General features: G+C 38.8%; 3 protein-coding genes and 1 long non-coding RNA gene across 4 annotated transcripts; all 4 read right to left on the bottom strand.

Moving 5' to 3' along the window:
• Positions 1–26,660: 26,660 nt before the first annotated feature.
• Positions 26,661–37,005, bottom strand: LOC146138289 (uncharacterized). The gene is made up of 7 exons (XM_083394038.1): positions 36,789–37,005; positions 35,236–35,362; positions 34,016–34,353; positions 32,455–32,587; positions 31,850–32,166; positions 31,104–31,236; positions 26,661–27,517 (listed from the first exon to the last, which is right to left on the bottom strand). The coding sequence occupies exons 1-7, from the start codon at positions 36,979–36,981 to the stop codon at positions 27,271–27,273; spliced, it is 1,488 nt and encodes a 495-aa protein (XP_083250164.1). The 5' UTR covers positions 36,982–37,005; the 3' UTR covers positions 26,661–27,270.
• Positions 37,006–53,786: 16,781 nt separating this feature from the next.
• LOC146138287 (uncharacterized) lies at positions 53,787–96,706 on the bottom strand. Its single transcript, XM_083394559.1, has 61 exons — positions 96,643–96,706; positions 96,364–96,472; positions 95,742–96,132; positions 94,657–94,870; positions 93,464–93,598; positions 92,091–92,248; positions 91,351–91,509; positions 90,384–90,573; positions 89,621–89,661; positions 88,447–88,639; positions 87,835–87,942; positions 86,330–86,428; positions 86,165–86,259; positions 85,804–85,959; positions 85,395–85,635; positions 84,626–84,850; positions 84,286–84,486; positions 84,052–84,146; positions 83,783–83,879; positions 82,088–83,506; positions 81,906–82,004; positions 81,741–81,835; positions 81,419–81,574; positions 81,011–81,251; positions 80,243–80,467; positions 79,903–80,103; positions 79,669–79,763; positions 79,400–79,496; positions 77,807–79,123; positions 77,523–77,621; positions 77,358–77,452; positions 77,004–77,159; positions 76,594–76,834; positions 75,829–76,053; positions 75,489–75,689; positions 75,255–75,349; positions 73,291–74,422; positions 73,109–73,207; positions 72,944–73,038; positions 72,590–72,745; positions 72,180–72,420; positions 71,414–71,638; positions 71,075–71,275; positions 70,841–70,935; positions 70,572–70,668; positions 69,141–70,295; positions 68,695–68,793; positions 68,530–68,624; positions 68,176–68,331; positions 67,766–68,006; positions 67,000–67,233; positions 66,661–66,861; positions 66,427–66,521; positions 66,158–66,254; positions 65,950–66,054; positions 59,458–65,881; positions 58,639–58,807; positions 57,712–57,846; positions 57,421–57,472; positions 54,735–54,873; positions 53,787–53,949 (listed from the first exon to the last, which is right to left on the bottom strand). The coding sequence occupies exons 1-61, from the start codon at positions 96,704–96,706 to the stop codon at positions 53,787–53,789; spliced, it is 19,929 nt and encodes a 6,642-aa protein (XP_083250685.1).
• Positions 74,506–75,082, bottom strand: LOC146138288 (uncharacterized). Its single transcript, XR_014501427.1, has 3 exons — positions 74,986–75,082; positions 74,778–74,882; positions 74,506–74,709 (listed from the first exon to the last, which is right to left on the bottom strand). It is a non-coding gene; the product is annotated as an uncharacterized LOC146138288 (long non-coding RNA).
• A 173-nt stretch (positions 96,707–96,879) lies between the features above and the next one.
• LOC146138286 (von Willebrand factor-like) lies at positions 96,880–116,508 on the bottom strand. The gene is made up of 23 exons (XM_083394558.1): positions 116,388–116,508; positions 112,369–112,541; positions 111,995–112,143; positions 111,442–111,650; positions 111,200–111,327; positions 110,922–111,138; positions 110,561–110,680; positions 109,396–109,507; positions 108,376–108,631; positions 107,877–107,946; positions 107,515–107,637; positions 106,519–106,695; positions 105,523–105,744; positions 104,871–105,017; positions 104,094–104,184; positions 103,059–103,246; positions 101,729–101,855; positions 101,138–101,276; positions 100,252–100,356; positions 99,111–99,299; positions 98,514–98,759; positions 97,527–97,683; positions 96,880–97,049 (listed from the first exon to the last, which is right to left on the bottom strand). Exons 1-23 carry the CDS (start codon positions 116,506–116,508, stop codon positions 96,880–96,882), a joined length of 3,636 nt encoding a protein of 1,211 aa, XP_083250684.1.
• Positions 116,509–144,179: the final 27,671 nt, after the last annotated feature.

The following is a 144,179-nucleotide window of genomic DNA, read 5'->3' as shown; positions in this document are numbered from 1 at the left end:
ACGGAAAAATGCCGAAGCACATTCCAGATCAACACTCTGTGGTGGACGTCAACGGAAATGACGAAAAGTGGTGTGAACGCAATCAAAACAAAATTGAGAATGGCGGCTTGTCGAAATTGAAGCGGCCATTCAATAATGTTATTAAATGTAGGTGTCAATAAAACACATACTGCTATACAGCTCCTATTTAATCAAACTATTTATGGCGTTTTAAATCCCTAGCTTTATTTTAAAAAGTTTAGGAATATTTTAAAATAAAATTTAAAAATAATTTTGTTAGGTTTGATCCCATTTGAAGCTATATAAGTCTACGAGCGTTTAATTTTCGCACTGTCAAAACTTTTCAATACATCTTTGATTTTTGACATCATTCTATTTTAGCCTAAGTAGTTTCACATAAAAGTCTAAATATACTTTTATTTAACTCGTAGAATTATGACCAATCCATTCTGCGAACGATAAATGACCATCCCGAAATAAAAGGAAGGATTTTCCCGCAAGGCTTACTTGGGCATGGAAGGTTGGCGCGTAAATTTTGCCTTTCCATGCCTTGTTTGCTTTCCGGTTTAGTAAAATGGAGGCGTGTTTTCCCGTCCTGAGGGCCATCGATTGCGACAAAAGGGCTTCAAGCGTGTCAAGAGCTCACTGACAGAGAGTTCAATTGAAATCCGATAGTCTCTATTTACAAGGGAAGTCACGTGTCGCCGACGGAACGGGGTGCGTCACATTTTCCTTTACGCCCCACGTGACGTCACGAGACCCCAAGGTGGCCGCGATACAAAGCAACATAATAAAAGCGCTATCGCCGCAACATCGTGTATATAACAAATCTCGCCTCGATGTTTATTCTCTTTACACGCACTGTGTGTTTTTTGTGGGAGTCATATATGGACCAATGTTTGTTTTTCCATTTGACCTTTACGTTTGCTTGCGCAATGGATTTTTTTCATCAGCATTGGAAAATAAAACGTCATACATTTTGTTTTGCGTGATAATGGTATAATGAAAACGTCCCAGCAAATTCCCTTACGCTTGCTGGCGCAACAGCTTTGACGTAAAGAAACGCAAAAACGTCTCAAAATATCATTGCGTGAAAGTGTATTTTTTCTTATTTTTAATAGGTCTGTCTGCCTTAAATGTCAGCATATTTGCAATGTCATCATGTTAAGTGGTATTAGCAAGATACGTGATCTTGCGCAACCGTGAATTTTTTTATAGAATCATTCGCTAATTAGACGGCGTCGCGCTAACGTCAATTTTTGTCGATTACAGTTTTGCTGTGAGCTCTATTGCAAGTTACGGTGTAACTTTGCGAAACTTCCTAAAACAATGTACTAAATCTTTAACCAACCAATTATACAGGGTAGGCCAAAAGTAGGCTTACAGTTATTAAACTTCTTTTAGGTGGCATTGAAGGGCCACCTACGCTCACCTGACCTGACACCAATGGATTTCTTTTGGGGGGATGTTGTAAAGAACAAGGTGTATGAGAAGAACCCCAAAACAATAGATTACTTTCGGACCCCTACTTTTTATAGTTTTTATAATAACGGTTTTCAAGCAGCGCGTTATGAGCGGTTTAAACCTGTTTTAATTGGACTTTGTTATTAGGCAACATGCACACCCGGCGAAAGTGAGGTATTTTCAAATTAAACGTCACGTATGGTGCGTTCTTAACGACGAGTAAAGCATTTCAAACCAAACGTGACACAAAGCATGAATTAAACTGCGTGGGTTCTTGCACGTTGCTGCACGCAGCACCAAATTCCAGAAATAACTGCAGCCTCGTCACAAAACACACAAAACTCAGCTAAGGCCTTCGTGTTAGGACGTGCTTAACAAAATGTCGCAATGCAGTTTCATTTTAAAGGTTACGTCGTGATTGCGTAAACATGATATCCGCGCATATGTTGAACTTACAGCAGTGCGTTGCAAGGGAACAATCCTGTTGAACGTCAGCACAAGGCAAAGGTCCGTGTTGTCAATAATTAACCGCAGCGCTGCTGTACAGATGTTGCGCAACAGGCAGACACGAGAAACAAAAAGCGGTTTATAGCCTAGTATACGAGCTGCTGGCTCATGCGTCAACAGTAAGAGAACTGTCGCACTGCAATTGGACGCGCGTCATTCCATGGATAACCTATCTAGAGCTTATAAGTGCCAGTTATGCTTTAACTCCAAACGTTTAAGCGACGTCTTTCCCTTTCACTGTGGGCCTTGCGAGCCGCCAGTCAATTTTCCATGAAACAGGGCTGAAATCATGGCGTTAGTTACTCACCAAACGACCAACGTGTTAGAAAACAATCACACACTGTTGCAGGATTCTTCGTGTGCGCTATATTTATAACTATGCGCTGCGTAACCTGACAGTCATGATGAAAACTTTACCTAAACTCGTTTGACGCCTAACGGTGCTTCTGTTCATTCATAAGGCCTTATTTATTTGGTTTTACCTATCAACCTCTGTAAATAAAATGTTAATTGCATTATTTTAAGACAGTTTTAGCTAACTATACTGACATATTCTCGCTTATGCAACATGAAACAAAATAACAATCAAAATCACGAGTAATTTTTTCAATTTAAAAACTGAAGAAGATCAAAACACACAATGAATATTTTCCAAAATTAATTATGACGATTCAGAATTGGGTATTGTTATTCGTTTTAACTTATGAATACGTTTTATAACATTAAATTAAAAATTATGCTAAAACCAGTGAGTCGAAAAGTTTGACTTATCTGTTTCAAGTTAGCATCGGGTTAAAGATTTTTTTTTTAATTGGTTTCAAATATGGGTTTGGTTATGAACTATTTAAACTAGGGGCGTGCAACCTGCGGCCCGCGGTGTGCTTTGGTTTTTGACCCGCACCACTAAACATTCAGGTAACTGTTACAATATTGAAACTTCCTGACTGTTCCTCAGTCTAGGTCGCCTTATATAGCATGTAAATTTTTAGTTTATTAGAATTACAATAGAATGTGACCTGCTAAAAATAAAACTACAAATGTGTTTTGGATGCTGCTGCGGAAAGTGTACAACTTTGTGTGAAAGTGAATTGCACTGAGCGCTGCAATTTTTTCTCTTGAAATGCTTTCGAATAGCTACTTATGGCCATGTAAAGAAAGCATATTAAAAATGTCCGTTTGATATTTTTCGCTCATTTGAAGTTTAATTGTTTTATATTCAATTTCAATGTTTGTGTGTGTTGTAAAAAAAAAAACAAATTTCTCTCTGCGCAGCTAAAAAGTGTTTTTTTACCGCGAACATCTCAATCTAAATAAGTTTCCACAGCTGAGAAAATTTGTCGCTTTTAAGGTGGCATTGTTCGGTTCACGTACGTGTGTAAGCAATTTTTTTTGTGGTATAGTCACTAACACAGTGGTAGGCCAACTGTGAACCGGGAGTTATTTTTGAATAGCTTGGTGTTATTGGCCGCATGACAGCCGTACATTCATTGCACTTTATTTTAACAATTGGTGTAGCATATAATGTTTTAAATTGGCTCAGCTTGGAAAGACCCACGTACCAAATGTGGTCTTGTGAGCCTTATTTAAACTATATTTTTTGCCAACTTTAACTTTATGTAAACGAAAATTTTATTATTTTTTATATAATATTTTATATAAAAGCATGGCAGTGTTTTGGCCATTAAGCGCCGTAGAATATTTCACCTTAAAACCAAATATCCCCCTGAATCCGCCACTGTTTTCGTAGTGGTTTTACCTAGTGGGCATTTAAGTAGCTCTGAAAAGACTACTTTGGGCCGCAACAAAAAGTCTGCCGACCACTGCACTAACAGGTATAAACGACGAGATATGCAAGTGGCCCGTGGTCTAATCCGAATACACATATTTGGCCCGGCATTATGAAAGGTTGCACGCCCCTGATTTCAACTTGAAAGGTTTTCGTTCAGCTCGGAGTGATGTTCCAAACCGGTTTTTAAAGTTATGATGTCGGTTCAATGTAAAATACTTGAAATAAACTAAAAACTGATAATATTTACCGTACATATCATTCATAAAGTATTGAACCTTATACGTTTAATCAAGTCCTAAGCCGTAAAAATAAATATATACAAAGGGTAAAATAAAAAAATAGCAATTGTCTAAAAAACGCTAAACACAAGAAATGAGCCGTTTTTTAAGGATTAGAAAATATTTAGCTTTTAACTTTCGCATTATTGTTGTTGCCTTTTACATGTTATGTTTTGTTGGATCTACAGTTATATATAGGACAATAAAGTATACAGTAAGTCTCTCATGGTCATCTTTATCGCCCCATATTTTCCCCTTTAAATAAAAAATATATCAAAAATAAGGAAATCATTGTACGTTGGTTACAAATCTTTTTATGCATCTATGGCAGAAAAACCAAAAAATGCACCATTTTGCTGCGCCCTAATTATATATTGTGACGTCATGCACTCTGATAGATCCACTTTCCAAATCAGTTCGGTTCAGGTACGAGTGATATCTTATGTTGACTGTAGTTCGGTCTGGACTCCTTAATTAAAAAACCAGATCGGGTTTAATTACGGTTTAAGTTAAATTAGACTCCAGCCCATTTATAGAACTTCGATTCGGGTTAGGTTCGACTTCGTGACTAAAACACTTCCAAATGTCCCTAATACCACTTGAAAATTTACTTCGAACAAATATTTTACTGGCTTTACTGTTTTTATTAAGCCATTTTGACAGGCGATGTTAGCTCGAAACTATTCAATAGGTAGAACTTAATTTGCTTTTCACCAGAAATTTTAATTCAAATGACGTGTGGCTCCTATTCGTTCTTTTTTGTTGCCCTGTAGATCTTTACCCAAACGGTTTTAGTGACTGCTGCTATTGTTTTAACACTAATTAGCCCTAAAGTTGACTTACTTGTGTATGTTTGTTCTAGATTTTTGTAGAGTATTTTATACGTTAATCTAATAGTGACAACGCACCCATGATACAGTAACTGTTTCTTTAAATGTTTCCAGTCAATGTTGACCAAGCACAATTACTCAAGGCCGATAGAGGAAATACAAACACCTTTAACCTATGTTGGTCATACCCCGGTTTTACCAACAAAACATCATTATGGCAACCATTACGCAATCGGAGCATGACAGCATACGTTTGTCAGTTGTGCCTATCTTCCGCCAACAATCTTCCCGACAAAAGCCGAAAATACCCACTTGCACTTACTATATCGCTGTACGCTTGTTACGCATTAGACTACAAGGTTTGCGTAAATGTTTGCCATCCGGGAAAAACAGCTTTGGTGCGCTATTTTGTTGTCTTACTTCCCCCTGATCTATAACAATCGACTGCGCAATGAAGTGCGTTGAATCAGAATGAAATTGCATCATTGACATGCAGCTAAAGCGAACTGACGACTTTAAGGCCGTGGCTGTCTATTTGTTTAAACTGGGAAGAAACAACATAAAGTCTAAAGAGGAACCTCGGTAATTCAGACCGGATGAAAACATGCTACTTCTGTATGGGAATTACCATCTATTTCTACTGTTGGAAAATTTTCAAGGGAAAACTGCAACATTGCGCTGCATAAAATTCGGATTTTGTTTTCATCTATTTGAATACTGTATGTAGGAAAATTCTGAAGCATTTTCTCTTCACTCGGTTGCGGATAAAGGGTGTGACTGCATAGAAATAAATCCATTTTCAGCAGTTTTGTGTCAGTTAGGTTTCGCTTTACAATCATTTTATAGAGACACACTCTATTTAAATAATACAATTTCCTCAAGGCGTGTATTTGCATTTATTATTAAAATAACTCGTTTAAGTAATATAGAAAAAAACACATATTTTCGTACTTCGAAATGGCGAGTTTATAAATTAGGTTGTTATTCGGCTTGGTTGGTGCATCATCCAATAACAGTGTGTAAGGGTCAATGTTTTCCAAAACTTTGATTGAATTTTTGCTTATTAATATGTTTTAAGTCGCCATGCTTTACTAAGGTTTTTATAATAATTTGAGTTGGTTTAGCGTTCTGCTGCACTCTAAGTAATTTAGGGAAAAAAAGCTTTGCTATTTCTAAATCTAAAATGTATAAGAATCTCACGAAAGTTTCCTAAATGTGATAAACTGGAAATGAACAAAAGGCCTATGATAAGAACTTTAGCGGCTTAACGTTAGCTACTGCAATAGTTGTATAGCGTATAATAATAATTTTCACAGTGAAAAAACTTTGGACAAACAGCTTGACAACTTTATCAAAAATACGCCGTGATGGCCCCTTACGAAACATTGCCTGACGCATAACGCTAAATGTTATCGCTTCGAACAAATATACTTACAACAAAACGCACACAGGGTTGACCCTCCATGATAGGTCACGCCTTTTTTACGCTTAACTACGTGTAGCACCGCATTCAGAAGTATTAGGTAAGCCGAAGTAAAAAGACAATTGCCGTTTTAATATCGCCGTAAAGTTTTACATCGCACCAGCGTCTGAAATAAAGCGATAACGGCGTGCGCAAAGCCGTAATAAAAGGTGTGAGTCAAAGGAGAAATATCTCTCAGCCGATCAGCTGAAAATGGACCTAAGGGAAAGTTCATCGAACGGAGCTTAAGCGCTTAAAATACTATCGCGAATTGCCAGCCTGTTTGCGGTCGGAGACTTATTTGTCGTTACGTCGGCGAACCATGTGCGGCACTGGGATAGTGGCTACAAACGGTCAGTGCGTCATAAGATAGTAGTGTTTTTGCAAGTTGATACGAGTTGCGTCACGCGATTGAAGCCCTGTATGTTTAAACCGATATGCGATACATGACGCGCTGGCGTGTTGTTTACCTCGATAGTGTTGTGAAAATTGTTTGGAAAAGTCATTAAATAAATTTTAAAACATATTGTGGACGCAGGACGAATGCGTTTAATTAATGATAGATTTTGTGAAAACTATTTTACAGTCTTTCAATATACTTGTGTAACTGTATATGATATATTAATACCATAAAATCACAGAAAATAATCTTGCGATAGTCAATGATCCTCAAAATGATGTTTAAAATTGTAATTTATATCACAATATATCTTTTAGTGGCAAAAGTTAATGGTGGCCATTTTAAATGCTATGTATTTGATTATCATGTTATGTATGTCGAATATTTTAAGTCTTTGGTCTGTTCGAGAATCTTTACTGCATTCTCTGGTTTTACCAGTATTTGGATTGGATTTGGTTTAACAATCCGGTTTTACAATTGACACCCAATCAAACGGCTTCTGGTAAAAGTGGTCAAATTATGATCTCAAACATGCGGATATTTAAATCTCAAACATACGTGCATACAAAGCTGATTTAAAATTAACCGATGTCAGGTGTTAATAGGGCTAAGTTATGCCATAAAATACATCAAGCTAAGCAGCATGTCTCAAAACGCAGGTTACCTATAAACGGCGTTAAAAACACGATGAGTTCGTAAACCCTAATTACATATCATTTATTTCAGATTTAAGGCTTTAAGCTTGGTAAGTAAGAGAAAAGCATTTTTGTCCGAAATAGAGTTTTATTTTAGGAATAAATCTTTCCAATTAAACTTAAGTTTAAAGAAATGGAATCCCCTGATTAAAACTAGCCATGCGGTATATGCTTAATCGAACAATTGTTTTGATGAAAAAGTTAAGAGAGTCTTTATGTATAAATATCTAGTCGGCAAAAGCGAACAGAAATTCATTTTAACATTCGTCAAAATAGTGAAAAGGGGGAATTAAAACGAATTATTGCGTGGCAAATTACGTTTGCGATTGTCCCGTCACGCAATTACAACTTTGAACCGAAATAGTTGCGATAATTAAGGTATTGACTTCTCAAGATGGTACTCATGTTTGTGATTTTGTATTTGTGTTCTTAACGGCATATTAACACTTCTTTAATGGTTACGTGATGTTTTGTTTTTATCGGCTTAAAATTAAACGTACAGTACGATTTATGACTATACAAAGGTCGACCCAATCTCTAGAGCAGCGGTTCTCAACCAGTGGGCATGGTTCAGGTGGACCACAGACCATTTAAAAAAACTAGATTTAGTTTCATTTGTGTCACTATATTTATTTTTTAGGAATATTGGATTGCTCTGCTGTGTTTTGTCCTAAACCTATTTTACGGTTTTGTTTTCTAGAATATAAAGCAAAGACATATTTCTAAGTTTTTATGATAAAAAGACCCAGCTTATTAAAATATGCTCTTCGTCGCTACCAAGCGGATTTTCAATATCAGCCCTAATTAAATGAACGATATAGAAAGCAGTTTATATGATCGCAAACCTTCTACAAACTACTTTAATATGTTGCTATTCCCTAGACCAGTGTTTCTTAACCTATGGGTAATTACCCACATGTGGGTAATTTCAGGATAGCAGGTGGGTTATCAGCTGAACTAGAATATTTTGAATAATGGTTGTAACAAACAATGTCGCAGCAGTAAGCGTTAAAGTTGCTTTGTTACTTACACTTTTTTTAAAGTTTCGAGTCCCTTTCAATTTAAAATAACCAAACAAGCACAAGAATATTTTATCATTTTTACAATTGTTTCGTCATAGTGATCTTTTTTTTTGGCCGATTTTACGTATTTCGTTTTTATGTGACGTAATAGTAACATTTTTCTTGTTTTCGCTAACTGCTAGCCTAGCTATTATTTCATAATCGGTTTGCTGTTATTGTTTATTTTTAAAGGTTCTTAGTGGGGGTTGTTTCATGCTTAGAACTTTACTATGAAGCCAGTCATTATTCCGAACTGAATTTGTTGCGTATTTGAAATACTTGGATAGTGTTTTATCAGTCTTATTTGAATTATTTTTTGAGCATCTTTACACAAAAAAAGTGAAAAGTTTGTCAAATTAAATACTTGTAAATGCATTTTGCGCTTCGATTAAATGCATTCCGTTTTTCTAAATTGACAATAATATACCATTTCAAAAGTTTTAACTTTTTTATTTGTTGTGTTTCGCTCGATTTACCGTTTAAAGTTGCAATATAGTCAAATGGTCATTGTATCTTAAGTAACAGATCTGCAGCCAATACCTATAAAAGCTAAACGCATTGTAAGCTTTTTTTTCCTGCTCAAAAGTGTACAAAGGTTCACCTAGAAATAACGTTTCTAACTTTTTTAGCTCGCAGCACACTAATAAAATGAAACAACAATTCGCGACACACTTTTCCGAAAACAACAACAATAAAACTTAACAAATCACCTTAATACACGGAAAAGCAATAGCAATAATAAGTGTGCCATGGCATTCAGTGTGAGAATCGCTAGTTTAAAGTTTAGTTTTGACCCTCAAAAGCGCATTCAATAGGTGTTGGTATTAACAAAATGGTGAGTACTATAAATGGGTAAACCACAAACACATGTGCTTGTTTTTTACGATTTTGCGAGTCATCCTTGCGCAATGCAAAACACCAATATCAGCACAACACCATGGCACGTGTTGAGCAGGTCTGTTGTAACAAACACAAGTCCACCGTGTAATCCTGTATACGTAAGTAACCGCGTGCCGGGCGCAGCGCCTCGCATCGCCTACGTCGTGTGGCGAAAACTTACAAAGCTCTGTCAGCGCTTGATTTGCTCCTTTGTAAATAACCAGCAGCGACGCCCGCTGTTTTTGTTGTTGCCACGTGCTGGCGAGTTTGCCGCCCGAGATGAGCGAAGGCGTTATTTTTAACATCGGCTTGCTTCTGAAAAGGAAAGTTTTTGCCCTATCGCGAACAATGTTTTCGTATTTTGCTATATCGCCTACTCGCTGTTGTGTGTTTAATTGTGTTACAAACATATTTTAGTTGCCTTGTATTGAGGCAGATGTGTATTTAACGAAATTGTTTTACCAGATGTGTTGTTAACAAACTTGTTTCATACTTGTTGAAACGTAAAAAAAAATTGTTGAAACGTCGGAATAAAAAATTACATTTGCCAGAAGAGCTCTACAAACTTGACATTATGCCTGGCAGCAATAGCTTATATAAACTTGTTTTATCTAACATATTTACCTGGAAATTGTTTTACGATTACATTTACATTTCTATGTTTTATACTCTGGTAGCAAAGCGTTGACCCTTTTACGTTTAAATGGTTCCGTTAAACGCCCACTATTGCTGTTAATGTCTTTTATACAGTATCTTGCGACAGCCTACAACCATTCCATAAGTTTTTAAAAGCTGCAACGACCCAGATTTTAAGAACCCCCCGGTGTTTTAATGTTGTACTTATGTTTTGTTAGTTCTGTATTGTTATATTAAAATATGTTAAGGGGTAGGCTACTAAAGGGACTGAAATGAATACTACTTCATCGGAAATTTGGTTACGATTTAATAGTTCAAAGATCCTTTACAATTTTTTTTTAAAGATTTAATTTCAACGCAGTCTTTTGCGGTTACTAACTTATGTAAGAGAATTGTCAAAGTAATTTGGAAGATTAGAAAACTTGATCTTTATTAAAGAATACATAATGTTGTACGGGTCCCTTGGCAACTTTTTTAGTACTTGGTATCCTACTATTTGACGCTTTACAACCGGTCAGACATTTATTGATGGTACGTAACGATAATAAAAATTATCTCTTTAGCGCTCTCTATAGTCGGTATTATATTTCAATATAATTTTCCAGCCTTAACAATATTGGTGTTGATCAGTTTTACTTTTGCACTGTTTTTATTATGTGATTAGAAACAATGCTGTACACATGTAGGAAGTAATGACAAAATAAAATAACCTGCAATATAAAAATGACCATGCATTCGACCAAAGAAACAACTGCCATGAACAAATAAATCTTGCCGGTAAATAGTAGACCTAAATTAAATTTAATTCATTATAAATTAATTTTGTGTACCCTATTCTGTACAATTTTTATATAAAACAAATTATCATGACCATCAGGCTTTAATAACAATTAAAAGTTCCCTTTAATTTGTTATGTTACGTAAGAACGGAATTAAATACTTAAATGCCACTATAAGCATTTCTGCTAAAAACAACTTCGTTTCATGTAATCAGTAGTGTTGTTAAGAGCTATTTTGAAACAAATTAACCAATGGCAAGTCAAGTTCTGTTTCCAGTCAGCAGTCGATTTATTTCATTGCAACACAGGTAAGCGAACTTTTAATTATACACTATCTGTTACCACTAAAATATTTGTTGGAAGTAAGTTAGTTTAAAATATTTTCTTACATAACAAAATGGTAAATGTACTTGGATAGAAAAGCACGCGTGTTTGTATTAAAATTTAGGCTAACAATTTTGATTTAAATGTAGCACAAAAGTGAAAACTCGTGATTTCCGCATATATATTGTTTTCATGATAATTTACTCGCCAAGGGTTTGCTAAAAGTCAAAATAACAAAATTGACTCAAACTTTGATTAGTACAGTAAGTTAAATTTAAATGATAAAATAAAGGATATTGCGAATACATTTTAACATCTTTCTTGATGGACAAGATTAAGGTACACTTTTTTATGCCCTGGAATAAGAGGATATCTCAAAGAAGCAAATCAGTAAAATAGTACTTTAGCTCACAAGTGGTTAATGGATTTTTGTCTATCTAAAGAAAGTATGTTTTATTGTCTGAATGAGGCAGGATTTGTGTAGTTTTGTGTTAACTTTAATATCGATAATAAAAGTCTAAACTTAGTTTCGGCCTGTAAGTACATACAAATGTTCCTCTTAATGTGCCATTTCCTACAGGGGTCCATATTCATACATCAGTGTAGCTGTCAAATACAAACCATTTCCAAAAATGGCAAGTATGCGGCCCAACATGCTGATCTAGTTACGACCACAAGGTCAAACCACTTGACAGAAAAACCTGAACGAGTTGTTTGCTAATTAAGTTTATTCAAACATATCAATAAATATCATGTCGTTGGGCAATTGGACATAAACAAATAACCTGTTAAATATATATAACTAACTTTAGATATGTTTTACAATAAATGACCAAAGAAATATTAGAAAAGAAAAATCTTGAACATGATTCCCGTTGTAATGTTCAACTTCCAGTAAACGTAACGCTGAATACCAACTCAACTTTACCTCGTTACCACTATGAAAAATACATTTCAAAAAGTCATTGAAATTCAAGATTTAATATCATAACAAAATTTAAGACTTTTAGAGTGCGAAAAAGGCTATACAACATAATTTCCAGATTAGGCTTAATATTTCAAAAGACGTTAAGCCTACAGTATATAGAACCCCAATTAGGTTTATTTCTACAGTAAGCAAAATATTTTAACAGTATTGTTATAAATTGAACATCTGGATTGAAATATTTTTTTACGCACACAATGATAAATTTTGATCGCTGTTGGACCGTTCCTTTCACAAGTTACCTGCAGACTGTTCTTTGAGGCTTTCTGCCTTTTGAAAAGCCATGACCATGAGAAGAATGCTGGCACATTCATACGTCGAGATCAGAAAAAAAAACGATACAAAAATTTTCTCGAATGCGTATGTCAAAACCCATCCAGTAAAAGCCTGTGTACTAACCAGCAAGTATAGTACCACTAAAGACCAAGTAAGCTTGAGTGGTAGAAAACTGTCGTGCTTATCGTGTAATAAATTTGCGTCAAAATTTTATTTCTTGATTAGGAAATAAAGTATTAAATACTCAGATTTAGTTTGCCTTATAATTAGAAGTAAATTTACCAAAACGCTGTAAGCCTATAATAACCATAGATTACCGCCAAGCGAAAACAAAAATGTGTATTTAAATTATCGCTTCAGCGTCTTTATCAATAGTTCTACGGCTATTAAGTGTATAGTACTTATGTTTTTAAAGTAATCGTTGGTCATAAAGCAACTTCCGAGGGGCTAGATCACAGATGTTATTAAACACATATGTTTGTGTGTGTCTTTCATTTATGTTTTTAAACTCACTGAGCCGAACACTCTTTGCTTGCCCTCCATCATATAAAGATAGATGAGTGCGGCAAAGTTCAGGAAAACAATAAAGGCAACTGGAGAAAAAGTAAATATGTATTTCATTAATTTTAGGCAGTTGACAAGGATATAAACAACTGCAGAAAAATAATTCAGTTTGTGGCGTTGATTTTAAGGTAAAAACTTAGAAGATGAAATTAGCTTTTGGTATATTGAATATTACCAATCAGCGGTAATGACAGTCAAATGTAAAAGCCAATTTACCCATTGAGTAATGACTTGGTAATAGTATAATAAAACGAATAAAAAAGTTTAACGAAAAACGGCGATAATAATGTTTTTCCTCCTTGTTCATATTTTCGCGTTTCCTTTTCCTCAGAGTTATTTTGTATATTGTTAAGTTTTTTTTTAATTTTTATTCGGGCATAAATTGACCATTTGGCTAGATAGAGGTATCTTTAAATGCATTTTTAATACAATCTATGCGCGTCATATGCTAAAATTATCCTTTGCAGTCGGATTTTGAAGCAAATGAACATTTGATTCGAGCTATTCTTCGCGGAATAAAAAAATTATAATTTTGCCACTAAATTCGATGAAAAGTGATCCAATAAACAAAGAAGTTTGGTTCCAAAATTAATTAGCTTAAGAAATTAAACCACATGATACTGTTACGTGTACAACATTGAAAGCAAGTTTATCTTTTATTACGTTGTATTACTTACGACAAACGGAAGAGGTAACGATTCAATTCCCGGTATTTTTTTTCTACAACCGAAATTACCGAAGCTCAAACACTAATTGAGAAACATGGCTTAACAAAGGTAGAAAAAAACTTATTTAAGGCCTAATATGATATTATTAAATGTATTTATTCGCGTGACTCTCGAGTTTTTAAACTGATTTGAAGTGTGTTGAAAGGCTGTTGTAAATATGTTGTAAACAATACCAAATTTAAAAAAGTAACATTTTGGTATATTCAGTTACTGAAACCAATAAAATATCACTTCTTATTTAGTACCTGACTCATGTCTGTTTGATGTTCCTCCTAATACAATAAAAAAGGTAACTATCACTATTAGATTCGCCATTATGTCCATAAATTCCACTTTCTGTCCCCCGTTCATATTTCTTTAGTACAACTGCGGTCATGCACAAAGATATATATACATGATTGCTTTGTTTTTTTTAAGCAGGAGTCACCAATCATTTTCATAAAGGGCCAGAGAACTTTAAGAATTGACAAATGTGGGCCAGAATAAAACTTTGTGTCGAACTTTATCAGTTTGATTAATTATCGTTAAACGAACAACTTAAACCTTAAGCTTAAACCATAGTGGTTTTAAAACTAATATTGCCTTCTTCGCCCATCGATTCTCTTTAGAAGTGCTGACAAATTTCCTGTAGCTTATAAACAGAAAACTTTCTCTTTTTTCGCATTTAAAACCGTTTTCCGTGTTATTTCGTGGGCATTTTCATATTTGTGAACTATACTGTACGCCTATACTTAGCCGTTTGTGATCACACCATATTTACGACAAGCTTTGTAATAACGACCATCCATCATAATGTCAAATCTACACCAGCAATTCCTAAACTTTCTGGGTTCGCGCCACCATTGTAGACACCTTAGAACCCAAAACCTAGGTCACTAACTAAAAATGTTGTGGTCCGGCGTATAACCAGGAGGACGGTCGGAACGTAAGTTCAAGGCCAATACAACAAAAAGAAGGATCATAAAATACAATTACACGCAAAGAAAATCATTCATTTTGTTTAAAAATATTTATAATTTGAAAATGTAGGCAAGGCGGAAGGCGAAGCGCAAAATCGGCAATTAAATATATCTATATAAACTCCAAATCTGTTTTTATCAGTTAAATGAAAAATCATTGATGAGTCCACCAAAACTTGTTAGGCATTGATGAGTCGCCTAAAAGGGGTATTTTTCAGGGCTGCGGAGTCGGTTTAAAATGGCCTGAGTCCAACTCCCGAGTCAGACTCTCAAAATACATTAACCCGAGTCGTGAATCAGACCTTCCAGATGTAGGCTATATGTATATTTTACTTAAGTCTACCTATAGAAATCATCTGTATGTGAAATGTTCTTTTAAACATTTTTTTATTTAAAATTCACTTGCACAGATGTTTTTGCAATAAGTATAAACAATTGTAAATCGTCTAAATCTATAAGCGGACTCCTGCCATAAGACCAAAATAAGAATAACATCAACGTCGGAATAAAACACACTCCGAAATAAGACCAAAATAGCACTAATACCTAATAGTCGTAATACAAAAAATCGGTTTAAGGCCTAAACCCGTCGGAATAACAGGTATAATCGGTCCGCGATGGTAAGTCCTAACAGTTATCCGGCCCCCGATGGTCAGGAATTACAATTATCTGGCCCTTAATGAAAAAAGTTTGGTGTCACTAGCCTAAGGCGTCACGCATTCTCATTAATAAAAAGTGTTGCCAATTTTAACCAAATAAACGCATTGTTTTTCATTTTAGCGAAAGTGTTAAGCAATAAGTGGTGGGTAAGTGGGTTATATGATAGAGTATACGTTATGCTGCTTCGCTGTGCCTGGATCGGCGGCCGGGGAATGGATGTCGGGAATAGAGGCCACATCATCGATGGGACAGCACGTCATTTCTATTTTTCGGTCCTCAGTTAATGCAGCCTCAACAATGAAGGCGGTCAAATCGTCACAGACCGACGAAAGTTCACGCGCCGCATCGACGTCATAAACGGAATGTACGGCGATGTTGGCCGCGCCATGAACGACGGGATCGGAGGCCGCCTCATCGAAGCTCGGCGTTTGTATCTTGCTGGCCTGGTATAAAGCAGCCCCTACAATAAAGGCGGCGAAACTGTCGCAAGCCGACGAAAGTTCTTCCTTACTCTGTTAAAAATGCACTTGTTAAACCTTTGCGGGACACGTGTGTAGAACAGATGGCTCTTATCCTGTGTTCGACATTAGATTCAGCTGCAGAGTGTACGACGATGTCAGTCTCGGAGTCTACGGCGATGAGATGCGCCTCATCGACGTCGGTAACGGAGGCCGCCTCATCGAAGTGGCAGCTTTGCATTTTTATTTTTCTGGCTTAGCACGGCCCGGATGATAAAGCCAGTCAAATTGCCGACGAAAGTTCTTCATCAACTGTTAAAATGCACTTGTTAAACCTTTGCGGGACACGTGTGTAGAACAAATGGCTCTTCACCTGTGTGCCACATTAGATTAAGCCGCAGAGTGTACGGCGAAGTTAGCCTCGGAGTTCACGGCGATGTCGGCCGCACAGCGATGTTAGCTGTGGAATGGACGGATGCCGCCTCATCGAAGCTCGGCCTATGTATTATGCTGGCCTCACATAAAGCAGCCCCTACAACAAAGGCGGCCAAATCGTCACATGCCGCCGAAAGTTCAGGCGCCGCTTAGAAGAGGGTGCTCGGCCTTGGTATTGTGCTGGCCTCGTTTAGAGCAGCCCCTACAATAAAAGCGACCAACTTGTCGCAGGCAAGAGGTGTTTTCTCAAATTGACAATATTCAATAAACCCCCACTCTAGTCTACGAAATATGACAAAAGTTCGGGCGCCTCACCGTCGGAAACGAAAAACGTCTACGTCGGGAAAGGAATGGACGGCGGCCGCCTCATCGAAGCAGCTGATTAACATTCCACCGGCGCCGCACAAATTTCTTCAGAGGCGGCAACGGCCGCGAAATTGACGGTGTTGAACCGCCAATGGGAATCGACGTCTTGAAAGTCGGCAACGGCCGCATAATGGTCAGCGTTGAGAGGCGCCACATCGACGTCAGGAACGGAAGTCGCCTCGTCGAAGGGGCTGCTCGACCTTTGTATTTTGCTGGCCTCGCATAAAGCAGCCGCAACCATAAAGCCGGCCAAATCGTCACATGCCGCCTCAATTTCTTCCTTAATCTGGTTAAAATGCACGGGAAACCTTTGCGGGACACGTGTATTGAACAGATGGCTCTTACCCTGTGTGCCACATTAGATTCAGCCGCAGAGTATACGGCGATGAGAGGCGCCTCATCGAAGTGGCAGCTTTGCATTTGTATTATGGCCTCACGTAGTGCAGCCCCTACAATGAAGGCGGCCAAATTGTCACATGCCGCCGAAAGTTCTTCATCAATCTATTAAAAATGCACTTGTTAAACCTTTGTGGGAAACGTGTGTTGAACAGATAGCTCTTAGCCCGTGTTCCAATTTAGATTCAGAAGGGTAACAATAAATTATAGTAATACCAGGCCTTTTACGCGAAAACTATACGACAGGGGTCGACAACCCCTGGAGATGATTTTTCGGGGCACGCCAATTGATTCGACGCTCATGTTATTATCACCTTACGAAGGTACAACCATTACATCACTACCACATTATTAAAAATATTATTACATCACTAGCGCTAACTAAATGGTTGAACACATTTCCAGTTCGTGTCACGAATATGTCTCTTAACTGTTATATTTAACATTATTTTTTGTGTGCGTTAATTGTTGTTTACGACTAACAGTTCTTGATACGTCACAATGCCCCAAAAGTGGCGTGACGTTCACTGCTTTAGAGCAGGGCATTCTACATCAGTGGTTCTCAGCCGCCGGTTCGCGTCAACTTTCCTGCCGATCCGTCAAATATATTACAATTTTATATGATAACCTAAGTCCAACTTAACAAAACAGCGACTTTTCTTTACGTTGATTTGATGGTGATGCATCGTTGCTGTTCGTCCTTTCGGGTATCAGTGAACCGCATTTCGCCCGCTTTGGCCTGGGCAATTATCCCGGTTTTAGTGACCAGCGAATCGGTCAGTGTGGACTTTCCGTGGTCCACGTGGGCGATTACCGACATGTTGCGGATATTTCTCTTCTTGTCCATGATTGCCCGAATCTGGTCGATTGTGAAATTCACCTAAAAATAGTTTTGTAATAACATACTTGATTGCTTATTATTGCGCGCGTTCTGTCGTTTGTCTCTCATTTATTAGCCCTTGTTACTGATTGTTATGTTAAACATATTTATTTTACAAATATAAACCCTGTACTTACCATTGTTTTTCTGCTATTTTACGTTGTTTTGTTATTAATTACATTTACAGAGGCAGTAAAGAATTGACGCAAAGCGTAAACAAATCATTTGTTTGGTTAAAACTTCGAGTTTACACGTCGTCATCCATACTGGTAATGAAAAGTGTAAAAACTACTTTGAGGGAACGCGATACCATTAAAAGTTAATCTAGCTCAGTGTTTGTTAACTGTTTACATTTAAGTGAAGGCAAATCTGGCAAGCGAAGCGAGCGCAATTTTTGTATTGCTATACCGGTATTTCTTTTAAATTTCTTGCAAGTTTTTATTACATTGCCGAAAATAAAAAACCCTAAAAAATATATCTCCAATATTTTTTAATGCGTTTTTGGTTTTTGCACTTCGCACTTGGCAGCCTTCCACGGCGCTACGGTAACGACTCGCTGATCTAGTTGAAACTACAGCATCATTTTTTTCAAAGTCGCAATTAGCGACGTTATAAGCGTTCACAATTTCCTGATATGCATGAATGTGTTTACCTTGTAACGCCCGAAGCGTACCGAAAAAAAATATTTACAGAACCACAAAAACATCCCTAACTTCTATATTAACCCCTTAATAATGCAACCCGAACTCAGATTCTGACCACACGAAATAACTACTATTAACCCATACAATTAAGGAAAGCAGTCAGGTCCCAAAACCACGACGTCGTTCAAACTCGGCGCCCAAAAGGTCGTTAGCAAAACGTTGATACATAAACCGGTGGAATCACCATTTGCCCTCTTTTCACACCTAGTAATAATCTCTAAAGTATCAGAACTATCTCCGAAAATATAAAGGTCGCAAAATAGGCTAGTTTTATAGGTTAACCGCCCTAAGAAGAGCTTATTGGATTTTATTTAGCATTTTTAGGTAATAATTTGATGGCCTGTAATCATATAATAAATCAAACAACACAAGAATGGTCTATGTATAGGTCTATAGGTTATAAATAAATCACATTAAAAAGTTCGTCATGGCGATATACTACATTTAGCTGTTCAGTGTTTAAAAATGGCTTGTCATATCTTTGTCCAAATTTCATCTAATCAAAATATCCCGTTTGGGATCATAACTCACAGATTGGGCAACATCGATCTCAAAATAAAGGCATTTAAAGTACTTTAAGATATGTGATTGTCAGGCGCACAGCGTTATACGTAGGAAGACTACAATGCACTGATTTATGCAACATGAAAAAACAAGATTGAATAAAACAAAACAGAATAAAACAAAAAACGTTTAAGCACAACAATATTTATCAAAGCTCTAATTTCGACCAGCTAATGCCTTTGCAATCATGAGAAATATTAAAAAATAATAATTGGCTAACAAGAAGAAAAAACATCGCACTTGAAAATCGTGGTTGCAAAGTTTGTCGTGCAATAGCGCAATAAGCCATTTCGCCGCCTAATCTTACCTTTAAGATCACCCGCTGAGCCGCCGTGAAGACACAACTCAATTTGCGGACCGTTGTCACAAACAAAGAGCACTAAAGTGTTCTGGTCCAATTGCAAGTCAGCTTTGTCACCACACTTTCCACCGCCCAAGCCATCTCGTCTATCTGGTCGCCGTATACCTGGACAAAAAATATTGTTGTAAGTCACCGAAATGGTTCTTTCATCTTGATTTCTACTTGGGATCGTGAACGCTTGTCAAAACATTAATCATAGCACGTTGAAACTTTTTAGGTACCACAAATGCTAAAGTAAAGTTTAACTCACAACCGTTGTAACGACGCCTGGCACAAAACAACCGTTGTAACGACGCCTGGAAATGTTTTACTGCAATCCAAATCGGCAGTTTAGGTGTTACACATACCCAGATGCCACTTTCCAACCATTCCAGTGGCGTAACCCTGATCCTTTAATGCTTCGGCTATTGTTGACTCGCTCTTTGGGATGCCAGTAGAATACGATGTAAGAAATACTCTTTTGCCATTGGGTCCGTAAACCCCGGTTCTATGGGCAACCTTCCTGCAGTACGTAATAATAATTCAGTCGTACAATGAGTGTCAGTAAATATTTGATAAACAAATGCAGTTTTCACCTGTCAGTAAACTTGCTCTGTCTGGGTTTTTTATTTCTGTGCAATAAATAAATGAAGGTGATTGTTTACCTGTCAGTATAGGTTTGTTCTGCTTGGTGAACATACTGATGAAGCGGAATACCATTTGGTAAACCGCATACCCTTTTCTACCACAATATCGATCGGTCCCCTTTCTTGGGTCACAAATTTGGCTTGTTCGTTTTGCCGATGGCAAAACATATTAGCGAAAGCGTTACAATGAGGACAAGACAGCTGTTGATAACATCGCTAAACAGTGCCTACAAGTGTAGACAAGTAGTACAGGTTGATTTGGTATTTCAAAATCGTGTCGGTAAACGTTGCTTTAGATTTTCTAAACTATTTCTGCTTTACTGAATTATTCAAAAAGGTTTACAACGGTTGCAGTATATTCAAACCTCTGTAAAATGCTGCACTGCCTATTGCCTAACTTATTCAATTTTATAATCTGCCATACGGTAAAAATAGCATGATGCTACTTATCTTTATCTGTAAAGCTGTAAAATTGATCTGTAAAGCTGTAAAATTGATCTGTAAAGCTGTAAAATTAAACGGCTAACAAACACCTGTCCTGAAGTGTTGCGTGCAGCCGTTATAAACAATTACTATTTGGTATTCTTTCGTATTCAGCATTACAATTGTTGTAGCAATTTCGGCGCACGGGCATTTCGGTTTTGGCGTGCATTTTGAACAAAAATGGCGTGAAATTCGAGGAAAAAACTTGCTTGGCGCAAATATTTGGCGGCGAGATTTTGCGAAATGCAATCTGGTGTAGAGCAAATGCCTGGCTCCAATGTTTATAATCAGCGTGGTCCAACTTCTTTTCATCACGGGCCAAAATAATATTTTGTTTTGTCTTGCGGGCCAATGTTTTTAAATATACAGTTGGAAAACAATTCAACTTTGCTAGGATGTTGGATACCATGAACAATATCTTTGACGTAAACGAACTACGGTTAATTAATAAACCTCTTTATCCCCACCTTCAAAAATAAGTCTTTTTCGTGTTATCTTTTTCGAGATAACGCCTCTGTTTAAGAGTTAAACACGCTTGTCAGGGTATAGCGTTTAAGTGCGTCATAGCACAAAATAAGTGGCCTAACAAATTTTGTGATAAAACTAATCACCACAGAACAAGCATCACACATTATCTTGTAATTCTTGCCTAAAAGAGATTATCCAGCAGAACTGGGAAAACCAAGGTCTGCGGGCCTAGCACGGCCTATATTAGGGGTCGGCAACATAGGCGTAGCCAGGGGGGGCCTGAGGGGCCATGGACCCCGCCAAAATTTATAAACATTTTACTCTTAATAACTTGTTTTCTTTAGCATTTATGGGAAGTACCACAACAGTCGATCACAGGCATGCCACACCTTCAGTTGTCATACATTGTTACGTCACAAACGATGTGGTTAATATAACGTTTGTCATACAATAATGTAGTTTTACTACTTTTAGACAGTTTTTGCTCTTTCACTGTTTTTGAGTATTGCGTTAACACCCAGTCAGTTGCTGCTCGAAACGGTTTCCTAATGTTATTTGTGTTCGTTACGGCAGTTAACACAATGACAAAAGCTAAATAAAAAATTTCAACTTTTCCCCCCCCAAAATTTTCGGCTGGCTACGCCTCTGGTCGGCAATCCCTGGCAAGCGTGCAACTTGTGGCACGCGAGATGATTGTTCAGGACACGCCGTAAACTGTAAATTGTTACGGTGGAATAGCATATGGTGGCATATTTTCCTTTGGCCCTATGAGTGGATTGCTGAATATCAATCTTATTTTAGTTACGTAAAAAGGTGAAATAGAGGCTGTAGAGTCGGATTCAGATTTGGAACTCGACGAAATCACACATTTGGCCGGACTGGGGTTGTTTTTACCCGACTCCGCAATCCTGGTTGCCAGTGCAAAACCAAATAAGGTTGCCGACCCTGGTTTATACCATTCGAAAACTTTTAGTTAATGTAATCTTCCTTTGTTTTGAGTTTAGTTAAGGGAATCTTTCTTGCTTTGTCGGAATCCATACCGTGTTTGAAATGTCGGCTAAGTTTTGGAAGTTACATAGTTTTTCTAAATTAAACCTTCGAACAACATTAACGCACTATAAGTTTTAACTCCGTTTCAATCAGATTTATTTTGAATGTTACCTGTACGCATCAAAGTGATAATGAAAGATTTACAAGAAATTAGTGTCATGTCTGTTTCAATGCTTAGCGGGTCAGTTATGATATTCTTCAGTGGCATTCTTGCACTCAACCGTAGTTGACTTACGATCTAAAAAACAAACGAAATACAGCATGACCCAAAAAGCCACATAAAACCTGTTGAAGAGCCGCGTGTTAACCAACCCTGACCTACACGATGTACGAATATAATGTTAATTGTATTTTTCGATGTATTTTTCTTGTTTGCAATATGACGACAGTATCATTTTGGACTGTCCAAGAGGAGAAAGCGTGCGGGTGTATGTGTGACAAGCGAAACGTAAAACGCTTCGATGAGTCTAGACAAGGATCAGCATTTTAGCTGGCCTTATATAACGCGTCTAGTTAAAAAACTTGTCATTACATTTTTTTACATTTTTGTTCCGTTTTTTTTTTTGAGAATGTATTCACAATGTTGTACGAGTAACGTGCTGGTGAAGTTGTGATGTCATTGATAGTGTATAACGTAATTGACACTTAGTTAAAACTTGCAGTAATCGTTTTGCACTTGAAAAATATTGCCTTAGCTTAGATTAGTGGTGTGAAACTGTGTTCCGTGGGTTACTTTAAGCTCATTTAGGCCGTATTCCGATGAATTTCATATTTATTCCAGGCGGGTTATATCCTTTTAAGACGATTTTAGACCTTATGTAGTCGCTGATATTACTGCGTTTTTGGCTTTATTATGTCGTGGGTCTTGATACTAAATGGCACTGTACATTATTGTGCTTGGGATATTGTTGCTTTTGTTTTAGGTGCTATTGTGTGTTCCCGGCCAAAGTCCTGCAAATTACACACCCTTGTAATCACGGACAGAGAACGTTGAGGGCTTTTACTAGCATATATTTGAAAATGACCTGACAATTGTGCTAATTTTTTGTTCGAAGCACTAGCCAAGAATGATTTCACCAAACACAAAATGCCAGTAATACATAATGATCTCCCTTCACTTTGATGCAGAGTTTAAAAATAATTGTTGTATATTTATACTCTAAAACTTCCGGGAACGTCGCGGCACACATGGCATGGCCTCACCGGTTGTGGAGCACAGATCGAGACCATTGGTCGGCTACCGTGTCGTCTACGAAGCCGCATTTGGTCTCTTTAGTTTAACTCTTGTTGCGGAATATTGTTTGGTATAACAGCTTTCTAGAGCTTGTTTGTTTGTGTTATTTGAACACACAATCTAGAGTGTACTTTCCTATTTAAATTACAATCTTTGCCAACCTTATCTAGCGCGTATGATCCACTCATTCCAATTAAGGTAAGATTTCTAAACAACTGATTTCTCTTAAAAAAACACTAAAAACAACAAAGAGTGTCTATATAAATAAGTAAAACATATTGTCAGGTTACGTAATAGTATTGCGTCGTGTCAAGGAACTCTTCCATTAGTCATTTTTCTACCTAAATCATTCCATTGGTCGTTTATCTACGAAAACCATTTCATTGGTCGTTTTTCCATAATAAAGTAATGTTTGTGAGCCAGCACGTATTATTTATATAATGAAACAACTCTCCCGTGCCATAAAAGTGACTCTGTTAACTCTCGAAAAGTTAATTCAAGATGACAATGAATCTTTAAATTTGCATAACCTGCACTGATTCCAAATTGTTTATTGGCTGTTTTTTCTACCTTCCGATTTGGAATTATTAACATGAAATTGTGGAAGGTTATCAAGAAATAGGTTTAATGTCTGTTATCGTCTCGAGATAGTTAGTTAACGGTTTGGCGTTAACTAACAGTAAAAAGCATGGTAAAAACATGATATTTGTTTAGTAAAAAGTTGTAATTTATTGGGTATTAAGTGTCACGACAATCTTATTTCGCACAAAAATAAATCAGTTTATTAATTACACTGTTCGCTAACCAATAAATATGTAGTCGTTCCTGGTATTGGCTACAATGTAAGCGTAAAATATATTTCGTTAATCTCGTTTTTATTTAAATACTTGTTTAATTTTGCTTGCTAAATAATGTAGGTAGATGTCGCAAATCTACAGCATCATTCACATGCTGCGCTTGATTTTGATTATACGAATGGTTGAGTTTTAACGGGTAAAGAAAGACTCTCTGAAAGAGTTTTAAATAACATTATAACATAATATTATTATGCTCTTGTTGTAATTTAATGATTTCAGAGCTCAACAAAGTTTGGTAGAATATAATAATATATGGTTTAATGCTTGAAAAAAGGACCCCATTTTAAGTCATTGTCATAGTAAGTGGTGTCCAAGTCACTTCATTTTCATCAAAATAAATAATATTTTTTTGTTAAACTCTTCCAACCAAAAACATATTTTGATTTGCAAACAATAAAACCTTACTTATTTTTAGCAAATTGTCTTAGAAACAGAAATTGGGTAGGCTATAACACCAACGAAATTTAAAATTATCTATTTATAAAAGTACACGTAAGTAAAGTCAATGACTTGGAAAACACATTGGAAAAATCGCAGACTTTGATTAAATGTATTTTGTTTAATATTTCACTTTATATTGATTGGTTAGAAAGTTCTGTATTAAAAAGAGGTCTGGATTGGCAATGTTCTGCTATAGCTGTTTAGTTCTAACCTTGTTGTTGATATCTTATTCCGACGGTCATGCAAACAATCCAAGCTTCGTTGTGTTTTCTGTGGCGATTTGCAAAGCTACGGCCACCCGACCCAAGAAAGGGGGGCAATCGATATTCTTGCAGAACAGGGTATGCGGTTTACCCAAAGGTATTCCGCTTCATCAGCTTGTTCACCAAGCAGAGCAAGCCTATACTGACAGGTAAACAATTACCTTCACTTATTTATTGCACAGCTACCTGTGACATTTTTTCCTTACTGCTTTGCATGACTGACAGGCAGACTACCAATAAGGACAGGCGTTTTCGCGAAACAACATCTACTGGACTGCCCAACAGCGAGACGACCATTGTGGAAGCATTGAAGGAGGAAGGTTACGCCACCGGAATGGTTGGAAAGTGGCATCTGGGTATGTTTCAAGCAACTTATTTTGAATTCCATGTCTATCGGTATGAAAATAAAGAAATTCCAGACAACGTTTAATCAATAAGTTGCGAGACAACCTAACAATTTTGATTATTATAAGAATGGACGAGTATGCTGTCAGCGATGGAAACCATCTCCCACTTCATCACGGATTCGCCTACGTTGGAACAAACTTTCTTTTGACTGGTTTTGTGACCCTGCTAAGGTAAAAGAGAGGACAGTTGGCCAAAAATTATTAACCTATATCGTTTAAAGCAGTTTTTCTCAGTCTTTTTTGTACTAGCACCCCATTGGCTCGACAGATTCTTTAAACGCAAAAGCACCCTTTTTCTAGTATACCCCGATATATACGAACTTTAGCAGTACATTTTATGACAATATTTGTGGGCTAACTGGAGTTTTGTTAGCAAAAAACATGTAGCTAAAGCGTGCTTCACATAGCATGATTCGTGACACGATAAACTTTTATAAACGCCCTCTTATGTGGGTTTGGACCCCCAAATGAAGAAAATACTCACAACGCCCAGGTAACTTTTTAACGTCCACAGAGGTCGGTACCGCCCAAGTTGGGAAACACTGGTTTATAGCAAGGCTGACAAAAAACTTGTTTCGCACTTTTTATTGTTTTCTTTTGCACAATATTTTTCAAAATTTTTTAGACATGACGTAGAGTGGTATCAGGTGCGATGTAGAGGTTTAGGCTGCACCGTTAGGTGCCTTTGATTGGGGGACAAAAAATCAATAATGTGACGTCATCGCTTTAGTTCGCAAGTTTTATTTATATGACGTTCGTGAACTATGTCGCCAGATTGGTCCATAAGTCGAAAAAAGCTTGAAATTTTTTTTAAAGGTAAGGGCTTTGGGCGTCATCGAGGCTTAAGGCGTTTAAGTGCCAGTTTGTCACTGTCTCTGGGAATAGGATTTTTGTTTGGAAGAGGAAAAATAACAATAAATGACTAAAATATTTTGATTGCAAAACGATTCGAAAATTGACTTTGCATAGTCTTTATCAAACTAACGTATAAGAAAATTAAACCCCGGCAACTACCCCTTTCGCATCTAAGACATAAGTAAAGGCTTAATTTTTCGGCCCGTATCTGTTTTTGCTTGCAGAAACAAGTTAGGGAAACTATGGCAACGTTTATACTAAACCACAAACCAAAGTTAAATTAATAATAATTGAAAGCATCCCTGATAAGTAAAGCTATTTATAACGGTCCTACAAAAATTAAAATTTAACTCTAAACTCTGAAAATATACCCCCGATAAAATATAAAACAACCGCACCCCCGTCTAGTTTGACTTTCCGTCTGCCAAAATAACAGGTCCAATTTGGAGAACCAAAACGTTACATCTGACTACACAAGGAAGTATTTTATTAGAGTGGAGACAGTTGAGAAAAAAACATAACAAACACGCAACATTAGTTTTTGCCACGGACTATAAATTAACAACTTGTATTAAATCTCAACATCCCACAAAGATCTTGTTATTGTACTCCCTGCTAATGAAAGGGTATATTTATGAAGTATTATGTACAGTAGACTGAAAATCATAAATATAGCACAAGCCACACATGATCACAGTTAAAAACATTCATTATGGTTTTATTGTTTAGATCAGTGGTTCTCAAAAATGTTTCCTTGGCGGGCCCCACTGGTTTAAATCACAGAAGAAAACAGTAAAAAACAAATAAAGTTGATTATAAGTAGCGCAAAAATTTGCAATATGCGTATGTATTCCATACGTTTAGCTTAGTAGAAATACCAGGTTAAATTGTTAAACAGAGATACATGAAAAATGCAATGAATGACACCTTTACTTAATATTACGAGTTGGCTGTGCAATTTACTAGAAATCGACATTATTCCCGTGGCGTGCCCGGAGCATGTATGAATGCGATATCGGAAATCAAATTTATGACCAATTTCGCTTCTAACTTGAGATGAAAATGAAATACAGAATAAAGCTTCATTAACACGTCGGGTAACATTTTTCCATACACTTCCTTTAGTAGGCTATAGCTTTAAGGGGTTTATCTGAGCAGACCTAGAGTAGGAATTCCCGAAAACAGGAAACCGAACAGGAGGACAAGCAGAGTTACTTGTTTTTTAACACCCCCACTTGTGGTTGAACTTTGTGCGACTCTCGTCGTTTCTTTAATTGTAGTGGCTGTCGTTGTTGTAGTAGTGGTGGTTGTTGTTGTGGTTGTTGTTGAGGTCATCTGGAACACACTCACCCCGTTGCAGTTATCCTCGTCACAACAAACCACGGTACAGTTTCTGTTCAAAATATTATACTGATTGGACATGTCAAAATATATCGGATTTTTGTGACGCCATATGGCTATATTGATGAGAATCTTGCATGAAGGCAAATCTATGCTATTATTTCGCAGCATTATTAAACATAGTACCAAGTTTAGGCGATTCGCGCGAATCCTTTTTCGAGACTTATCCGGTTTATAGGAAGTTGCAAAATGCAAGATGTCAAAAGCTTGTCCATCAAATTGAGAACTTCGCGAGTTCCGTAGTTTGCAGCATTGTGACGTAACATCGAGTTAATGGTCTACTGTTAACTTTGTCGCATGTCACAATCAGTGTTGCCTCTAAGGTGCGCAACTGCGCAATTGCGCAGCCACACCAGACAAATTTCGCATTAAAATTTGCTTTTGCGCACTTACATTCTCAAATTAAAACTAAAATATCTTCACTTTTTTGCCACAACTGTTTTAGCATTTGCATTGGCTATTTTTTCATCGATTGATTGTAGCTGAAATCAAGTAAACAAATCAAATCGCATTGACGATTGTGACGTAATAAATTACTTTGTCTAAACGGTTTTCATCATCCGTGCTGTGTATATTTGTTATCCACGTGGATCAACTCAGGAAAGTCGAGTTTAAAGAAAAAAATGAGTTTAGAACAGTACCGAAAATAGCAGTGCAGTGTTTGACAATAATTCAGGATCATGAAACCGAAATGCAATTTTTAGGAAGTAAATTTTTAACACAATTGCAGTTTTTACACGATTTCTGTGCAAGTACAGCTGTGGTGTCAATAATAGCCCTCCCAAATTGAAAAGTCATCTTGATAATTGCAAATGAGCGAATAGTTCGTGATTCTTGATGTGCGCTAAGAGCATCACTTATCCTATTTAAAAAAACATAGACAATTTGTTAGTTTATCCCAAATACTCGGATATTTTGTTCGCGCGACCGTTTTGTTGCCATAATTTTGAACATATTTAACTCGATTGCAATTGCACATACAAGTTTATTGAAAATAGTTTTTTCATGACGTCACGTTTTGTGACGCCATTTTTAAAATATCACTCCTCGCCCCAATACAAAAACATTGATCTGGCGCGGACCCCTGCCAACGCAGGATAAAACTAATCTTGCGCACTACAAAAAATATTTGCGCAGTAGAAAATTTTCTTAGAGGGAACACTGGTCACAATGCTGCAAGTGTTGTGCCCAGCCTGTAAGAACAAGATCTATTGTTGATAGGAGTATAAGGTCTCAATCAGTGGCTCTTAACATTTTTTCAGTCGCGCCCCCTTTGGTAATTTTCCTATGCCTTGCGCCTCCTACGAAAAGCAATTTGGCATTTTTCAATAAAATGTCAGTGAGACAACATAAAAATAGTGAAGTACATTGTTGGTCGCGCAAAGTGCGAAAATTATTTAGTTTTATTTGGTTGAATTTGCTAAACCGTAATTCAGGAGGCTTTTCGCATTAGGCACACAACAAATTGCTCGTGCTCAACACGAGCTGATTCTGAGAAACGTGTTGTGAGGTCATTGACTCCACAGTTGTGATATCGAGCGCAAAAATTAAACATTGCGTTGTTGTGTTGACACACAAGACAACGGCAATATTGCAAAAACATTATAGATTCGAGCAAAAAAGTACGAACCCCTCTGTTGCTAGCTTGTTATCATATTATATAAAAATGGATAAAATATACTTCGAAAAACGGATAACTTTTATCTTTTATATATAAGTTAGCAAAAGTGTAATTAATATGGATTCGATAATATGTGTATTACTAAGACAGAAAATATACAATGGCACTCAAGGAGACTTTATGCTAAAAATAAGTCGACAAGGTAGAAAATTGCGCGAAGCGCGAAAATTTTTTGCAGTTCCAATGTTAAAGTTTGCAAAAAACAGAGTTTGTACAGCTGTAGTAATGGTTTCCATCCCAAACGAAACCATTAAAACCACTGCAAAATTTAAATTTTGAAGTGGAGCTTGTGGCCCCCTAAGGGGCGCGCCCACCAGGTTAAGAAAAGGACCAAAACAATGCCTAAAAATGTAAGGAGAGAGTATGAGATGATCGGGAGGTCATCGGTCTGACATTGGATGTTTTGGTGTCGACGTTTCGGCGTTCTAGTTTGAACAGCGGTTACGGTGCCGATGAGGCATTTTAATTATTAGAGGAGTTAGTGATGATTTTAGGGGTGGGATTTAAGGTTATGTAAAGCTTGTATAGGCCTGATTCTGGCCATTTAGGTCAGGGGTCGGCAACCTACGGCCCGCGGGCCGGATCCGGCCCGCCAGTGAAAATCATCCGGCCCGCGACCTCTTTTTTCAAACTATAAGGCCATGCATCATATTTTTAACTTTTTGAACCATACAAAAACGCAAAAAATGTTCGTGCTTCGCGTGAGTCGTCTTGTTTCATTTTCAACTACGCATTTTCCTTTCCAGGAAGTCTTCTAAGACCAAAGGGCCGTGCGCATAAAAACTATCTAAGTGGAAACTAATTGTAGCATGGAACTTATCTAAAATGAATCTTATTCCGACCAGTTAGGACTTATTCCGATTTGAAGGTTATTATACGACTAATATAGGTATTAGTCCTATATTGGTCTTATTCCGAACTGTGTTTCATTCCAATGTTGATGTTGTTGTTTTTTTCGGTCTTATGACTGAAAGTCCCCTTTGGTCGTCTTAAGATATTTTAGAAAGACAGTAAAACGGTAAAAGCAGAAGACAAAAGAATGTAAAACGTCAAATTATCGGCGCCTTCAATCGTAAATTGCACATTTATTCTAGGCAAACTGTGATATTGCTTTGTTGTCTATTGTCACTCGTCATTTATTTCGTAATGGGCCGCAAGTGAATCAAGGTTGCGGAGGACTGCTCTAACTAACCTGGCAACTAAGATAAAAAAAACGATTGTCATTCAACTGCAGATATAAGTCAATCTCTTAAAAGGAAAAAAGGAATAACAATAACTTAATGATGATGTAACAATTTGCCATGTTGCCAAACCTAATTCGCAGAAATTGCTTAATGATGGTGACATCAGACGCCACTGTATTGAATTCCAACTATATTGAATAAGAAAAACTGAGGGCCGAATTTTTGCAGGACCTAAGGCTATAGCCTTATTAGCCTATTGGTTAATCCGGCCCTGGATAGTAGTATGTGTTATCGGTGGCGATCCGATACAAAAATTAGTATAAATATTTTAGACATGATTTGCGATTTAGCGCAGCGATTCTATTCCTTTTAGTTCGTGGAAACTTGTTAAACAAATTTGGCCCAACAGCCTTTAAAAAATTTTTCAAGTATCACTTTTACATATTTTTCTTGTTTAAGCAATTGTAATGATGTCATTTAATAACGGATCGGATCATGACATTTTTGTCTAAAAAAACAGATTTTTGTATCGAAACAAAATATAGGGTGTCGGACTCAATATGTAGTACTGTGGTTCCAACGACAAAGCATCTACCAGCAACATTTATTCTTTGTATATAGGTTGCACTTGTTTTTTGTTTCTAAATCGGTAAAAAAATCCTCTTGACGACTTTAACTCGGCATTTCTTACGATTCGTTAAAAAAATACTTACTGGATTTTATAAGGAACGCTGGCTACTATGTTCCGGATATTTGGATCTTCGGCCAGCAAAGTAGACGCGATGGTTTGGCATTGTTCCACTTCACAAACTTCAGCGTCCACGCACAGGACTGCTGTTATGTCGGCTGCAAAATGAAACACGTACCCTTTATAACGATATTTCACCGTAATGCCAGGCATGTAATGTTATGACTCGAACGACTACTGAAATTATACTTTCTTGATTTTTCTAACTAAGCTTGATACGCGATCAGTGATTTACTCCATGGTCCCTCCAAAAAATATTTTTAATATAAAATATCTAAACACTTTATTTGCCATATTGTGATACTTTATTGCCATTTTTCGAATCCATCAACTAAAAAAAATACTTAATCGTTTTTCGAAGAACATGCGAATCTAATTAATGTGCCTAATGCGTCACGTTTTTTTGAAGTTTAGACGATTTAAACCAAATAAGCCCATTTCTTCTTGTTCGCAAGTTAGTGTTGTTACTGTCAAGAAATTTCATTTAATAGTGATCATTTATCTTTTTCTTATCTGATGCCGTAAAAAAACGAACAGGACTTTCGATGGTGTTGTTGAAGGACAAAACACAGAATCTATACATACAATACGCCGTAAATCAGCACCAGTTGCGTCCACCTTAATAAATCAAACAAACACAGCTACAACCCAGGATATTTTCGTACCATCTACCGCCAATTCAGTTTCAGTATAATAATCTTAATATATTACCCGGTATTAAAGAAAAGATAACTGCCAATCCTTCGGCGCGCAAGCAACGCTGGTTCGGTTTGCATTGACTTTCGTTTATCGAGCGTTGGGTGATGAACGAAGACTTGATGTCGTAGCCTCTCTTGCAGGCGAGATTGGAGCCCAGTGGTGAGGCCGGTGTGCTAGAAGGTGCAGCTGGTTCAGTTGCAATTGGTATATCGGTTTGTGTCGTTGAGCTTTTGGATGTTGGGACCACCCATGGTGCCACCGTGTTTCTCTGGACATAGATGCCCTCTGAATTGCACGCGTTGGTGGAGCAGCACTCGACGTCACAGTTCCTGGTAACGTCACGAAGGACAAGTGTAAACAATTCATTACGAAACATATAAATAATGTTATGCTAGTAAGGTTTATAGTTGTGTGATGTGCAATTGGGAAATTAATTGCTTTAGTTTAAAAGCCTTGTATTTGTTGGGAATCCAAAAAAGTTACAAAAAGCAGCCGTTCTGATTAAACCTTATACATAACATAATTTAAAAAAAGTTAAAAATTAATGAGTTTGAAAATCGCCCACAAAAACACAAATAAACATTTGTGATTAAAGCAAATAAATCACACAGGTTTACCCGACTGTGTACGGTATTCCGCTGATAAGTGTAGAAATCGACGGACTCCTGCGGATAAACTCATCCTCAATCGCTTGACAATTGCTGGCGTTACACAGACTTGGGGGCACGCACAGGCCAACAGATACATTTGCTTAACAAAACAAAAAATATTCTAATTATTCATAATACTTTAATGTTTTGTTATGCTGTGTTAGAGTGTTTAATCACACCGCATTAGCACTTTTCGGTATCGCGACTGTCCGTCAGCACACCCGACACTGTCATGACTAAATATTTGATAATTGTATTTAGGTACATTAAACATCCAAGGCTGCAACGACCATGACAAGGTAATCTCAAAAAAAACATTTGACTGCACTCGTAAAATAACTATTTCAATAAGCAACTAATTTGTTTGATGGTTTGTTTCTCAGTTAATCTGATTTAAGAATTAGTCGCGATACTATGGTTTTGCGATATTTGAAAACACTTATAAAAAGGTAATTTTTTTTGGTTTGTTATATGACATGACCTATATAAACTTGAAATAATATTGAAACAAAGCGGATCTACTTAAATACCGTTTGGTAAAATGTGGTTTTATTCTGAAAATATGTTTTTACTAAAAGACCTCCATCATGAGCGGATCTAGAATTCTTTTGAAGGAGGTGGGTAAGAAATATTTTAGACATGACGTCGCAAATTTACGTCATAACAGGAATGTGGTTAATTGTCAGACGGGCGGCTGGGTTGTTGCACGATTGCAAAAATGCAATAGGCCCACACCCGGTAAAGTTTTGTAAGGCATATAAATATTTTAATGGCGGACCCTTAAACATACCCTTGTCAAGGTCAAATGAAACTTAAAGTTTAAAAACCTGAGTAAAACCAGGATCAGATAATTTGTTAGAGGAATATATATTTCGCCTATAATGGTATCGTCGGCTTCCTACAAGTAAAGTAATAATAAAATTGATAAAAAAGTCAAAAACATTTAAAAGCAGTATAGATTAAGTAAAAGCTTGAAAACAAAACATCTGATTGTCGGAAGAAAGGCATGGCTTTTTGAAACGTAATCTAATTTTAGCAGTGCCGCGTGGACAAGGTACCTGACGTGACATTCGATGAAAACAAGTCGAGATGAAAAGAAACAACAAGGGAAAAAAGAAAGGTGCTTATGACAGTGGTTTTCAACCCGGGTACCGCGGAACCCTGGCGTGCCATTTCTAATTCTCCATGGTGCCGGGAGATACTTGAGAATCTTTAAGAATCTGATTTTTGCTCAACTCTTGTAACTTGTTGTGTAAGATACGAATGAAATAAATCCAATTAGGCCCATACAACTTTGTCCGTTGTATAGAGTTGATGTGTGTTGTTTCAGTTACGTTTTATGGTTGGTTATTTTAGTGAATTACCCACGGGGAAATCTTGTCTTGCAGGGTTGCAGAAATCTGTTTATTATTTCTGGGGGATGCCGCTGGCAATAAGAAGCTGAGAAACACTGGCTTAGGACAAACATTGCGTAAAAGTGGATATCCATTACGAGATTTGGTTGTCTAATGCTGCGTTTGCGCCATACCTTGACTTCCAAAGATGGCCACGTCGCCTTCAGCCCGAACGCACATCGTGTTGGCGCCCGTGCATCTCTCCACCGACCAATCCATGTCGTCGATCACGTCGTTCACAACGTCGTATCCCTTCATGCATTGGTGACCGTTAGGAGCGGCGGTGTTGGTCGTGCTGGCGGCCACCGTTGATGACTGGCTGGTAGGTGATGCCGTACTTGCCACTGGTAAAGGTGGCGTAATGAGAGCGGGTCGGACTGGCGGGTTCACGTAGGTGCCGTTGTTATCGCGAATGTAGCTGCTCGGGTGTGTGTTGCACATGTCCGTGTTGCAGCAGGCCACGTTACAAGACCTGACACAAAAGCGTTGAAATTGGTTTGTGATACTTTATTACCTACTGTAGCATGATGTAGCGCGAGTTAGTTTGTTTCTCGTTCTTGACTAATTTGTCCGATGTGCAGTGCTGAATCAGCACAAAGTTCGTTGGCTATTTGTTCACTTTTTTACAAGAATTTTAGCAGCATCCAATTAAAACACCTTGGTGCAACATAGCAGCCAACTTTTGTTTATATTTTCTTACTATAAATATTACAACCAGCTCGACCAAGATAAATAGAAACCTGTATACATCATTTTATGATTCAAACAGCCAAATGATCTACAATAAAAGTCGTTTGGTTTTTATTAGTGTATGGAGCTACCGTCGTTAGTTGTACATAATTAACAAGAAATCTAGACGCTTGTGTCCACTAACTTCTTCTGTAAAAAGATTTTAATTTATAGGTATTTGTACAATTTTCTTAAGTTATTCCTTCACTGTTAAGATTTAAGTGACACACAAAATAGCTTCCAACTTTAGCCAATAGTGATGTTCACCAATAGTATTGACGACCAGTGGTGGGATTAAAATTTTTCTTAAGTCGGTTCTATCACATAAGTCATATATTTCAGCCGGTTCTGTCACAAAAAGTCATATTTTTCGGGAAATACTTAAAGTAATTGCAAGAACAGGATGCAACCCCAAGTTCCAGCGAATGGTGCGAACCGACTGAATCCCATCACTGCAGCAGATGACTTGTACTTATGACGCAACAATTGCAAAAGGAAAATTACTTCAATTATAAAAATTAACACAATGCATGATTGTTACGAACCGGCTGAATCCCACCACTGGTGACGAACCAATGAATTCCAAATATTGGTTACAAACAGTCTTTATATAAAGCTCACTTACATGAAGTTAAACGTGATTCCTGCAAGACCGGGGCCTTCGTTGCTAGGAGCCAGAACTCTTGAGAGTTCTTCGCAGGAAGACGGATTGCAACTCGAGAAATTCCCGCAAGTTCCCGACCTCATTTCCACTGTAAAAATTCATTTTTTAAGTATGTTACCACAGACTAACTGAGTTGTGAAAACAAAAGTTGAATAAAATTCTTTAGGTCAAAACAAGGTGAATCGTAGGTTTCTGGGTGGGACTGTATTTGTTTTGAAGGAGTTGTTTTGATACAGTGAATTAATTTGGGATGAACGGTGGAACCCTGACTGACAAAAACGTAGCAAGTTTAGCATGTTGAAGTTCAACATGAAATGATACCGTGGGCACATTTGTTGTGATTAGATTACAAATTTGCGCTAACCTATCTATATATAACAAGGGTTCTTAAACTTTTTTTCCCGCCGTACCCCCAAAAAAATGACGTCATAAATTGATGTCACAATACAAATCTGTTGATTTCGCTCAAAAAATGTAATTGTGAAACGGAGTTTAAATACAGTCAGTGCAAAACCGTTTTATTTTAAATTCCACTGTTTTATTTGAAAAATAGATTACTTTTTAAATATATACTAATATTTCCATTGGGTCTTCATAGACCCCCTAAAACTATTTGGACCCCAATTTAAGCACCCCTGATCTATAAGGATAGGGGAAATTATAATAAAGGAACATCAAAACTAAAACTAATTCACTTTCACGGCGCAATACGAGATGTTCAAATTACTTTTATTGGATAAAACCAAATACAATTTGCTTCATCAATGTCGTTTTTTTCTAAACCAATGACTTTTGGATTTTTGACCAGTTTTACATAGATGTCTGTAGGATTATGAAAAAAGAGCAAAATATGCAGCTTTGCCGATTATTAATTGTTTACAGGGACGCCTCTAACATAGCTATAACCAAATGATTTGGCCATAGTAATCAGCCATTTTAAAAGGACGACAGGATTCAATGTAGAAAATAATTGATGTAAAAGCAAACATATATTAAAGTTTTATATTATTTATAATGGAATATACTCATGGCTGGCTTAGCGAATAAGGGGTGCAGTTACGGGTAAGTACATAATTTATTGCCACAATACAAAATACAAATGTTTCAAATTTTAACATTTCAAATGTCTGGGTAATGCAATTTTAACACTAGACTGAGGGTAACATCATAGGCGAACTATTTTTTTCTCGTTTGCCTGGTATAAATGCTTTAAAATTACACTAGAACAGTCTCAATAAAGTAAGTATACTTATAAATGTTTAAAAGTTTTTTAGACTTGCTATTGTTTTAGAAATCTGCAAAATGTTGTAGTAATATTATTACGTCATCAATATTATTACAGATTTGAAATATAGAACAACAAACGAAATAACAAGAATTTTTAAACTGTTAAGCACAATTGATAATAGTTATTTGGCAAAAATTTTATCCAACATATAAGTAAATTGTTGTAATCTAAACGGATAAGGAATAAAAATCGAAAATCGTGCTGGTTGCAGAAACATTGGACTTACTTGTGAATTGGTCAAACATGGTCATTACCCCTTCAGCCCTTAAACATTTCATGTTGTTTGGGCATTCCACTTCTTGCCAGTCAGTTAGGTTAGCAATGTCAGAGATAGTTTCGTACCCGCCCGTGCACCGAAGTCCGTTTACGCACAAAATAAAAGTAAGCAATGCACTAAGACAGAGTAATTTGTTCGACATTGTTCTTGTTGATTAGTTCCACAGTGGCACGTCTGAAAATAGAAAACTTTTGCAAAAACTAAACGCATACTCGACTACATAAAATCCGCATAAAAAATGAATCATATCGTTTTACGGTATTAAAAAAGAAACCGAAGTTTTGTTTTTTGAGTTAGACTGAAAGGTTATATAATGCCACTGTATCGTGTTTACATTAGCACTTCTATTTACAGACAAAGCCTATAAATCCTGACGTTTGATTTTTTAATTAGAACTTCCTAATTCCTGACAGGATTTTAACTGCTGGACAGCAATTAGTATCTTGCGTTTCTGCCAATTCTAGACATTACCGAATATAAATAATGTATCATTGCCAACGAGCACGGTCAAGCGAACCACGCGTTTCAGCTATCTTCCTAATGACTGCTTCTCCTGACTTGTTTATTTGTTTTGCATTGTAACCGCAAGCTGATCAGCCTGTGTATTATGAGAGTTACAGTGCACCGTTCTTCTCAAAACCAACAAAACCGTAAGTAATATATACCTGAAATTTTCTAAACCGCAATCTACATTAGGAAATGTTTAAAGAAGGTTACAAAACTGCAAATAATGTTCCAGACACGTTGTCCAATAGCGCTTTAAACCACGATTGATGCAATAAATACACAATCCTCCGAAATAGATTTCTTTAAGGCTCTTTTCCTGACGCAATTTCGCATCAGCACAGCACAGCAATTAACTCGTGAGCTTTGGGCATCACAGGCCGCCTGCTTTATTTACAAACCAACATTTAAAGAAAAACACGTTTTATCGTTACTTATATGCTAAATTATCGATTTAAAAAAAAGTTTAAATTTTTTTCATTTGGCTAATTGACAATAACGTTTACAATTCAAAGAGCTGAGTGTCTGTAAAAAAGTAGTCTAAAATAGTTATGACGTGTTCAGTATTTAGTTTTACCCCCACAGATTCTGTCTATAATTATACTCGATTCAGCAAATGACCTCCTCACAAAAAAATTGAACACTGTGACAACTTAAGAAGACAAGCTAAAATCACAGCGAAAAGCTGAAAGACTTTTAGACAAAGTGGACTTTACCTCTCCATATTTAGCGTGATAAGTAAGCCCTCATTCGCATATGATTTGGTGACGCTGTATGGCGTGACAATGCCCAGTCATTTATAGGGCGAGAAGATTTCGACATTTCATTACTAACTCCACCCAGCTTTCCCGCACGACCTTACAATCGCAAACGATCTTAACTCCTCTTTTGTTTCAGTACTAAGTACTGGCAATAACACTACATTGTTTTGGTTTTAAAACTGTTTAATCAAAAGTGCTTCACGAAAAACTGTAGAAACAATTGTGAACCTTTTATTAGCAGTGACATATGAGTTTTTTATTTAACAAGTATCTTTAACTCGATTATACGAACTTTTAGGTAAACGTTCAATGCTAAAAACAGCAACTTTAGGTCTACTGCTATTTAAACAATAAACGCAGTGCCGATAACTGCCTGCGGGGATGAATTACTTGAAAATATATTCTGAGCGCCATCCAACGTAATCTTATTGGGTACCATCAAAATCCCTGGATAAACTGTTTTACAATTTAAAAAACTTTAATTGTTGATACAAACCATAAGATTCGATCTACACGCAATTTCTGCAAAATTACACCACACAAAAATCCTTATTAATCTAGTCATTTCTTTTTTGAATTACACCTGCTACATAAAACAATCTCCTAACACGGTTTATATCGTTTAAAAACTAATTTAAGAGTCAGTTTTCTCATGACTGTCGCAAAACAACTACAGCCGCCGTTCTCACGAAGTTTAATTGCTTTATGACTTCTTTCAACAACGCATCGTTATTACTACAATGACGGGTCGCGTTCATTTCTAAGACTACTTTTTCAGCAGGTCACCGAAGTTCATTTGTGCAAGTGCCAACACTTAAACCATTTTGTTTTTCCAATACAAACGGCACGCTACAACTGACTTCAATGTTAAAACACAACTAGGTGTTTAAGCAGTTGTATACTTGATCTCCGCAAAAATCAAACAGTTGTAAATGATGAAAACTAAAGCTGCTCCGCTAAACCGTGTGCATTTGCCGTAACAATAGCAAAATATAATCGGTTCACCAACTGAATACAACTGCGCTATCTCTTTTTGTTGATTCAAATTTTTCAACTTGAACAGCAAAGCGTAAGCCTAGTTGTGTTGAGTTTATATTTAGATTTCCTTTATGTAACAAATAAAAACTGACCAATACGCATTACTTGGTTAACTGGGCACCGATGGTCGGACACAAACATATGTAGCCTCTTTCAATCCCTAACTAGTTTAACGTTACGTAGCAGCGAGTCGTGTACGTTGCTTCCTGTCTCTTTTTCTTCCATTTGTGAAAAGAAACAACACTGGAAGGACTTTTCTTGATTTCCGTGACGCTCTGGTTATTCCGCTACGCAAATGTCACGCGACCAAACTGCGCACTTTTGTGCGGAAGTTACATACGCAATGCGAGACATTTCAAGAAACAACTTGCCATCATTAGTCATCTTTGCTGACAGATCGTGCTAAATAATGGTTGTCTCGTGGAGAAAGGAAACTAGTTTCAAAACATAAAATATTGTAAGACTAAATTAAACCTTTAAATTAAAGGAAGCATGTTGCAATATTGCATGGTTTATAGCGTTTTACTGACATTTACACTTCTTGTTACCATCCATAGGATGTATGTTTTTTCACCCACTGACGTTAATTTGCCAACTTAGTAAAATTTACCCATGCTAGTTTTACCTCAGAATTAAAGTCTGATACATAATATTTTTCCAGTTTATTGTTTAATAAACCATATCCATTATCCTCATGAAGGCGTCTTGTACAGGACGTCGAAACGTCGATTGATTATAATAAAACTGCTGGATGAGCAACACTCGGTTATAACCCGGAAAAACATTGTAATTAACATGGGACCAAAAAGTTACAGCCCTATTTTTAATTTTACTGGATGTCTTTTTGTATCCGTAAACAAGTGTTTCCATCTGGTAGCATTGAAGTGAGGTGTTTGTTTTATGAACAATGACGAAAGCAAAAAGATTAGCTATTTAAAGGTTGTGGATTGTACTTTCCCACAATGACAGCGTGTGACTATTCTGTTTTAGCGAAGACTACAATCATGCAGACGACCTAACGTGTAATTTTACTCTTAGAGAAAGGATGCTCTTTAGGTGCTGGCAAATAATCACCTGCAAAATTACCACACCATGTATTTACAGTTTGCAAAAAATATTGTACACGCAATGCATACAACTGCGATAAAAAACAAAAAATGCTGTAAACAAGGGGAGTATAACGGGGAGACAAAATAAATTAGTAACCTAAAGAATTTTTTTTTTGAGACTTTTTACAAAAGTACTAGTACGCCATTATTGAAACAAATTTGTTCAAAACTTACATCGGTTAAATGAGGGGTCGGCAACCTTTTTCACACTGCAGACCGGTTTAAAACTGAAATTTTGACGCGGACCGGCCTTAAAAAAACTAATGTTCTGTAATGGAAATTTATAACAACTTTTTTCAATGTCCTAATTAAAATGCATGGGTTTTTTCGAAAATTTTCTGTCTGAACATCAACAATGCTTATAAACATTGTTTGCATGATTTAATTCTATTGCACTTTAGGGTGAGCACGCTTGAACATCAAAAAAACGTTATATATGGCCCGTTTTCGATATATTGTACGTACGAGGAGTTAGATTTTACAATAACAAAAACGGGTTATGATCAAATTGTCATCTGGAAACCCTGCTACGGACCGATAATGAACTCCTCGCGGACCGGCGATTGCCGACCACTGGGTTAAATCACCCGTTAGAGGGGAAAAGGCTATAGTTTGTGGTACGCTTGAAACAATTCGGAATTTCCACTATACTTAACGACTTGGTACAGAAATGCTTAAGGCTCGTTTTACCAAACAAGGTAAAAGAAATGATTCAATAAATACACAATCAACATTGACGTTGTTGTCGAAATGTTAATTTGTCGAAATGTTAATTTGTAACAGTTCAACAAATGTTTGTAATTGTTCAATGGTATTTTTATTTTTAATAGAACCCTTTTGTAGGTTAGTTTTTAATCATGTTGATAATAATTACAGAAAACATTATTACATTTCGCATTAGTTCAAACAGAAAAAAATGTCTAAAAATATACATTTTATTATCGATCAACATTACATAAATTTAATTGGTATTTACCCCTAAGTTAATAGCGTACGCATTTAAAAAGAAAAGAAAATATGAAAGAACAACTGTATATTAAAATTACTGTCTGTGCGGCAGTATTTCGTAAAACGCTAGACTTTGAAGCGTTAAACCTATAGTAGATTCATCTAAGAAACGCCTTTGCGGTTTAGGTATGGTCTACGATCTTTTATAGGATTTTATGTAGGTCATCTACAACCAAACATTTTCACAATCTTTAACCTTTTTTTGTTTGATTAAGTGCAATGCGCCGATTTAATGAACCGGATACACCACTAATTTAGTATAATAGTGTTGTTTTGCGCTGCCGTTCCGACAGATCACCTTTTACGGATCTGTTGACGGCAAGTAGGCAGAACTGGAAGATAACGAAATAGCTCCTCAGGCTCCGCCGATGCAAGCTTGGTAAAGCGACTTGCCCGCTCCTGATATTAGGTTCCTTATCAATGCCAGCTGCTCAACAAATAAAACGTACGCGGGAGTTAGGCAACTGAACATGTTGGTCAAACCGCATTTTGCGATTGCATTGGTTGTGTAGGAGGTAAGCGGTGTTGCGTACCCGTTCGTTAAATATTTACAAGCGTCTCAGTTAATCTGTGAACCTGGCCTTGGTGTCGAATTGCCAGCTAAGCACACAATAGAGCGGGAACGGTTGCATTATAACCGTATTTTGGTAAACAACAAGTCAGCTGCATCGCGAAGCTCAAAGTCTATCACTTTTCAAACCGAGTTCGCTTGCTTCTGTTAGTTGATTTATTCTAGTTTAAATGCCTGCCTGCTTATTGATGCTGCAATTGATGATTTGTGATTTGCAAAAATTACATTTTTACTTGGAAAAATAGCACACTTTTCCAGAATTTAACAAATGCTTCTTTTTACTAAGATTAAAGGTAGCAGGAAATTTATTTGCGATAGTGTAAATGGTTAAATGTACTGGTCCTTTGATAATTTTTTATGCTGCTGCTCGTAAGCGTCATGCGAATCAACGCTGTTCAAAACACGAGCCTTCCAAGCATTGCAAATGGCAACTGGTGCAGGCAAAAACGCAAGTATGAAACAGAGGACCCGGCAGTCGTGAAATGTCAATCCGTGAGTAGCCTTCATGCCAACACAATATCCTATTTTACTTGCACATAGTGTATGTTCAGGACAAAGGCGAGAGGTCTTACTATTTAGCAAATTGTTTGTTAATGTTTTTATAAATCGCAATATGAACCAACAATGCGTCGCAAAACAAATCTGTGATTGATGTTTGTTTAACAATAAGGTCACCTATAAAACTCACAACAAACAGTAAACAACTCTCCATGTATCAACTAGCTTGCTTTTCAGTTTTTATGATAAACACTAAAGATTATTCATCTCATACATATTTGTGTCTTTAAAATACATTTTATAGACATTAAAAGAGTTTTCACAAGGTTTTTGTAGATAGCCTAACCGCAAAATTATTTTCACATAATTTTTAGATATATATTATTACAGTAACACTGAATTGTGTAAAACCACTGTTTTGATGCACGATAATATTTTGTTTAATTATTACTGTTTTGTTTATATTTTACTGTTTTCGTTTTTGCAGGGTTGCATGGCAAGCTGGCAAGAGCTTAATGGAAAAGTGGAGCAGATACAGACACAGGGTAAACATTAAACATGCTTATGTGGTTAACTTTGTTGCATTTAACATCCAGAAGAATTTTATTTTAGGATATTCAATTTCAACACATCAACTGTTAAATATCTTAAGACAGTGATTACCAACATTTAATGGCTTACGAGAACCTCTATGAAACATAAATGCATTGTGGCACCCTGATTAGTATCGCTGAGTGCTTGCTTTACTGTAACGTTATCATAAACGGAAGTGGAGCAACATAAAAACTCTTCACCATGTGGGGGGTAGTCGTCCAACTTTTCAAGTTAAGGGCAGTAGCGTAGCCAGCCGAAAATTTTATGGGGGGGGGGAGTAAAAAGTTTGAACTTTTTGTGCTTATGTATAGACTGACGTATCGAACACAAAGAAATACGCTATCAAACCGTTTTAAGCAGCAACTGACTGAGTGTCTTAACGCAATACTCAAAAAAATATTCAAAGAGCAAAAACAAAATGACTAAAAACATTATTAAGTTTACGAAACGTAATGACTTAATCATTTGTGACGTAACATTTGAAGGGGTAACATACCTGTAATCGACTGGAGTGGTACAGTACTACTGGACTGCACATAAATGCTACAAAAGAAATTATTAAGAGTACAATATATATGTATTTTTTTTTTGGGGGGGGGGCATGGCTCCTGCGCCCCCCCTGGCTACGCCTATCGTTAATGGCCGATTTTCGTTTAAGGAGGTGTTCACGGGTTAGGTTCTTTACGAAACATATGGCGATAGAATTCAATCACAAAATTTATTATATTCTTTATACAAAAGTGGGAAACGTTCTTTAAGTGTTAATATATTCGGTTCGGATTACGTTATAAAAACATATTTAAAATAGGCAAATAATATAGCGGGCGAGTTCGCGTGCCTGAACAGGTATGGAATGTATCTTTAAGCTACTGTATACTAATACTAAGATTAACTAACTGATTAATTGGCAAATAACGTTTAGAAAAAAGAACGTGTCACAAACTCGACGCTTCTTTTTGAAGTCATTAAATCCGTTTTTAAATCATTTTGTCAGATTTGAAGTTGCTTTCTAAATGATATCTATTGGAACAGTTGGCTATCATTCAATTTAGCGTATAGCCAAAGTTTTATAAATAGCTCTAATTAATTTTCCCACCACTAAGCTAGCGTAATGTACTGCAGTAAGGATTCCCTTGAAACCGTCGTATGCTTTGATGTAACCAATTGATTTTGTTACATTACTTGGCGTTACATTTTCTATATTTATAATTTTAATGCTGAGAAGATCTAAATATCACAGTGAAAGCATACTCAAGCAATTTCCAGATTTGATTGCATCATGTTGTAAAAATGACCACCTAAAAATGCCGCACAAAGAGTAGACAGGTTTGTCTGTTATTTCGCCTGATAAATTGACCAAATTTAATTTCAGACAGTTGAATGTCGTAAAACAGCTTCAATCACTATATTTTTTTGTTGGTTAATCACAACGCTTTTAGTCCTTTAGTATTATTAAGATATACGCACTAACTTGGCAAGTATATTTGTTGACCGAGGTCGATGAATAAAATGTATAATATTTTCTTATTTATCTTATTCGCACGTCGATGCACTTGATTGATAGTATCACAATTTTCTCCTGCAACTCTGAAATTGCTTTGTTGCATATAAACCACAGCATAGATCGGCTTTTTGTTGAATCTTATTTGTCGTGTTGATAAATTATAAACAAAGGCAAAATATCGTATTTATTTCATTGAAAAGTTCCTTTGAAAAAATATAAATGGGGGAGTCAAAATTTTAGATGTAAGCGCCATATTGCGAACAGCTGTTCAGAAAAGACTAATAAAATGTGTAAATACCCGCATCGTATGTTTAAATCAGAACAATAATCATGGGTTGACCTACCATTTTTTTATAGGCAAGAAAAAAGTTGCTATCCTGCTTAGCACAAAAATAGAAATTCAAGTTTAGGATGTCTTGATGGAGGAAAATATAACGAATTTATTGTAATCCTTCACAAAGTTATAGTTAAAGAAAATTATCAAAAGTAAAAAAAAAACAGGCTTTTAAAGATTCTCCATGTTTTTTTCGGCACGTTTGATCATTAGAAATAGCACCCGAGGGTGACGCGGCACTACCTTTGAATACCCTGGTTGTGAGGTTCCAACTTTAAATGAGAAGGTACATTTTTGCAAAGAAAACGTCGAACTAGAACGTTCAGTGAAACATTTTGTAAACTGTACTTTGTCGTTTTCCAGGTTGTTTTACCGCCGACTCCACCACGTTGTTTTGTGCGCCATCAACTTGCAAGTCGCTACATCAGCAAAAGTTGCCTAGGCAGCACTACAGCAAATACGCCAAGTACGCCACCCAGAACGACACAGTCACAATGCACGTTTGCTGCTGCACTGGTCATTTGTGCAACGACAACCTGAGGTCGTTTGAGCTGGAAGGCCTGCCAACATTCACCGAAACTGCGACCCTTCACAACTTGCCTCCTTATGTGACTTCGTCGAAAAGCGGTAAACATGTAATACTATACCATATAGGCATTTTGGAACTGGAAAAGGCTCGGATTACATGCATGCCAGCGTGACGCATTAACTTTCGTAGGCAAGTTTTGCAGCACAAAAATTTATAAAGAAAAAATATGAAAATTGGTTGGAGTCTGTACATTTGATCGTCTGCCCAGTTTGCTACCAAAAGCGTTTCGTCTGCTGCACACTCAGTGACAATAACTTCCATGCTTTACAGTGGAAGAAGCACCGGTCACACCTTGGATTTGCGCCGCCGTGGTCATAGCTCTGGTGTTTGCGGTGGCGGCATGCTTCATCAAAAAATGTAAGGGCTATTGAATAAGTTAATAAATAAGACCTAGGCCTATCATCTTGGCTAGGGTTAGTTCGGATATCAATAATTTTTACTATCCGGATAACGGATATATCCGTATATTTGGAATTTATCTAACCGGTTAACCGGATAATAACTGCTAAGTGAGACAATCGATTTCACGAGGTTTGCATGAAAAATGGATTGTAAAATCATTACACAGTTTTATTGTAGACCCACATACACGCGCAGTACGAGCGAATACGAGAAAAAATCACGCAAAAAGCTTTTCAACTGACACTACCAGACTTTACCTTGCCTTGAGAATGCAGTCTTCTATTGAAAGAATCATTCATTATGATTTCTTTGTGACGTGATAGTAAATTTCACTCGTGCATTTTACAAGTACCGTAGTTGAAAGTATAAGACATTAGAAGTGTGAACAAAGGTTTAATTGCGCTCAGCGGGAGTCAGCCTCTACGTAACAAAGAATGTTCAGACTTACTAAAAAGTGTAAAACGCATTAGCAACTCTTTTAGCCGGTTAACCGGCAGAATTATATCAGGATATCAGATAGAAACAAAAACTGCGGTTAATCGGTCAACCGGTTAACCGTTATCCGGATAATCTAACCCTAATCTGTGCCAAAATCTATAAATGTTACTTCTGTTTTTGAGCTGCGATAAACTTTTTTTATTCCTTTTGAAAAAAAAACAATGTCTTTTGAGTCACTATCCAAATTGTTTTTGAGCATTTGATCTATTCGCAGTTAGGGCCAGATCGCTTTTCGCATATTCATTGTTGTTCTGGAAAAACACCTTTTAATCGCATTTGATGGGGTCCACTGACTTATCTTAATAGGCATAACGGTCCTGAGATGTATACGAGTTAAGGAGTCCGGGTTAGCAACAATTTTGTTATAAGGCTGATAAAATAGCAAACGAATAACCTGTACACGTATTCCGTTTGCAAAAATAACTGACCGGCCGCGTATAAGTTGAAAAGCAATCGATTAAAATTGGATTGATTTACCACTAAATGAGTTATTTTTCATCCTAAAATAAAACTGGATTGGCAGTAGTTCTTTGAATTCCAACTTTTATAAAAGTGCTTTATTTTAGTTTGTTTAGCTTTGTTTTTAATAATTTTTAGAAAAAATTTAAAATAAATAAAGAGGTTAAAATATTTTAGGTTTTTGGTTTGCGGTGAAAAGACGAACGGATGACGATGATGAAAGTCATACTCTGGAGAAAATTTCGCCTTATATCTGCAGGTTCAATCCATTTTTGTTTGACGCAGAAGTTGTTAGTCATTAAAGACTTGTACAATAAATCCTACCATCTGTGATAGGTTTGGCGATTGCTGACCATAGTTCAGAAAGGGAACAATTTTGTCAAATTAACCATTAACATCACAAGAACTGTTGTTATAAATTTTAAAAAAGTCGCGGCACGCAGTGCATAAGAATCATTGCTGTGATATCTATACTGATAAGGTAGAGTCGTAAGCACTTTGCATGCCTGTTAGTTGCATATTATGCTCTCATAGGTCATTCGTAGTAATCTTTTCGCATATGTTTCCAGTGGTGGGATTCAGCCGGTTCGCACCGGTTCTATCGAACCGTCGAACGAAATTTTATAAGATCAGCGAACCGGTTAGCATTACTGGTTATTGTCAATGGAATTTAGCATCTTATCTAAAAAGTAGTTCACGTGTTTTTCTAAATGTGCAAAGCTCAAGTTCGCACGTAAAATAGTGTTACATTTTCATAATTTTAATAATTTTCCTTTGTGGAAGTTTGTATGAAAATTGCATTGTTGCGTCATAAGTACAAGTCGAGAGAGGACGGCTGCTTTGTAGTGCAGCTGTTAGCAGTGATGGAATTCAGTCCGTTCGCAGTTTGCAACATTCGCTGGAACCTGCATCCTGTTATTGCAACTACTTTAATTATTGCCGAAAAATATGACATTTTGCAACAGAACCGGTTGAAAAATATGACTTTTGTGATAGAACCGGCTGACAAAAAAATTTGAATCCCACCACTGTATGTTTCCCTATACCCACTCGTTTGTACGACTATGAATGTTATCATTTTACCTTCGACTGATACTGCTTTGTTTGCTATTGATAAAATAACGTCAAATTATTTTTTAGCTGCGTGCGTAGGAACCGATGTGCAAACGACAAATCTAGATCAAGTGAACTTGAAAGCTTGTCAAGTGCAAATCGCAGCTGCGGTGATGAACGCAGGTTAGGTTAATGTTCACCTTTCAGGGGTAATGTCGAATGGGTTTCTGTTTACTTTAATTAATTATTTATTGGCCAAGCGTTGGTTTTATATTCTTTGCATTTGTGGTTTACTTGTCGAGAACTCTTCTGTTAATAATAAAGGCTTGTGTGATAATGAGATTGTTACGACCCTATTTCGAGCAAGGGCATAAAAAATGTTTAACTAATTCAACCAAATTATAGTTCTTGGACCGAAACTATTCACGACAAAGACTTCGATTTACATTCAAGCTGTCTCACCATTGATTGGGAAAAGATCCTCGGTAAAGGTCGATTTGGGTAAATAAACACTTTTTCAGAGTTATACGAAAATTATTTTTAAACACCAATTTGGGTTACAGCAGTGGTTCCCAACCTGGTTGCTGCGAAACCCTATGGTATCGTTGGTAAAGTGTTTTGTTTTTCTTAGGCCTTTGAATTTTTAAATCACATTAAACCTCCAAAAGAAAATAAGAGTAAGGGTAGCGTAAACTACTTCTATTTTATGTAGGGTGCTAAGTTAAAAAGATAAATATTGTTGTTTATATTATGTGATATGATGTTTGCAAGATGTTTAATGAAATACTGAATTATAGTAATATTTTCCGTCGCATAAACGTATTCAAATATACGTTTGGCTGTAGAAACAATATCAATAAAATGTTGGTTCTCACATTGAAGTCGTAAATTATAGCACAAAGCAGTCAAAAATTGTTGGGCACATTTTCTACAAAACATCAATTTTATAATTGTACAATCCAATTGAAAAATTTTCAAAATACCCACACTTCAGAATATCTTGAGGCACAATAGTTTGCCGTGACATAAAATTTAAGAATAATTGTTAATAAATATAGACATTTTATGTAATGTCTTTGAGCTTAAAAACCGTAATAACAAAACTGTTGTAAAACTTTACATATGCTATATATGACCTTTCTTTATTTTAAGTACAACCTACGCAGCCAGGAGTATCACCAACGAAAACAGCAAGCTGTACTGCTACAAAGGTTTGTCGATGCTGATTTTTACTTGTTACACGTTAAGATTAATCAAAAACATGAATCGTCACATAGGGCTTTGATGTTGGGATCTTGGTGAAAAGCAATACGTTGGTTGGCCCTTAAATATATACAATACTTGAACTTTGAACTATATTATAAAACTAAATCCGCACTAATCAAATAAGGCGTGAAGATTTATTTACGAATCGTAAGTGAACAACGAGGGGACTATTATGTGGGTTCAGAATCTCTTACTTAAATGTAAATAACTTAAAAAATAAAAATGAGGAAACTATTAAACTTTCATTATTTTTCTAAATGGCGTATTTACAACCTTGTGTTTTTTTATTGGGAAATATCTTATTCAAACACTTAAATTTTAATTTAAATTGTACGTTCTATCATGATACTGTATGTATACAACTATAAACCGTTTAGATTTTCTTGCCACGTGCAATGAATGCACTTCCAAAAATGAAATTGAAATCAACATTGTCTTGGCGAAGTTTGACCATATCAACGCAGTGACGTTCTACGGTCAATTTAGGCCAGGAAACCGAAACGGAATTTTGCTAGAATATTGCTCAAGGGGATCTTTGAGGAATTATCTGGTGGATTATACTGTCAATATCAGTCTGTGTTTATCATTTTTATTCGATTTGGTCACAGCAATCACATTTCTTCATTCCCACGACTACGCAGGTATTTATAACGCCAGCAGTAAACTGCGGCCTTATTAATATACCTTTAATCCTAAGCACCGTTATCCGACACATACTTGTCCTATAAATTTTTTCCGTTAAACCTATTAACCTCGCTGTTCGATCCCAAGTGCTAACACAAGAATTTTCAAAACTAAAGTTCTATAATCTTAGTCAGTAGCTATCAAACCCGATAAACCGCGGTGAAAGTAAGTCAAAAATATTTCACGGTTTTTAGTGATAGCCTCCACTGGTTAATTAAGGAAAGCTTCACTATCCACGCATAATATTTTCACAGTTTTACTTATTGAATTACTTCAAAAGTCTTTAATCATTTTAAGTCTGTTTAAGAGAACAAGGTATACTTTTTCAAATTAAATGGATTTTACGTTATACGCTGAACCGAAAACGCATCTGAACCATTATTCGTTTTATGAAACCTATAGTGATACAGATTACCCAGGTAAATATTTTCATACAAACCGTCGAGGTGATAACATAAATTAATAGTTGACTCTTTTCAATCACCAAAATTGCATTTTTCGAACGATTATGCGAACTTTTCTAATATTAGTAACCGCTTTGTTATTTTGTTCACTTTAAAAAAGGGTTTATGGGGTATAATGGTAGTTAGGAGTTCATTCATTATATCATCCTAGTAATTCTTTAGGGCAATCTAAACCTGTCGTTGTGCACCGTGACATTAAAAGCAGCAATGTGTTCGTTCGAGAAAATCTCATGCTAGCAATTGGGGATTTCGGATCAGCGATGTCGTTCGGTGCCGCCAATGATTTTGCTAACAAAGAAGTCCAGGCTCAGGTGATTGATTTGGCAAACAAACGTAAAATAACTGGAACCTTGGTATTCTTTAACTTTATTGTAACTTTTTGACACAAATTAGTTTCTAACGATTGTTTGTAACATTCTTTACTTATGCGTTAAGCTTGTTGTTTTGTTTACGACTAGCCTTCGTGTTACGTCATAATGCCCCAAAAGTGGCGTGATGCTGATTACTGTATTAAAGCAGGTCAGTGTCTACTCTACATTAAAAGTGGTAGTGAAAACTGAAAACACGAGCGACCGGGCGTTTTTTTTTTAAGCAGAAAGCTAACTAAAAGTTAACACTTCTGGGTATCTAGACTGGAAAGCGTCGAAGTAGTACCAAAATAACGGGCACATTATTGTATTCGTGACACTTTTCTAATCAACAATACCGAATTAATTTAAGTTTTTACAAATATTCAACAAATTTGCAGCACCTTATAGCGGAGGGAACACCTTATTACACCGCCCCTGAAATACTTGATCTTTCCATCAACCTACATAACAGCGTAGTATCGCTCAAGCAGTCCGACATTTATTCGATGTCACTTGTCATGTGGGAGATTGTAAATCGGTGCCACGAGTTCTACGGTATGTTCAGGCTTTTTAGTAATAAAGTTTGTGCGTTTTAATTATACCAGTGAGAAAGAGATTGCGTATATTTTATCATTCTGAAAAAAAGAGGGCGAAATGTTTATGGATTATAAGCAGGGAGTCGAACCGTTTGACTTTTCCGCTTCAGGTTCGGTTCGGGTTTAAGGATTTTTTCGAAATCCGGTTCAGTTCCGGTTTCGGTTTCGAGCATTTTAAAAGCTCCGGTTCAGATCCGGTTCGAGTAAATTTATTTTCAAAACCGGTTTATAAAGTTCCGGTTCGGATGCAATATGAGATGAAAATGTGGGTCAATAAATGTAGAACTACGCGGCGTAAACAAGCTGCTCGTTATTGACATATCTAAAAAATAAAAAACTAACGTTTTTATGTAATTACTATTCATTATTTTTATAAAATTTCGAACATGGCATAGATTAATCGTGTAAATTAGAGGTTGTGACGTCATGCTGGAGTAAACCGCTTTTGTTGACAGGTTCGGGTTCGGTTAAGGTTCAGGTTTATTTAAAATATTGGGTTCAGTTCCGGTCTGGCTCCTCAGAATTTTTTTTAAAAAACGGTTCAGGTTCGATTATGGTTCGGGAAAAATTGGACCGAAACCGGTTCATAAAGTTCCGGTTCGGTTCCGGTTCGACTCCCTGATTATGAGTACTGTGCTTCATCATTTGAAAATCATTTTTAGAAAATCTTCAAGCTGTTCCATTGCATAAAATTCCATACCAGGCGGATGTAAGCGATTTCTCAAGTCTACATGAACTGGTTGTTATCAGTGGCAGAAGACCTACTTTCGGTTTTTCGAAAAAAGGTTAGATAGCCTAACTTTCTAGAAAAGTTTGGGGGAACACTTTGCAAATTTAAAACATATAGTACAAATAAAGCAATAAAAATGTCATGATGCACTGAACTTGTTAACTTGTAAACGATGAAATTTACGTTCAGATACTTCAATGTCAGAAGTGGCTTCTGTTTTGGAAAAGACGATTCGAGAATGCTGGGATAAAGACGAAGACACAAGATTAACAGCGTCGTGTGTCAAAGAACGCCTTCTTTTTCAAATGCTGGACAATGATAATTTTAGTTTAAGGAATACGACGGTCTAAAGAGCAGCAGAAATTTGTAACCCCTCCCCCCCCAGTAGATTTTCGCCAGGACATTAAGACAAAAAACACTGACTAATATGGCAAAAGTTTTATACACACAGAATTCCTGGATTGGATTACAGATACAAAACACGACTAATTTTGTCAGGAGTAAAACGTTTTGGCAATTTTACAAAATTGCATATTATCCATTTTTCATCTTTAATTTTGCTTGTTTGGAATGATTTTTCTAATCCTGGATAACAGATACAAAATACGACTAATTTGGTCAGGAGTGTTTGGAATGATTTCTAATAGGCAATTGTTTTCACCATATACTGTAAGTGTGTTTGGAATAGAAAATAATCATGTTTATCAGCAATATATTCAGTTGAACGTGTTAGAATACTAAACAGATTATTTGTCGATGCTGAAAACAAAAACAGTAAATCAAAAACTTTGGTAAGTTTATTTTTTTCAACACATACAAGCATCACGGTAGGGTCGTTAGTTTCAGTGGTGACAACACTCCGATAAGGCCTTGATGGTTGTTTGGCGACAATCCTTTATATCAGTATGTCACAACCGAAGCTGTGACAAACGGCAAACTTAGAGATAACATAAATATAACAAAGGTACAACGGGGCAAGTAATTCCTTCGGGTAAGATCTCTTGTGGATCGGCAATACAGTTGGGAAGGGGTGGGGAACACCGGACAAAATCACTCACACACACAAACAGAGAGTTTTATACACACACACACCCAGGCACACTCACAAGCACACACATAGGTACACACACAGGCACACTCACAAGCACACACATAGGTACACACACAGGCACACTCACAGACACACAGACAGGCACACTCACAGGCACACAAACAGAAACAGACAGACACACATACACACACACTCTCACACACACACACACTCACACACAGACACACTCACACACACACACACACAAATACACACACTCACACACACAAACACACACACAGGCACACTCACAGGCTCACTCACACACACACACACACACACACACACACACACACACACACACACACACACACACACACACACACACACACACACACACACACACACACACACACACACACACACACACACACACAGGCACACTCACAGGCACACTCACACACACACACGCACACACACACAGGCACACACACACACACACAGGCACACTCACAGGCACACTCACAGGCACACACACACACACAGGCACACTCACAGGCACACTCACAGGCACACTCACACACACACGCACACACACACAGGCACAATCACAGGCACACTCACAGGCACACTCGCAGGCACACTCACAGGCACACTCACGCACACACACACGCACACACACAGGCACACACACAGGCACACACACAGGCACACACACACACACACACACAAAATTCCAAAGGAGTTAGAAATATGGGAAAATACTTACAACGGCTTGAATAGAGAAAGGGGGGAGGAGGTAAGGCGAAGGAATTTTGTCCCGTTGTAACCATGGTTAAGCACCAGAGTATATAGTACCGCACGAATAGCACCGACACGTGCACTGAAACAAAGTTCTCGCTCGCTCAAGGAATCGGCGTGCATTCGGTCTCGTGGCACGAGCACTCCACCACAAAGTCGTAGGCGAGAGAATGCGTCGATCCGTCCGTGCACTGGAGCGTAGCAGTCCGGGGATCAACCGTGTGCGCTTTACAGCACCGACAAACCGAATCGTAGTCGCCCGTATTTCTGAGGGAGCAGAGAAAAAAAGTAAAAGGAATGCCATGCAAAAGATTATTATAAGACAGGCGGGAAAGGGCGTGTCTTTAACCTAAGGTTTTGTTTACCAAAGTTTACCAAAGCGAGATTCTTGAAACACAGACACGATCAGTATGCTTGAAACTAATGCAATATCTTTAGAAATATATAGGCATTTTTCACATTAACATCAAATCGAAGGCCAAAATTACCTTATGTGTCCCAAACTACATATTAATTATATAACTGTTAATATTTAGTACTCAATCAAAAAATATTTGATGGATGACATTTTGCTGTTCCTTATGCCATCATCAGTGAAAAGATGTAAAAGAAGATAAAATAAACAGAAAATGGCAAAAGTAACAAGGAAAGGAGGCGTTATGGATCATTTAGCACCACTAAAGGTGTTCATTTTGTTTTTCTATCAGAAGTACACGTCGAATTAGAACTATGTGAATATTTCGTTAATTTTGCTGGGGAGGAATTGGCAGTGTATTTTGGTTTATCAGGAAAGAATTTGGGAAAAAGCTTAACAAATCGCTGTGATGGCCAATTCCGAAGTTTAAACCAAGTGTTATCTTGTATTTCGCATTGTCGGTAAAAATTATGTGACATTTGTTTCCACCAATGATGTACGCACACTAATGTGCAATTTTAACTTTTTGAAAGATTAAACGTAATTAGCCCTCTTTTAAAGACAAATAAATAACATATTGTATTGGAAACCAAAATTGCTTATGGTTAGTATATAATGCCTGTCGGTAAAAACGTACACATTGTATTCCGAGGTTGTGGTGCAAGCGCCGTCGCATATTGGCAGGTCAAGTTCATCTGTCGACGAGCAATTTACGCCGGTAGTGGAGTTGTAAATAGTCACTATTTCACGATGCTCAGTCGCTATGCACATCTTACCTAAACAATGCGACATAAATTTATTCGGTTTCCACCCGATCCAGTTCCAACCAAAACATACAAGATTATCACAATAACAAAAAAAAATCAGTTGGGCTTCAACAACGTTTTGACATGTAGTGTAGCGTGTAAATGTTGCAAGAAAAAATACCTTATCAATGCATTTGTTCCATACATAGAGTTTTTTTTTACATGCATTTCAATACGTTTTATCAGTATACCACTAAAATAAAAAAATAAAAACCGTGATAACGTAAATATCGCATAAAGAAGTATTTTCACGTTTTTGAACCGCTAATGCTGTATAATCGATGCCTTCAGTTTACAGAAGTAATTTAATCTTTAATTTAAACTTATACCGTGTCAAGTTAAATTGCTGTTCTTTTTAAAGGTATTTGAATCCAAGCTATTATTTGGTGACGGTTGTGTCAACTGCTGCAAATGTACATTGTACATGTGAACACTAACACACACAGTATACAATTACTTTAAGAATCGTCATTAATTTATCATTGTTACGGCGGTTGTTTTAATTGTGCCAACCGTAATAACGTTATTATTACAGAGTGGCTTTGTCACTGCGCAGATTTAATTAAAGACCCAGGTACAAACGTTTAGAAAATCGTCATTTGTAAAAGTCTAATAGCAAAAGGTGTATTATTTTCCAACCATGTATTGTGGCTGGATGAATAAGGCGTATTAGTGGATTTATGAATATCCACCTTATTTTAGTTACGTATAGATGGGTGAAATGCAGGCCGTATAGTCGGAGCCAGAGTCGGACTCGGGTAATTTTCAACCGATTCCCCAGTCCTGCTTTGCAATATGGCTTGAAGTAACACCTATGCAACGTGTTACCAAGATAACGCAATTAATGATGTTTTTTTGTAATTTCGGTGCAGCCGTACAGCTACTAAGTTGAAGAACCCCACAATGTGTTTTGCTTAAATCAGAGGTTCCCAACGTGGGCGGTACCGCCCCTTGTGGGCGTTGGCGAGTTACAAGGGGGCGTTTTGGGTCTTTGTCTCATTTGGGGGTCGCCGAACGCACATCAGGGGGCGTTACAGGAAAGTACTTATGGCAAAAATTTATAAAAGTTCACATAAAAATAGTAAGAAACAGCACTGTAATACTGTATGAAACATTTAACCTTAAATGGCAACTTCCGTACTGCGAACTTGTAGTAGTTTCCCGACTAATGTTACGTAATAATTAGCTTTCTTATGTAAAGTTGTTGGTAGCTGTTGCGTTTCACCGTTTTATGCGCGGAAAAATGTTTGTATATTTAAAGCAGGGCTCGCCAACATACGGCCCATGGGCCGAAGCTTTTTTGAAAACTAGACACGAGTCCATTTCAAATACTTTTTGACAATTTTAACCTAGTACGGGCAAAAAATGTTCGCGCTTCTCGCGAATGATCTTTCTACGTCTAGTTTGTTTACGTTTTAATTCTGTCTTTGGACTAGATCAGCGCTTCTTTACCATTGCGCAGTGGAAGGCTGCCAAGTGAGTCGCGGACGAACGGAAAACGTATTCAAAAATTATATACGACAAAAAAAAAAAAAATTTGAAAAGAAAAAAAATTTTGAAAGAAAATGCCGGTATACCCCCCAAAATTCGCGCTCGCTTCGCTCGCCAGGTGCGCCCGGACTTAAAAACAATCTAGCTTTATTACACTTTTCAGTATTAGTATGGATGAAAAAAATCCGAGGCCCGCGTGATTCCCAGTTGTTCTAATATTTTAATAACACAATTCTTAGTTTAACATTTTGTGCGTCCCGCAGAGACCTTTTTTAGTTTGGTTGGCGCTCGCGACTAGAAATAATTGCATACCCCTGATTTAAAGTCTGGTGCAGAAAGTTGATTTTTTTTTCTATGAATGGCATGACCTGGTAAAATAATGTATCTATAAATTTCCATAGTGGATGTATGTTAGACAACCTAAAATATTGCGGACAGCTTATCGAAACAAAAGTGTAGACAATATGATGTTAGCAAACGATTAATATGTCACTTTGCTGAAGAGCAAAATGAGGGGAGCGATATAAAATAATATTAAGCTTAAGGGGGCACTAATGTGAAAAAGGTTGGGAAACACCGGCTTAAATCATAATTGTCTCACGTTGGGCACGTAGTCTAACTTTTTAGCCCTTGTTCTATGATATAATCTATATGATATATGTTAAGATTAACAGTGAATTTACTAAAGCGCATTATGATGTTAAGTGCTTTATGACCCATTTAATTGTGTAAGCATTCTGTTACTTGCGGTCAAAGGTCACTGAGCACATGGTGCCTTGACATTGTAATTGTTCTTACGGCAGTTAGTGTTACTACCTTGTCGCGGTAGGAGGCTTAAATTGTGAGTTACTTGTGAGTGTTTGGCGATGATGTTTAGTTTACTGATGCTGTTTCTGTTTCAAAAACATTGTTTTGTTTTCTTGTGTAAGTCTATGTGCTATAAATTTGTGTACACTGATAAAGCCTTCAGTATCGGATCCGTTAGTTTTCAATATATATATAAAAGTGTACTAAAACAATTCTTACATTCTTTGCAGCAGCCTTCGGTGTCGGTTGTTGGCACAAGTTGTCCCCCGGCCTACAAAGTAATTTCAATTTAAAGCGTATATTATGATAATCGGTAGTTTATGATTTTTAAATAGGCAATGTAAACTTTATCGAAATGTTGTATTCGTTTCTAAACAAGCTTAAAAACGAGAGTAGGTAAAGTACGTGGTTATTGCTAAAAGGTATAGCTAGCTATGTTTCGACTAAACGTTGTATTAACAACTATGCGTTAATAAAATTTCGAAGAAAAATAGAAAATGTGATACTGACGTTGATGCAGTCGGTTTTATTGACTATGTCGCACTCGTATTTGCTGTTAGTATTGATGTACGGACAGCTTATTCCAATTTGCATGCATTCCTTCACCAGACAATGGTCGTTGATGTCTATCCAACTGGAACCGACCTTTAATAGAAAGTTATTTTTTTACTCTGACCTAATGAAGCTTGTCGAGAATTTATTACAATTTGGCTTTATATATTGCAACCTGATTATCCTATCTGAATAGAAAGGTTTCACTAAATACCAACGAAAAGCCCACATCTGCATGCTGTATGTATTAATAGGCAAATACATTTAAACCCTTTCTGTTCAACAACCTGCTTAAGGGTCGTCCAAATCCAGGTCCACGGCCTAAATGTGACCCATGGATTATTTTAATTTAAAAATTAAAAAACATTTTTTATTTGCTTACTACTCTTTACAAACGACTGCACAATACAACCCTTACTGAGTTGTACATTACTAAGGGCGCCAAAACAAAAAGCAAAATTATCAGTTATTTAATGTTCAGCGTAAAGGGTCGCGCAAAAAGGAGTTTAGCGGGGTCGCAAACTCTAACGTCTGGAAAGCCCTGGTTTCGAATATTCACACCTAAGAGCCTAGACCAGCTGTTACCAAACTTGGGTCCGCGGACTAACTTAAGGTCCGTACAACAGTTTCAGAGGGTCCACAAGGAGAATTTTAGTGGTAAGTTTTTCAACATTAGGCTTTAGCGAATGTTTTAAACACTGCACTAGTGTACCACAAGAAATATGGGTCAACTGACCCTTGAATTTTTTGGGGGGTCGCGAAATATCAAAATAATTGCAACGTGTCCACCAGGCAAAAATTTAAGAAAAGTTTGGGAACCGCTGGTCTAGACTCTAGACCTTGACTGTTGGGTGTTTGCTGTCAATGTTTTTGTTTTAGACCCACCGGATAAACAATGTCTCTCAATGCGCACTGTTCACATCTACAGTAGTAAGTTGCACAACACTCGTCCCAAGAGTTGTTGCGCTGCTTGGAAAATCCTAGTGGACAAGTGAAGTTGGTAAACTCGCACTCGTGGTCCAGTACTTGCACTCCCTTGCATTGACATTCGTACCTGGCAAAATACAAATTGATATATAACTTAAGATTATCTAGTTTATATTAAACAGTACTAATAAAAAATTAGACACAGAAAGTTGGTCATATTGTTTTGCACAATCAGTAATGCATAACTAACAAATTTTGCAGTGGTTTTACTTCTTTTTTTTCTATCCAGTAATTAATTTTTTCTGTGTTATTTTTAAATATTTTGTTAATCGAGTCGAGCCTTTTTGATAAAGAACACGTTAGGTTCCAGTTGAAGCCATCGTTATATCGAAATAAATAGATGTCAAATCATTAGTATTTCAAAAAAAGTTGCTTTATAAAGTTCGTAAAGTCGTCCCAGGCTACGTATTGTACAGCTAACGCCAACAACAAAACTGTAAGCTAACATATTTGTATTTGAACACCGACTTTATCCACCTCAACTGAACTAAAACGTATGCAAGTGAAAGTAAAACACAAATTTGGTTCAGGTCATTAGCATAAATACCATAGATTAAAGTCTTTGAGGTTATTGAATAAATTTTAAATCAGCGACTTAATTCAAGTCCTGATCATTGCAGCATTTGTTACATTCACTAACACGTAGAAAAATTAAAAAGAAACAACCATTTAGCCTTGAAAAAAAGTTGCTTCTTTTAAGAAAAACATAAAACTCACAGAGGACAGCATCCGTTGGTGTCCGGGTCCAACGCTCCGGTCTTTACTGGCTCCTCGTGTTCATCACAAGCGGGCACCTGGCAACAAAACGCCTCCTCCTCGCAAACGATCTTCGACTCAGGACAGCACTCGTTGTTCGGGTTCTCCTCAGTTGTCTTGCCCACGATCTTCTCGCACGTGTGGAGGTCGCCCGGGGTCGGATTGGTGAAGGCGCGACATTCATCGCACACGCACGAAACGTCTGGACAGCATGGGTGGTTGCCCGAGCTCTCGACTCTAGTCTTTCCGTAGCCGCACACCAAGTCGGCCTCTGGACAGAGACCGAGCACCGACTCATCGCAGACAATGTGCAGCCGAGGGCAGCAGATCTGATTCGGGTTTTCCTGCAGCGTGAAGTTTTGCGTCTTCTCGTACCACTCGAGCACGCGCAGCGTATCCGGGCCCAAGTAACCGAAGCCGCAGTTGGCGCACTCGCACGTGTAGTTGGCGCAGCAGTGCGTTGGGGCGAAATCAGCGGTTGGAACGTAGAAGGACGCGCAGACTGGAGGAGCCGGGCAAATAGTGTACTCCATGGTGAAGTCGTGCGTGCACACGCCGCTGCCGTGATCGCGCTCGATGCAGCGCATCCGTATGCACGGGTTGTGCGTGTTAATGGTGGCACCCACTGGGTAAGAGTCGTTGTTGTAGATGCAGTAGGGCAGAACCTGGTTTACGGTGTAGCAGCCGTCGCTGCCACGCTGTTCAGTGCAGCGGTGGCGCAAACAGAAGTCGAACTCATCCAGCCATGTGTCGTGCAGCGGGAAAACAGAGCCGTTGTGGTGGCAGACGTCGCACAGACAGTCCTCCAGTCGACAGCAGCTCAGGTTGCCGGTACAGTTGTGCGACGCGTCGATTGTTTCCTCGTGAACTACTTTCACGAAGTTAGCCCCGCACTCAACCTCCGGACAGCTGCCCGGCAGGCAGACCACTTCGTCGTGGGGGCAGCACCAATCGTCGCTGTTGACTGTCACCACCTGCTCCAAGGCGCACGTCTCGACCACCTGCGACGCCGGACAGAGCTTCCGTGTACAAGTGTAGCTAAAACAGGTCGCGTTGCAGTCGCCAACGTTGAGCGGCGCCGGCAGCTGTTCCAGCTCAAAGCAATCGCCGCACTCGGGCAAGGGCGGGCAGAGGGCCTCGTCCTGCGAGCACGAAGCGCTCACCACGCAGCCGCAAGAATCGCGCTGTGTGACTGTCGCCCTGCATCCCGGTTTCGCTGTACAGTTAATGGCCGCGTTTACCGGGCACTCGCGAGAATCAGGGCATCGGCAATACTTTCTTGGGCAGACCGTGTCCGTAAAGGCTACGATCTCGCTGCCGATGCATGTCACGTTGCTGTCGGATGGACACTCGCACCCGTATTGGCGACAGCAGCCTTCTGCCACAAAGCCCAGCGCTTTCAGAGCCTTAGGGGCTTCGCAATCTGGTTTGGGCGGACACAGCTGTTCGTCACACGCACAGCGATATACGCCGCAGCAGCCGTAATCAGTCAGGTTTCGCTGCAGCACGAAAGGACTGTCACACTGGATGTTATAAGTATCACAATCGCTACGGTTTTCAGCAGTCGGAGCGCACACCACCCTGTAGATTGGACAGCAGTCGTCCGCGTTGTGTAAAACCAGCTCCTGGCCGGGTGTCAGTAGCGTCTCGAGCAGCTCGTAGCTCTGGTAGCCCGCATCGCACCAGCCGCTGCACACACACTCGTATAACGGGCAGCAGTAGTGCTTGGCGGGGTCCATTTCGCTGGTCACTTGGGGAGTCTGGTGAGTAGGGCATTCCGGCACAGAGCAACAGCTTTGATCTGACCTGCACACAACCTCCTCCTGTGGACAGCAGACGTAGTTTGGGTTCCTGTCGATCGGGACCAATGCAATCTCTTCGCATTCTGACACCTGGGAGGGGTCGATAGGTGGCGCCACGCAGCACTCGCGGCAACGGCACTCGTACTGCGGGCAACACACGTGCGTGCTGTTCAGCTCGACCTTAGTCTGGTCAACACTACATGTCGTGTTGAAGCCGGGACAAAGGGGTAGCGTGGTCTCGTCACAGACGATCTTCACCAGCGGGCAGCAGTGTTGGTTGGCGTTCTCTTCGGTCGTCATGTTCACCACCTTCTCGTACCATTCTACGTTCCTCGAGGGTCCCGGACCCGGGTAGTTGCTGCCGCACTCGTTGCATATACAAGTGTAGCTAGGACAGCATACACCGAATGGATAAGTTGAATTCGGGATATAGAACTCTGGACACAAAGGTGGCCCGCCACACTTCACGGTAGTAGCTAAGAAAGAGGTGATGCAGTGCGTATTGGTCCTGTTCTGATGACAAACAACCTGCGTGCACGGGTTGCCTGTAGGCAAGGACGAGTTTACCGGATATTTCTCGCCTCCCGAAATGCAGGTTGGAAACTCGGTATGCACAGTGTAACAATTATCTTCTCCCAGAGTTGCGCTGCATGTTTTATACTGGCACACGTCGTTCGGGTCCTGCCACAGAGCTCCCAGTGATTTTATGACGCCGTTGTCGAAGCAAGCATTGCACACACAAACCAGCTTTGGGCAGCAGTACAGACTAGGGGTGCAGTCATGGTCGTCGTCGTAGTAGTCGCCGTAGAAACGACCAACATAACCAGCCGGGCACGTAATGTTGGGGCAAGCATTTGGTTTGCAGGTTTTGCTATGCACTGGACAGCAGTCAACAATGACCGTGTTGATCTGCTCAAGCTGGCATATCGACGGAGCTGGTGGAGACCAACAGGCCTTAGGCTGACAAGTGTAGTTTGTACAAGTGGCCACACAGTCGCCCGAACCCGGAAGAAGGCCGGAGTCCTTTGACTCGAAACAGTCGCCGCAGTCAGGCTCAGCGGGGCAGAGATTTGGATCGTTTACGCAGATAGACGAGTTGACGCATTCGCAGGAATCACGGCTTTCTACCTCGGGCCTACATCCAGCAGCCGACGTACAGTTGTCCACATCAGGGTTGTACGGGCATTCGATCGCTTCTGGACACCGACAGTACTGAGTCGGGCAAATGCTCGTAGTGTTAAACACCTGTTCTGGGGGGACGCATACAAGCGTTTCATTCGTGTCAGGTGGACACTTACACTCCCACGTTTTGCAGCACTCTCCAATAGTGCCGGTCTCATTGTAATTCATGGGCGCCGGGCAGTCTGGCCTGGGCGGGCACAGTGTTTCGTTGCACACGCAGTAGTATACCGGACAGCATCCGACGTTAAATTCGCTTCGCTGGTGGCGATACCCGACCTCGCAAGTTTCGTTGTACGGCGCACAGGTCGCACTCGAAGCGATCCCATCGATACACCTGGGTTCGTAAATGGGGCAACAAATGTGGCTTTCGGGCTTACTGGTGATTTCTTCGCCGACATCCAAAGATGCGTTAACTTGCTCGTAGCTTTGGTAATCGCTTCCGCAACAATCACTCTCTAAGTGGCACTCCAACCTGGCTGCTGGACAGCACTCCTGCAGCGGGTTTTCCTCGACAGTTTTGTTTACCAGGTACTCGCAATCGTGTATTGGAACGGGATTTGTGACCTTGGCGCAGGGTTTGCAAACACAAATAAACTCGGGACAGCACTCTTCCTCTGGGTTCGTCCGCAACCTCTCCTTACCGACAGGACAGGTGAAATTCCATTGCGGGCAAATCCCGGACAAGATGTCGATGCCCGCGCATTGGAACTGCGAGCGCGGACAGCAAATCTGGTTTGGATTCTGGTTCAAGGTTTCGTTCACCTCAGTTTCCCAGCTCATCATGTCGCGGTCGGGCTTTGACTGGTAATCCCCGCCGCATGGTTTGCAAATGCACTGCTGGGATGGACAACAGACGCCCGATGTGTGGTTTGTCTCCAGCTTGTGGTAACTGTCGCAGGTGAGCAGCTGTGGGCACTGGTCGTTTCCTTCCGCCTCGTAGGTCTGGCAGGTTTCTTCTAGAATGTGACACTCGGTTGACTTGCACGGGTCGTCGGGATATGGCAGCTGTGTGCCCACGGTGAGCATTAAGAGAGTCCCGTTGGGTGCGTACACCCAGCAGAAGGGCAAGCGTTCAATGACAGTAAAGCAATCGCCGGTTCGGTTACCCGTGCACATCAGCATGTTGCACGACTCTGACATGTCGACCCACTCGTCCCCGACAACATGTGGGACACCCTTGTACAAACAGACGTCGCAGAAGCACTCTTCCTTTGGGCAACAGGTGAGGCCGGGCGCGCAGTCACGGTCGTTGTCCCAGTACTCTCCTTCTATTGGTCGCTTGCCGTATCCCGACGGACAAGTGGTGCTCGGGCATTTTTTTGTGTTGCATATTGCAACCTTCGTAGGACAGCACGGGTCTGTGAGGTTGAAAGTGATCGTATTCCAAAGGCAAAGTGGTGGCATGGGATCGGGCGGGCATTCGTCGGGCTCGCAGCTGAACGTCGGGCAAGTCGAATTGCATTCTCCCACTTTGTCAACGCTGCCTGTTTCCACTGGCGAAGAGCAGTTGGCACAGTTGGGTGCCGGTTCGCAAGGCGACGGGTCATTAATACACGTAGAGTTTGTGGCGCAGCCACATTCGTCGGTGCTGATTGGGACGGAACGGCAGCCTGGCTTGTTAGTGCAATTGCTCGTCACTTCATTGGGGCACACGTCGGGGCATTTGCAGTACTTCTGAGGACAATCTGTTTCTGTAAAGGCATCGACCTTGGGCAGAGTACACACAACCGGGTCCGTGCTGGGCGGGCATTTACACGTGTAGTTTTTGCAACATGAACCCGATTCGGTACTGTTAAGAACCTTTGGAGCATTACAAGGTGGTACGAAACAATTGTCAAGCACACAAACGCAGTAATAGTCGGGGCAACACCCCACTTTGGTTTGATTGCGCTCCCATTTGTAGCCAACAGGACATGTTGGCTTCAAGCTGACACAGTCCGGTCTAGTTTCGGCATCCGGGTCGCACCTCTTTTCGTATTCTTGACAACACTCGGATAAAGGCTCTTTGGGTAACACGATCTCACCAGGCTCAAGCTGTGCTTCTAATTCTAACTTTGACACATATTCTTCTCCACAGTTCGGACATTGGCAATCCGGCTTGGGACAGCAATAATAATCTGGATTGTCGGCGGCAGGAATTAGGGTTGTCACCACTCTGGGTCTATGACAAACCCCAAGCACCGTCTGATATTCTGCACAATATCCAAGCACCTGATCGGATGGATAACACACGCATCTTGCCAAACATCCGGTTGGATCATCGTATACGGGGTCGGGCTTTTGTCCTGGATGTGAACAGACTCCATTTTCATCTGGCTTGTTCTCAGGTGATTTATAATACGCGGGATACTGATCAGGGTCACAAACACAGCTGTAAGTCGGGCAACAAGGGTTAGTGGTGTTGTCTCGACTGCTGACTTTTTGATATTGCGGACAAGTTTCGTTGTACGGAGGACAAGGAACATCAACACAGGTGCAGTTGTATGATGCACAACAAACATCTTCGTGGGCGCCAGTTGCATACGGCGGAGGCCAGTGTGTTTCAAGTGTCAACCACGAACAATTAACAGGAGGTGGACAATTTGCTTGGTTACAAATACACTCATACTCAGGACAGCATTCCGTTTTATCGTTCGTCCTATTTCTCAGGTAATCGTCTTCACATTCATAATCATACCATTGATCACATTCCGCCTTAAGGTCGCCTACTGATTTGCATTCGCACTTCTCCATCGGACAACATTTGTCGGTGTCGCTGGCAGCGTAAGTTGGAATCTCGCGATGATATTTTGGACAGGGTAGTTCTGGTTGTGAATAGCTGGGACAAGGTTTCGGATCACATCTGTAAAGATCGCAGTCGGCCTCACATTCCCCGGAACCAGGCACAGTCTCCACCTTCGTTCGATTTTCACAAGTGCTGCAATGTGTAACAGGTGGACACAGATCGGGGTCGGGAACGCATTCCCAACTCTCGATGCATCCGCAAATAGTTGACGTAACGTTATTTGAAGGCACCACGCGACAACCAGGACTCGACGAACAGTTTACTCCGACTGGTGGACATTGGCACTTACACGTTTCCGTCGGACATTCTCCACTTGTGTTTGTAAGTATCTGATAGGGATCAGTGCAATCGGGTGATGGAGTAATTGGTGGTGGGCACTCGCAGGTTACAGTTGGACAGCATTCATCGGGGTCGTTGTGGTATTTCGGAAGTTTGCTGCTTGAGCAATTTACATGCAAACAATCGTCACGCGAAAACGTGGCTTCCTGTGATTCGCAGTTTGGATTGGTGTGGGGATCGTAACTTGGACAAACGTACTTGCCACAGCCATATTTGTAGTGATGTCCAGGTTCCATTTCTTTGTTTGTTATTGGATTAGTACATTTCGGTGAACAACCTACGGAACAAAATTACGAGTCATTCCCTGTCATTTATTCAAAATGTTTACTTGAAAACAAATCATACCACATGTCACGCTGTAGACATTACAACCACAAGAATCGGTGTCAATAACAATAGGATCATAGTTAGGTCCTTCATCACAGTCAGGTTCTTCAGGACAAGTGCAACCTGATTTCAACGAGATAATTAATACATATTTAAATTAAACGGCAAATAAATTTTAACATCGTATTGTTTAGAAATTAACCCCGAATCAAAGTGGAGTACTTACATTCCTCTTTGACGCATACTTGTTCAGTGTCACTCTTTAACACGTAACCCTCTGGACAAACGCAGGCGGACACGATAGAATGAGTGCAATTTGAGGTCTGCAAACAAAAACACATCAACATATTTAATATAAATATATTCAATTAACCTAAAGAAATACCATGCGATGGCAGACAACGCTTTATATAGGTCGACTAATATCAAAATGAATGTTTATCTAATTAACACAAAAACTCATAGATGCGCTAAAATACAATAATTTGCTCTTACAGTGGTTTGAGTGATATCATCACACGTAGTTTGTGCTTCACAACTGCTAATGCATTTTTCGAACACTTTTCCGGTATCCTCACACGTCTCGTTATCTATACAGAATTACAAAACTGTTAATTACCAATAAAATAATGAATACAAATCTAAATGAAAAAGGTCTATACTTAAAAAACCGCAACCTAAACTGAAAAGTATTTTGCGAAAGCTGAGAGACAAACGAACCAAAATTACCTTTTTCACAGTTTAGAATTTCTTGATAATCTTCGCAATTCCCGCCGCTTATACATTCGGTTATGTGCTGTTGTATAAAACGTGAAACACAAACGTTGCATTGTTCTTCGGCACCTGAACTTGGGTCATTGGGATTTAAACATTGATCGTCTTGACAAGACGCAATCAAAGCACCCAGGTCTATCCCTTCATGACATTTAGCTGCAAACAAAATAACAATAAAATATAAAAATCAACCTCATAAATAAGTGCAATTTTCCTAGGAATAAAAAAGCAAATCATTCGCATCATAACTATCATCTTTAATCTGTACATTAAAAACATTTTAACATGTCCTACCGAAAAGTGCGTCCTCCAATACTTGACAAGGATCATTAAATCCCAAGTCTGTGCAGGATTTGCATTCAGGGCCACACGGACCGACTGATTGACATCTGGGTTCTTGGCAAGTTTCACCTGTACCACATGAAGGCAAGCAAGTGTCATCTTCGATGTATTCAGACTCAACAACTGGTGGTAATGAAGCGCATTCCGTGTTGTTGTGACCGGTACCATTGCAATTACCTACAAATAAACAAATAATTAAATCAACGGTATAGTCAAACATTTATGAATATTCGTATATATTTTTAAACAACATTGCATAACATCTCAGATAAAATAACTACCAATATAATGTATTAGTCATAACGCTACAAGAACTTAAATAAATAGAAAACGTTAAGAGAATGAAACGCCAGGCAAATCGAAAAGTCTCATGATAAAGTCAACTTCGCAACGCTTATTTTACTACATCCAAAATTCATTATCCCAGATTTATATAATCATAGCATTTCAAATTAAACTGCACAGTATATTGAAAATGCAAAAACGTAAGAAATGTTGCACAACAAAAACAGGTGCCATAAAGACTTAGAAAATGATGTCGGTATTACCAATTGTGATTAAATTGCAAGAAATAACTAACGCACTGACCATAGGAATATTATACAGAAAAATTTGTGACAATTAGTGTTTTTTTATTTCAAAATTTCGATACAACTATAGTTGAACACTGCCTTCTAGATTAGAATTAATAAATATTAATAAGTGAATGGTGCCATACCACACAATCCCGATGTTCCCCCGCTTGTGCTACTCGATGCAAGAGAGATTTCAAACAAGCCAACAGCACCAGCCTTTGTCGCAACGTTCGGGTTTGAGTAGGTTATGATTAGACCCCCGTCCATCGCACTTAAGCTTAAGAAAGAAATGTACGACAATCCACCGACTAGAACTGTGCTAACATGAGCGTTTATTCCTCCGATCTGGTTACTGAAGTCAATTGGGGTTTCGTTCATGGTAACCTATACACGTACACGAATAGGACAAAATGTAACAACAAACAGAAAAAGTTAAGCCAACTCGTTTCAATATAATTAGTGTATAAGAAGTCATGTATCATTAATTTCTATAAAATAGACTGTAACTGACACTAATAGTTTTCTATTTAGATTGAGAAATTAAAAAATAAACCTCGTTTGTGACGACGTGAAACTTGTAGGTGTTATCAAAATACTTGACAATAAGTGTTTTGTAGCACATTTGATTGGCCGAGTAGACGTCCGATTGATAAACATCACTACATGAACCTTGTTCGACCAAAACTTCATAATCACTACTAGTTACCTCCTAAAATATAAACGGATCAATTAAAAAATACAGTACACAAAGTTACCTTCCAATCAAATTCCCATATTTTCACAAATTTATCAGTGTCGGCCTATTTAAAGTAAACAGCGCGAAATACAACCCCAGCAAAAAGTTAGATAAAAGGTTTTGTACAACAAAATCTACTCATTTTTACAATAATTTTGCAAAACAGGTTACCTTGGTCAAAAGATAGGTACAGTTCCCAGTAAATTGAAGAGTTTGATTACATTGAAACGTCGTTGAAGAAGTTGAACCCAAACCGCTACATTTGCCTGGAAAAAGAAAACAGTTGCATACATTGACAAAAATAAATACAAAATTAAAATTTTCAATTGATCTTACATCGGCATTCGTACTCCGTACAACAAGGTGTGGGCTGTTCATCTTTGGGAACTCTTTGTTGGTCGGCGCCACAAGTTATGGTCGGACATTCCAGCGGATCTAAAGATGCGGTTATTAAACGTTTAGCCATACTTACGGTGTTATCAGACAATTGCAAGGTTCAAGATAAAGTGAGTGCTTACCACAACGATATATATCTCCACAACATGAATCTGTGTGATTCAAAACTCGCTTTTCACACAAAGAACAATTTTTGGCATTAGGGACATCAGCACAATTCGGACATTGGCAATCCGGCTTGGGACAGCAATAATAATCTGGATTGTCGGCGGCAGGAATTAGGGTTGTCACCACTCTGGGTATATGACAAACCCCAAGCACCGTCTGATATTCTGCACAATATCCAAGCACCTGATCGGATGGATAACACACGCATCTTGCCAAACATCCGGTTGGATCATCGTATACGGGGTCGGGCTTTTGTCCTGGATGTGAACAGACTCCATTTTCATCTGGCTTGTTCTCAGGCGATTTATAATACGCGGGATACTGATCAGGGTCGCAAACACAGCTGTGAGTCGGGCAACAAGGGTTAGTGGTGTTGTCTCGACTGCTGACTTTTTGATATTGCGGACAAGTTTCGTTGTACGGAGGACAAGGAACATCAACACAGGTGCAGTTGTATGATGCACAACAAACATCTTCGTGGGCGCCAGTTGCATACGGCGGAGGCCAGTGTGTTTCAAGTGTCAACCAAGAACAATTAACAGGAGGTGGACAATTTGCTTGGTTACAAATACACTCATACTCAGGACAGCATTCCGTTTTATCGTTCGTCCTATTTCTCAGGTAATCGTCTTCACATTCATAATCATACCATTGATCACATTCCGCCTTAAGGTCGCCTACTGATTTGCATTCGCACTTCTCCATCGGACAACATTTGTCGGTGTCGCTGGCAGCGTAAGTTGGAATCTCGCGATGATATTTTGGACAGGGTAGTTCTGGTTGTGAATAGCTGGGACAAGGTTTCGGATCACATCTGTAAAGATCGCAGTCGGCCTCACATTCCCCGGAACCAGGCACAGTCTCCACCTTCGTTCGATTTTCACAAGTGCTGCAATGTGTAACAGGTGGACACAGATCGGGGTCGGGAACGCATTCCCAACTCTCGATGCATCCGCAAATAGTTGACGTAACGTTATTTGTAGGCACCACGCGACAACCAGGACTCGACGAACAGTTTACTCCGACTGGTGGACATTGGCACTTACACGTTTCCGTCGGACATTCTCCACTTGTGTTTGTAAGTATCTGATAGGGATCAGTGCAATCGGGTGATGGAGTAATTGGTGGTGGGCACTCGCAGGTTACAGTTGGACAGCATTCATCGGGGTCGTTGTGGTATTTCGGAAGTTTGCTGCTTGAGCAATTTACATGCAAACAATCGTCACGCGAAAACGTGGCTTCCTGTGATTCGCAGTTTGGATTGGTGTGGGGATCGTAACTTGGACAAACGTACTTGCCACAGCTATATTTGTAGTGATGTCCAGGTTCCATTTCTTTGTTTGTTATTGGATTAGTACATTTCGGTGAACAACCTACGGAACAAAATTACGAGTCATTCCCTGTCATTTATTCAAAATGTTTACTTGAAAACAAATCATACCACATGTCACGCTGTAGACATTACAACCACAAGAATCGGTGTCAATAACAATAGGATCATAGTTAGGTCCTTCATCACAGTCAGGTTCTTCAGGACAAGTGCAACCTGATTTCAACGAGATAATTAATACATATTTAAATTAAACGGCAAATAAATTTTAACATCGTATTGTTTAGAAATTAACCCCGAATCAAAGTGGAGTACTTACATTCCTCTTTGACGCATACTTGTTCAGTGTCACTCTTTAACACGTAACCCTCTGGACAAACGCAGGCGGACACGATAGAATGAGTGCAATTTGAGGTCTGCAAACGAAAACACATCAACATATTTAATATAAATATATTCAATTAACCTAAAGAAATACCATGCGATGGCAGACAACGCTTTATATAGGTCGACTAATATCAAAATGAATGTTTATCTAATTAACACAAAAACTCATAGATGCGCTAAAATACAATAATTTGCTCTTACAGTGGTTTGAGTGATATCATCACACGTAGTTTGTGCTTCACAACTGCTAATGCATTTTTCGAACACTTTTCCGGTATCCTCACACGTCTCGTTATCTATACAGAATTACAAAACTGTTAATTACCAATAAAATAATGAATACAAATCTAAATGAAAAAAGTCTATACTTAAAAAAGCGCAAACAAAACTGAAAAGTATTTTGCGAGAGCTGAGAGACAAACGCACCAAAATTACCTTTTTCGCAGTTTAGAATTTCTTGATAATCTTCGCAATTCCCGCCGCTTATACATTCGGTTATGTGCTGTTGTATAAAACGTGAAACACAAACGTTGCATTGTTCTTCGGCACCTGAACTTGGGTCATTGGGATTTAAACATTGATCGTCTTGACAAGACGCAATCAAAGCACCCAGGTCTATCCCTTCATGACATTTAGCTGCAAACAAAATAACAATAAAATATAAAAATCAACCTCATAAATAAGTGCAATTTTCCTAGGAATAAAAAAGCAAATCATTCGCATCATAACTATCATCTTTAATCTGTACATTAAAAACATTTTAACATGTCCTACCGAAAAGTGCGTCCTCCAATACTTGACAAGGATCATTAAATCCCAAGTCTGTGCAGGATTTGCATTCAGGGCCACACGGACCGACTGATTGACATCTGGGTTCTTGGCAAGTTTCACCTGTACCACATGGAGGCAAGCAATTGTCATCTTCGATGTATTCAGACTCAACAACTGGTGGTAATGAAGCGCATTCCGTGTTGTTGTGACCGGTACCATTGCAATTACCTACAAATAAACAAATAATTAAATCAACGGTATAGTCAAACATTTATGAATATTCGTATATATTTTTAAACAACATTGCATAACATCTCAGATAAAATAACTACCAATATAATGTATTAGTCATAACGCTACAAGAACTTAAATAAATAGAAAACGTTAAGAGAATGAAACGCCAGGCAAATCGAAAAGTCTCATGATAAAGTCAACTTCGCAACGCTTATTTTACTACATCCAAAATTCATTATCCCAGATTTATATAATCATAGCATTTCAAATTAAACTGCACAGTATATTGAAAATGCAAAAACGTAAGAAATGTTGCACAACAAAAACAGGTGCCATAAAGACTTAGAAAATGATGTCGGTATTACCAATTGTGATTAAATTGCAAGAAATAACTAACGCACTGACCATAGGAATATTATACAGAAAAATTTGTGACAATTAGTGTTTTTTTATTTCAAAATTTCGATACAACTATAGTTGAACACTGCCTTCTAGATTAGAATTAATAAATATTAATAAGTGAATGGTGCCATACCACACAATCCCGATGTTCCCCCGCTTGTGCTACTCGATGCAAGAGAGATTTCAAACAAGCCAACAGCACCAGCCTTTGTCGCAACGTTCGGGTTTGAGTAGGTTATGATTAGACCCCCGTCCATCGCACTTAAGGTTAAGAAAGAAATGTACGACAATCCACCGACTAGAACCGTGCTAACATGAGCGTTTATTCCTCCGATCTGGTTACTGAAGTCAATTGGGGTTTCGTTCATGGTAACCTATACACGTACACGAATAGGACAAAATGTAACAACAAACAGAAAAAGTTAAGCCAACTCGTTTCAATATAATTAGTGTATAAGAAGTCATGTATCATTAATTTCTATAAAATAGACTGTAACTGACACAAATAGTTTTCTATTTAGATTGAGAAATTAAAAAATAAACCTCGTTTGTGACGACGTGAAACTTGTAGGTGTTATCAAAATACTTGACAATAAGTGTTTTGTAGCACATTTGATTGGCCGAGTAGACGTCCGATTGATAAACATCACTACATGAACCTTGTTCGACCAAAACTTCATAATCACTACTAGTTACCTCCTAAAATATAAACGGATCAATTAAAAAATACAGTACACAAAGTTACCTTCCAATCAAATTCCCATATTTTCACAAATTTATCAGTGTCGGCCTATTTAAAGTAAACAGCGCGAAATACAACCCCAGCAAAAAGTTAGATAAAAGGTTTTGTACAACAAAATCTACTCATTTTTACAATAATTTTGCAAAACAGGTTACCTTGGTCAAAAGATAGGTACAGTTCCCAGTAAATTGAAGAGTTTGATTACATTGAAACGTCGTTGAAGAAGTTGAACCCAAACCGCTACATTTGCCTGGAAAAAGAAAACAGTTGCACACATTGACAAAAATAAATACAAAACCAAAACTTTCAACTGATCTTACATCGGCATTCGTACTCCGTACAACAAGGTGTGGGCTGTTCATCTTTGGGAACTCTTTGTTGATCGGCGCCACAAGTAATGGTCGGACATTCCAGCGGATCTAAAGATGCGGTTAGTAAACGTTTAGCCATACTTACGCTGTTATCAGACAATTGCAAGGTTCAAGATAAAGTGAGTGCTTACCACATCGATATATATCTCCACAACATGAATCTGTGTGATTCAAAACTCGCTTTTCACACAAAGAACAATTTTTGGCATTAGGAACATCAGCACAATTCGGACATTGGCAATCCGGCTTGGGACAGCAATAATAATCTGGATTGTCGGCGGCAGGAATTAGGGTTGTCACCACTCTGGGTCTATGACAAACCCCAAGCACCGTCTGATATTCTGCACAATATCCAAGCACCTGATCGGATTGATAACACACGCATCTTGCCAAACATCCGGTTGGATCATCGTATACGGGGTCGGGCTTTTGTCCTGGATGTGAACAGACTCCATTTTCATCTGGCTTGTTCTCAGGCGATTTATAATACGCGGGATACTGATCAGGGTCACAAACACAGCTGTGAGTCGGGCAACAAGGGTTAGTGGTGTTGTCTCGACTGCTGACTTTTTGATATTGCGGACAAGTTTCGTTGTACGGAGGACAAGGAACATCAACACAGGTGCAGTTGTATGATGCACAACAAACATCTTCGTGGGCGCCAGTTGCATACGGCGGAGGCCAGTGTGTTTCAAGTGTCAACCACGAACAATTAACAGGAGGTGGACAATTTGCTTGGTTACACATACACTCATACTCAGGACAGCATTCCGTTTTATCGTTCGTCCTATTTCTCAGGTAATCGTCTTCACATTCATAATCATACCATTGATCACATTCCGCCTTAAGGTCGCCTACTGATTTGCATTCGCACTTCTCCATCGGACAACATTTGTCAGTGTCGCTGGCAGCGTAAGTTGGAATCTCGCGATGATATTTTGGACAGGGTAGTTCTGGTTGTGAATAGCTGGGACAAGGTTTCGGATCACATCTGTAAAGATCGCAGTCGGCCTCACATTCCCCGGAACCAGGCACAGTCTCCACCTTCGTTCGATTTTCACAAGTGCTGCAATGTGTAACAGGTGGACACAGATCGGGGTCGGGAACGCATTCCCAACTCTCGATGCATCCGCAAATAGTTGACGTAACGTTATTTGTAGGCACCACGCGACAACCAGGACTCGACGAACAGTTTACTCCGACTGGTGGACATTGGCACTTACACGTTTCCGTCGGACATTCGCCACTTGTGTTTGTAAGTATCTGATAGGGATCAGTGCAATCGGGTGATGGAGTAATTGGTGGTGGGCACTCGCAGGTTACAGTTGGACAGCATTCATCGGGGTCGTTGTGGTATTTCGGAAGTTTGCTGCTTGAGCAATTTACATGCAAACAATCGTCACGCGAAAACGTGGCTTCCTGTGATTCGCAGTTTGGATTGGTGTGGGGATCGTAACTTGGACAAACATACTTGCCACAGCCATATTTGTAGTGATGTCCAGGTTCCATTTCTTTGTTTGTTATTGGATTAGTACATTTCGGTGAACAACCTACGGAACAAAATTACTAGTCATTCCCTGTCATTTATTCAAAATGTTTACTTAAAAACAAATCATACCACATGTCACGCTGTAGACATTACAACCACAAGAATCGGTGTCAATAACAATAGGATCATAGTTAGGTCCTTCATCACAGTCAGGTTCTTCAGGACAAGTGCAACCTGATTTCCACGAGATAATTAATACATATTTAAATTAAACGGCAAATAAATTTTAACATCGTATTGTTTAGAAATTAACCCCGAATCAAAGTGGAGTACTTACATTCCTCTTTGACGCATACTTGTTCAGTGTCACTCTTTAACACGTAACCCTCTGGACAAACGCAGGCGGACACGATAGAATGAGTGCAATTTGAGGTCTGCAAACGAAAACACATCAACATATTTAATGTAAATATATTCAATTAACCTAAAGAAATACCATGCGATGGCAGACAACGCTTTATATAGGTCGACTCATATCAAAATGAATGTTTTTCTAATTAACACAAAAACTCATATATGCGCTAAAATGCAATAATTTGCTCTTACAGTGGTTTGAGTGATATCATCACACGTAGTTTGTGCTTTACAACTGCTAATGCATTTTTCGAACACTTTTCCGGTATCCTCACACGTCTCGTTATCTATACAGAATTACAAAACTGTTATTTACCAATAAAATAATGAATACAAATCTAAATAAAAAAAGTCTATACTTAAAAAAGCGCAACCAAAACTGAAAAGTATTTTGCGAGAGCTGAGAGACAAACGCACCAAAATTACCTTTTTCACAGTTTAGAATTTCTTGATAATCTTCGCAATTCCCGCCGCTTATACATTCGGTTATGTGCTGTTGTATAAAACGTGAAACACAAACGTTGCATTGTTCTTCGGCACCTGAACTTGGGTCATTGGGATTTAAACATTGATCGTCTTGACAAGACGCAATCAAAGCACCCAGGTCTATCCCTTCATGACATTTAGCTGCAAACAAAATAACAATAAAATATAAAAATCAACCTCATAAATAAGTGTAATTTTACTATGAATAAAAAAGCAAATGATTCGCATCATAACTATCATCTTTAATCTGTACATTAAAAACATTTTTAACATGTCCTACCGAAAAGTGCGTCCTCCAATACTTGACAAGGATCATTAAATCCCAAGTCTGTGCAGGATTTGCATTCAGGGCCACACGGACCGACTGATTGACATCTGGGTTCTTGGCAAGTTTCACCTGTACCACATGGAGGCAAGCAAGTGTCATCTTCGATGTATTCAGACTCAACAACTGGTGGTAATGAAGCGCATTCCGTGTTGTTGTGACCGGTACCATTGCAATTACCTACAAAAAACAAATAATTAAATCAACGGTATAGTCAAACATTTATGAATATTCGTATATATTTTTAAACAACATTGCATAACATCTCAGATAAAATAACTACCAATATAATGTTTTAGTCATAATGCTACAAGAACTTAAATAAATAGAAAACGTTAAGAGAATGAAACGTCAGGCAAATCGAAAAGTCTCATGATAAAGTCAACTTCGCAACGCTTATTTTACTACATCCAAAATTCATTATCCCAGATTTATATAATCATAGCATTTCAAATTAAACTGCACAGTATATTGAAAATGCAAAAACGTAAGAAATGTTGCACAACAAAAACAGGTGCCATGAAGACTTAGAAAATGATGTCGGTATTACCAATTGTGATTAAATTGCAAGAAATAACTAACGCACTGACCATAGGAATATTATACAGAACAATTTGTGACAGTTAGTGTTTTTTTATTTCAAAATTTCGATACAACTATAGTTGAACACTGCCTTCTAGATTAGAATTAATAAATATTAATAAGTGAATGGTGCCATACCACACAATCCCGATGTTCCCCCGCTTGTGCTACTCGATGCAAGAGAGATTTCAAACAAGCCAACAGCACCAGCCTTTGTCGCAACGTTCGGGTTTGAGTAGGTTATGATTAGACCCCCGTCCATCGCACTTAAGGTTAAGAAAGAAATGTACGACAATCCACCGACTAGAACCGTGCTAACATGAGCGTTTATTCCTCCGATCTGGTTACTGAAGTCAATTGGGGTTTCGTTCATGGTAACCTATACACGTACACGAATAGGACAAAATGTAACAACAAACAGAAAAAGTTAAGCCAACTCGTTTCAATATAATTAGTGTATAAGAAGTCATGTATCATTAATTTCTATAAAATAGACTGTAACTGACACAAATAGTTTTCTATTTAGATTGAGAAATTAAAAAATAAACCTCGTTTGTGACGACGTGAAACTTGTAGGTGTTATCAAAATACTTGACAATAAGTGTTTTGTAGCACATTTGATTGGCCGAGTAGACGTCCGATTGATAAACATCACTACATGAACCTTGTTCGACCAAAACTTCATAATCACTACTAGTTACCTCCTAAAATATAAACGGATCAATTAAAAAATACAGTACACAAAGTTACCTTCCAATCAAATTCCCATATTTTCACAAATTTATCAGTGTCGGCCTATTTAAAGTAAACAGCGCGAAATACAACCCCAGCAAAAAGTTAGATAAAAGGTTTTGTACAACAAAATCTACTCATTTTTACAATAATTTTGCAAAACAGGTTACCTTGGTCAAAAGATAGGTACAGTTCCCAGTAAATTGAAGAGTTTGATTACATTGAAACGTCGTTGAAGAAGTTGAACCCAAACCGCTACATTTGCCTGGAAAAAGAAAACAGTTGCATACATTGACAAAAATAAATACAAAATTAAAATTTTCAATTGATCTTACATCGGCATTCGTACTCCGTACAACAAGGTGTGGGCTGTTCATCTTTGGGAACTCTTTGTTGATCGGCGCCACAAGTTATGGTCGGACATTCCAGCGGATCTAAAGATGCGGTTATTAAACGTTTAGCCATACTTACGGTGTTATCAGACAATTGCAAGGTTCAAGATAAAGTGAGTGCTTACCACATCGATATATATCTCCACAACATGAATCTGTGTGATTCAAAACTCGCTTTTCACACAAAGAACAATTTTTGGCATTAGGGACATCAGCACAATTCGGACATTGGCAATCCGGCTTGGGACAGCAATAATAATCTGGATTGTCGGCGGCAGGAATTAGGGTTGTCACCACTCTGGGTCTATGACAAACCCCAAGCACCGTCTGATATTCTGCACAATATCCAAGCACCTGATCGGATGGATAACACACGCATCTTGCCAAACATCCGGTTGGATCATCGTATACGGGGTCGGGCTTTTGTCCTGGATGTGAACAGACTCCATTTTCATCTGGCTTGTTCTCAGGCGATTTATAATACGCGGGATACTGATCAGGGTCACAAACACAGCTGTGAGTCGGGCAACAAGGGTTAGTGGTGTTGTCTCGACTGCTGACTTTTTGATATTGCGGACAAGTTTCGTTGTACGGAGGACAAGGAACATCAGCACAGGTGCAGTTGTACGATGCACAACAAACATCTTCGTGAGCGCCAGTTGCATACGGCGGAGGCCAGTGTGTTTCAAGTGTCAACCACGAACAATTAACAGGAGGTGGACAATTTGCGTGGTTACAAATACACTCATACTCAGGACAGCATTCCGTTTTATCGTTCGTCCTATTTCTCAGGTAATCGTCTTCACATTCATAATCATACCATTGATCACATTCCGCCTTAAGGTCGCCTACTGATTTGCATTCGCACTTCTCCATCGGACAACATTTGTCGGTGTCGCTGGCAGCGTAAGTTGGAATCTCGCGATGATATTTTGGACAGGGTAGTTCTGGTTGTGAATAGCTGGGACAAGGTTTCGGATCACATCTGTAAAGATCGCAGTCGGCCTCACATTCCCCGGAACCAGGCACAGTCTCCACCTTCGTTCGATTTTCACAAGTGCTGCAATGTGTAACAGGTGGACACAGATCGGGGTCGGGAACGCATTCCCAACTCTCGATGCATCCGCAAATAGTTGACGTAACGTTATTGGTAGGCACCACGCGACAACCAGGACTCGACGAACAGTTTACTCCGACTGGTGGACATTGGCACTTACACGTTTCCGTCGGACATTCTCCACTTGTGTTTGTAAGTATCTGATAGGGATCAGTGCAATCGGGTGATGGGGTAATTGGTGGTGGGCACTCGCAGGTTACAGTTGGACAGCATTCATCGGGGTCGTTGTGGTATTTCGGAAGTTTGCTGCTTGAGCAATTTACATGCAAACAATCGTCACGCGAAAACGTGGCTTCCTGTGATTCGCAGTTTGGATTGGTGTGGGGATCGTAACTTGGACAAACATACTTGCCACAGCCATATTTGTAGTGATGTCCAGGTTCCATTTCTTTGTTTGTTATTGGATTAGTACATTTCGGTGAACAACCTACGGAACAAAATTACGAGTCATTCCCTGTCATTTATTCAAAATGTTTACTTAACAACAAATCATACCACATGTCACGCTGTAGACATTACAACCACAAGAATCGGTGTCAATAACAATAGGATCATAGTTAGGTCCTTCATCACAGTCAGGTTCTTCAGGACAAGTGCAACCTGATTTCAACGAGATAATTAATACATATTTAAATTAAACGGCAAATAAATTTTAACATCGTATTGTTTAGAAATTAACCCCGAATCAAAGTGGAGTACTTACATTCCTCTTTGACGCATACTTGTTCAGTGTCACTCTTTAACACGTAACCCTCTGGACAAACGCAGGCGGACACGATAGAATGAGTGCAATTTGAGGTCTGCAAACGAAAACACATCAACATATTCAATGTAAATATATTCAATTAACCTAAAGAAATACCATGCGATGGCAGACAACGCTTTATATAGGTCGACTCATATCAAAATGAATGTTTATCTAATTAACACAAAAACTCATATATGCGCTAAAATACAATAATTTGCTCTTACAGTGGTTTGAGTGATATCATCACACGTAGTTTGTGCTTTACAACTGCTAATGCATTTTTCGAACACTTTTCCGGTATCCTCACACGTCTCGTTATCTATACAGAATTACAAAACTGTTAATTACTAATAAAATAATGAATACAAATCTAAATAAAAAAAGTCTATACTTAAAAAAGCGCAACCAAAACTGAAAAGTATTTTGCGAGAGCTGAGAGACAAACGCACCAAAATTACCTTTTTCACAGTTTAGAATTTCTTGATAATCTTCGCAATTCCCGCCGCTTATACATTCGGTTATGTGCTGTTGTATAAAACGTGAAACACAAACGTTGCATTGTTCTTCGGCACCTGAACTTGGGTCATTGGGATTTAAACATTGATTGTCTTGACAAGACGCAATTAAAGCCGCCAGGTCTATCCCTTCATGACATTTAGCTGCAAACAAAATAACAATAAAATATAAAAATCAACCTCATAAATAAGTGTAATTTTACTATGAATAAAAAAGCAAATCATTCGCATCATAACTATCATCTTTAATCTGTACATTAAAAACATTTTTAACATGTCCTACCGAAAAGTGCGTCCTCCAATACTTGACAAGGATCATTAAATCCCAAGTCTGAGCAGGATTTGCATTCAGGGCCACACGGACCGACTGATTGACATCTGGGTTCTTGGCAAGTTTCACCTGTACCACATGGAGGCAAGCAATTGTCATCTTCGATGTATTCAGACTCAACAACTGGTGGTAATGAAGCGCATTCCGTGTTGTTGTGACCGGTACCATTGCAATTACCTACAAATAAACAAATAATTAAATCAACGGTATAGTCAAACATTTGAGAACATTCGTATATATTTTTAAACAACATTGCATAACATCTTAGATAAAATAACTACCAATATAATATTTTAGTCATAATGCTACAAGAACTTAATTAAATAGAAAACGTTAAAAGAAGGAAATGCCAGGCAAATCGAAAAGTCTCATGATAAGGACAACTTCGCAACGCTTATTTTACTACATCCAAAATTCATTATCCCAGATTTATATAATCATAGCATTTCAAATTAAACTGCACAGTATATTGAAAATGCAAAAACGTAAGAAATGTTCCACAACAAAAACAGGTGCCATAACGACTCAGAAAATGGAATCGGTATTGCCAATTGTGATTAAATTGCAAGAAATAACTAACGCACTGACCACAGGAATATTATACAGAACAATTTGTGACAGTTAGAGTTGTTTTATTTCAAATTTTTGGTACAACTATATAGTTGAACACTGACTTCTAGATTAAAATTAATAAATATTAATAAGTGAATGTTGCCATACCACACAATCCCGATGTTCCCCCGCTTGTGCTACTCGATGCAAGAGAAATTTCAAACAAGCCAACAGCACCGGCCTTTGTCGCAACGTTTGGGTTTGAGTAGGTAATGATTAGACCTCCGTCCATCGCACTCAAGGTTAAGAAAGAAATGTACGACAATCCACCGACTAGAACCGTGCTAACATGAGCGTTTATTCCTCCGATCTGGTGACTGAAGTCAATTGGGGTTTCGTTCATGGTAACCTATACACGTACACGAATAGGACAAAATGTAACAACAAACAGAAAAAGTTAAGCCAACTCGTTTCGATATAATTAGTGTACAATAAGCTATGTATCATTAAATCTATAAAATAGACTGTAACTGAGACAAATAGTTTTCTATTTAGATTGATAAATAAAAAATAAACCTCGTTTGTGACGACGTGGAACTTGTAGGTGTTATCAAAATACTTGACAATAAGTGTTTTGTAGCACATTTGATTGGCCGAGTAGACGTCCGATTGATAAACATCACGACACGAACCTTGTTCGACCAACACTTCATAATCACTACTAGTTACCTCCTAAAATATAAACGGATCAACTTAAAAAATATAGTACACAAATTTATCTGTGTCGGCCAATTTAAAGTAAGCACCGCGCGAAATACAACCTCAGTAAAAAGTTAGATAAAAGGTTTTGTACAACAAAGTCTACATATTTTTACAATAATTTTACAAAACAGGTTACCTTGGTCAAAAGATAGGTACAGTTCCCAGTAAATTGAAGAGTTTGATTACATTGAAACGTCGTTGAGGAAGTTGAACCCAAACCGCTACATTTGCCTGGAAAAAGAAAACAGTTGCATACATTGACCAAAATAAATACCAAACCAAAACTTCCAATTGATCTTACATCGGCATTCGTACTCCGTACAACAAGGTGTGGGCTGTTCATCTTTGGGAACTCTTTGTTGATCGGCGCCACAAGTTATGGTCGGACATTCCAGCGGATCTAAACATGCGGTTAGTAAACGTTTAGCCATACTTACGCTGTTATCAGACAATTGCAAGGTTCAAGATAAAGTGAGTGCTTACCACATCGATATATATCTCCACAACATGAATCTGTGTGATTCAAAACTCGCTTTTCACACAAAGAACAATTTTTGGCATTAGGAACATCAGCACAATTCGGACATTGGCAATCCGGCTTGGGACAGCAATAATAATCTGGATTGTCGGCGGCAGGAATTAGGGTTGTCACCACTCTGGGTCTATGACAAACCCCAAGCACCGTCTGATATTCTGCACAATATCCAAGCACCTGATCGGATGGATAACACACGCATCTTGCCAAACATCCGGTTGGATCGTCGTATACGGGGTCGGGCTTTTGTCCTGGATGTGAACAGACTCCATTTTCATCTGGCTTGTTCTCAGGTGATTTATAATACGCGGGATACTGATCAGGGTCACAAACACAGCTGTGAGTCGGGCAACAAGGGTTAGTGGTGTTGTCTCGACTGCTGACTTTTTGATATTGCGGACAAGTTTCGTTGTACGGAGGACAAGGAACATCAACACAGGTGCAGTTGTATGATGCACAACAAACATCTTCGTGGGCGCCAGTTGCATACGGCGGAGGCCAGTGTGTTTCAAGTGTCAACCAAGAACAATTAACAGGAGGTGGACAATTTGCTTGGTTACAAATACACTCATACTCAGGACAGCATTCCGTTTCATCGTTCGTCCTATTTCTCAGGTAATCGTCTTCACATTCATAATCATACCATTGATCACATTCCGCCTTAAGGTCGCCTACTGATTTGCATTCGCACTTCTCCATCGGACAACATTTGTCGGTGTCGCTGGCAGCGTAAATTGGAATCTCGCGATGATATTTTGGACAGGGTAGTTCTGGTTGTGAATAGCTGGGACAAGGTTTCGGATCACATCTGTAAAGATCGCAGTCGGCCTCACATTCCCCGGAACCAGGCACAGTCTCCACCTTCGTTCGATTTTCACAAGTGCTGCAATGTGTAACAGGTGGACACAGATCGGGGTCGGGAACGCATTCCCAACTCTCGATGCATCCGCAAATAGTTGACGTAACGTTATTTGTAGGCACCACGCGACAACCAGGACTCGACGAACAGTTTACTCCGACTGGTGGACATTGGCACTTACACGTTTCCGTCGGACATTCTCCACTTGTGTTTGTAAGTATCTGATAGGGATCAGTGCAATCGGGTGATGGAGTAATTGGTGGTGGGCACTCGCAGGTTACAGTTGGACAGCATTCATCGGGGTCGTTGTGGTATTTCGGAAGTTTGCTGCTTGAGCAATTTACATGCAAACAATCGTCACGCGAAAACGTGGCTTCCTGTGATTCGCAGTTTGGATTGGTGTGGGGATCGTAACTTGGACAAACATACTTGCCACAGCCATATTTGTAGTGATGTCCAGGTTCCATTTCTTTGTTTGTTATTGGATTAGTACATTTCGGTGAACAACCTACGGAACAAAATTACTAGTCATTCCCTGTCATTTATTCAAAATGTTTACTTAACAACAAATCATACCACATGTCACGCTGTAGACATTACAACCACAAGAATCGGTGTCAATAACAATAGGATCATAGTTAGGTCCTTCATCACAGTCAGGTTCTTCAGGACAAGTGCAACCTGATTTCAACGAGATAATTAATACATATTTAAATTAAACGGCAAATAAATTTTAACATCGTATTGTTTAGAAATTATCCCCGAATCAAAGTGGAGTACTTACATTCCTCTTTGACGCATACTTGTTCAGTGTCACTCTTTAACACGTAACCCTCTGGACAAACGCAGGCGGACACGATAGAATGAGTGCAATTTGAGGTCTGCAAACGAAAACACATCAACATATTTAATGTAAATATATTCAATTAACCTAAAGAAATACCATGCGATGGCAGACAACGCTTTATATAGGTCGACTCATATCAAAATGAATGTTTATCTAATTAACACAAAAACTCATATATGCGCTAAAATACAATAATTTGCTCTTACAGTGGTTTGAGTGATATCATCACACGTAGTTTGTGCTTTACAACTGCTAATGCATTTTTCGAACACTTTTCCGGTATCCTCACACGTCTCGTTATCTATACAGAATTACAAAACTGTTAATTACCAATAAAATAATGAATACAAATCTAAATAAAAAAGTCTATACTTGAAAAAGCGCAACCAAAACTGAAAAGTATTTTGCGAGAGCTGAGAGACAAAACGCACCAAAATTACCTTTTTCACAGTTTAGAATTTCTTGATAATCTTCGCAATTCCCGCCGCTTATACATTCGGTTATGTGCTGTTGTATAAAACGTGAAACACAAACGTTGCATTGTTCTTCGGCACCTGAACTTGGGTCATTGGGATTTAAACATTGATCGTCTTGACAAGACGCAATCAAAGCACCCAGGTCTATCCCTTCATGACATTTAGCTGCAAACAAAATAACAATAAAATATAAAAATCAACCTCATAAATAAGTGCAATTTTCCTATGAACAAAAAAGCAAATCATTCGCATCATAACTATCATCTTTAATCTGTACATTAAAAACATTTTTAACATGTCCTACCGAAAAGTGCGTCGTCCAATACTTGACAAGGATCATTAAATCCCAAGTCTGTGCAGGATTTGCATTCAGGGCCACACGGACCGACTGATTGACATCTGGGTTCTTGGCAAGTTTCACCTGTACCACATGGAGGCAAGCAATTGTCATCTTCGATGTATTCAGACTCAACAACTGGTGGTAATGAAGCGCATTCCGTGTTGTTGTGACCGGTACCATTGCAATTACCTACAAATAAACAAATAACTAAATCAACGGTATAGTCAAACATTTATGAATATTCGTATATATTTTTAAACAACATTGCATAACATCTTAGATAAAATAACTACCAATATAATGTTTTAGTCATAATGCTACATGAACTTAATTAAACAGAAAACGTTAAGAGAATGAAACGCCAGGCAAATCGAAAAGTCTCATGATAAAGTCAACTTCGCAACGCTTATTTTACTATATTCAAAATCATTATCCCAGATTTATATAATCATAGCATTTCAAATTAAACTGCACAGTATATTAAAAATGCAAAAACGTAAGAAATGATCCTCAACAAAAACAGGTGCCATAACGACTCAGAAAATGATGTCGGTATTGCCAATTGTGGTTTAATTGCAAGAAATAACTAACGCACTGACCACACGAATATTATACAGAACAATTTGTGACAGTTAAGAGTTTGTTTTATTTCAAAATTTTGATACAACTATATAGTTGAACACTGACTTCTAGACTAAAATTAATAAATATTAATAAGTAAATGTTGCCATACCACACAATCCCGATGTTCCCCCGCTTGTGCTACTCGAAGCAAGAGAGATTTCAAACAAGCCAACAGCACCGGCCTTTGTCGCAACGTTCGGGTTTGAGTAGGTAATGATTAGACCCCCGTCCATCGCACTTAAGGTTAAGAAAGAAATGTACGACAATCCACCGACTAGAACCGTGCTAACATGAGCGTTTATTCCTCCGATCTGGTTACTGAAGTCAATTGGGGTTTCGTTCATGGTAACCTATACACGTACACGAATAGGACAAAATGTAACAACAAACAGAAAAAGTTAAGCCAACTCGTTTCGATATAATTAGTGTATAAGAAGTCATGTATCATTAATTTCTATAAAATAGACTGTAACTGACACAAATAGTTTTCTATTTAGAATGATGAGTAAAAAATAAACCTTGTTTGTGACGACGTGGAACTTGTAGGTGTTATCAAAATACTTGACAATAAGTGTTTTGTAGCACATTTGATTGGCCGAGTAGACGTCCGATTGATAAACACCACGACACGAACCTTGTTCGACCAACACTTCATAATCACTACTAGTTACCTCCTAAAATATAAACGGATCAATTAAAAAATACAGTACACAAAGTTACCCTACAATCAAATTGACTTATTTTCACAAATTTATCGCTAATCGTGTCGGCTTATTTAAGGTAAACACCGCGCGAAATACAACCCCGGAAAAAGTTAGATAAAAGGTTTTGTACAACAAAATCTACATATTTTTACAATAATTTTACAAAACAGGTTACCTTGGTTAAAAGATAGGTACAGTTCCCAGTAAATTGAAGAGTTTGACTACATTGAAACGTCGTTGAAGAAGTTGAACCCAAACCGCTACATTTGCCTGGAAAAAGAAAACAGTTGCATACATTGACAAAAATAAATACAAAACCAAAACTTTCAATTGATCTTACATCGGCATTCGTACTCCGTACAACAAGGTGTGGGCTGTTCATCTTTGGGAACTCTTAGTTGGTCGGCGCCACAAGTTATGGTCGGACATTCCAACGGAGCTAAACATATGGTTAGGTTAAGGTCCACAATGCTTGAACACACACACACACACACACACACAAACACCAACAAACGTATTGCAGAACCTTGCAAAACTGGTTGTACAACACTAAAAAAATGTGAAAAAACACCAACATTGCTAGGTTTGGTTAAATACAACTGACAAACAATAGCGTACAATTTAAACAAGCGTATTTTTATTCTTACAACAAGTGTAAATGTCGCCGCAGCACTCGTCGGTCCGCACAAAAGTTTCCTTCTGACATGACGTGCAATTTACTTCGTCATCGCACCCGACATGACCGATTTGTGTTGGTACGAAGACGGACACGTTGTGAAGACAAGTATACTGGTAGCAGTCATCAGTCCACGTTTCGTTTGGCTGAAGTTAGGAATACATTTTACTCGTTATGTGTTAAAATAAAAAGAAAACAAAGTATTACCTGGCCGTAGCACGGTTCGTACAGAATCTAAAATATTCCTAACTTGCCTAGTGCAAACTACACTTTGTGTTTTTAAAATACATAATGATGCGAATGACTGAAAAAAAAAGTTTTCGAAAATATTATATAGTGAAATATTTTCCCTAATGATATTATAATAATTGTTCAAAAGATGTTTTTATTGGTTTCTTACCTCATAAGTTTCTCCGCGATACAAACATCGGACAGGAACTAAAATCAAAAATTATTATGAATGAAAACACATTTATCGTACTAAATCATAACTGATATTTTTTCAGGCTCTTGAAGCAGTTAAGCCAGTGCTTCTTAACCTATAGGTCGCGACCCCAAATTGGGTCGCTGTATGATTTGGTTGGGTCGCCGACCTCTAGTCACATTTATCAATTAAGGAAGCAGCCCAAATAATGTCTTAGAATAAATATTAAAATTCGAAATTCTTCATGCTAATGCCTATTTTTTGTTCGCTTGCAAGAAGCTATAGTTTTTATTTCGCTTACAGGAAAAAACAATTGGGTCGTAAAAGCTCAGTCGTCATACTTATGTTTAATATTGGGTCGCCGCGAAAAAAGGTTGAGAAGCACTGAGTTAAGCATATAGCATGACAACTTTTGGGTCACATGCAGCAGACATCAGTATTGTGAAAATTATTTTAGCTCAATGGTAGCAACCCGTTCTGGAGTAAATCATGTCATCTTATATTTAACATTGAAAAGGTGGTACGCATTTCGTAAAAAAAATATAAAATATGGCAATGAACTTCAGTCCACACAGATTTTTTAGGAAACGAACTATAATTGGAATATGTGTGAAAGTACAAAAAATGAGTTCAAATAAACCTGTATAACACAACGTAAGAGACATCCATCCGAAAAAAGATTAAACTGTGATAAACTATCAGAAACCAGAAAGCGTGTACAAGTAATTAAAAATAAATATCTTACCGCATTCATAGACGTCGCAACACACAGTCACACCGTCAGCCATAGTCACGGGGTCCTTGCGCTCATTGGATAAGCAGGTCACGTTGGCACAGGTTAGTGGGTTGCACACTGCAGTGTTCGAGCAGTGTTTACAATTAGACAAAAAAAATTAAAAATAACAAACAAGCGTTTATTGTTGTTTTAGTAAGCCAAGTGGTTCTATAAATATACTCAAACTTAAACATTTGGGGCTTTCGAAACTTTTCATGCGATCTGGGCGTATTTTAAAAACAAAATTCCGGCCTCAAGGAAGATTTTTAAAACTTTAAAACATAAGGTGGGTGTACATTTTATAAATTTGCTAAAATGTATAGATAGTGAGTTGTGTCCTAACAAAATTAAAGGCAGTTTAGTAATAAATACCCACATTCATTTTACTTTTTGCAATAACATGACTTAATATAAGCAAATTAGAGAACGCTGTTAAGCTTGTTACACAAATACAGCCCGTGTGTAATCATATCGATGAAACTTCGAACGCTCTTATTTAGTTATATTGTCCAAACGTCACTGACACAACCTTACATTGCCACCTGCATCAATATAAGAAGCATCATACTATATAGTTCTTACCACAATCGTACTCGTAGCAGCAAGGCTTGTTGCTATCCCAGGTATCACGAAAATGATGCTGTTGGTTGGGATTATCGCATTCGTATATGCAAGTCTCGTTAAAACAGACCTCCTCCAAGCGATTCGGCCCGACATCATCTATGCAAGTTCGATTGCAGCATCTGCTGTTTTCTGATGCTAGGTAAATCGTGCCCTGTACGAATACTTGCCAAGTTATACCAGTGGCATAGCTTCGGAGTTTTACGCACAACTTGAGTCAATCAAACGATTCAGTTAAAAATTCGTAAAAAAATTAACATTAAAATATAGTTTAAAATGTTTAAACCACATTTGTTTTGACTGTACCTAAATTTCTATTGACTGTCGTATTGAGGTCGGATGCATTTTGTTTTTAGCACGACCTCCACCTAATTTATAAAACCGAAACAACTGAAAAATGTTTATGCGTCGTTCCACCAGATGCGAAAGTAAGCCGAAGCGGCGTTACGGTCAATAAATGCTGCCGGTACAGCGTTGCGGTAAAATATGTTTGCAGGTGCCGAACCGCTAAAAAAAATTTTTTTTTACTATATACTGTGTACCTTTTTCACCAGACAATCCCGCTATCTCATGGGTGTATTTTAACGAAGATTATAGTTGCATATTTGTACATAACGTCAACTGGTATCCTCAGGTTTACTAAGGCTCCCCGTTTTAGATGCCCCGTTATGGTGTAGATCTGTAACGTCTCTGGCGCATTGTTTCTCAGTAAAAAAATGTAGTTTAAGTAAAATCCAAATAGAACAAATAACATGTAAAAATAAAATCAATCGTACACAGCAGGGGTAATTAATTCATAATAACCAATATAGATATTCAACTATGAGGGCTTACAGTCGTAAAATAAAACTGATGACTTAAAACATTCTTAATAAGTTTGCTGCATGTTGTTGGTCCGCGATGTATTTTACAACAAAAATAAATCCAAATTGCGATATTTTTTATAACTTTTTCAGGGATATTTCGTTAGACATACTTAAAGATCACTTTTTTTTAGGCAAACCACGTAAACATATTGTCCAATTAAAGGTTAATAAACATCCCTTGATTAATATGCCGGTTTTTTATAGATCAAACAAAAATTTACCAGCCATGTAACCAAAAGAGCAAGTCTGTAATGTAAAATAACACCTACCGTGAAAGGATTTCCTTCCAAGTCCAAACAAGGAGGTTTTTCTAAAATGAAAAGAGGCGTAAGGTTTGGGCTTGCTGTTCCTAAATGCTATATGCAATAAATTAAGACTCCTGAATATCTAAAGCGGTAAAACTCTTATTTTATTCTTTCAACGCTACCACTCACACAAATAAAACGATTCGAGCATACTTTAAAGAGGTAGGTAATTTTAAATAAACGTTATATTGCAACAAACCGCAATCATAGTTTGGACAACATCCGTCGTCAGTAAAGCCGCGAAACTTTCTCGTTTCGTTCAAACCAGGGCATTTGAAGTCTGTCCATTGAGGACAAACGTCATGCAGATCATCCCTACATTCTAAAATAAAAAAGTAAAATAAAACATTAATATTTCAAAATAAAAAATACAAATAAAAAAAATAGAATAAAACATTCATATTTTTAAAGAAAAAGAGTGGGCAACTAGCTAGTTAGGCCTGTTTTAACATGGGGGTTGATTTATTTACAAACCATTTGGGGCAAACGACTAAACTTTGTAGGATTTGTAGAAAACTTTTTGCCAAATATAACTAAGGAAACTGACAGCTTATAGTTTGCAGATTTTAATAGTGCCACAGTTTAGTACAAAAATGAAATCGAATACAACTGATAAAGAAAATTAAATTAGTTATTAAAACACACTTTGTTGTTTATATGACTATTTAGCCTAAATGTGTTCGTTTAAAATCCTGTTAACACATTCGCGTCTTGTTGCGCAATTTACCACAAGAAAGCACAGGACAGCACTCTGACGAATCGTGGTAGTACGATTCCGGTTTAATCTTCTGGTAGGTCGAGCAATCCATGCGATCGTACCACTGCGCACACGTTGAGCTCAGCACCGTCGTATTACATCTGCACTCAAACTCAGGACAGCAAACATTGGGGTCGTCCGACGGGTCGAGGTACGTTTCCTATAAACCAACGTTGAGGTCGATATGTGTAATTGTTATTTAGAGCATGGATCAAACAACTATAGCCCGCGAGTCAGATCTGGCCCAACGTGTCATTTTACCCGGCCCGCGGAATATTTTTTTATTAAAAATGAAGTAGGCCTACACTTGATATGTCGTCGAACGCCATTTAAAAGAACATTTTAAAGAAATTTAAGTACGACAATTTATTAATGCTCATTACAGTGTATATTGCCTATTTGTTTACATTTCATTCGTTTAACAAAAAGTTTGACAAAAAATTTTACATCCGGCCCGCGATCGAAAATCCTAACTGTTATCCGGCCCGTGATGCCCAGGCCTTAAATTTATCCAGCCCTTAATGAAAAAAGTTGGGTGAACAATTATTAAGAGTAATTATCCTTGAACAAATCTTTTAGACAGATTTTAATTAAAACATTTGGTATACAGAGTCGGCCAAAAGTAGGCTTGCAGTTATAAAAAGTAGGGTTTGGGTCTAAAAGTAAATTTATTGTTTTGGGTTTCTTCTCATACACCTTGTTCTTTACAACACCCACAAAAAAGGAATCCATTGGTGTCAGGTCAGGTGAACGATTCAATGCTACCTTGTCTTCCAAGCCAACGCTGTGGAATAACCGTAAGCCTACTTTTGGTTTACCCTTTATACCTATTTGTGTCTTTGAGACAGCAAAACAACGTTTTTCAATTGGAAAGTGCAACTCAAAAATGTTGATCTGTATAGTCAAAAATATCTGTTTGCCATTTGCGTATCTTTACCTCGTACAACTCTTCGAACTGAGTGCAAATGTTGGAGGACGGAGTGGTGCAGTAACTGGTGAAGTTCTTGAAGACACTGACTGTTGGACAGGAGCCCACCTGAGTAGCGGGGTCGCACACCAGTGTCACGCAATCGTCTATCGCCAACTTTGCGTTTACCTGCAAGTTTACAAAGAACTCGACTTGTACCGCTTATAAGAAGTTTTTTTTGAGGCGTCCTTACTCATCCCTGAAACAAACGTTATTGTGTTGTTTAAGCTAAAATGTAATTTCAATATTTCACCGGTTTCTCTATTTAGTAATCAAAATTAGCTCCTTTGGTAATTATAATTGTTATTCAACGTTCGGTTTATCTTTCCTTTATTGAATGTTTTTTCTCATTTAAAGGACCGCGATAAGAACTAATTAAAGTATAGCGTAAAATAAACCACTAATATGATAATTTTTCGTATTTCCAGCAGGTTAAATCGTACATTAATATAAATTTGTGGAGCGGTATCAGTAAAAAACAAGATAAAAAAATATGTTCGAATGTCTATTATGTTGACTCAAACATTTGTTATTTTCCCCCAGTTTATGTGGCTCAGTATTTACTTAGCTTAATCAGATACGTTATAGCTTTCCAATTATAATGCCATAAAAATCTATAAAGACTAAATTTATTCAACAGACAGTTGTTTACAATAAAAGGGATATAAATAATCAAACTAGCAACATTTGGCTGTCAATCGTAAGCTTACCGCCAGAATGTAGGTATCATTAATGACGCAATCGTTGCAACGACATTCGTACATCGGACAACACGAATTGTCAGGAAGGGGAAATCGTTTGTGTCCTAGAGGACACTGTTTATCCCAATCAGGACACAAAGATGCCAGTTCCGAGTCGGGCTTGCATACTAAAAAAGAGATGGTTTAGGGCAGTAGTTCCCCTATGTTATTCTGCAAACTTTCGTTGAACCCCAAGTTTTCGCTCAGTAACTGTTTCTTCCTTCTACGCTTGCCTTCAAAACGGGCGGATCCAGGATTTTGTTAAAAAGGTCATAAAAGTTTTCAGGAATGACCTCACAAAGTCAACTAATGTTGAAAACACCTGTTGTTTTCTGGTGAACCCGTGCGCAAATATGCATCTAAAACCCGGTATGTAATCATTTGATAATTTTCCTTTTATTTGGCTTAAATTGGCAAAAGGACATGAAAGATATTTTAATTTAGCGTGAAATTACGGGATTTATTTTTTAAATTAACATAAATTGCACTTTAAAGTGGTTATGAGACACGGCGCAACATGCCATAATGTGCATAGCGCTTACGGACTAAATAGATTTTCTTAAAACAGACAAAAACATACATCATATAGGGAAAATTCGTGCGGAGTGCATATAATTGCATTTACTTTAAAAGTTGACAAAAACATAGTTTGGGAGAGGCCATGGCCCATTTAAAAAAAAACAATGCATAATAAAAATCAAGTTGGCTGTGGGACAATGTTATAGAGGACGATAGAACCCTGGTTAAGAAGCACTCGTTTAGAGGGAGATTAATACACGCGTTTTCAAAAAGAAAACACCATAGATTCGAGCAACGAGTTTTTTATTTTAATTTCCATACCTCGCTTACACATTAATTTTGCGTTAAGTCCTGCAACAAACACACCTTGTTGAAGAAAACTGTAGCTTTATTGATAACCAGACCAGGGGTTATCAACTACGGCCAGCGGTCTTATTTCACCGGCCCGTGGAATATTTCCTTAATGACGATAAACTTCTGGTGAAATTTTGCAATTCCAACTTAAATTTTAATGAAGTAAACAACAATTTCGTATAGCGCATTACAGTTTTTTTGGTGCATAGTTCTCTACATTTCCTTCGTTTAACGATAATCAAGGTAATAAAAGTTCGACAAAAAACATACCCGACTGGCCATTGGCAATCTTTACAGTTATCCGGCCCGCGATAGTTATGCCTTACAATTATAGTTAGGGGATCCCTGATCTAGACTGTTGTGGATAACAAATTGCAATTTAAAATGGAGGCCAAAAGCAATTCACAGGGTATACTATTAAGTCTCCCAAATAAAGAACATCTCGCGCAAAAAACAGTTTGATGACCTACCGCATTCGTAGTCTGGACAGCAGCCATATGTGTCTGGGTAAACTCCCACGTAGGTCTGCTTTTCCAAGATGGTGCAAATGACGGTGGTGTTCCATTCCGGGCAAATTGTCTTCAGATAAGAGTCCGGGGAACACTCTGTAAATACACATAACACCGGTCTAGCTTGAAGGAAGTAGCAAAGGAGTTATGTTGTGTGACAATAACATAACCAGTGCATGGCAAAATCGTGAAGTATAGTTGTAATTAGGGGAAAAAGCAACTTTAAATAATTATTCAAACATACCCTCGTTAAATTTCATTGACTTCTTGTTTATTTAATGCTAATTTAAGAACACTAACTCAACAAAATAGTACACCACATTAAAAAACAAAAAAAAAAACATGTATAGGCTATTTTCCCAATTAAAAACATACAAAATAGGCCCGTATTTGGTATATATATGCAGCCTAATGTACAAAATAACGGAGCCTCCAATTATAAAAAACTTTAACAAATTATAGTTACACTAACATTCTGTGTTGTTATACAGAGCAAGAAATGTGTATATATTCATAACATTTATAAATTGTATCAAAATGTCTACTTTAAATCTAAACTAAACATATTTTAGGTGGATTTTATATTGTAAATATGGAAATGACTGGCCCACGTTCTTGTCAAATTGTTCAAATAAACAACGTTTCTTGTTGAAAAACACACAGCTATAAATTGACCTAGGAATCGTTTCACAAAGCAAAATCTCTCCAATGAACACGTATTAGTAGAAATGATGTTGAAGGAATGACCACTAAATATGCTTGACTCTTTAATTCTCATTTCGTGAGCTTAAAAATACTGCGCTTATCAGTGAAAGTTTCGCGTCCTAAAAGTACCGGTACTAATTTTATTGATTTGTGTATGAAACCACCAGGGCCAGATTAACCATTAGGCTACTAAGGCTATAGACTTAGGCCCTGGAAAAAGTCCTTAATTTTTTGGAGGTTACATTTTTTGTAAGACTAAGGCTGTTAGTGATACAGGTTGACTGAGTCGAGTCAATATGTGCCTTGTGTGTGAGTAAATAAAGCTTGGTTTGCAAAATTAGGCCCTTCTGTAGTAAACAGCCTTAGTCCTACAGAACTCTTAATACGGCCCTGGACACCGCCGTAGGGTTAAGACAGCAGTGTGATGGACTTAAACCTAAACGGCTTACTGCACTCCAGCTCGTCGCAGCAAACGTCGGGATCGTCGGCCGGGTCGGCGTGAACGATTGACTGTGATCGCTTGTAGATCGGGCAAGAAATGGAAAGCACGCAGGTGCTGCTCACGTTCGCCGTCACTACGCTGCTCTTGATCGAAGGACACGAGTCGCCGTAGAAACTGCACTCCTGCGTTTGGCACAGGTCGCTGAACCACACCTGGCCAACCTGCGTGGGAAAACATCGACCCTTAACAACGCACGCTAAGGGGGACACATTACACATCAGGGGTTTTGATGTAAATTCTTGCCAGTGTACACTATTCAGTTTTTGCTAACGTGTAGTTCCTGAAAACAGTTTGTTACTCGTTGTATATGGTGTCACGACAAAAGGTTTTGTTCAGTCGTAAGACTGCCACCTGATTCATTAAATCAATAATAAGAATATTAAAATAAAATTCACACCAAATGAAAAAACACGTAGATTTTTGAAGAATCACCCCGTCCCTAAACGTTATTTCCGAGATTTGAAACCGGTCGTGTGGAGGGGCCAACACTAGGCTTTACTAGCCAAGCCTGCACAATTTTAAACTAGTACTTTAATGCTTCTTGTGTGTTGGATTAAAGAATATAATTTTTCCGCCAATTTCTGTTTTATGTTTACGACGTTTTGAGGTCCCATACGATGTCTTCATCACGGAAAAAAATTAGTTTGGCGAAAGTTTCGACGCCCCACGCGGATGGTCAGAAATTGTCAGAGAAACATTTCCTCAGTACACTATGCCTCGCAGCAACTGCATAAAGACATCTTAAAAGTAAAAAAAAAATATTTGTAATCCGGGATCATAGCATAGTTAACTTCCCGCTAATGTTGCATGGGCCGCATATATATTTTAATTTAAATCATTTTAATGATAATAATTGAGGACCGCGTAACTAAAACCCCTACATTTTTATACTCTTGTAAACTAAAACCCTACATGTTTATACTCTTAGTGAAAGAAGACTGACTAAAACAAACGGAACAAAAACGCACAGGAATGTGCACTCCTTCGTCGTCCACACAGTAATTGTTGCACTGCGGCAAAACGGCGGAAAACGGGGTTGTTGCAGCTTGGGTGGTGGTTGGTGCTTGAGTGGTGGTTGGTGCTTGAGTGGTGGTTGGTGCTTGAGTGGTGGTTGGAGCTTGGGTGGTGGTTGGAGCTTGAGTGGTGGTTGGTGCTTGAGTGGTGGTTGGTGCTTGAGTAGTGGTTGGAGCTTGAGTGGTGGTTGGAGCTTGAGTGGTGGTTGGTGCTTGAGTAGTGGTTGGAGCTTGAGTGGTGGTTGGAGCTTGAGTGGTGGTTGGTGCTTGAGTAGTGGTTGGAGCTTGAGTGGTGGTTGGAGCTTGAGTGGTGGTTGGTGCTTGAGTGGTGGTTGGTGCTTGGGTGGTGGTTGGTGCTTGGGTTGTTGTTGCGGTTGTAACACGCGTAGTTGCAACTGATGTTGCTGTGGCTGAAAAAATAATTTAGGTTTACTTTTGAAAATTAACAACAAGATGTCTCGTCAAAACACATATGCCGTTAGACAACAGACGTTAATTGTGCAAAACTTTCATCGAAGTTAAATGAACCTCACTAACTAATACTGTTAAACAGAACCTCATATTGAAATACTTTTTAAGGTTTTCCATGCGTTTTTTTTTTGTTGTACAAAATAAAGACTTTCCTTAATATATAAACTTACTCGACACTGATACGGTGGTGGTGTAAACAGTAGTTGCCGTAGTGGTTACAATGGTAGTAGTTGCTGGGCACGTTGGACACTCGGTATCCGGTATGCAGATCTGCAGTTCCTGACTGAAATCATATGAATAATCGACTTTAATGTTAAAACAACTACTTTTATGGGCACGCAATACTTATTTGGAAGCCCTAAGCAGGACATAAACATCGTTAAAACGAGTTACATGCGTTCAATGTACTAAAAACTTAATCGCTAATCAAGTTCAAGTTTGCTTTATACTAGCTTTTAAAATCGCTTCCATAACTGCGAACACCTTTAAATCCCAACAGTTTATCAGTGGCATGCCGAAAGCCTTTAAGAACACTCAACAAGATCATTTTACATTTCCACACTATGCCACTTTTGCCGGTTGGTGAATTATTTTTATTTTCTATTCTGCAAACCAAACGACAGTATTAGGAAACTTGAAGCCTTCCTTGAACGATGGAAGAGCGTTATGCTATTCACTACTGTTACTTACTCAAAGACGAATCCGAACTGGCATCTGGGATGGCATCCTTCGAGGCAGGGCAGGCCGCAGTTGTGTTGGTTGTTTCGGTCGCAGCAAGTGTCGGGACACGAAGTGCCGCAAACCTCGTAATGCCACTCACACGTGTCGTTCTTGTTGTAAAGCTCGCACATCGTCGCTACGGACATTCGAAATAAAAATCCGCTTAACACACCAGGTGAGATTAACTAGTTAGATATGCCTAATGGAGGAACAAAACTAAACCGATTTTGTTGGTACACCATACTGGAGATACAGTATGGAAGCGAACTGTAAAAGTTGATTAGCGCATAAACAGTTGCATAACCACGCGACGTGGCATATTTATTTCTGTGTTTATTGATTTTTTAAGGTTGCCATTCACAAAGCATGACGCTTGGTCTTGCTAAATTGGACTGTCATCAGTAAGGTATGAGGTCAGGCATTTCTTCAATAAAAAACTTGACATTTGTATTGGGATTGGGCACAGCGATAAGAAATGAATTTCTGCCAATTCGGAATCTGTGTTGCAAGCATCGTTTTGTCTGTTGCGTGATAAATATGTAGGATACAAGGCCGAAAGTAAATCGATAAAACGCGGTGTTCCGCTGCGCCAATATATGCACAGTACACTTACGACAAACTCCGGGTGTACGCCAGTCCACGAAGATGCCGACCTGACCGCAGGCATGCGCGTATGCCGCCACCGCATTGCAGAAGCACTCGCAGTCGCCTCCAGCATCGCACCCACACGAGTCCGACATGCAGTGGTCCATGTACTTCTTGTGGTCCACCTGGCAAACGAATTTAAAGCGCGTTTAGTGAAAGCGGGTGTTTTCTTAAAGAAAGAGAGACGTTACTTCGTCGTCAAAAATTTTCTCCTTCGACCTATTACTTCACTCATTTAGCGTAGAGTTCACCTATTACAGAGGTTCTTAAACTGGGGTCCATGAACCCCTTGGGGGTTTGTGAAGTAGCTTTAGGGCGTCCACGAAAGCCGAATTGAACTATTGGTGTTTTATTTAAAAATTAATCAATTTTTAAAGAAAAGAGTTTTATTAAAAATAAAACATTGTTTACTGAATATGGTTAAGACTTCTTTCACTTTCACATTTTCGTACATTTTCGTACCGGAAACAGTAGATTTCTGAAGTCTCCATTTGTATTGTGACATAAATTTATGACGTCAGCATCTCTAAAAATTGGTGCCAATACTGGTCCACACGAAGCCAAAAAATTATTTACGGGTCCGCGGTAAAAAGAGATTAAGAACCCCTGACCCATTGTATTATACTAACTCTAAGCCAAATCCTGTCTTGCAGCATATTATTATCTACCATTAACTTGTTCTTGGGTTAACATCTCCATTCTCACAGACATAATAAACTAAACGTTTTAGTAACATCATCGACTGTTTGCAACACAATTTTGTTAGTGGTCTTAAATGCATAAAATTTACGTTTAAGTGTCCCTTTTTTAGACGTTGGCCGCTTTTTATTGTTTGAAGTTTTCCATTGTTTTATTTACGGTTCGCCTATATTAATATAGTTTAAGGACACTTTGTGTACCGCTTGGCATCCGAAAGGAAGTATAGGGTTCCTGCAATTTGGTGTAACAAAATTACCTCTTCTCTGCATTCCTTGAAGGCGTCGCCCTCGATAATCTTGCACTCTCTGGTGGCCCAGGCCTTCCGGTTGGGGTGCTCGTCGCATTGGTCGATCGACTTGTTGAAGTTGCTTTGCGGACAGGACTCCATCAGGCGCCAGTTGTTGCCAAACTCGTTACTACCGCTTGCCACGTCCTGGCTCCGCATCAGGAAGTCGTTGTTCTCATCGCCGTCGTAATTTCCGCACAGGCCGCACACCTTGCCCTGCGAAGGAATGCAGGTTTCAACGGAAACACTTTAGTAAGACATTTGTAAGAGATGAAATGAATAAAGCAGTGGTACTCAAAGTGAGCTAAGGAATTTTCAATTTTAGGGAGGAAATTCGTTCCAGGGAGGAATTGTCTTATCGAAAGAATCGTGGGTCATGGGTATGTAGAAATTAAGTTATTTAAAAATGTGAAACAAATTTTCCGAGGTATAGTATCGTTTTAGAAACAAAAACTACAAGACTGTAAAGAAGTTTACTCCAGGTTGTTTCCGTAATACGCAATATCAATATCAACAAAACTGAAATAATAAACTTCGAGAACGCTGGATTCGCTTCAACAAAGTTACCTGGTGAAAGTTGGCCAGCTCCACGTAGATGCGAGTGCCCTCGTCCCAAAACACAGTCAGTCCGATCGCGGTTTCGATAACAACGAAAAAGCCGTGCTTTGAGATCTGGTAGAAAACGTCGACTCCGCTGGAACTGGCCAGAGAGGTTTCGTCGGGCGGGTGACCCCGATGTAGCACAATCTGGTTAACCTGGAAACAAAAGAAATTGACCCTTTCGCTGTGTTTTCCCGTTTAAGTATAAGACAATGCAAGAGTTACGTCGCGTTTAAATAAAATTCTAGTCCGACACACTCACCATACCGATTGCAGACAATTTAATTGTGGGCCAGTAAACATCCCAAAATAGGAAGGTATTAATAATACGACGCTGCCTTGTACAATATTTGTCTCCTTAAAAAATGGTTGTTTAAATCGTTTTTTAGGTCAGTGAGTTCTAACCAGGGGGGCGCCTCTCTAGAGAGAAACCAACCAATTCTTCCTGCATGCTCTACTGCAAAGGGCCCTCGGGGTCTACTGCAATATTTAGCTTTTTGTACAGTGCTTTTATTGCACCTATGCAACGCTTAGTGTCTGCCTTTGGATTATCTCAAACATGTGTTGCTAACACCGCAAAATTGGTTTATTATTTGGCGATTTGCACCTTTAAAGCTTCTAATTTTCTAAAGTTTGCCAGTGTTTGGGTCATGTTTATTTATATTTGATATATTTTACCACCGAATTAGACTGCTTTTAGTCACGACCATCTGGTACAGTTGATGGAGGTCTAAATGGTGAACAGCGGTTGGAAGCCAGTCCATGTCCTCCCCAAACTATATTATATGAACGTTAACAATATTTATACCGTTCCGCATAAATTCTCGTTCGGGGCGATAAAATACTGTAAAAAACACTGGTTTGGCGATGCAAGTTATTGGACTATTTTGTTTAAAGTATTTGATTTCTGTGGGACTGTGGGTATTTTAAATCATTTAAAAATATTAACACATAATGGTTAGAATTACAATCGTATTCATGTATAATGAACCACTTCGTTGCAACGTAGCGCCGATTAGTGTAAAATAAATGCAATTTTGAACTAATTATGGATTGAAGACAAAATGCGTTGATGTGTTATGTTTGCCTATAAATGTGTTGCCATTACCCCGAGTTGAACGGTGACTGTTCGGGAACAAACCACGCCGAGGGTCTCGCAAGGATTCGACTTTATGTATATTTTGAACGTCCCGGCGTTTACTCCGCATTCATCCTGAAAACAAATAACGACATAGAAAGAAGTTGTTAAGGTTTCAACCAATATCGGCATATATAATTTATTCCAGCTGTACAAAGGAGCTGAAACACGTTAGGTAATAAGAAATATCCCGCAGACAATAAAATGTCATCTAGTTCTGTTATAATTTAAGAAATGACTTTATGTTTTATCTGTTTTTATAAACAGTTTAAGATTAACTGTACAAAGGATTAGAGATCAACCGATATCACTTTTCTGGAACGATAGAGGTATTTTTTACATTTTTTGTCAACCGATACCCGATACCAACGCCAATTTTTTTATAGACATGGGAAATGTTCAAAACTTGAATTAATTGAAAAAAATCCAAATAACGTTTTAGTTTATATACCTTTATTAATTATTGGACTATTATTTTGCATATTAACTTGACGTGATGCTAAAACCCAATTTTTTTATCAAAAAATGGAGAAGTTGTTTTTTGTGCAGGAAAAATTATATCGTACTTTCGTACTAAAATATCGGCCTACATTTGCCGATACCGATATATCGGTAGAAGTCAAATATCGGCCGATATTTTCGGTTACCCGTTATATCGGTCTATCTCTACAAAGGATACAACTAAAATTTACCTTGACATTTCATTATTTGCATTTATTTGATATAAAAACAACAAACAAATAAATCTATAAACCCCATAAAGTAAAAACACGATTTTCAGTACAAAATGTTAAATGGGCCTTATCAAAGTTTGTATAAGTGCATTACAAAATGAATGTAAATTCTAACAACAAACCGTGGTTAAAATGTACTCGCAGTTGCCAGCGAAGTCGAACCACTTGTAATCGTACGATCTAAAATGGGATTCGCCAGACACGCTACACTGACCACCGCAAGACTTGTGCGTGCATTCCCACGACCCAGCTGAACAAGTGCTAACATACAGGAACACAGAAAAGATATGTCATTCGTGAAGTACTGCCTCAGATTAACATTACCGAAACGCGTATACAACACTATTACAGATTTTAAGAAAATCAACATTTCTGATAAATTCGTCGGCGCTGTTAGAACTTAATGAGGTTGTGAAAACGTTCTTATGTATTGGTAAGTGTTCGAAAGCTTAGGAAGTGTTTTAAATAAATTATTTCAATTTCATCTCGCATGTGTGATTGAGTGTTGTTTTGAGCCAACAAACATAACAACATAATTAATAATAAAATCAAAATTAATTAAAATTGTTTATCTCTGATATTTGTCTGGTAAGACAAAACGTTAAATCTACGCATAGTTAACATTCAAAAAGTAGCTTGTGTTTCTCAAAATTAAAAGTTAAATTTTTCCTTAAACTCGTAATAATTTTAGTCGATAAATATTACAAATATACCATTTGTTGCAGTCAACATCAATGCTATCCCCATTGTCGTGTTCCTTATTGTTGTGATAGCACGGGCAGGTCGACGGTTCCGCGCATTTGTCATTGTGCCATACATAACCGTGCGGGCAGCTGCAACCTGCAAAAACGGGAAAATGTACCTAAAATTATTATATGCCCCACGACTTAACTTCAATACAACCCTGATTCTACTGCATGTTTACGGTTTTACATTCTTCAAAAGTGATGCGATCTATACGGCTTATATGTTAACTCTATTTTGCAGTTAAAGGCAATATTGATAAACCATTAAATTATTTAACTATTATTAATATTGATTATTTAACTATTATTAATATTTGGCAATATTGATAAACCATTAAATTATTTTAATTATTTAAGACACATTCCTTTTGCATCACTTAAATTATGGAGAACTTAAATTGATTATTATTAAAACTGTTAGTACAAGCAACTTGATATTGAAGGGGATCTATAAGTACCACATAATTTAATGAAAGATACACAGAATGTGGCAAGCATTGGCGCCGTGGTTGTTTCTCGACTCGCACCCCTCTGAGCCTGCCTAGCCCAGTTGATAGAGCGACAGTCACAGTACGGTCGGGGGTCGTGGTTTCGAAACTCGCTGCAGGCTAGGTGTTTTTCTAGCTTGCCCTGCTTGTATCATTGATCGACAGATTCAGTTCTGTACTATTGATATGTATATAAATATATACGTCATTAAAGTCTAATTACAACAATGTATTCATTCTATTAAATTTTATCAGCCAATGAATTGAAAGATTATGTGTTTAACTCATAAGACTGCCTTATAAAAACCCAAGACGTCCTCACACCCTGGTTTAGGAACCACTATCCCGTAAATACCTTTAATTATGTCAGCACAACATCGATGGGTTGCGTTTTTTTATAGTACGTATAGAATCGTTGACGAGCTTCGGAAATAAAAATTGAAGTTACCTCAATATATTATTAACCAATCGGCTACAACATTAATTCTCAAATTGTGTGCTGCGAAAAAGCAATTTTGGAAAACGGCTTTTTCGTTTTACAATAGGCATAAGCATTAAGCATGCAAGCAAGTAATCGAGAATAAATAATATATATATATAATATTTTTATACTAATATTGTTATGTTATCTGCCTATTGTACTGTCGTGTATTAGGGGCGATTGTTAAGTTATGATATTATTGTAAGGAAATATGCCGGCGGATATTTTTTTTAAACAAACCAAATAAGTTTGAGAAATCACTAGTATTTAACAACAAAAATGTCGTCCAACATTACAAAGTTTGAATGGCACAGAGACGGGCTTTTACCTGATAAGCAGAGGGTGTCCGGGCAAGGCAGATCCTTGTTGGTGCAAGTCTTGGCGCATTCCATCCCGGAAGCCGATGTGATGTCAAACGAACCTTTGGCAGTGCAGTTGTGGTAGACTTGGCCGTCGGGACAGAGAGAAGGCGCTGTCTCTGTTCCCTCGCACTGGATGCGTCCACGAATGCACTGGCTGTTGAAAGCACGAAAGTTCAAGTATTGTGTATGTTATTGTTTTGTGGTGGCATATTCCTTAGCTCAGTGTTCTCAACAGGGGTGACGCGTAGTGGTTCTCAACAGGGGTGACGCGTAGTGGTTCACAACAGGGGTGACGCGTAGTGGTTCTCAACAGGGGTGACGCGTAGTGGTTCTCAACAGGGGTGACGCGTAGTGGTTCTCAACAGGGGTGACGCGTAGTGGTTCTCAACAGGGGTGACGCGTAGTGGTTCTCAACAGGGGTGACGCGTAGTGGTTCACAACAGGGGTGACCACCCCGCGGTGCCATTTCTAATCCTCGAGGGTGCAACATATTTGGGACTCTGATTTTGGTCTCTTAGATCTTTTTGTGTAAGATTAGAGTGTAATAAATCCAATTATAACTTCCTACGTTGTGTAGAGTTAATGTGCGTGTTTTCAGTGCCTTTTATTGTGACATTATAGTGAATTGTCTACGGAAAAATCTTCTCGGGGTGCTGTAATCTATTTATTTTTCCTGAGGGGTGCCACTAGCCATAAAAGGCTGAGAAACACTGCCCTTAGCTGGAAAATGTGTGAAAACACGATAATCGAACGTTCTAAATTGAAAGTATTTTGTTTCGTTTGATTTAACTCCTACAAGCAGATGTTGGTTTTTATCGGTTGGTCATTCGAACACATTCGTGTTCCATGTTCTATTATCACAATTTTTAAAGGACAGATTTATTGGAGCCTAATTCAGTATAACGTCGTTTCCGGTACCACATAACTGTGATGCCTAAGAGCGTGCACGAGTATAGGCTATTAAAGTATTACAGAAATCCTTTGCAAGGAAGGACACTCACCACAAAATGCCTGGTGTGTGAATGGTCTGGCCTGGTTCGTACCAAGTTCCGAGATGATAACATTGACAGTCGACGTCCTCCACGCAAACGCCTAAAGTAGTTTATGTGTCGTTCACTTACATTAATGATTTAGTTTGCATTTGTAGCGAATGAAAGAAACTATTTCAGTATAGCTTGATAGTATTCAAGATTTACTAACAATTAAAATACACTGTAAAGTAATGTATGATGTTCATGTCGACAATAAACATTTCTTTAAAATGCTTACTCTGTTTTTAGCTAACAAAATCGTGTCGTACAATATAACAGCGTTGCCACAGGATTTATCAAAAAAAAAAGTTAACACATTAAATTACTTTTTAAAGACAATTTATAACTTTTCAAAGAATTAAATTGAATTGCTCAACGTTTTTTAAAATAATAAAAAAAGAGTATAAATGACATGTTTACCACAAGAACAATTGGTAAAAAAAATGTTTTGCAACGGTATACCGTTTAAACTTGAAGCCAAAACTATAAATAAAATAAAATCAAAGACTGTTGAAATAACATAGGATTTTTCTAAAGAAATTTCAATACGCAATTCAATTCAATTCAAAGACATTTAAAGACCGACAAATGGTCAAAGACTTTGAGGCAACGCTGTATAAGGTAATAGTGACAGTTAAGGGGGAAATTTGAAATAAGCGGATTGAATATTGTATTCGAAGCGTAAAATTCAAGAATCGCAAATGTATTGAAATACACTTGACGCCTTAAATTCCGCGCTTATGCTACCTTGTTGATTGAGGTACATTCCATCAGGACAATTACATCCTTCCACGCAGTCCAATGTACACACTTCGGGAACAGAAAGAGATCGACAATCGTGGCCGCAGCCCGAACCACACGACTGATAGATTTGCCCTCCTTCGCAATTCAGCTCTAAAAGAGGGTTCCACAAATAGGTTAACTGTGTCTATGGACCCTTTTTACGTCCCATTTTAAACGTTAACGATTTGATTGTTGTTAAACGAAAATGTAAATTGATCGTTAGTTATTTATTTTTAAACTATAGTTTGGAATTGCATCCAAAAAAAATTTGATTATATTTTATCTCTATAAGAGAGTAGTTCGGTCGCAACTGACATTGATCAACGAATAATAGTATCATTTGAAAGGTAAACCACAGTTTCAAATTAATAATTAACAACATTATCGCTTTTGTTATGAAAAAAAGAATGGTAATTGTTGTAAAAGATAGAGCTCGCAGATGACCTGATGCGCTTTATAAAAAAATATTTGGTTCACAGGCTTAGAAGTGTAAAGTTGCTAACTAGTTCTCGGTGCAGTTATATAACACGCAAGAAGATTATTGACTGGACTACAGATTAAAAAAAAGCTCGTGTCCTGTACAGTATTCTGATAGCATAGCCTATATTCAGCGTACCGCAGAATCCTTCTTTCCTCCAGTTCAGTTTGACCCCTTGGAAGGCGCACTTCTGCACGTAGACGGCCAGTGCGTCGCACATGCACTCGCTGTTCATGTCCTTGGTGCACTCGCAGAACTCGTACATGCAGTTGTGGTAGTAGGGCTCCGGGTTCACGTCGTTGTGGCATTCGGAGAACTTGGTGCCGTAGATCTGGCCGCATGCCTCGCGCGCGTACGGCTCTGCATGCAAAAGTATAAGATGGCAAATGTCGAAAACAAAATACAAAACAATATCGTGAAGACGGAAAAGGCGGTTTCTTGCGTTTTAGGAAATGCTCACTACTTCAAAGGCGTGGGGGAATTCCCGAAGAAGCGAAGTTTTCAAAATTCGGCGCAAAAAACGTTAAAAATTCAATTCTTTGTGGATTTTGTTTCTTGCAAATGATTTGCATTTTTATTTTGATGAAGAAAAAACGCCGAAACAAATACTATTAAAAATACTATTGAAAATAATTCAAAATAAGCTAAATCGGATGTTTGGCTTAAGAGTTTTTGTTAATTATTATTGGAAATCCATATGTTAATAAAATTCAACCTTATTTGGAAATCGAAAGTGTTATAACTACTTTGTAACTTGTCCTTCTCAAAAAACAGAATCAAACCGGTTACCGTAACTTTCAAGACTGAAACAAGTTTATGGTAACCGGTTTGATACAACCATTGGACGTATATTAACTTTTTAACCCGTAGTGACGTAGTGTAGTGAGTTCTTAAACTAGGGTCGATCGACAACTTAGGGGTACTAGTTTTTGGGGCCAATGAAGGCCTAGTAAAAACCTTGATTCATAATTTTCAAAAAGATCTTTTTAAAAAATAGGTTTTATTAAAAAATGGTTTGGCGCCTTTTTTCTATGTAATTAGACATTTTTTTGTTGTACTAAAAAGGCAGGTTACTTTTCTACATGTTTTATGATGAAAATTTATCAGTATTTTGCAACTATACCGAGTTGATACCTTTATCGCTGTTTAATTCACACGGGTTCACGTTGATCGTAGTGACGTCATTACAATCGTTATTCAGCTTCCACGAGTTGCCGAAAGAAGCCGGGGTGCTTTCGAGAATGTTCTGAGCAGAGATGAAATCGTCGGCAGCGTTTCCGTTGTAGTTGCCAGCAAGACCGCGAAGCTTGCCTATGGTAAAAGAAGAAAAAAAATGGCCAATAAAAAATTATTTGCAAAAATTTCGTTAAAAGAGTTGCAATGTCCTTATAGATGACGTCATGAAATTTACGTCACCATACAAATAGACTTTACAAAACATTTCGGTCTAAAATCTGAAAGTGAAATGAGTCTTGATACATTACGGAAAGGCGCTTTGTTTTTAATTAAACTGTTTATTTTGAGAAGTTGATTACTTCTTAATTATACACTAATATTTCAATTAGGCTTTCATGGACCCCCTAAATCTAGTCCACGTAACTACAAGATATTACCAATAAAACTGCAAAAATTGTTGCGAACGACCTTTACCGCCTACACTAAACGGCGAAATATCTTCGCCGTTTTTTTTAATTATGTCCGAAAATATCGTTATCAAAAAAGCCGATTCCCGATGCCAAGTGTTAGCATCGGTATTCGTACGATTTTAGGGTGGTAGATCAGAATTTAGGGCGTGCAGATTCGATAGTAAAATTATATAGGAATCTCAGACATGATTAGTAACACTGCAACGATTTCTGCCTTGAAAATGAAAACATAATATAGGTTTACAACATAAGATAACTGAACTTCTTAACTTTAAATCAAATAATTTTGGCTTTAAAACCTTAAAAAGGGCTTTAAATGTTTCAATTCCAACCTATATTGTTTGTTGGAGAAAGCAACGACGTCATTTGTTATCGGATCGGAAAGCGAAACTATTCGTCCAAAATATCGAGTATCGGCAGCGGGATAAAACGCAACTATCAAAACTCCCTATTTGTAATTATGTTTACATAAAATGTACTTTACCTTGATATGACCGAGGCACAGTGACGTAAAGTGTATCGTGGCCATTCCACAGTACATCGATACCGGTATAGCCGTGATGGAGGTGAATGTAAAGCGACGACTCTTGGCAAATGTAAACGTCCCCTGAAAGAGAAGATCGTGGGAGAGTTATTACTAGTTTGACTTACGTTGGCCCAGTTACATTTAAAGTCACAATTTTGCAGGTGTGCAAGTCTTTGTGGGTTCAAGTGTACAAGAAACACTAAACGATACTTATTGTTTTATTTAAGAACACACTATGTGAGCAACGCAATGTTTCGGTAGACTTGGAAAGAATGATACACAGTAAAACGCCTTAGTCAGAAGCAAGTGAAAATAAGTACCTGATTGATAGGGAAGTTTGACGTCATATTTGTTGATATTGACTGTCGCACTTTCCCGAAATGTAATTTCCTGCAAAAACAAAAATGGCAACTAAGAAATTCCCATACAACAAAAACCTACGTATTTTTTAGTCTTAATATCACACTAAATTTTAATGCTTAACAAGTTTAATCAAATAGAATTTTCTTCCGTCATTTGGCGAATGTGTACTTAATAAAATTAAAAAAATTAATTTCACATATATTTAAATTTTTAAAAACAATTTTGATTTTATTTAAATATACTTGGCCTGTATTTTTCGTTGCGGGTGCAAGGTGAATAAAAAATTGAGAGAAAACGTATTTATCGGTTTCATGTAAATAATTGTAGCACCGCATGAAGCATATATACGAAAGCGGATTACACACAAACTTTACGACAACGAAAAAAATAAATTATTGTGGGGACGTAAACTGCCCAGGCTTTACCTCACAAGCAAACTCGCCGCGTAAGCAATACCTGCACTAGGCCGTTAATCGTCAGCAGAACAGTGAAGGACTTGATGCAAGTGACACCGGGGTCCGAACCGCACTCGGTGCCCTCCAGGTACATCACGAAGCTGTTGTCCACGTCGTCCTTGGCGAAGACGTACTTGCACGCGCCGTCGAACGTGTAAAAACGGTCGTCGAAGGTCTTGAAGTGGGCAAAGCCGAACACGTGCGCGGTACCCGGACACAGGGACGGGTCGCACTGCCACTGGCCTGAGCTACAGATGCTGCGGCAAGAGTTTGGGAGTCAGAGGGACGTCAGAGTGGTTGAAAGTGTGGGTATATAGCTGAGAATGATTGTGCTATAGGCACTCTCCTGTATCTTTTTAAACTACGATTGCTGTTATTGGTTTGGTGGCCTCTAAATTAACCCGTGTAAGTCATCTATCTTTATTTTGCTGTACATTTACACTTTAAACCAGCGCATTCAGTTTTGTTATGTTTTTTTTTAGCCTAAAATACGTCAATATTAAAAATGCATAATCGCTTTATCGTAATCCGAAGGACCCCTAAAGTATATGTAACATATTACTTATGCTAACATTTCGAAAAAAATATATACAGTATATGCTCGAACAGACCTCTTTAAATTGAAAAATTAAGCATTATATCGAAGAAATATACACGCACAGTCGCACATATATGTGTGTTAACCACTGTGATCTAGCCCTTTTAGGCTGCTTTTTATCCAACGATTACGGCTTACGTATCATTAGTACAGGATTATACTGTTTTTTGGATACCAAATGTTTAATTCGAGGATTAGTAGCAGGGAAATATTACTTCGCCCTAATGTTTAGTCATAATTCATCAGAGTTTGTTCATTTCTCGCGCCCCCTTGTGAACTTCACACGCCCCCCAGTTTAAGAACCACTGTTCTAGCCTGCCCTGTTTGCAACATTGATCGGATTTCGGTGAGTCTACGATGGCTTTTTGTTTTGGAGTATTATGTCGACGAATTCATAAAAAACACATGGTCATAATTCCATACCAGCTATTGCAGTTGTAGGTGCTGGTGACTTCGCCCGGGCGATATTCGTGATCCCTGTGAATGCATGGACAGTTCGACAGCACTGTGCAATCACCAGAATGTTCGTACGTTCCTGTAAAGACGAACAAATACTTAATTAAACTACTGCAACAAGCGCGATATGTTTTGCGTATACTTTGCCTAAATTTTGTCAAACGCACTGTGTTAAACCATTAAGCTTTAGCCAAAATAGATGTTGTAATATCCCAGAGTAAGTGTTGCTTAAGCCGTGTGTTCTAGTGGCCTTCAACGCAACAGACCCCATGACCATTAGAAAGTTAAAACTACTTTGGCCTTTGGGCGGCTGCCGCGCGTTTACTGTCTGGGATAAACTTACTGTAATTATATTTAGAAAATTTATTTATAGATATTATCTTTATATTAAGATCTTGCAGAATGTGCAAATCAAAAAATATTTTTATCAAAATAAGTGTTTTTGTATCAAAAAAAGTGTTTACAATATTAATATGTGATTAATCGGACAATAAGTAAACTGCTTGTTGTGTATCATATTTAGGTTTTCATCGTTTCTAAAGAAAAATAACTGTTTTGTTGATTTTATCCGGTGGACCACTTTTCATATTGTATTTTGCCATAGTTGCTTATTTAAGTAAACTACACTTAGGCCTAGGTCTACTATTTTTTTGTGTCCATTCTAAAATCAAAAACACAACATTATTTTACGCTAAAAGTCGTTGAGAGCCAGAGTTCTAAACAAGTCAGTTTTAAATGACTTAAGTCCCAATCAAGTTATTTGCAAATTAACTTGTACCAAGTCAAATCCTAGTCCAATTCATTATCAATGTAAGTCAAATCCAAGCATAGCATTATCACCAAAAATATATGTTAAAGTTTTAAACTTGGTAAACGTGTTATATTCTGGGTGATATTTCACATAAAGTATGTAACACAATAAAACACAACAAACAGCAAGTTAAAATTTATTATATATAATAATTGGCCAAATAACCCAATTTTCCTATAATGTATTCAATTTAAAAAGTAGTGTAATTTATTTGTCTAACCGATTCAATTCAAGGTCAAGTCATTTCTAAACAGTGAGTTAAGAAAAGTCTTTTAGTCATAAAACAATGTGAAAAGCTAAACTAAAAAATGAATTTCTCACCATATGGACACTGGCATCTATCAAAGCAGAGTTGATTTGGTACAAGGTGAGGCATTACACATGTTTGTGGAGATTCTTTTCCACATTCAAGCCAGTTGTGTTTTGCAGGACATCGTCTTACTAAAACACAACAATCAATTTGTCAATTCACAATAACAACCCATGACACTGCACCACAGTATATTGTCATACACTGAGCTAATGCGTGCACAAAACATATATATTTATTAATAATTTTTTTAAAACTATGAAATTATTAGTTTTTAAAAAATTGAATGCTAAGTTGTGAAGTAAAATACAGTCTTTCTTTTGTTACAATTAAAACACATTTTATTTTACTATATAGAGTTGTTGAACTTACAGCATTGGTTCTCTAATCTCCAGTCAGGGGGTGTCCCTCCAGCGAGAGCACAACTTCTTGAATATAGGGTGACAACCTGGCATTGGCAATCCCCATGTTTCATGTAATCACACCGACATAACTCAGTCTTGCACAGGTCGTAATATTTGCTTGGATTAAGCACAGAGTGGCATGATGAAAAATATGCCCACAAAATGTTACAGATCTTTTCTACATGCTAAAAAACATTTCATTAGAAAAAGAGAGACACCCCAAAATATACATTAAGCTATACTTACACTGTTTTTTCTACAATCGGTAAGATTCTCCTTTACCATATCAATGTCATGACAAATTTCATTTACATCCTTTTCAATCCAGGTTTTAGCAACGATATGTCCAGTTACATCTCCAGTGACAGTCGAACCTAAAAAACATGCCATTGCTGAATACGGTAAATCTAAACTAGAGATGAATTCTCTTCATGGGGCTACCAACAATGATGAGAACACTTTCTTAAATAACACTGTTTGTTAAATACCTTGTTTTGTCACTAGATCATCTGAACTTATTCCATTAAAGTTTCCACAAAGTCCTGCAGTTTTATTGTAGTAGTCAAAAGGATCAAGAATAACATGGACTGAACTCATAAACCTATCCAACCTTACAGTCAAGTCACCAAGGGTGAATACTGTAAATGGTTCAATTCTACTGAGCAATATTCCAAATCCATCAAAAGGCAATGATTGGCTAAACACAGTATTTTTATGTTAAAAATTGAGGACTGCTGTCTTTTGTAATAATGCTTTATATTAGGCTTAACATAATAGATAGAACCGAAAACTGAATAAGATTTACTATAGTTTGCATTTCCTACCGTCAGCCATTCATTCATTTTCTTTTAATATTAGTTGGAGTGGTATAATAAACAAGCTATATTAGTGTTTTACCTAGTTGCCTATGCACAAGTAATAACAGTTTCAAACAAAAAATCTGGCAAAGACCTGTAGCAATTAGTTAATGGATAACAAAATTGTTTTGTATTACAATGTATTACTACATAACTAAATTTGGAAAAATCTTAGTAAATTTACATTTCATTGTCAAGTCTGACCAGTTGATTTGTCATCACCACTTTTTTATTAGATGCTGCAATGTAAATCGTAACCGACTTTATACAACCCTCTGCAGGATATGAATACTTGTCATTTGCAGTGCAGTTAGGGTTTTTTCTTACCAAGACCTAAATATAAATGTAAAATTACCATAGACGTAATTAAACACAACATTATGTTTATCAAAGTTTCAAAAAACAGCATTAAAACAAGTAAAAGCTTTTGTATATTAAATTATAAATGCAAAAATTCGAAATTTAGATAATATTGAAGTTATAAATATCAAAAATAATATACAGGTTGCAAAGTAAACATCCATAAACGTTATTGACCCAGACTAATTGTACCGGTACCTTAAAATCTGGTAAACCAGCAGAGGACACAAACTCATATTGGCAGCTACCAGGAAAATCGTAGATATGTCCATCAAATGTTATTACAGTGCCGGCGCCAAACATTGAACACATCCGACCCTCGATGTTTGCATTAAGATCTATTACAGATTCCAAACTACGGCTGTATCCGGCTGGGAAGAAATTGTATGTTGTACAATACCGGTACAAAGAATTGTGTCTAAAAAGTATATATAACACTAGTTCCTACTATATAGACATCGGTGGCCATGATAATCTCCAGGACAATCACACTTGTTTGTTCCAACACATGAACCGCCATTTAGACATTCTTCTTCACAAAGATCTAATGTAGAGGGTAATAAAACAAAAAAAAAACAAGTACCGCTTTAAACGGAGTAACTTTATGATGTTTGCAGACAGTAACATATTAAAACAAAATGGCGCCAGATTTAAAAACAAAAGTTTTTTTTTCCGAAATTAAAATAGAATACTTAAATCTGCTAATTCAAAAAATGACAGATACGACTAAACGCGTTTTCAACGAGGTCGAGATAGCGCGTGCACTACTTTTTGTCGTGTCGAAATATGTTTTTTTATAGAAACCACGTTTTTTACGGGTTTTCGAAGGTTTTATGTTAGGAATGTTATTTTAAAAGGTTTAACAGATATTATTTTAAATTATTATGGAAATATAGGCCTAATCCTGGAACGGTTGAAAGGCCTTTTACAGTTTGTTCTAATTGTAATTATTAGGAATTTAAAATACCGTAATGCAATTTTAACTTTAAAAGTGCTAACCTACGGTAAAATATATTTTGACATTGGACAGAGTCGCTTTCAAGCACGACCGACAAGTCAACAGTCAGACATGTTTCGTCGCGTCGTGCAGGGCCGGATTAAGGTTTTCATGGGCCTGGGGCTGTATGGTAGTCAGAGGCCTATTGGTCTACTTCCATTTTGTTTATTGCTTCAACCACAATTCATAGGCATAGCCAAGGGGCGCAGGGGCCATGTCCCCCCAAAATTTATAAATATTTTATTCCTAATAATTTGTTTTGTAGCATTTATGAGCAGTACCACAACAGTCGATCACAGACATGTCACACCTTCAATTGTCATGCACTGTTACGTCATAAACGATGTAGTTATTATAACGTTTGCTATACATTAACGCAGTTTTACTTTTACTACTTTTAGTCAGTTTTTGCTCTTTGAATGGTTTGTGAGTATTGCGAACACTAAGTCAGCTGCTGCTCGAAACGGTTTGCTAGCATTGTTATTTGTGTTCGTTAAGGCAGTTAATACACTGGTAAAACCTAAGCAAAAAAGTTCAAACTTTTTGGCGCCCCGAAAAAAATTTTCGGCTGGCTACGCCACTACCACAATTACCATAAAATAACATTGCTTTATTCACTTAAATAACATTGCTTTATTCACTTATCAAACAGATCCAATTAACGTGTTTTTCCAGCAGTTTATAACGTCATCGCTGTATATTTCTCCAATATCTCGTTTTTTATACAAAAGTAGAGCTGAGGAATGCAACCTACTTAGACTAACGCATTTAATTCTTTACTCTTTTAAGGACTGAAAATAAGCGTTTGCCTGAACAGTTAGTAATCACCAGACACAGATACATTCTTAAAACAACAGATAGCTCGGTTTCATTAAAAAAGCTAAAGTTTTTAGCTTCTTTGCTACTTTTGACGTTAAAATGGTGGTATTTTAGCGCTGCAAAATATTTTAGCGCTGCAAAAAATCTCTTCAGGCATTGGTTTTCCAGTTCATCTGGGTAATACTAAAGCAAGGTTTCAACGCTTTCTGTAATGGTTTAGACGTGGTATCTAAAATCAGTCCAACTTTAATACTACATCACATTCTTACATGTTTTTTGTAATTTCTTTAAACGTATAGGCTACCAATGATTGCTATACCTTTTGCTGACACAGCACCGCAATTATTATTCGAAACATTCACCAAATTTAGATATTGTGACAATCTGGTTGAACAAATGTACTGTCTTTAAACAAGTTAATGTAGCTCGTTGTGATTTGTTTTAGCATATAGTCTTCTCATAGTAGTTTCATTTTGTGAAGTAACAAAAACGCACTGACGTCAAAAGCTAGTCGTCTTATAAAAGCCTCAAAATAAATATGATGGATATTTCTTTAAACCAGGGGTCGGCAACCTAGGGCCCGCGGGTCGGATCTTGCCCGACCATAAAAAATCATCCGGTCCGCGACCTGTTTTTACAAGCTGGACACAAGGTCATCCCCATTTGCTAAACTATGTTTAAAATACTTAAAAGCCACACGAACTAACTATGTTTAAAATACTTAAAAGCCCCACGTTTTATAAAATTGTTTATTACGGCCCGCCGAGAACTTACTGAGTTTGCTGTCTGGCACCAGTGGCGATATCACTAGATTTTAGCTTAACAGTTATTTTACAAAGATAACGTCGGTTGGTCCTATTAAATTGTTAGTAATGGGCCTATTTTTTGTGGTGGCCTGGGGCTGCAGCCCCCTCAGCCCCCGACTTAATCCGCCCCTGGCGTCGTGTCGTAAGTCCGGTGGGAATCCAGCCTTAGTGTTTTTTCGCACTTATTTAGACTGCATTTTAAGAGCAGATATCAAAACATTTTTTATAAAAAAGTAATCTAGGCCTACGTAAGAATGACAAAAGTACCTTCGAGAACCGCAGTTCTCTTCTGACGGATTTTTTTTTAGGATCCCCGTATAACTGAATTAAGTCCACTAATTACCTAACCAGCGGCCATTATGTTGGGATATAATTAGGCATATGTGTTCCATTTATTGCCTGTAGGACGCTTCCAAAATATTAAACATTTTACAAAAAATATAACAAGCCTAAGTGCTTTTAAGATGAATAAAGGCCTATATGTTAAAAAATGTTCAAAGTTGTTTGCGCTTTTAGGAATTAACAGACTCCCTTTTTTGTAAATACCTCGAAAAATCGCAAATAGACGTCTATGGAATTTGAAGGCAAAAGTCGATCACACCATGCAATTACTTCCCTGTGGACTTAAATCGCAATGCGTATTTTCTGACATATTTTAGACCAGCGACTTCGGTGCTGGTAGCTTAGCGTGATTCAATCATTGGCGTAATTTATTTTAGTTATTTATAATTAGGAGTTGTCTGTATGTTAATATTGCAAAATGGTACCTATTGTTTTAATTGTGCGTCAAGTTTTGCCAGGTCTTGTTGTTTCGTTCGATACATGGCGGTGACATCTTAGATATTTAACGTTTTTGTTAACTAAAACTCGTTAGCTAAAGCCTTCGATATGTGGCGAACTCTTGAATGAAGACAAGTTAGATACGTGTGATAAAAATCGACACTTCACATGCCTACAATAACGTTGCCATAAGTTTGACCTGTTTGGACTCTTGAATACAGATAGCTTTCTAATACAAGTAGACACTGACCACAATAAAGCGCTAATTGTAAACGTTGTCGTGTAAGCGCAAAGTATTTTTCAAGGTTGCAAAATGTTGCTGTATTGGTCACCGTCTACATCTATCAATTTTTTTACAAACATTTAGGCCTGCATGATTTTTTTCGGACAACGTTTAACAATTTCGGAAATTATTTAAAAAATAGAAATATTTGCCAAGTAGTGAAATAATTGTATTTAAGGTCTTCAAAAAAAGAATTTTCGTAATTGTTTGCAGCCATAACTATAACGACATATTTGCTGGCTCATAATGGCTTCCCTGCTGTACCTATTGTACGTTTTTTTCAAATTTTTTTTTTTTTTACCTGAAGCGGTATTAACGTTTCTAAATCACTGAACGGTGACATAACACTCAACCAGTTGAGAAAAGTATAATGAAGATCAATGCTTAAATAGAGACACTCATTCCATTATTGGCTGTTGCGATCATTTTAAAGCGGTAAATACAGCAGTAAATATAAAAGCATACAACTTAAGTGCCGTGCCCTTCGAAATTCAGTCTTTTAAAAATAGTGAAAAAAAACGTCGACACGTACCCAGGTTAGCGATGTATTCGCAGCCGGACACTCCAGTCGCGTCCACACAGCTCGACGTGTCTGGATCGAAGGCCTTCTTCGCTTTGCAATTGGTGGTGAAGATTTCTCCCAGGTAGCACATATGGAAATGCTCGCACACTCCCGGCTCGGAAAAGGTATAGAAGGGCTTCGGTGAACCGTCGGCATTCTTACAGACCGCGTTGGTCACTGCAGTAACATGGTCAAATCAGAAAAAGTTTCTTTTCGGATAAAACGTGAGCAAAGCGTTTTATGTTTTAATTCTTATTGATCGACTTGGATGACCACAAACTGCAAAAATTGGATAAATGGGTTTAAGAAATTGACTTACAAGTAGATCCATGCACCCCGTCGTGGTCTGCGTCATTAACTTCTCGTTTCACTGAAACAATGAAATTGTTTTATTAAAACTGACAAATGGCAAGAAGCAAGATAGACCCATCAAATGTAAATAGTCCAATTTTATACAAGTATTTATGTTTACAAGACAGTAATTTATTGCTATTTTAATGTTCACAACAGGCAAATCTTTCGAAAAACTTCGACATGAGAGCGATTCCATTCAAAAAAACGGATTTCGTTTTTATTATTAACAAGTAAAACTCATAGTTAAAAACATGAGTAAAAACAGGATCAGACGTTTTTTTTTTAAAAGGAAAATATATTTCGCCAAGTGGCATCATCAATTCTTTATTCAACGTCAGCGGAGCAGTGATCGACTGGCTAAAACCTGCCGCCGATGGTTTTGGATTCTATAAAGATACACCCTCTATTGTTTTATTATTAACCGTACGCTAGCTACTACTATTTGCTACAATATATATTACTGTTAAAATAACATAATTCGTTTTCAGTGAAATCACAATATTAGGTAATATAAACCATAACTGAAATATCACATTTTGCGAGGTATTACCTATGCTGGCGACGTGTTCTATTATGTCTGGATGGTCACTGCAAAACAGGTGGATTATAGTGTAATAAGGTTTTAATAACGCAATATTTTTTAACAAATTCAATACTTACATTTTCTCGTTTGCCGCAGCACTCCATATTTCTGTAATAAAGGGCATATAATTAAACGAAATAAAGTTCGGATTTGGTATGAATAATTGGGATTTAAGTATGGCAAACAGGTTACTTACGTATAATTGTAATGATGAGAACACTTGTCAGACAAATGTTCCTCATTACGCACCTGGTAACATAAAAACATAGGTATTTCAGCCTTTAGTACGTCGATTTTGTTATACAACATAATTCAACAGGTTTTATATTACGCTTTAAGTTAATCAAATTACTTCGCCTGTGTACTTTTTTATTATTTCTATACACTTTGCGATAGTTTTGTTGCATAAATAAAGTAAGTAAGTCGCATTAGTTAAACCATTTTTGATGTCCATCCCTTTTTTACTGTTACCCGAAATATAGGCTAACTTTATTGTACTGTAATATCTATGCTATACTGTTCTTATCCTATTTACGTACCAAATACAGGATTTCTAACGTTTTTAGCCTTGCAACTACTTCATAGAATTGACAGGCACCAACGTGAGTTATTCTAGAATTATGGCTACGCTATGGTCCGATTGCCAAATTTCGAAACTTCGGCTTTCGTCATCGGTGATTTGTAGGTGGAAGGATGGAAATGAATTGCTGCGACATTAATCATGACCTGATTTTAATTCGTAATGCTTTTATACCGATGGTTGGTAATGACATACCTTATTACCTTCCCGGTAAAGCGTTTATGTCCTACTTTTTTACCAATGTGCTGATATTCGAGATTTACCCGCTTTTATAATCGAGTCGTCATCGAGTAATTATTTACCTTGTCCGTCGGATAATATAAAAATAATCCATGGTTAGAAATAAAATACCTTCCCGGAAAATCGTTTATGTCCTAACATTTCAGTAGACTGACTGCGTTTTTACAACATATCAATCTAAAGAAAATAGGGATGTTTTTTTGCTAGGTTCGTTGTTTTTATATCTATGCTATTTCATAATTGTTGAAGTTGTAAAAAAATCATTTTTAACTGATATATGGGTAACTTACGAGGCTTATGTATACAAGCAAGTTTTTTATATTATCTTGTACCTATAGGCACTATAGGCAGCCAGTATACTATCTTTATATGGTGATGTGGGGTGCTTAAGATGGGACAGGCCTTTCTCAATTGAGGAACTATTTGTTGCAACCTACATTTTGGGTTATTGTGACAAAAAATGGACTAGCCATGCATTACCTCTTTTTAAAAAGAACATTTTGTTATAGTTCAAAGGTTTTCAACTAACAAATTTTAATATAGTTAGTTTTAAATTTTTGATGTATGACGTAAAACATTTTATGCGGTTTCCCTGTGCTTAAAATACGTTAAGAAATGCACCTGGTTAAAATGTATCACCGTATCAACATGTTTGTAAGAAATATTGTAAATGCAGGAAAACTTCACTTAACAAAACCAAACGTACTCGAATTAAAACAAAATTATTGTTTGAAAGTCCACTAAAAAAACAAACGAGCAAACAGGTAAGATTTGGCCTAGGTCGTGTGTGTTAAGAGCTATCAACACAGGCAGAATATTTGTATAATGTATGCAATGTAAAAATATAGACACAACACAACTAAAGTTCCAAGACAGTCACTCTTTGCCACGCACTTGTCCTGTTAATTTAAAAATATTAATTTTCGCTTACCACAGCAAATTCGTTGTAAGATTCTGTGAAATTGTAAACAGGCTAGTTTTAAACTTATGTAAGTGTAGCAGGTGGTTAAAGTTGTTTTTAATGCTTATGGTAAAAGTTGATCAATTTAAAACAGTGGATTATTCCTGTCCCATCTTGCGAATCACACTGTCCCACCATATTAAACTCTGGTTTCCAAAGACGGGACCAAACAACGTTTTTTCTAAGATGATTTGATAAAAAAGTTGAAAAGCTAGAGGCAAAGTTATGTGTTTTTTAAGCGTTAAGGGGAGAGGTATCAAGTAGGCATGATATTATTCAAAATTATTGTTATAACTAAGAATTACAATCATTGGAAAAAACATGTCCCATCACGGGCAACCTTCCCCTACCTTATCCCCCCATGAAGTAAAATAACGGGTTAAAACATAAATTTAGAAAATATCATTTAGGGCTTTTTAGTTATAACTCTCCAACTTGGGGTAAAGCACAAATTTCAAAGACGGGATTACCAAAAAAACCTAATTTGTGCTTTTAATATTTTTTGGTCGCAAAAATGTGCGACTTATACTAGTGTTGAATTTATAAATTGGACTTCTGCCAAAGGACCGAAATAAAAACAACAACGTCGGCATAGTTCGCAATAACAACAAAATAGGATTAAATACTTAATAGTCGTGGTACCGTCTAAAGTGGAGTAAGTAATAAACATGTCGGAATAAGGTCTAACTCGCCGGTATCAGGCTGCTACAACACTTTACCTAAGCCCAAACTTAACCACTAGGTACATTACTAACTCCCCTAATAATTTCAACCCAAAACCATTTTCTAACCCATTACCCACTAATAATCCCCAGCATGGCTAAAAAATCCGGTGCCAAAACAGCGGCACCCTTACTGCAGCTTAAACTAGGGTCCCAAATGTCGACAGCAAAACCGCCGATGCCAGGCTCATGGCCCCCGATCGTCCAATACCATTTTCCGAAAATTCCGGGCGTTATTCAGACGATAAGTATTCTGTCGTGGATATTACTGCGTATTGGGCTTTGTAATGCCGTTGGTTTCAATACTATGGTTTTATGATTTTTTCTGCTTAAGGTATTGTCGCTGCGTAGGTCTTATTGTGTGTTTTTCCCTTTAATTACTGTTTCGTCGGTATTATCCTCCGCCCTGGAGACCAGCGTTGTGGAGTTCAAGTTGTTTTGTTCGGCTTAAGCGGGACTCGACTTATTTCTGTCGACCGGGTTGGCACTCAAAATATAATTAAGAAAAGGAGTGTAGCTGATTTAATCGAGTCTGGTAGAAACTTCCAAAAACTGGTATCTTATCAACCTGGTGGCTATTCAGTCTGCCATCATCAAGACCGAATAAGTACAGTTGCATTTATTATTGCACAGCACTACAATCACCATAATTTGGCGTGTTGTCAAAAGCAAATCAATTCAACTGATAGCAGAAAAGGCAACCGATTATTATCAAGATAAACACGAGAAAATAAAGTAGGAATGTTTATCGACAATTATATTTCAATTGATAAAGTCGTTAGGAAATTTGCAAACAAGTGACAAGGTGATGAGCGGTAACATGGAATTATTATGTGACTGAAATCGCTCGAATATTTGGCAAGGGTCGTTTGGCGGAACCCGTGTTGGCCCGAAGTACTACAGACCGCGATACAACTTGTGGCACAAAAAGAAAAGGATAAATGCGATTATACCAATAAGACAAGTAAAAATTGGCAATTTCGGGGTCTGTCAGGTTCAGTCGGTGGGTCGTCAAAATATCTATGCGGGGCATTTCCACTCGTGACAGCTGCACTTGACCGCATGACGGTAGGTGTGCTCGTAGCTGGAGCCGTCCCGGCAATCCAAAGATAACTTCCTTGGTTCCCATTCAGCCATGCGGCAGCAACTGCATGCCGTTTCTGAGCTGTTAGAAGACCTGGAAAAGGACCAAAAGGGTATAGTTTAGACATGTCTTATATTAAGGTAAAAATCCGCCGAATTAAACTCGAATTGTAAATGCACTGCAGGATACAGTGTAATTGCTTGAACTTGCGTCAAAATAGCTTTTAGGCTATGAATATTTAAAAAGGTGTTATGTCACCGTTCAGTGATTTAGAAACGTTAATACCGCTTCAGGTAAAATGAAATAAACGTACAATAGGTACAGCAGGGAAGCCATTATGAGCCAGCAAATATGTCGTTATAGCTATGGTTGCAAACAATTACGAAAATTCTTTTTTTGAAGAACTTAAATACAATTATTTCACTACTTGGCAAACATTTCTATTTTTTAAATAATTTCCGAAATTGTTAAACGTTGTCCGAAAAAAATCATGCAGGCCTAAATGTTTGTAAAAGCCTAAAATGCTAAACGTTTGGAATATTATACGCCCATATTTATAATAAAAAAATATTTGTAAATATCTAATGTAATAATTATTTTCGAAGAACAACGACGCATGATTAAGTGGCAAGGCGCAGGGCGTTGTGGATAAAGCCAATAAAACAAATATAATAAAGAAACTTTTTTCAGCAACCCACGGTCTATTTAAAACAGGGTCTCTTAAACTTTTTAATTCGGACCCCGTAAAAATATTATTGGTTCGCGCGGATCAGGGTCGTTCGTAACTTTTAGCGATAACGTCAGACATTAAGAAACTTGTATTTTTAGTTCGAAAAAGGAAAGTTATAATGCATTTATGAAAAAGGCGCCAACACTTTTTCAGTTAAACCCTATTATTTTAACAAAAAAGCATTCCATTTTTTAAATTAATATTCAGATTTCAATAAGGCCTTCATGTACCCCCAAGGGATCAACGGACCCAGTTTAATAACCCCTGGTGTTAACAAACAGTTCTAATTTATATATAGGTTTAGGTTTTGTTTAATTTTTTTTATTTGTTTGTTTTTTTCTGCAAGAAAAACTATGTAATGCTGGCCCATTTCATGTTTTGGACTATTAAAAAAAGGTTTGGTATGTGAATAACTGAATGCATACAACATATATATAATACAGATTGCAGTAGCAGGCAATATTGTGTTTTGTTGGATTCAAGACGCCGAAAGTGTAGCGAATATATACCTTTATACTCATGCAGTCATGCGTACTGCATAGTTTTTGTTAAGTTATAGATTTCTATTTTTTGTTAAGTTATAGATTAGAAGTAACACTGATCTTTGTAAATAGCCGTATTTGTCTAATTCTAAGTAGGGTAATCAGATGGCCCTATATAAAAACAATCTTGACTTGAAAAGTCTTCGCACAACCGACAACCGTGCTCCATCAGGTCAAATTAGAAATGAAAGCTATTGAAATGCACGAAGTCGACGCACAAGCGCGAGTAAACGGCCACAAGAAATAATTTTGTTAAGTACGGTTGTGCGAAATCAAGCACGGTTGTGCGAAAAATTGTCAAGGTTTTATTACAATTTGTCGTTGTATAATTCCGCCACGTGATTACCCTAAGTTACAATGACGCATTTACGATGACTATCTTGTTTATTTAGCTTCGTCGGAAGAGTGAAGCATTCATATACATTTTCAAATTAGGTAAAACTTTTTATATAAATATGCTAGATTAAAGCCACGGACGCCCTTACATGTAATGGGAGGTGGTCGTCTTGCAATCGCCAGCGCAATGCGGGATGTTAACTTTTGTGCTGCTGTAGCAGGGGACGTTTGTGTCCGGATGATTAACCGTGATCATCTCTGGTCTTTCTTCGGCGATGCACGTCGAACCTGAGAGAATCAACACAGTGGAAAAATACTCGCTTAACCCATTTCAAAACGTCGATATCGTAGTCCAATTTTTATTTTTTTTTTTTTTTTTTTTTTTTATTATTTTTATTTACTTCTTTCGACCATTGTAGACAGGAGTACGAAAAAAATTCATAAAAGTTTAAAGGGTACAAGGGCTAAAAAGGCGAAAACTAATGGAAAATATTAATTACTACAGACAGATTTATTTGGAGCAAAAACAAAATATTTTCTATAGAGCATATCATTGCGTATCACAGGCTTGAATTAACTTAAGGTAGAAAATGATTGTAAACATTTTGTAGAATAATGGTTGGAGGTTGTAGTACGACGTAAGAAGAATATCAAAGCCCATACAGAAGTAGGTATCATTTTTGATTGTAAAAATATTTTTAAAGTTAACTTTATTAGCAAAAGCGCAAGTGCAACAAATTCGCCAAGCCAACATACATTTGTCGCAGCATCCTTCTGTTTTTTCGTCAGGCACGACCGATCCGCCATTCTGCAACGAAATTTTTTATTTTGAAATACGGCTTTTTCAAATAAATAAAAAGCCAACGGATAAATTAAAATTGATTGGTTGGTTTAAAATACTAAAACTATTAGCAATATTCTACAATTGTAAAGAACTCAATTAATAGTTTTAACGTTTATTTTCTAATATAGGTGATTTTATTTGTCAATCTCCTTTATGTTGCAATGTGATATAATTACCATCATCAAATAAAAGGAATTCGGAAATATTAAAATTAATTGGTTGGTTTAAAAAACAAAAGCTAATACCAATATTCTTTAAAGAGCTCAATTCAAAGTTTTAAAGTTAATTTTTCAACATAGTTGATTTTATTTGTCAATCTCCTTGATGTAGCAATATAATATAATTACTATCATAAAATAAAAAGGAAATCAGACAAATTAAAATTGATTGGTTGGTTTAAAATACTCTAAAACCAATATTATTTTAAAGCTAATACCAATTTTATTTAAAGAGCTCAATCCCAAGTTTTAAAGTTTTTTTTTTAAAGGTTTTTTTAACATAGGCGATTTTAATTGTCAATCTCCTCGATGTAGCCATATTATATAATTATAATCTTCAACAATGCAGTATTCTAACGAAGCAAATACAAGGCGTACCTTTTCGCAGTCACTCTTGTCCACTTTAGGGCAGACGTACTTGGGTGCGGTGCTGGCCCACGGGCAGCTGTCTTCTGTTTTCGTGCACGTTTTTATCGAGCAGTGATCAGACGATGTTGTCCAGTTCTTTCCCACCTTGACAATTAAACACGGGGGTAATAGACACCTTTTAAGTTTCAAGACGGGAAAAACTTTTGTATAACTTTAAATTGATAAAAAAAATATTGTTGCACTGAATATGTGATATTGGACATCACCTTAACCCTTGCAAGATAAATGTCGACCTTAACTTCTGATCAGTAACAGCAGAATAGTCTAGCAAAGCTGGTGTTTCAGGTCAGACTTCATTTATAGCTGTTAAAAGATATATGTATTCATTTCGCCGGCAAAGGAATCGTAAGTATAATAAGCAGAAGAAAATACTAATATTTTATTACTTATATTGTTACATGGTTTGTTCAGACTGATGGTGTCTTTGCCGGCTAAATACTTGATTATATATCTTTTAACCTCTAAATTGTGTCCGACCTGAATTACTATAGCTTTGTCTGTTGATAAAACTAAGTTTAAAACTGCAATTCAAATTAAATTTTGTTTTTCTTAGTAATAGGCGTTTTTTCTCGACATTAGGCTACAGGATTAATCAGAAAACCGTTTTTATGTTTTTCTCTGGGGTAAGTCTAGTGGGCGGAATATGCGATCAAGTCTAATTGAGCTAGAAAAAACAAAACAGCAAATCACAGGGCGCGCCAAACACATATACCTGGGAGAAGCATCCTATGAAATAGGAACAAGATAGTGCCGATTTGTCGGTTTTCCAACAATTATTGCACATATTTGCACATATAAAATGTATCATGCAAACACCCTCAGTCTTCTAACGTTAAACTTCCAGACAGTTTATAAGGCTAGATTGACTTAACGTAGTTTACCGGATATGCGACCCCGTCGTCGACGCACGTCTTGCACACACACGAATAGACTGGACAGCATTCTGTGGGCGGGTTGGTGCGGACCGCTTCGTATCCGACAGAACATGAAGCAGTCGGGCAATCACGCGAGAGAATAAACCAGGACTTGCACTTGCACTCGTATCTGGAATATTTAAAAAAGCGGATGTAAAAAGAGAGAAATATGTTCATTGTTCATATCATTGCTATTAAAGTACAAGTAAACTATTTCATTGAAGGAATGTTCCAGTAATTAATTTCATTCATGATTGACGACACTGACTTCGCCCATCACAGGTTAGAAACTTTTAGGGTGCAATTTATAATAGTAACCTATCAAATTAATTAATATTTTCTTATGATTCCTACATTTTTTCATTCAGGATTTTAGTAAAATCAATGTCGATGAACAAACTTCGACCAAATTGACAGCGAAAGTAACCGAATTTGATTGAAGGAATGTTGCAGTAATTTTTCAAATGTAATTCGTTCTAATGATTGAACAATCTGGCTTCGCCCTTTGCAGGTTAGACACGTTTAAGGTGCAAGTTATAATGTAACCTAACAAATTAACATTCCTTTATGATTCCCTTTTTTAGGGATCTTAGTTAAACCAGTGCGGGTGCAAAAACATGACTAAATTTATCGAGTAGTTATTGAGCCGAAACTGTTTCGTCATTAAAATAGGATTTTCGTAAAATCAGTGCAGGTGCAAAAAACTTCGACCAAATTGACAGCAAGAATTATATAGCCCAAACTGTTTCGTCATTGAAACTTACTTGGGGCAACAGCCATCCATTTCGCCGGTGCTCACCGCCTCCTCATATGCATCACACTCGGGCACAGGACAACAGCTGGACGCCGCTTTGCAGACTACCTTCTTCTCGGGACAGCATTCCTGGTTCGGGTTTTCGTCGACGCTTTTCAGCACGATTATCTCGCACGTTTCGAGATCGGCAGTTTGCGGCGCCACGTAATCGGCGCGGCACTCGCGGCACACACACTCGTACGTGGGGCAGCAGGGGTGAGAGTCGGTCTCGGACGGGACGCTAACGTAACCGGGCTTGCACTCCAGGCCGGTGGTCGGGCAGAGCGACTTCTTTTCGGGGTCACAGACGATCTGTACAGTCGGGCAGCAAGCCTGGTTCGGGTTTTCGCTTAGGGTCGAGTTTCTTGCTGTCTCGTACCACTCGAGATCTCGCGCTGGGTCAGGGCCTGCATAGGAAGCCGGACAGTCGTCGCACACACACGAGTAGGTCGGACAACACTGCAGGGCGTCGTGCTGCGGCTCCTGGCGGTAAAACTGCGCGCATTCCTTCGGCGCGGGGCATGTCGTCACTCGCTTTTCGAACTCGTGGGTGCAATGGTCCACCTTTCGGTGCTCTTTGCACAGCAGCGTGACGCAAGGGTTGGCTGTGGCGATGCGCGATCCCAGCGGGTAGCTGCGCTCAGCGTGCTCACAGGTCTTTGGGCGTGGCTTGGTGACGTAACAGCCGGTCGGTGTTCTCTCGCTGCTGCAGTAGTACGTCACGCACTCGTCGACGTCGGAGAGGAACTCCTCGCCCAGCTTGTAGTTCTTGCGGTCGTACTGGCACACCTCGCACACGCACTCCTCGCGGTGACAGCACTTCTTCTCTCCCTTGCAGCCATACTCGCCGTCGATGTAATGCGGCGTGATGACCTTCTTGTATCCGGCCGGGCAAGTGGTGCTAGGGCAACTGCTAGGCTTGCACGAAAGCTCGTACACCGGGCAGCAGTCCTCGTACTTGGTGCTGACTGTTTGCAGTTCACACGCCGATGGCATCACGCTGCCGGGGCAGGGCACATGCTGGCAGGTGTAGTTTTGACAGGAAGGCGCGCAGTCGCCGTGTCCGGCCACCACGAGCCCAACACTAACCGCCTCGTAGCAGGCTTCGCACAGAGGTTTCTTCTGGCAGAGAGCCGGGTCATTCTGGCACTCGATCTCGACCACACACCCGCACTCGTCGCGCTCTTTCGCTACCGCTTTGCAGCCCATTGTGGAAGTACAGCTGTCCAAATCAGGGTCAACCGGACACTCACTGGCTTCCGGGCAACGGCAGTACTTCGTCGAACATGCGGTAGTCGTGTTGGCGATCACCTTGGGCGGCTCGCACACAAGGTCTTCGGATTCGTCGGGCGGACAAACGCACTCGTACACAGTGCAGCACGAGCCAGATGCGCCGGTGACCTTTGCCATCTTTGGCGCCTCGCAAACTGGAGGCGGCGCGCACAGGGTCTTGTCGCAAACGCAGTGGTAGACGCCACAGCAACCCACGTCCACGCTGCTGCGCAGTTTCTTGTAGCCTTCATCGCACTCTGCGTTGTAGTCGGCGCACAGACTGGAGTTTGCCACATCCTTGATACAAGAGGGCGTAAAGATAGGACAGCAGGAGTGACCCTTGACCTGAATAATTTCCTCGCCCAGTTTCAGGCCAGCCTTGACCTGGTCGTACGTGACGTATTCATCGCCACAGCACTCAGTGCCGTCCATGCACTTCATTTTGGCACCGGGACAGCAATCTTGCAGCGGGTTTTCTTCCAAAGTGAGGTTGGTCAGCTCGTGGCAAGGGTGGACGGCGACGGGCGCGGGAACTTTCGGGCACTCTTTGCACTTGCACACGTAACTGGGGCAGCATTCCTCGGCCAGCCTCACGTCGATGCGTTCTTGCCCGATGGGACATGTGAAGTTCCATACCGGGCAAAGCCGTGCGAGAACCGTAGAGTCGGCGCATTCAGCCTTCGACCTCGGACAGCAGACCTGGTTGGGATTTTCGTCCAGTGACATGTTTACCATTATCTGAACGTCGCCGTCGACAGTTGGTGGAGCGCCTTCATATGGACATTCCTTGCAAACACACGCGTATTCTGGGCAGCATACGCCCGGTGTAGCCTCCACGACCAAGGCGTGGTACTTGTCGCATGAAGGCGGCGCAGGACACGTTTCGAGCTTGTCTTCCAGCGCTGTCGTGCAGGTATCTGTCGACAACGTGCAAACCCTGGACAAGCAGGGGTCTTCCGTGGAAAACGAGGCTCCCACGCTAAGAGAGCGATTTTCCCCGCTCGTCGACTCATAAACGCAATGTGGATACTTCTCCGTTACGACGAAGCAGCCGTTCGGTTCGGTGCGCTCTGTTGAGCAGGTCAGCGTCTTACAAGTGGCGCGATCCACCACCCACTCCTCACCGGGCATGTAGTGCTTCTCCTTGTTGACACACACGTCACAAACGCATATTTCGCGCTCGCAACATTTGGTTTCCGTGGACGGGCAGCTCATAATGTCGTCCCAAAACTCGCCGTCGACAACCTGGCGGTGGTAGCCGGATTTGCACTTGGTGAACGGACAGCGCAACGCGTCGCACACGATTTCATAATCCGTACAGCAAGGCCAGGACTCGCTCGCCACTTCTATAAGCTTGTGCCACTTGCACTGTTTGGTCGGGAGGGTCGTCTTTGCGGGACAGGTCGTCTGCTTTGGGTCGCAGATCTTCTGGTACTGCTGACAGCACTCTGTGACCGGCTCAACGATCACAACTATCTCGCCGGGCACCACGGTGGCTTCAAGACTCTCTTGTGACTGATAAGATTCATTGCATGCCGGGCAAACGCACTTCACCTTCGGGCAGCAGTGATAGTTTAAGGGGTCGTCGTAGGGACCGGGAACGTTGTAGATCTGCTTTGGTTCCTTGCAGTTCAAGACAATCGCCTGGTACTCGGTGCAGTAGTCCAGGCGGGCACTTGACGAGTAGCAGACGCAGCGGGAGAAGCAGCCCGAAACGTCGACCTGCGCCACTGGAATTTGCCCGGGAAGGGAACAGGCGCCATCGGCGCCCGGCTTGTTTTCGGGCAGATCTAGGTCGGTCGGATACTGATCCGGGTCGCAAATGCACTCGTAGGCCGGGCAGCAAGGGTTCGTCGCGTTTTCCGACGTCGATAGCTTGCGAGACTCTGGACAAAGGAGTGGCGCCGGACAAGAGACCCCTTCGCAAGTGCAGTTGTACTGGGAGCAGCAAACGTCACTATGCTTTCCGGTTGCCAAAGTCGAGGGTGAATACGCGACCAGCGTTTTAACGCCGCATTTGGGCGGCGATGGACAAGCGTAGCTATTGCACGCGCACTCGTATGTGGGGCAGCAGTCTTCTTCTGTGCTGGTAAGAACCCGGGTGTAGTCCTCCTCGCATTCGAAATCCCACTGCGGACAGTCGAGTTTTAGGTCGGCGCTCGGTTTGCACACGCACTGGCTTTGGGGGCAGCACTTGTCGGGGTCGTCGGCGCCGTACAGCGACACTTCCTGTTGATATTCAGTACATGGAACTGCGGCTGAGCTGTAGGCGGTACACGGCAGTCGGGCGCACCGGTACTTGTCGCAAGTCGAGTTGCAGTCGCCTACCATCATCGCTGTGCCGACCACTTCAGCAATAGTACATGGGGGACAGGAGGGAGCTGGTGGGCAAACAGCCTTGTCTCCCTCGCAGCCCGCCTCGACAACACAGGAGCAGTTGTCTCTCTTCAGTACCACTGGGCGGCATCCCGGCTTACTAGAGCAGTCGATCACCGCGTCTTTGGGACAATCGTCGGGACATCTGCAAAACTTCTTCGGGCACAAAGTGTCGGTAGAGTCCAGCACCATTGGCTCGTCACAAGTAAGGTCGGCGTTCTCGTCCGGCGGACACGTGCACGTGTAGCTGTAGCAGCAGCCTCCTACTAGCGAACTGCCAAGCACCTTGGGGGCCTCGCATTCAGGCGCTCCGTCGCAAAGCGAAACGTCGCAGACGCAGTCAAAGGCCGGGCAACAGCCGTTGTCCTCTGCCATGCGCTGCAAAATGTAGCCTGATAAACAGACCGGTACTTGGCTGGCGCAGTCAGGATCGTCCGATGGGTTGGCCTTGCAAGTCTTCTGGTACTCCTGGCAACATGGTGACGCGCTTCCTTTTAAAGTTACTTCTTCTCCGGGACCCAAGTCTTTGGCGAGTGCTTCTTCGCTAAGGTAACTGTCACCGCAATCCGGGCACGTGCATTGGTAGGCGGGGCAACACACGTAGCTAAGGTCGTCGGCAGGAGCTGTTCGAGATACAATCACCTTCGGCGATTCGCAAGTGAGTCTGAGTGAAGCGTATTCTGGGCAACTTCCGGCCTTTAACGCCTCCGGGCAGCAAATGCATTTCGGTAAGCAGCCATTTGAGTCGGTTTCTGGGTCGGGAAGTTGGCCAGGCAAAATACATTTTCCTCCGTCTCCTAATGGTTTTACTCTTGTCGAATTGTACTCTTCCGGGTATTTCGTTGGGTCGCATACGCACGTTTTCTTTGCGCAGCAAACGTTGTCAGGGTTTTCCACAACATCGAGAGATTGGTAAGTAGAACAAACTGGTTCAGCTGGACAAGTAACTCCTTCGCAAGTGCAGTTGTAAGATGGACAACAAGCTTCGTCGTGGGGTCCGTCCATAGAACCTGTGGGTTTCGTTATCACAAGTTGCATGTAGCCGCAATCATCAGGCGATCCGCAAGCTTTGGTGTTACACTCGCACCTGTGACTGGGGCAGCACTCGTCCGTCGCAACGACCGACTTTTGCCGGTAGCCGCTGGGACAAGTGAAGCTCCACGCGTCGCAGTTTCGCATCAGGAAGTCGTCCTCTTTGCAAACGCACTTCTCATAGCCGCAACATCGCTCGGTGTCCGACGCGTCGAACGAAACCAGCTTGTCGTGAAAGTCGGAGCAGGTCACCGCTTCGTGGGAATCACAAGGTTTGGGCTGGCACTGCTTGATCGGGCACTCGACTTCGCACTCGGGCGTCCCGGGAGCGACACCGGTGGTGACTAGCACCTGACAAGCGGTACACACAGGCGGTTTGGGGCAGAGTCGCGGGTCGGCGGTGCAAGTCCAGTCCGTAACGCAGCCGCATCCGTCGGTAGAGCTGTTCAGCAGGCGAACCACGCAACCGGGCGTATCGCCGCAGCTGGCTTCGATCTCCGGGCACTCGCAAACGCACATCGGTTTGGGACACTCGCCCGAAGTATACACGACAGTTTCGTACTTCTTCTCGCAAGTTGGGAGTGTAACGTTCGGGCAGACGCACTCCTGAACCGGACAGCAAAGACCAGGCCTGTTGACGTAGCGAGGAACCTTCTGACCCGAGCAGCCGGCGCTGTAGCACGGTTTCTCAGAGTAAAGCGCCTCGCCGGCCGGGCAGCCAGGACTGGTGGCGTCTGGGTCGTGCAGAGGGCAGAAGTACTCGCCGCAGTTGTCCTCGCTGTCTACGATTGTCCCGGGCAGCATTAGGAGCCCGTTGGCGGGATTCACGCACGTTCGGCAGCAGACTGTAAAACAGAAGGCAACAATATATATATAATTCAAGTGTGTTTGGTATTTAATGTGTCGGTTTGCTGAGCATTACATTCATGGCATGAGACACACACAAGTATTTCCAAAAATTAAAATGTTAGACGCATTGTGTTTTTATTTAACACTCTTTTTATTCATGTTTAACTGTGCGCAGTTCACCGATTTCAGATTATTTAAACTTCCATGTTTCATAATGTTAATGACATAAACTGGCAATAAGCAACACCCATGCAAATCGAGCTTTAAGCTTTATTCCGACTGTTTTCGTGGTTTTATCGTTATTGAGCCAACAAACGGTGTTAACCTTTTAAAATGCATACACTATAGAGTTTCTCAAACTGGTTTTAAATCTCAAGGTCATCACCAAAAGATTTCGTTTCGTATCTAAAATAAATATACGATCGAAAACATTGCTTGAATATACGATCGAACAGTACTTTTTTATCACTTTGTGCGGCGTAATTCCAAGAAAAGTTTTTCAATCGTCGGCAAAAAAGTTTAAGACTACTGCACCGTAGGCTTACCGCAAGAGTCGGCATATATAGGACAGCCACAATCGTCCAATCCGACTGAGTGTCGACACATTGACCCTCCTTCTTCGCAGGGCTCTTTTGGCTTGCATGCGCAACCTGGGAATAAAATCGAATTTTACCATATAGTTGGTCATTGTTAAATGTACAAAATCCCTGACCTTGTCCTTTCAATTTTTTGTTTAATATTATTGTGGATTGTTTAAACGGCAGCTTGAAAAAATGTTAATGACGTTTGAAGCTTATTTTTTAAGAATAGGATACATTTCTGGCAATATTTCTGGACAGGTATGATAAGGTTATTATTAAAAATGACTGGAAAAACATCTAATAAAACAATTAATCAAATTCTAGTATTTCATAGAACTTTAGCATATAATTTCGCATTTATTTTAGTTTATATCAAGGGTTAAAAGTTTTTTGACGATCGGAATCGACATACATGTACAATAGCAATTATTATCATTAAGGAGTTTTTACTTACATTCCTTTTTAACACATGTTCTGTTCATTTCACTGCGGTACACATATCCCGGTGGACATACACAACCGCCAATGTGCGTTCCGTCGCAATCAACAACCTGTTATAAATAGAAACTATAATGTCCTGGAAACCTAGGCCGATTTTTATCCAAATAACGTGACAACATTGAACCACATTGTTGATAATTAATTAAGATTTATCCGAAAAGTTTTGTATAAGATTTATTATATATTTTGGCGTGATAATATGTGAACTTGTTGCACTGAATATGTGAATATGTGAACTTGGCAGGATTTCCCGTAGGTTAAAGCTACAGTATATGCTAGTAGTAAGGGGTTATAATGTTCTCTAAAGATTAGGGTTTTTGTGAGCTGTTTAAAATAGAAGAGCAATTTTAAATGAATGCTATTCAACAGCTTTTGTTACTGTGGAATGATAAAAGTAATAATCAGGCGTCCAGAAGCCCAAACCTAGGACAGTTAAATGATGTTAAAAGTCCTTCCATAAGTGTCACTGAACGACATACCGAGGTTTCAGTGATGTCTTCGCATGTTTTTGCAGAGTCACAACTATCCACACAGGATTCGTAGATTTGAATTCCAGGGCAAGTTGCCGTTCCTAAAAGAAAAAAAAAATACATTTTTTTGTTTGTTTGAAGTTCATACTAAAATTGGTTTTCGTAACCTTGGTAAATGAAACTTTAAAGTAGCATTTCGTTCATTTTTTTACTTGTTTATGTCAAATTCGGAATTCAAGAAAAAAAACGTTAGTTTTTTATCCATATATACAATATTGTGTCAGGAGGTTCTATGCGTAGTATATTTTTAATTTTATGATAGAAATTGGCAATACTATCGACTTCAAGTAAAACTAGGATTAAAATTATCAACCTACAACTCATATGCGCCAGGCCCTTTAACTTTTTTTTAACTGTTCGGTATTTCACTTTACCGTTAATGTAAACGGGTCCAACACAAAGATCACCAAAATTGACTCTAATATTCAATAAACAAAATAAACTTCACCTTTTTCACACACACTTACCACCGTCGCATCCCAAGCCGTCCTGATAATCCGAGCAAATGCCCTTGTCTTTGCAGCTGGCCACATGTTGCTGGATAAACCGGGACGAGCAGACCGAGCACTGCGCCGCGATCGCGTCCGAACTGTCGTTTACGTAAAAGCACTGATCGTTCATGCACAGCTCGTAGAGCCTGTCCCTGTCGGCTCCGTTGCAGCTTTCTGAGAATGAAGTTACGGGCGAATATTTAAGGGACGTGCAAATTAAACTTTTGGCGCATGAAATTAACATTTTAGGTGTATGGGAAGATATTGAAACAATTTTTAGTGTAGTCCGAAAAAAAGTGTTGAGGTAACAACCAGGGCTTTGGTGCCGGATTTTATTTTGTTTATGGATCCGTAGCTTGAGCAGGAGATGTAGCTAGAGCCGGAGCCATTTTAAATTTTAAGAGCTAAGCTATGAAATCTAGCTCTAAAGAATTTTAAAAATCGTTTAAATGAAAATTACTAAACCGTTTAGTGTGGCAAATGTAACTTAATTTAGGCTGTGCTGAAGTAACTTTTTTACCGCTTCGGAGCCATTGGGTAAGTGCTCAATGGCATGTGGGCTGCAGCCGGAGTCAATGTTGTTTTAATGTGGCTTTTAAGACTTGGTGATAACTAAAAAGGATTTTGGGCGTAAATTATTCGGGTTTTTGGGTCTTGTCTATAAGTTAAATGCTGAGTTAGCCTATCGAATGTATACACAGCTTCCCCTGTTTATTGTTTTAGGCGATAAACAAGGTAATTAACAAGAAAAATAGTGACGCAAAAACATTTTTTGTGATATTAAGCAATACATGTACAAAAAGTATAATCTGTGAGTGGACATGTCTGCTTTTCTTACTCGTACACTGTTTCTTAGATAATATGTTTTTAAGCGAACTCGTGTGCAAATATGCAGCTCAAAACCAGTTTAATTGTACAAAACACGAACACAGCAGCATTTATTTAGTTCAATTAGCAGAAATTTGTAATTGACACATTAGCCACATAACAGAGATTCGCATATTTCTCTAAATAAGGGCATTTATAGCAATTTAATGGAAATTGTTTGTCACGGTTATGAGTCAAACAGCGCAACATGCCATAGCATGCATCGCGCTTTTGTGCTGATTAGATTTGTGCAACACAGATACAGGATCATATAGCAAATCTCAACGAATTTATTTTGCACTTAGATTTACATAATTAAAACAGACAAAAAATATAGTTTATTTAAGTGGAGAAGCATGGCCTGGTACCCTCTGGATCCGCCCATCCGAATGTCATACTTTTCTATTTAACTGAAGTTACAACTATCGCGATTGCTTTTTCAAGTCACTATAGGAATATTAAGTTAAGCGAAGCCAATCAAGGTAAAACTGCAAACACACAACAATTCTATGATCGAAACTGAGTACTTTTTAAAATATTAAACAATCTATCTGTCGGCACTGCCTTTCTCCTAACTAACTAACTAAACAGCGCGCACTTCAATTACTTTTTTTCGAAATAGCACAACAAAATCAATTCGCACAAAATGTAGTACAGTGTGTTCCTTCCCATTCGTGCTTAAAAATATATATTAAATTGAATGGGTGGAAATAACAAGATTTTTTCGTAAAATAGATCTTAACAAAAATATTTTTAAATAATATTTTTGATTTTCTGGCTGATGCCAAGTCGACAGCATTCTGTTATACTGTAGAAACATGTAAAGTGCTGTGCCTCTAGACCATATTTACGGGGCATTTGTACGAAAGCACAAGGGTGAGAGATTTCAGTCTCTTTTTACCCACCCAAGCCTTCGCATACGACTATGTATAAAAAGAAAAACGCTTTACTCATCTATTGTACACGTACCAAAGACTTCGTTGTCCAGTGCATCGCATGGGTTGTCGTAACCGAAGTAGGAACAATTCCTGCACGTGATACACGGGCTTTTCGTTTTGCATCTTTCCTCTTCGCAAGTGCTCCCGTATCCGCACGGTGGCGGACAAGTGTCGTTTTGCATGTAATGAGTCGGAGTGAAAGTAGGGCATTCCCCGCCACCGGTACCGCAGCTTCCTGTAGGGTTAGCAATAAAGTAAAGGTTACGAATGAAAGCACTGTTGTTATTGTTGTTAGGTATACCTCAAAACAGTGCAAATCAAGGTGGCTAGTATGAAATACTACCAGGTGCTTAAGACGGATGTTTATATTTTTCCATACATGATGCAAGGTGGTAGCTTTCGATGCGTGGGTAATATATTGTTGCCAAACCAAAATCAAATTAAAAAGGGGGTTTCAGTCACGGTTAGTAAAAGGGCGCTTTTATGCCAAGTTATAAAGTTTCCACTAGTTGGTCTGTTTAACCCTAATAACACGCTAGTTAGGATTGGATCAAATATCCGTATTTTTCTCAAAACATCGGGTATCGGCATCGAAATAATGTATTGTAGTATAGTAATCCTACCAACACAAGTCTACTCTTTTAATACCACATAAAAACGAAAAAAAAAACGCTAATCAACTCACCGCACACTCCAGTGGTTCCAGAAGGCGTGGACGCCATTTGAACTCCCAAGATTCCAACGGCGTTAGGGTTCTTCCCGATGTCGGGGTTACTGTAGTAAACGCTCATCCCTTCGGCTCGGATATACAACCTGATAAAGGTGTAATATCGCACCCCTTCGCGGGAGGCCATTGCTCTATGAAGGTAGACGCCATAGCTGTACGAGGTTCGCAGCAACACACCGTTAAACGTAACCTGAAAATGTAAAATATTTTTTGTAAAACTAAAAAAAAATAATGTAAATGTTTATTAAGGATTTTCCAAGTTTTACACTTGGCCTGTAACTAATATGGTGTTATTATAAGGAAGCTCAACACAAATATACCGGCAACGCACTAACGTGACTGGTAAAATGTGTACGCCTATAAAGCAGCACTAAAGTTACGTAAAAACATAACCTACATGTGTTTCTTTATACATGGAGTATTAGTAAAACACCAAACAGCCCAGGTTAAATAGGGTTTTACCAGTTTATTACTTTGTCACGTTAAAAGATAAAAAAATTGTTTGCTACTAAGCACTGATGGTGTTTTGGCGATGTATAATTTAACCGTTACAATAAACGTAATTAAATGCAAAGTCTACCCGAATTTTTCATAGTTGACAAAATGCAACTGTTTTACCTGACCGCTTGCCAGCCATATTTGATAGACTCTGCTTTTGTAGATGACTGTTATCTTTTTATAGCACATCTGGTTCGAGGTGAAACTTGCAGTGGGGTACAGTTCGTTGCAGTATCCCTGGTCCACCCAGATTTGGAACCCTTCGCCGTCGATTGACTGCAAAAAAACAAAACAAATTGTTTTAAATGTTGCGCTACGTTGTTCATCAAACAGCCTATCTTTTTCGCTTGCCATGGAATCTAGTTATGGTTGTTAAAAGCTCTCCAACAAAGCAAACGATCTTTTCATACAGCGAGATATAAGAAAAAAATTATGAAGAGTGTATCAGTGAGAATTTTTAAAGCCCAAAAGCACCAACGAAAATCCATTATTAGGTCAATTCGGTTTGATGGCTTAAAGCTTGAAAATAAACAGTCATAAACTTTACCTGCGACAGGAGGTACGAACAGTTTCCATTTAATGGCAGTTGTTCCTTGCATTCGCTGCTAAACGGATAAAAGTAACTTGTTCCAAGGTCCTTGCACTTGCCTGCATTTGCAAACAAACTCGTTTTCCGACAATCAAAAAACTCTGCCGCTTACGTTAAACTTATTACTTCGTTTTTTTTTACAAAAATTAAAAAAGTATATGATTAAAACTATGTGGCTTGTAAATTGTTGCGGCGTTGATTTTTAAGCACGCCTGCGTTTATTTTATCATGCCATTTTCAATTCACTCATTTTAAAAAGTGTAATTTGGCCACACTTACATCTGCATTTGTATTCGTTGCAGCAAGTGTCCTTTCTCACGAGGTATTTCTCCTGGCCAGTGGGACACACAACTTCAGGACAAACCTTATCAACTGTAACGAAACGACACCTTTCGTTAAAATACACTTATACTTATACCTAAAAAAGAGAATGAAAAATTTCCCGATTGTCAGTTTGAGACACGGTGTTTGAATTCGCTTCCACGGCGGTGAGTTTTAATGCATTTTCACACTTAGCCGTAAACAAACTTAACAAACACCTACTTCTCAACCACCCATATTGGCATTTTTACATGTTTGTTTTTTGTACAGAAACTGATGATGCCTTATAGGCGTAATATATATATTTCTGTAAGATTTTAAGAAATGATTTTATGTTTTATCTGTTTAAATAAATAAACAGTCTTAAGATACTTCTCAACCGAATGTAAAAAACCTCTACTATAAAAATTCTTTACTATTTTGTCCAGTTTGAGTAAAACCAAATAAACTAGTTACGAAATGAAAGGTCATAACATTTTTTTCGTTGGATTTGAATTGGGCAAGTCGCAGGCGTTTAAAAATTACCGCGATCGGTTATCGACGATAAAAGCGCACGGCCTCAATATTCACCAAGTCATGTGTGGCATCGTTGGAAAGGTTTGATCAAGAACTAGGCGTTTCTTTTTGTGTCTTGGTGTGTAAATGATTTTTTCTTGAAAATTATGGCGAATATTAATATTTTTTTTATTTTTCAATATTTCAATTGGTAAAATATAGACCATTCTTGTGGGGAATTTTTTTTTAAAAAATGTCAAGGCAAATGTTTATTTACTGTAAGTTTTTTGTGTAAAATTTAGTGTGCTGGTTAGCTTCTGATTGTTGGCGTCCGCTAATAACAGCTTTACGCAAGTAATAGCGGTGCTTGCGAGTCGTCACGCAACCCAAATGAATATATTTAAAAAATCCCAAAATCTCAAAGTTCAGACGATATACAATACATTAATTTTCACAAGTTATTATAAAGCCAAACCCACAAAACCAACGCCTACCGCATTTATAAATGGTGCCACAACACGGATCATCCCGTTCGACCACTTTGCTTTGGCATTCGCCGCATTCTTCTTGTTCTACACATTCAAAGGTTTCCACCCGTTCAGTGACCGGGCATTGCTTGGGTTTGCGTTGGACAACCGTGATGTTGTAGCACTCTGGATCGGACGGATCGCTGTACTCGTATCCGACCTATACATAAAATAAAGAAAAAAGTTTAAAAGGCGCTCGATATATGTTTAATTTGTTTATATGTGGGCGGAGGATTGCTTACGTTTCTCTGACAATGTTTTTAGTTTTATTCGGAGTTCACTGTAGTTTCGGATTCTCGCAGGTTCTTCATATAGGTGTTTATCATACGGCTTATTCACACGTATAATGAACAATGGACTATGGTGAGCTAAAATTATAAGTGCTCACTTTAACCGTCCTGTCACGGAAAAAAATATTAACACACCTGGATGTTGTTCATTTAAATGTTGTTGATTCGAGTTAAATTTCGATAAAAATTATTTCAAAGGCATAATAAACGTTTATAAAAACACGCGGTATTCTAATTTGCAATATTAAAATAGATTTCTCAGGAAAAACAGAGTATTTCGGGCTCTTATATAAATGTAATATAGTATATATGGTATAGGTAAAAGTTTGCTGAAAATCTTGGAAAGAGTTGTTTAACCTTAACCACGGAATAACCTACACACTCAAACTGCGTTTTGTGATATGACTTACAAAACGTAAAAATTAAGTACAAACCTGTTACAACCAAATACATCCATTTTTAACCTAAATAAAGCAAAGTAAGCATTCAGTAACAAACCTCCCGCAAGCCTCCATCCACCTCCGCGTACACGCACTCTATAAATAAACCAAGATCAAAAGCAATATTAATGGACATGTTCAATTCGACATCAGATGCTTAGTGTGCTATGACTATTATCCGCTAGAAGGAGAGACAATAAACGCGGGTAATACAAAAGACACCAAAAGTGTGGCAGTTTAAAAATAACACTACCGTTTTACTTCAACTATCATATATCTTAATTTCCAAGATGACATCTCCCTAAATTTCTTATACTTGACCCGCGGCCGAAAGGTATCATACAAAATCAAAGTCGTGTTGTCAGAAAACTGATTGGTTATTTTAAACCGACAACCAAACACACTTAAAAACAGCGTTAAACACAAACGTAAAACGTCGCTACCCACCGCAGTAGAAGGTCTTGCAGCAGAGATCGCCATCACTCGCGTTTTCAAACCTTGCGTACCGAACGTCAGTACAGGTGGTTTCAAGTGGACAGGGTACGTGACCGTTCTTTACGACCGAGTGGATCTTGGTTTCATTGCTGTAGACGCAAGAAAACGAATCGCAGCCGTCCGTCCAAGAGGTTCCAGCCTTTTATTGAGATTCAGCAGGTAAATTTGGATAAAAATGATAAGCATCAGTGCCATAACTTTTCATATCTGCCATGTGGAAATACCGCAAAAAATACTTAATAATATATATAATAATAAAAACGTTTCTACTGTTTCTAACATATCTAGTTATCAAGTATATGAAGCGTTGACTTCAAGTTTCTGTCAAAAAGGTAAATTAAATTATGCATGCTTACCTCGTATATCTTTCCGCGGTACATGCAACGAGCATTAACTGAAAAAAAAAATGAAAGTATAAATAATCCGACCAGTTAGTACAGAAGCAGTAGTTTAATTGCAAATTATCACAGTTATTACTCTTAGTTAGAGATACGTTTCTATAACCAGCACCAACTACTGACAGCTAAAAAGATGTTAACAATGTATTTAAGGCGCAGGATGGTGTTTTCGTAAATAAATAAATACAGTTGTTTTCTCTTACAGCTGCGTTCCTGTACGCATCAACAACTACTGATAACGAAAAGGCTGTTAAAAGGGTATTAAAGACGCAGGGTGGTGTTTCCGTTTTTAATTAGTTGCGGGGGTTTTATTTGACTAAATCACGTCCAAAAACGTACGACTGATACTTGATCAGAGAGAACAACACCTGTATGACCGGGTTTAGATATAAGTACGTACCGCATGTGTAAGTGTCGCAGCACGTATCAACACCGTCAGCTTCTGCGGTCACAACCAGGTCCGATGTGGGCGTACACCGCGGCGTGAAACAGTATTCCGTCTTGCAAACTGGTAAAAACACGTATTTTAACGGGACGTCTTCTGATTTTAGAGACAAAATATCGATCCAAGCTCTTAAGACAACATGTCATTTGAAGCTTGCAAAAGCTATATGGGTTAAACTTGAATAAGAAACAGTAAAAAAACATACTAACCAAGACAGGAAAAAGCGTGTTTTCAAACTACGTTTTACATTTTTAGGTTAAGCAAAAGCTCATAACAACCGACTGACATGATGACACCCTTCGAAAAACAGTTTTATAGCTAACCATAAACATAAAGATCGAGTTTTACATTGATAATAATGAATTGCAAATTCAAAAATGTCGAGTATAGATCGACACCATCTTGATTAAAACTTACCATACAAGCTTGTTTAATCTTCCGTTAATGTGAATCTTCTCTACCTTTTTGGCTTTGCAATTCATTTTCAAGCTACATTACAGATCCGCGAGTTTAACATTCCAATTTTAATGATATTCGGTGGGTCACAGATATACAGAGGAGGAAACGAGTATGGTGACGCGACGCGGATTTACCACGTTTTACTCAATGAAATCTATAAAGCACTTAGCAAACACGTCGACAACTTACCGCAACTGTAGCTGCGACAGCACGGCTTGTCCTCCTGCCAGCCAAAGCCGATCATGACCTCGTGATGCGGATCGTGGCAGGTGTAGGAGCACCTGGGCATCGCGCACTCTTTTGTCATGGTCGTCTTTTCGCCATCTTCCAGACAGGTCCAGGTGCAGCAAGAGCTGTCGTGCTCGTAGGTATAAGTTCCCTGTCGCCGATAAATTGTTTGCGTTGGTTTGTGATTGTTAGGTGGAAATCTTGTCACACATGACACGTGCCAACAAAATACATTTAATTTCTAATTGGTTTACTACCGAATGCTATAAGAGGATAACGAGAAACATCTTACTTAAAGAAAACTTATTTTCCACACTAAACAAAACACTAAACACGGCTGATAAAAATAGATGAAACGCAAAATAAAAGCAATGTATCCATTTACTTTGAAAATGAAAATATTAAAATGTTAGTCTAATACGGATTACAGCTAAAATCTTACCTATTGTTTATTATATTAGACTTTATATCTAAAAGTATAGCGGTTACTAGGGACGAAGTATCCCTTGTTGATATCAATCCGTTTTACTATCTTGATACTTGTTTTCATAAAATAAGTAATATTTTTAAAAAACCTTAACTGATTCAGCCCTAACATTTCTACACGCGCAATGTATCCGTATGTGCACAACGTGATAACTTACGGTGAACGGTCGGCCTTCAGGGTCAATGCACGGTGGTTTCACTGCAACAAAAATAAAAGAAAACATATTATTGCTGGGTTACACTAAAAATACATTACACATACATTAAAATATACTAACAGGCGACCTTCGTGCGTTACCAAACGCTAAGCACAAGGCGATTTATGGTTTTGCTATATGGACACGACTTCGTGTTAAAATATGCCTCTTTGCAAGTTGGTCGAAAACGTCATTTAACACATTTAATCATTTTTAAGTACACTAGCTATTCTTTGAAATCCACTTTCAACACTCCACCGGTCCGGAGTCACCTGCATAAGTCAAATTACTCTCCCTTTTAATAAACCTTTAATTTTTGTCGCACATTTGAACGTTTTGGACTGCACAGAAACCTACAGGGATTTAATCATAGGCGTAAGTCCACAGACAAATACAGGTAAGGCTGTTCTCAAAAAGGCCTAAAAAGCAAAACCGGGCCGTTCTCAAAAGGCCTAAGAAGGACAATTTAGCAAACACGCGTTCTTACATACCGCAATCGTATTCCGGGCAGCACCCGCTGCTTCCGTTCGCGTGTCCCACGTACGTCCTGGTCTCGTGCGTCTCACACTTGAAGTCGTGCCACTGTCGGCATTCATCGGCGAGTGTGGGCTCCGACTTACACTCGCACATCGAGCGGGGGCAACACTTGTCCGCGTCGTCCTCCTCGTAAACGTACACCTCCTGTTGATAGAGCGGGCACGGGAGCTCGGGGGCGTCGTAAGCGGCACAGGGAAGATCGCGGCACTCGTACTTTTTGCAAGTCGAGTTACAGTCGCCCACCACCAGTTCACTGCCCACTTCCACAGGCGACGCACACTTGCTACACTTTGGCGGCGGTGGGCAGACGGCCGGGTCGCCTTCGCAGCCCGCTTCGATAACACAAGAGCAGTTGTCGCGTTTTAAAACAACAGGGCGGCACCCTGGCTTGCTTGTACAGTCGATGATCGGGTCAGAGGGGCAGTCCTCGGCGTCCGGACACCGGCAGAACTTTTTTGGGCAAGCGGTCGCGGTAGAATCGACCACTTTCGGCGCGACGCAAGTAAGGTCGGCGTTCTCGTCTGGCGGACACGTGCACGTGTACTTGTGGCAGCAATCGCCGTCCAGGGAGCTGCCCAGCACTTTGGGCGCGGCACAGGCGGGCGGGTCGCCGCAGCGCGAGATGTCACACACGCATTTATAGGAAGGGCAGCAGCCGTTGTCCTCGGCTAATCGCTCTTGCTTGTACCCGGTGCTACAAGGTAGAATCTGCGCCAAGCATGTCGGGTCTGCCGAGGCGTTCGCCTTGCACACCTTGACGAATTCTTGGCAGCAGGGCGAGGCGTCAGCCGCCATAACCACTTCCTCTCCGGGGCCCAAGTCCCCCATCAGCGCCTCTTTGGTCACGTAGTCGTCGCCGCAATCCGGGCACGTACATTGGTAGGCGGGGCAACACACGTAGCTAAGGTCGTCGGCAGGAGCTGTTCGTGACACAATTACCTTCGGCGATTCGCAAGTGAGTCTGAGAGAAGCGTATTCTGGGCAACTTCCGGCCGTCAACGCCTCCGGGCAGCAAATGCATTTCGGTAAACAGCCATTTGCGTCGGTTTCTGGGTCGGGAAGTTGGCCAGGCAAAATACATTTTCCGCCGTCTCCTAATGGTTTTACCCTTGTCGAATTGTACTCTTCCGGGTATTTCGTTGGGTCGCATACGCACGTTTTCTTTGCGCAGCAAACGTTGTCAGGGTTTTCCACAACATCGAGAGATTGGTAAGTAGAACAAACCGGTTCAGCTGGGCAAGTAACACCTTCGCAGGTGCAGTTGTAAGATGGACAGCAAGCTTCCACGTGGGGTCCATCCATGGACCCCGTGGGATCGGTGGTCACAAGTTCCATGTAGCCACAATCATCAGGCGCTGGACAAGCTTCTGGGTTGCACACACAACTGAAAGACGGGCAGCAAACATCAGAGGACTCGTCTCGTGAGAGCGTGTACCCTGGCGCGCACTTGAAGCCTAAGGTTTCACAGACCTTGCCCAGTTCTGCGTTGTCCTTGCAGATGCACTCGGGCACGGGACAGCACTTGTGGACGTCGTCGTCTGGAAAGTACGAGCCGAGTTGCTGGTATTCGGAGCACTCGGGAATTACAACCTCTGGACAGCTGCTGCGACACTCGTACTTTGAACAAGTCGAGCTGCAGTTTCCGATTGTCACGTAAGTGTCGACCACCGTGGCTACGCTGCAATGCCCGCAGTCGGGTGCTATAGGACATGGAGCAGGATTGCCGACGCATATCGACTCAGTTACGCACTCGCAGGCATCCCGAGACTTTGCCACAGCCCGACACCCAGGCTTGCTGGTGCAGTTGATTGTCGGCTCAAGCGGGCAATCGTCCGGGCAGCGGCAAATCGTCTCAGGACATGT

The sequence above is a fragment of the Ascidiella aspersa genome, chromosome 7, assembly GCF_963924565.1.
Source record: "Ascidiella aspersa chromosome 7, kaAscAspe10.2, whole genome shotgun sequence".
Classification (NCBI taxonomy): Eukaryota; Metazoa; Chordata; class Ascidiacea; order Phlebobranchia; family Ascidiidae; genus Ascidiella; species Ascidiella aspersa.
The sequence above is the reverse complement of the archived record's forward strand: the minus strand, read 5'-3'. Positions and strand labels throughout refer to the sequence as shown.

What these genes read in the sequence shown, in the direction of transcription:
- LOC146138289 (XM_083394038.1), bottom strand. Translation starts at nt 36,981, where the DNA reads ATGTCGAACAAATTACTCTGTCTTAGTGCATTGCTTACTTTTATTTTG. An exon ending in GGCCATCTTTGGAAGTCAAG is followed by an intron (nt 32,588 to 34,015) that starts GTATGGCGCAAA and finishes TGTTTTGTTAAG; the next exon opens with CAAATGTATCTGTTGGCCTG. An exon ending in TATCTTTTCTTTAATACCGG is followed by an intron (nt 31,237 to 31,849) that starts GTAATATATTAA and finishes TTCATTTTGCAG; the next exon opens with CCGACATAACAGCAGTCCTG.
- LOC146138286 (XM_083394558.1), bottom strand. Translation starts at nt 116,508, where the DNA reads ATGTGCTACCTGGGAGAAATCTTCACCACCAATTGCAAAGCGAAGAAG. An exon ending in CTGGTTTACCAGATTTTAAG is followed by an intron (nt 112,144 to 112,368) that starts GTACCGGTACAA and finishes ATTTATATTTAG; the next exon opens with GTCTTGGTAAGAAAAAACCC. An exon ending in TGAATTAAACAGCGATAAAG is followed by an intron (nt 105,745 to 106,518) that starts GTATCAACTCGG and finishes TTTTGCATGCAG; the next exon opens with AGCCGTACGCGCGCGAGGCA.
- LOC146138287 (XM_083394559.1), bottom strand. Translation starts at nt 96,706, where the DNA reads ATGCCACTGATAAACTGTTGGGATTTAAAGGTGTTCGCAGTTATGGAA. An exon ending in ACCCAAGCTGCAACAACCCC is followed by an intron (nt 94,871 to 95,741) that starts GTTTTCCGCCGT and finishes TTTCCCACGCAG; the next exon opens with GTTGGCCAGGTGTGGTTCAG. An exon ending in TACGGAGTACGAATGCCGAT is followed by an intron (nt 86,260 to 86,329) that starts GTAAGATCAATT and finishes TTCTTTTTCCAG; the next exon opens with GCAAATGTAGCGGTTTGGGT.